The sequence below is a fragment of the Myotis myotis genome, unplaced genomic scaffold, assembly GCF_014108235.1.
Source record: "Myotis myotis isolate mMyoMyo1 unplaced genomic scaffold, mMyoMyo1.p scaffold_m19_p_6, whole genome shotgun sequence".
NCBI classification, from domain to species: Eukaryota; Metazoa; Chordata; class Mammalia; order Chiroptera; family Vespertilionidae; genus Myotis; species Myotis myotis.
Genome location: NW_023416368.1, coordinates 89,332,034 through 89,472,606, shown reverse-complemented (window position 1 = coordinate 89,472,606; position 140,573 = coordinate 89,332,034). Strand labels below are relative to the sequence as shown.

At 54.6% G+C, this 140,573-nt stretch overlaps 1 protein-coding gene across 4 annotated transcripts; it reads left to right on the top strand.

Annotated features, from left to right (window-relative positions):
• The first annotated feature begins 25,582 nt into the window (after positions 1 to 25,582).
• Positions 25,583 to 114,656, top strand: GFRA2 (GDNF family receptor alpha 2). 4 transcript variants are annotated; one of them, XM_036314828.1, is made up of 10 exons: positions 25,583 to 25,638; positions 26,551 to 26,630; positions 31,954 to 32,268; positions 38,023 to 38,106; positions 58,611 to 58,965; positions 98,499 to 98,608; positions 99,291 to 99,431; positions 101,311 to 101,483; positions 111,114 to 111,167; positions 112,028 to 114,656. In XM_036314828.1, the coding sequence occupies exons 2-10, from the start codon at positions 26,591 to 26,593 to the stop codon at positions 112,148 to 112,150; spliced, it is 1,395 nt and encodes a 464-aa protein (XP_036170721.1). In that variant the 5' UTR covers positions 25,583 to 25,638; positions 26,551 to 26,590; the 3' UTR covers positions 112,151 to 114,656. The 4 variants fall into 4 exon arrangements, with proteins under 4 accessions (XP_036170721.1, XP_036170720.1, XP_036170724.1 ...); XM_036314829.1 differs by lacking the exon at positions 25,583 to 25,638 and adding an exon at positions 25,952 to 26,016; XM_036314827.1 differs by lacking the exon at positions 25,583 to 25,638 and having other exon boundaries at positions 25,924 to 26,630.
• Positions 114,657 to 140,573: the final 25,917 nt, after the last annotated feature.

The window sequence follows — 140,573 nt, the reverse complement described above, 5'->3', positions numbered from 1 at the left end:
TCTTCCCCTTAGGGTCTCTGGTCACAGGACCGGGGGTACCTTTTCTCTGCCTGTCTGGAAATTAGGCTTCTCAAAGTCTCCACACACCCCTCTCACCACTGTTCTCCTTCTGGGCTGCTCTGAGCCCTGGGATGACACGGTCACTTTCTTCAGAGCTCCTGTCCCTTCTGTGCCTGGTTTCTGTCATTTCCAGGGCTCAGTAATTTCCTCCTCGTGGATCAGAATTAAGCTGCTGCCTTTGTCACCTTCGAAAGCTCCAGGGCTGACACTGAACAAGGTGGTTCCAGAGGCTATGCAATGCTCTGTTTTGAGCAGGGGGAGATTATGTGTGTTTGTGTCATTGCTAATGTGTCTGGATCCTGTGCTGGGCCTGTGATCTGTGTTTGGGAAGCATCCTTTGTCCCGATATCTCAAAACTATAGAGGGAGAGAGCAAGATCCAGGGCCCAGGGACGCTCCCTGTACCCAAACCTGGCTGGTGGTACCATTGGGTGTTGATCTGGTTCTGAAAGACAGGCTGGCGGAAGCAGGCATGTGGAGACCCTCCGTACATCACAGAGGGAAGAAAATCTGGCTCAGAGAGGAGGCAGCTGCCCAAGGCTGCGCAGCTAGTCCTGGCAAAGGCAGAAAGCGACAGCATCTGAGTCTGCGGCGATCCACACTCGCCAGCCCCTCGCGCCCCTGCAGCGTCTGCAGGATTCTAGATTCTGAGGAAGTCCAGCTCCAGTCGTATTAATAGGCATCGCCAACCCAGCTCCCTACCCCATGTCCTGACCCTCCTCTCTGGGCAGAAAGGTGTGCTCACCGTGTGTTTTCCTCCTGTGTCTGGACCTGTGCATATGGTTGCAATCATTTCCTTTTCCTCCAGCTGATTAGGTCATGTCAGCATGTGAGGCCCAGCCCAGCCCGGTCCTCCATGGAGCTCTCCCTGTCCACCTGTCTCCCTCCCTCCAAGGCGGCTTTTGTCTGCAGCCCTTGTTGGTGCGAATTTCACGTCATCTCCTTATGTCTAGATACTCAGGATTTCATAGTTCCCTTGTTTCCACCCAAAGATCAAGGGCAGGGGTTGAGTCTTACAGGTCTTTGCATCCCCGTCACATTCAGAGCAGCCTGGAACGTGGAGGCTGCTCAGTGCGTTCTGGGGGCAGCCAGGGAAGAAGGAAGGAGGGAGGGAGGGATGGAGGGAGAGAGGGAAGGAGGGAGAAAGAGAAGGAAAGAGGGGGAGAAGGGAGAATGCTCAGGGCTAAAAACCCTCATGTCTCTGGGCAGGCCAAAGTGCTGTCCTTAGGAAAGGGAATGAGTGGGGAATTGGGGGTGGGGGTGGGGGCTGGGTGGCAGCCAGGAGGGACGTTGGCTCTAGATGGCACGGGACCAGGAAAGACCAGCTCCATGTGGCAGTGTGTGGGGTGAGGGGAGGGCAGGAGAGGAGGCCCTTTCCTCCAATCACTGCCTCTATGGTATTTCTCCGGGTGGTGGTGGAGCTGGGCTGGGGTGCAGGGGGTGGTGGAGGGGTGGGTGTTGATGCCTTTGGTGACAGGAGATAAATGAATCCACCCTAAAGGACGTCTCCTTTTCTAGAAATGTAGCAGCTCAGCTCTTGACTCCACTGCCTTGGGGTTTTAATTAAATGTCAAATATAATTTAGGACCGGAGTGCTGATGGGTGTATGAACATGAGGTCCAAAGCCTCATCTTTATGGGTCTCCTTGGTATACACCTAATTTGGGGGTTAATTGATCACTCTTTATTTGAATGCCACAGGAGAAACCATCTGATTTCCCTTCTCCCCTTGTTCTTGAAATAATAGTTGGAAGAGTAAAACAAAACAAAAAACCCCTTGCGTCCATGTTACACAGAGAGAAAGAACCAGATTGGACCTGGGTAATTTGAGACCTACAGATCAGCATTTTCTTTCCCAAACTAGGCTTGGGGCGAGCACTTCCCTGCTCAGTGCTTGGTGCCCCGGGGCCTTGTGAAGCTGGCCCCCCAACTTCCCTGCCCGTTTCTTGGGAGGAAAGAGGAAGAAGCCCAACACCTGTCCTGGTCGCTCCCTGTGGTGAGTCAGTTCCCAGAATGAGTGCAGGAAGTGACACTGACGTATACACTGTCCTGTGCAGATGAGGATGCTGAGGCCCACAGAGGGAAGAGACACGGCCACAAACACACCCAGACCTTTCCAAATCGCTTCAGCCATTGATCAAAGCTGTGTGTGTGTGTGTGTGTGTGTGTGTGTGTGTGTGTGTGTGTGACCTGAAAATACTTGGGGTAACTCCATTTCAATTCGACAAGTGTTAAATGGCAACTGTACTAGAGGCTACAGGTTATACAAAATCGTACTGGACACAACTTACAGATCATCTATGTGATAGGACTTTCTTTATATGATCCAGGCAATTATTTCCTAAAACAGGAATACGATCATCTCCCTCCCTCATTTGAGTTCTGTTAGCTCTCTTTTGACCTCCTCTGCTTGGCAAAGAGGGCCTTTTAAAATCTGTTCCTACCTCCCCTGGCAGCCTCTTCACCCCAGTCTCTAGTGCGCACTCCATCCTGCAGACGCTGAGCCTCTCACAGCTCCAGCATGACTCACTGCACAAGGGTGCCTCGGCCCGAAATCGCCCACTTGGCTGCTTGCGAGGGTGTTGGGCTGCAAGCAGCGGATATTGGAGTAAATGGGGCTAACGTCTGTGGACCTTCTATTTCTCATATGACAAGAAGACAAACAGTTTCCAGACACTCTGCCATCTTTAGCTCGTTGGCCTTTGTCGTCCTGCTCACACTGATGGTCGAAGGAAGGCCATAGTGGCTTCAGGCATCACGGTTGCAAGAGGAAAGGGAGGGACAGCAACACACCCATCTGTTCTCTTGCTCAGGACAGTAAATGCTGCTCCAGAGCCCTCCCTAAGCAGAACTCCCTTCCCTCTCACTGGCCAGAGCCAAGCCACGTGACCACTGCTCCCCGCGAGAGAGGCTGGAGACCAAGCATCTGGCCAGGGGGTGGCAATTCATGACTGGCTTGTGGAATGGGTTGATAACTCCCTCGGTTCCTCAGGGTCTGCTCCCAGGGTGAGCCGCTGTCTTAGTCTTCTCTGCATTTCCAGAGATCTGCAGGGACTTACTTTAGAGCAGACCCCAGAGCTGTGTGGAATGAATGACCGGGCAGCCGGGGAGGAGAGGTTTACACCCAGAGTCAAGACAGTTAAGGAAAGAGGCACAGTGGCTCCTGCCTGTGGTGGTAGGGACAGTCACTGCTCCCCAGTTTTGTGTGCTTCTCTGTATCTCCCATCCCCTTGGCAGTCAGGTGGGGACCATGTGACAAGGCGTGGCCGATGGCTGGGAGGGAAGAGACACGTCACATGGGCAGGCCTCTGACGCTCTTTCCTGCCATGATTACCTGGAATCCTGTGTTGCTACAAGTAGGCAGAGTGACACGGCCCAGGTTTCTGAGCTCCTGTATGGAGCTGACCCAGAGGGGGCCTCACATGAGTGGGAAAGAAGCCGCGTTGGGCCATGAAGATGCCCTTTTTTGTTGTCCCAGAGTAATCTAACCTACCCTGTGCATCCACTCACCAGCACTTTTGAACGCCTGTGATCTGACTCTACATGCTGGGGAGGAGGTAAGTGAAGAGCCAGGTTCCTGCTCGAGAGCTTCCATCTCCTCACTCACCAGGTGTGACTGTGTTTGCCAGGTCATGCTTCCCGTTTCAGGCAGGAGTGGCTCCATCCTGGCCCCCCACCCTTTCTCCACGACCTCACTCCTGGCGGAGTCTTCTCTTGGAGAAGTTGGGTAGATTGTACATTCGTGGTCCTATTGAGGGTGGAAGGCACTGATATCCAATATTTAAAATTAGTTTGGACTGAAACTCACAGTGAGAAATGTATTTTACATGCATCAGTATGCAGTACACATATATGTGCATGCGCAGGGTACGCCAGGATCCACATTGTCCACACTGGCAATGCATTCTGATACTGGTAGTCCATTCAGTCTTGTTAAAGACTACTCATTGTGACCCACCGAATCGGTTTCCATGACCTTCTAATGATACACAACCTGCAGTTTGAAAAAAATCAGTCTACACAATAGAGACTTTGGGGAGCTAGGAAATGGTGGTAAACACGGTGGCTGCAGATGGTCCCGGAGGGCTTCCTGTAAGAAGGGGCCCTTGACCAGGGTCCTGGAGGATCAGGAGGGAAAGTCATTCTGGGAGACAAGACTGAGCAAGGCCTTGGAGGGTAAGCCTAGATGTTTGGGGAATGGTGGCACCTACCTGAACGGGAGTAGGCACAGGTGATGGGGATTGTGGGTAGGGATGATATTCAAAATAGCTAATATGTGGAACAGCTCTAACATCTGGAAGAACTTGGGTGTGACCAACCAGAACAGGCATGAGCTATGACAACCCCCCTCACCCCACCACAGACCACTTGTACCAGTGTAAGCCTGAGTGTCTTTCTGGGAGCAGGACAGGCAAGGAAAGGGGTTAGCTTGGAATAGGGGTGCAGTGTGGGTGAAGCTGGGAAAGGGAGAGTTGGATCCCAGAAACCCTGGCAGGTTGGAAAAACATGTCTGCATTGTGCTCCTTTTAGCAGAGCAGGCTTATCATCTTGGCACTAGAGGCCCGGTGCACAAAAATTTGTGCATTCGGGGGGGGGGGGCCCTCAGCCTGGCCTGTGCCCTCTCGCAGTCTGGGACCCCTCGGGGGATGACCACCTGCTGGCTTAGGCCCGCTCCCTGGGGGATTGGGCCTAAGCTGGCAGTCAGACATCCCTCTGGCAGCCTGGCAGCTCTCGGGGGATGTCCACTTGCCAGTGGGGAGCAGACCTAAGCTGCAGTCGGACATCCTTAGTGCTGCTGAGGAGGCGGGAGAGGCTCCCACCACCACCGCTGTACTGGCAGCCATCAGCCTGGCTTGTGGCTGAGCAGACTCCCCCTGTGGGAGCGCATTGACCACCAGAGGGCATCTCCTGCATTGAGCGTCTGCCCCCTGGTGGTCAGTGTGTGTCATAGTGACCAGTCATTCCCAGTACTTCTGCTGTTAGGGTCAATTTGCATATTACCCTTTTATTATATAGGATGAGCTTCCAAACTTCTCAAAATTCTGAACATCTTGTTTCCAGGTGATGATCCTATTGGCTGAAGCCTGGGAGAGATGCAGGACTCAGGGCAGGTCACAAGTGGGGACCCCGTGTGTACTGGGCAGACAGGCAGGCAGCCTGCACAGCTGCCCGGGCTCAGTGCTGCTGGGCTGAGGGCTGAGAGAGGCATTGGGAACCTGGCCGTAGATCCAGCCAACACACAGCCTTTACCTCGAGTTTCAGGACCTAATAAAAAGTATAACAACGTGTGCTGCGCTGACCTCGGAATTATTCTGTGCGCTTATGACGAGGAGCAGCTAGAAATCACCTTGAAATGAAAAAGTGTTTTATGAGCTCAAGCACCACTTTGGGGTGGAAGAGAAAGCACTTTCCTCCCAACTTGCCCGAGAAGGAAAATTTTTTGTTTAAATAACACAAATGTAATAGAACTGTCCAAAGTACATGATTTCGGCAATGAAATTTGTGGGACCCAACTCGTGGTTCTCACGGTTTTATAACACTGTAAAAATAATGCATTTTTCATCAAGATAGAAATAAAAACAATAATAAAAACCTAACAGTTATTGTGTGCTGATGATGTGCCAGCAGGTACTTTGCATCTCATTTAATTCTCACAACCAACTCATGTGGCACATACTCTCATCCTCCCCATTTTGCAAGGAAAAACGATGAGAAGGTTGGTATAACTCAACTGAGGGTGACGTGGCGATTGTTCTACCTCAGGGAGAGACTAAGAGAGCAGCATACGGCCTCCGCGAACATTTCAGCCGTGCTGCGTCCACGTCCACCAAGGCCTAGGCCAGTGGAACAAACCAGGAGCCAGGAGAGCCGAGTCATTGTCTGTGTTCTTGCGACTGATGAGCTTGAACAAGTGACTTCTTTCTTCAGAGCCTCGGTTCCCTCGTCTGTGGAGTTAGCAGGCCCGGGTAGCACTTGAGGTCTCTCCCAGTTCCGAGAGTGCCTCTGGCCGGGTCCCCAGACCCTCCAAGGCCTGGACAAAGCAGCCCAGTGGGACTCAGCTGGCTCCCAAGAGCTGCCTTTTGAAGGGGACCTGCTCAACCTCTCATTTGCGATGGAGGAAAGTTGGGCCTTGGCTGTCTGTGGCCTGGCTTGGAGAGGACAGAGGGGCAGGAAGGAAAGAAAGAGGGCACGTGGGAGGGGGACAGAGTGAACTTGGAGCTGGAGCCCTGTTGTCAGCCCAGGTTAAGGGGGGCGAGGGGGGAGGGCTTTCTGGCATGCTACTCTTCTAGACTTTAATTGCTATAATTCTGAGAAGACTCCAGTCTAAGCCTTAGAATTTCTCCATGGAAAACTGTCTTTGCAGCATCCGCGGACAAGGACATTAGCGAACTGGCAGTCAACGCAGGAGGGCCACGCTGACAGATGGAGGTGTGTTTGCGGCAGGGGTCACAGCCTGCGGGGCACCTTCCCGCGCCTGTCTCCCCTTTCCCTGGGACCACATGGTGACTCAGCCACAGTCACAAGTACAGAGCTAGGAAGACGGCTGCTGCCTCCGGTGCAGGGGCGGGTGGTGGAGAAAAAGGATAGAGCGATTCTGAAGGAGGCAAAAGGAAGAAAAATGGGGAAGAAGCAGAGATGTTGGCTTTGGGTGTTTTGTGCTGGATGGTATGTCCATGTTGGAGGGGCTGCAGGGTCTCTGAGTATAGTCTGGGGGTGCGCTCTGTGTATGTGCATGTATGCATGTGTGTGTGTGTGTACATGTGTGCATGTGTGTGTGCATACATGCGATCATGATGGTGAGCGAGAGGGGCGGGAACAGCTGGCCGGGCTTGGAGAAGTCTGGCTTCCACTTAAGGGTCCTACTCATTCCTCGGCCCCAGGTAACCTAGCACCTCTCCTGGTTCTGGAAATGATGATCCAGTCATTTCAGGGTTGACTCTTGGCAAAGTTCCAGAACAGATGACTGAAACGGATGATTTGTGAGTTCTTAGAAAAGAAGGTGATTGCCAGGAGCCAGCATGAGTTTGCTTTGAACAGAGCTGATCAGCCGCCTTCCGTCCCCTTTGTGACAGCTGGGAGACTGACACCCAGTGCGGCCTGGGGCTTCTGCTCCTCAGGGAGGTGGGGCGGGTGGGCGAGGAGTTGCCCTCCTCCCGGTATTGGGATTTGGGAGTTGTGGGGTGGCCTTGTGGCCCATCCTGGTCTGTACACAGGAACAGAAGGACCCCCACAGATGCTGGGAATGGACCCCCATGCCCACACTGATGCATCGGTGGCTGTAGCCAAGGCGCGCAGCAGGAGAACAGCATGGCTCCACAGACGGAAACCAGTAGAGAAGGGGTGTCAGGCCTCCGGGACCCTCAGTGACAGCTCTCAAGTGGCCCCGGGATGAATGAGGACCCTGGTGGGCCTGGGGAGAAGCTGCATACGTCCCATTACAGGTGTACCACGTGGGTCCTGGGCAGGTGTCGTGTGCTTCCTCCCACCTCGGAGGGCCATGATGGCCCTGCAGATCAGGCCGAGGTGTCTGGCCAGGTCAGTGAGCAGAGCTGGCCTCTGAGTCCCACTTTCTTTGCAGGTCACAGCCAGGCAGCCTGGGGGAGGGCTGACTTTCAGAGAAGTGTATACAACCTGGGAATATGTAGTTGGGAATCGGACCCTTGGTTAAGTGGCTGGGATTCAAAGCCATTTGAATGTGGGTATGAAAGGAAATACCTTTTTATACGTAGAGGCTGGTGAGACCCAGCTACCTGGCTTGGTCAGTTCTTGAGCCGGCAGTGCAACCCCTCACAGCGGCCTTTGAATAAATGAAAAACAAACAAACAAAACTGAAGTCCAGTGAGAGTGCACTTGGGTGGGCGCACAGCTGCTGAACAATTGTCCCAAAGAGGATTGTTGCTCAAACCTCAACTCTCAATTTAGAAGGGGGGGTATCCTCGTATTATGCCATAGGATTTGGTACTAAATCATATTCTCAACAATTTCATCTATGACGTGGATGAGGACACAGAGACCAAGATTATTAAATTTTTGGATGACAGTTAGGAGGGATAATTGCGGTCCGGAGAGATAGCTGAGGGTTTGAAAACATCCTGATAAGCTGAAATGATGCCTGAAACAAACCAGATGAAATTTAACAGGGGCAAATAGTGAGCTCTATATTTAGGTAATAAAAATGAATTATGTAGGTACAGTACAGGAAGCATGACTTGGGAGAATTTCAAATCAAAATTCTGTGGCCCCGGGGGAACTTTGAGCAGCAGACTGCCTGATGGGGGCAGCAGAGAGCAGCTGCTTCGCGGAGCTCGCCAGGGGCGTGAAGCACTCAGGCGAGGGACCCTGCCCAGGGCTGCTAGAGGCGTGGAGGCAGCATGGGGCAGGAGTGATCAGGCAGGCCCAACACGGGCAGGTGGAGACTGGTTTGTGGCACACAGGCTCAAGGTATGTGGGTTGTCTGAATCCAAGGGAGGCTGGGCTTTTTATGCCTTGGGCCACCTCTGTCCCAGGCCTGCCTGCTCTTCTCAGCCGGGGTCCGCCCAGTCTCTGGGGTGATTTTGAATGACCACCAGCTCAGTGCAGGAGAGACTGGAAACGACACACTTATAGAGATGGAAACAGAGTAATGATCGGCTGGGGGTGGGGAGGGACGGGAGGGGAGAGGTTTGAGGCGGAGGAGTAGGACGAGGGAGGTGGGTGGCAAAGGAGAGGGTCTGTATTTTGATTGCGGAGGCAGTTACACCTGTGAGAAAATGGCACGGAACTGCATATGCACATTGTGCTTTGTCAGTTTCCTGGCTTTGCTGTTGTAGTATAGTTATGTAAATTGTGGCTGTGAGAAAATGGCCCAGAACTATAGACGTGCTCTTGTGCCTTGTCAGTTGCCTGGGTTTGGACCTTGTAGTACAGTTATGCCAATTGTAACCATTTGGGGAAACCGCATGAAGGGTCTATGAGACCAATCCAGATTATTTTTTACAACTTCCTGTGAATCTGTAATTTTTTTTAAGTTTAAGAAAACCAAACCAAACCAAACCAAACAAAGCTAGAGTTTGCGATGCGTGCCCTCGGAGTGGGTGGGGCCTTCCATTCATTTCTGGAGGACACTACTGTTAGGACAGTGGGTGGGGCCTGCTCTGCTCCTGCTCCCCTGGGGCCCCTCCCTTTCATGCCCTCCGCGTGCCAAGGCGCTGGCACCACGTGGCCGTAGATTTTGATCAATGTCTTTAGCAAACGCCCAGGAAGGAATCATCTGGGGAGTGGAAGGACTTGAGAAGAGTGGAAACATCAGTATGGGACAGAAAAGCAACTATAAGGCTCCAGACCAATTAGGGGAGGGGAGACAGAGGGAGGCTGACCACACCCCAGCTGGAGACAGACAAACCCGGGAAGGAGGGTGGAGAAAGACTGTCTGTCTTGGGCTATTTCCACTCCCAGAGTTCAGGGTTATGGACAACAGCAGGGGCCTGTTTGGGTATTCATCAGAGAAGAAAGCCTGCAGGGCAGCGGCAATGGTGCTGGTTGGAGGGGTTATGTCAGCTGCCATTTGGCCTTTATGGAACCTGTGGGGCTCACAAGCTCTCCTGGTTGAGCTGAGCTCAGGAGAGACCACAGCTTTTAATTCTGTGCCTGTTTCACAGCAGGTGATGGAGGGAGGATAAACATGTGGTCCACTTGCGCCCGGGACTGTCGGAGAAGCAGCATCTCGGGTTCAAGGCACCAGGTCCCTACATCCACTGCAGGGTCTGTCTGACCTTGGCAGGGTCACGTTGCTGGGTGAGGGGGGTGAGCAGTTTGATTTGATGTCCCCCCGCCCACTCTCCTTCCTGAGCCCCGTCTCCTACCTAAAGATCTCGCCCTGTGGGCTGCTGTTCACAGACCAAATGGCGTTGCAAGCTCAAAAGTTTCTAGCATCCATATGGCAACATAAACACCGCGGGGTGATCGGTGACGGCTGGATGGACAACTGAGGCAGGAGGGTGTGGCAGGGCCTGTGGAGAACTCTGTGCCCAACTGAAATCATTCAGATACAAATTGTTCAGAAAGTGTGTGTTTGCCAGAGAAGGAAAATCTGCAGATAGAACCCGGCAACTGCTGATGCAGACCGAGTTCTTTCCCTCCTGCCCGCCAAAGGGACCTTCCCTGGGGCAGTGGCCTCAGGTTCCTCCCATGCCAACCAGTGACTCGCGGGAAGGGCGTGGGTGTGAGTCAAGGCCGGGTCATCAACCTGCTTCTTGTATGACTTAGGGCAAATACTTGACCTCTCGCTGCCTTGCTTTACTCATCTGCCAAATGGGTGTAATATCCTTATCCACCTTATCCTTGTTCTGAGGGTGAAATTTTAAAAATCCCCACCCTGCTCCAATCCACAGTGGATCTGAGGCAGCTTCTAAAGATACCTGCAGTATAAAGGGGTAAAGATAAACAGTATGTGAAATCATCTTGCACTTGTGCTGTAAACACATTTTTCTTGTCGTCACGAGGAGTAGTGAGAAAGTGATAATAAATGTATTATTTCCCAGACTCATTTTCTTTTTTTAAAAAAATATATTTTACTGATTTTTTACAGAGAGGAGGGAGAGGGATAGAGTTAGGAACATTGATGAGAGAGAAACATCGATCAGCTGCCTCCCACACACTCCCCACCAGGGATGTGCCCACAACCAAGGCACATGCCCTTGACCAGAATCGAACCCGGGACCCTTGAGTCCGCAGGCCGATGCTCTATCCACTGAGCCAAACCGGCCAGGGCCAGACGCATTTTCAACGTAACCTTGGCCTTCAGGGCTCTGACTGAAAAGCAGGCGGGCAGGAGAACCTCAGACACTGACGCTGGCCAGCCGGGCCGTCTACTTGACTCTTGGACTGGTTTTGCCTCAGGACACTTGGGCTTGGGGGCTGGGAGTCATCAGTTCTGAGTCTCCAACCTCCTGCTGCTCTGGTCAAGGCTCTATGGACAGCTCTCTCACCGTTAACGCCGAATCTCCCTGAGCATCCCTTCCACGCCTGGCCTGGGGCTGGGTGCTCAGACACAGAGAAGAAAATGGCCGAACTCTGTCCTACGGGGGCGCGCCAGGAAGGGACCTGGGCATCAAAGCCACCCACTCGGCGCAGCTTGATGCGGGAAAGTTGGTTCATTCCTTCTTTCGATTCTTCCTCCATGAGATGGACATGGAGATCCTCCTCTTCCTCCCTCTCAGCAGTGCTGGAAGTTTAGGCCGAGAATGTGCTCTGATAAGGAAAATTGCTATGCAAATGCAAAAGTCATCATCTCTATTCAGGGCTGCTCTACAGCGATTTCAAAAACAGCAGAGCTATTAGGATTTAGGAGCCGACATGACCGAGAAGGTTTGCCTTAAACTCTCTCCCTGGAAAGTTCCAGGGATCAGTGCAGGACTGAGCCTAACCCAAACCCTAACCCATGCCACACAGATGAGCCCTTCCGCGGGAGCAAACGGACACCTGCCAACGCTGGAGCACGCACTGAATATGTAATAGGTGCCCAGCACTGAGGTGGGCATGGTGCGGTGAGAGGTGGTCATGGGCTAAATGGTGTCCTCCTGCCCCAATTCTTATGTTGAAGCCCTAACCCCAGCCCCTCAAAACGTGACTGCATTTGGAGACAAGGTCTTTAACGGGGTGGTCCAGATCCAGTCTTGCTGGATGTCTTTATAAGAAAAGGCATTTGGACACACAGAGAGACACCAGACATGCACACACGGAGGGAAACCTATGCAAGGACACAGAGAGGACACTGCCATCTGCCAGCCAGGGAGAGAGGCCTCAGGAGAAACCAACCTTGCCGGCACCTTGACCTTGAACCTCCAACCTCTAGAACCGTGAGGAAGTAAGCTTCTGTTGTGGAAGTCCCCCGATCTGTGGTCTTCTGTGCTGGCAGCCAAGCGGACACATGCAGATCTACACAGAAAGTGTAAATCTTTAATACCCACTTCTTGAGCTGGGCACTCTGTGGTGTGGCGATACAAGGATGAGTAAGGAAGATGTGGCTTCTGGGCTCAGGAAGCTCACAGTCCAGCTGGGAGGCTGACGTTCCCTTCAAGAAGGGGAGAGGAGACCGGCACGCGGAGTAAAGACGGCAGCATACATTTATCTGTGTATACGTGCAGTTGAAAGTGAGTCGTGTTGACCGAGTGGTGGACGCTCAGTGAAAATAAAAGGAAAGTGGATGGGAAGATTTTGTGGGGAGGAGGTTTGAAGGACTGGGTGGTGACAAGCCGGCTGCCATGGGCATCTGTGCAGAACTTATAGGTCCAGCACCAGGTGGTCCCTCAGTGCTGTCGTACCTGGGAGGTGTCCCTCCCTGGGGACTCCTCAGGGACTGGCCGAGACAGGCTTCTCCCCGGGGAGCCATGCCGCCTCCCTCTCAGCTGAAGGCACCTGCTCTCCAGCAGCTGGGCCTCGGCTGGCCCTTCTGCAGTTATTGCTGCCATTCCTCCAGGCAGATGGGGACTGCTGGCTGTTCATCAAGTTAGCAATTAACACGTAATTCATTAGACGCCTAATGAACACGTTATTAACCTGGCCAGCCATGTCCAGCCTCTGACTGAAGGGAGAAATGGCTATTAATAAGGGCTTAGGGTGGCCGCTGCGGGTTAGTGGCGGAGGCGTGGCTGGGGGACAGAAGACGGGTTCTGGACACTTAAGCCAAATCGCTTTACTTCTCTAGGGCTTGGTTTGGCTGCTTAGGGGGTGGGAGTGATAAAACCTTATTAGTGGGCAAATTAAATGTCAGAGACAGTGTGTGTAAATGCAAAGCATTGGGTTATATAAACTTCAAGGCCCCTTCCTTCCAACTTCCTATGATTTCACCTCCCCAGGCCCATGTAGGGGACACCAGGCCTGTCTCTGGAACCCTGTAATCGGTCAGCTTGCTGACAACTTAGTCTGTGCGCGGAGCCCTAATATCACAGAGGACGAAGCATGGCAGGGAGGTCGTGTGTGTATCTGCTCTCATGGTGCGTGCAGCATGGTTGTGGATATCAGATGTTCACACACAGCAGACTCACTGTAGAGAACAAAGCAGCCTGCGATAGATAGGCCATGAGCTATAGTATTTCAGGGAAGAAAGACAGCTATAAGCTGGGGTGTGGGGCCTTGCCAGAGGGCAGGGACTTAAAGCATGACTTCATTGTGTTTTTCTGATTATAAAAATAACGTGTGCTTATCCCCCCAAATCTCCAAATAGAGGAAATTGGAAAGAAGGAGAGAATCTGTAATCTCATGGCCAGCGGTAACTGCTGTTGACATTTTTGTGTGTATCTGGGAGGATTTTGACAGGCAGAGGTAGGTGGTGGGAGGATATTCTAGGTGGAAGACATGTGAGTGAAAGCTCTGGGTTGGGGAAAGGTAGGACCCGTGGTGGGTTCCATGGGGTTGGACCGGGTCCTGGGTCCTGGAGCAGAATGGAATTGGAGGCTGGAGGACAGGAAAATGGCTGGAGAGGGCAGAGAGGGTGTGTGTGTGTGAGAGAGAGAGAGAGAGCGAGCGAGAGAGAGAGAGAGAGAGAGAGAGAGAGAGAGAGAGCCTTGTGCATCCGACCAGAAGCCCCAGCCAACAAACCCTGCTCTTCAATCACACGAGTGACGCAATGGAACTTATTGATATAGCTGTCCCACTTAGAAGAAATACTGCACAAACCGCTGCAGGAGAAATAAATGAATATAAAGCTATGGCACAGGTGCCAAAGGGAGTGTGGGGCCAGAGGAAGAGGCCGGGAAGGCTCCATCTAGTCGTAGCTGGCGGGCCTTTTCCCGTGTGTCACCTGGACTCCTTGGGGGATAAGGGACCTGTCCCACTCTGCCCGCCAGCCAGTGGGTCCTCATTTCAGGCCCATGCCTCGTCCCTGGGGGACGTCCAATCCATTTTTTTTTTGTCATGAAACAGCAGAAAGGTTTGTAGGTGACGAAACTCTTTTCTATAAGATAATAATGAGATAATGGTTTGATGCTTTCAGCCATCCCGTGGGATAGGTATTTCTGTTCCGTAGTGTGAGGAAGTGCAGGTTCAGAGAGGTGAAGTGACTTAGCCAAGGCCATATAGCCGATGACAGAATCAGGCTGAGAATTGAGATCTTGGGACTGCAGATGCGTGTGTGTGTGTGTGTGTGTGTGTGTGTGTGTGTGTAATTAGTTCTAGTTTGGGAGATAGTATAGCTTGATGGTAAAGTGAATGGTTTTTGGAGACACGATAGTTCTGCGTTCAATTTTCTGCTCTGTAATTTTTCTCACTGAAGAGTATGAAGAACTTTGGACTTTTTATCTTCATAGATCAACTGGGGCTAACAAAACGATTTATCTCCCTGGGTCATTGCAAGGCTTAAATGCAGCAATACAGGCAATATAGACTTAGCATATAGCAAGTGCTCAATACATGTTAACTATAATTATTATGGTTTTAACTCTGAGTTCATCTGAGTCACAGAAATAAGCTGAATCTTGTGGTTGTTCCTCAGTTCTCGCCACGAACAGTCACTTTGGAGTCAGGAAGGATGCGAGTTCAGTCCCGTGCCTCACAGATTGCCAGGGCCTGAGGGGCCAGACACAGAGTTCGCTCAAGAGCTCTCTGATTGGCCAAACACCAGGTTTTGCAGGATGTAGGATTTTTCTCTGGTCTCTGTGATAAAGACATTGATGCCCACCAGGCAACCCATCTCTTTCCCCACATCTACCAGCCCTAGTGCCCTTAGAAGACCATCTAATTGGTTCAGGCCAATGGGTGAAAGTGACATGTCTCCCACTGGCCAGCCCCCTGTCCTCCTGCCTCAGAGACAGAGGAGGCTTTGTGATGGAAGGTAATAGTGCACCAGTCAGCCTGGATCCTGAGTGACTGTGTGGAGCAGAGCCCCCTGCGAGCCTACATGGAGCTTATTGCATGACGAAGAAATGAACCTCTGCGGTGTAACCTGGCAGACTCTGCAGCTATGTTTTACGGTAGCTGAGCCTAGCTAACTAAGAGGACACATTTTGGTTGACTGCGAGCTGACATGTTACATTAATAGTAAAACTCATACCTTGCACTGTATAGCTTTCCACAGTTTATTATAGAGCAGGTTCATACCTATCATCTTTTTTTGATCCTCAGAACAATTACCTTTATGGGAATTCCTGCTGCTAAGAGCTCAATGTTATTTCTTTATGTAATGACTTCTCTAAAATCCCCATTTGTACACATACCTGTTTTTCAATCAATCGCCCCCTCCCAAACCCACAATGCCCTGAGTCTTCCACTGTAGCTTCCACACTTTGTTGCACTCATTTGTTCACGCATCTGTCTCCCACACCAGGCTGGGACCCTATCTTATGCAAGACAGAGGCTGTATCTGTTGATTTTGTGTGTTTATGTCTATTGCAGCAGGTGCTTTAATGATGGCTGAACAAAACACCAATTGTGTGAGGTGGGCAGGGCAGGCCTACTGTCCCCATTTTGAGGCATATCACGAGGTTAGGACCAGCCCAAGGTTGCACAGCTCGTAAGTGGCAGGGCCAGGAAGGAGCCTCGTCTTTCATAGCCAACAATTACGGCCTGTTGCTGCACAGGCAGGTTGGAGGATCAAATGAGATTGTGTGGCCAGGGCACTGCGGAGGTCTTCCTGCTACATCTGCACCTCCTACTTCCAAAGTGAGCAGCTCCTGGGGAAGGGAAGCTCCTTCTGAGGGCTGGCCCTTTCTGTAGCAGAGATTTGTTCTCATTGGCCAGCAGGTTCCAACAGGGGCTGTTCCTCTTCCTTGGCACAGCAGGTCTCCTAAATAGGCCTCTTTTGTTGTTGCTGTTAATCCTCACCCAAGGATATTTTCCCATTGATTTTTAGAGAGAGTGAAAGGGAGGGAGAGAGGACAGAGAGACATGGATATGAGAGAGACACATCGATTGGTTGCCTCCTGCATGCACCCTGACCAGGGCCAGGGATGAAACCTGCGACCAAGGTACATGCCCTTGACTGGAATTGAACCCAGGACCCTGCAGTCCGCAGGCCGATGTTCTATCCACTGAGCCAAACCGGCTAGGGCTGAGAGACCTCTTTCTGTCCTCCTCCAGGGAGTGGGAAGATCTGTCTCTTTGGTAAAGCTTTTGGGCGCTCACACTGGACACTCCTAGCCTGGCTGGGTAGCTCGAGGTCAGCACATAGTGCTATGTGAAGGGTGGAGGGAGCAGCCTCCCTCTCACCTCCCAGAACCCGAGACCTTAGAACTGGAGGGCACTCAGAATTCCTCTAGCCCGCACCTGCAAATGGGCTAGATGGACCTGTGTGCCCACCACAAGTGACTGGTGGTGGCTGCCATCAGTTAACAGTACCTGCCAGGGGTGGGAGAGGGGAGCGGAGCATGAATGCTGCGGGTTCGCCATCTGGGATCTCATCAGAATCCCTTTCTCCTGGTGCCCGATTTCCACTATTAGAGAGCCATTACCTCGCATTAAGACCTAGCTTCTCTGTTCATATCTCTTTAAAATGCATGTGTGTCAGAGAGGAGTACCAAGAAGATATCGAAGAATTCAATAATTGATTGCTTGGGATTGGTTGCAAACAAAAAGACCATGATCAATATCGCTAGTTCTGGAAATTGCAACACCTAGGCAATTCTTAAAAACCTTAGATTATCACTCGGCCTAGGACCGGTTTATCAGCCCGCCTTCCCAAGTGGTGGTGACTGAGAGGAAATGGAGAGCAGACCAATTTGGTGGAAGGCAGGTTCAGAAACTAGAGGTCGCCCGTGAGGGCGCACCCTGCAGTGGGGACACAGGAGGCCAGAGTCAGGAGGTGCTGAGCACCTGCAGGAGGCCTGAGACCAGCTCTGCCCCTTCCTCTGTTCAGAAACGCTCTCTTGTGGAGCCTGTGTCCCTGGCATTGACACCCATTCTCTGAGGGCTGTGGCTCTGTCACCCACTTCAGGGGGGTCAGTCTCAGGGAGAACCGAGGTTGCAGCTGCTACGTTTCTTCAGACCAAAAACTGATTGGGGGTCACTGGGCTGGAGTTCTGAGTGTGGGGGCTTATACACTAACAAGTAGGACTGAAATAGTTCATAGTGTTGATCAAGAATTCTAATGAGTCCAACTGCTGTCAGTGTACTAAGTCTTTACAGAACTAGACTGTAAAGTGAAGAGCAGAAGCCAATCTCGTTTGAATTAAAATAACTTAAATGGCAAAAATAAAAAAAACCCTGGTCAGATTTATTAATTTTTCTTAAGGAGAACAGAATGGTGGGAAAGAGAAGCATTAGTAGCATGGGTAGCTGCTTTGAACCGGGTCAGCGATCATAGCCAGATTCCCTGTGTTAACGTTAACATTATGTCAGGTAAGAGGCACCATTCATTCATTCATTCATTCATTCATTCATTCATTCATTCATTCAACAAGCACTTATTGAGGTTTTATGATGTGCCAGCCTCTAACGATATAGGAATGAAGATTACATGGGCTCTGTCCCCATAGAACTTTGAGTTGAGTGAGCTGTACAGACCAGAAAACGAGCATTTTCAGCAGAGCTTGATGCATGCTGGGCTCTGGAGGCCTTGATTCTCCCATCTGTGGAAAGGGAACATCCCTCATTACCATGGAGCTCCAGTCACTGGAGCAGCAATAGCTATCCCAAGCCATGCACTGGGTGGGCGCTGTGCGATCCTGAAGCAGAATCACCATGGGGCGTGGGCTGGATAGCTATTGCTATCCCTCCCTCCCTCCCTCCCTTCCTCCCTCCCTCTCTCCCTCCCTCCCTCCTTCCCTCCCTCTCTCCCTCCCTCCCTCCCTCCCTTCCTTCCTTCCTCCCTCCCTCCCTTCCTTCCTTCCTCCTCCCTCCCTCCCTCCCTCCCTCTCTCCCTTCCTCCCTTCCTCCCTTTCTTCCTCCCTTCCTTCCTCCCTCCCTCCCTCCTTTCCTCCCTCCCTCCCTCCCTCCCTCCTCCCTCCTTCCCTCCCTTCCTTCCTCCCTCCCTCCCTCCCTCCCTCCCTCCCTCCCTCCCTCCTCCCTTCCTTCCTCCCTCCCTCCCTCCTTTCCTCCCTCCCTTCCTTCCTTCCTCCCTCCCTCCCTCCCTCCTTTCCTCCCTCCCTTCCTTCCTTCCTCCCTCCCTCCCTCCCTCCCTCCCTCCCTTCCTTCCTTCCTTCCTTCCTTCCTTCCTTCCTTCCTTCCTTCTTTCCTTCCTTCCTCCTTTTGCTCTTCCTTTCAAGGAGGGAATGCTATGTGCACTGTGTTACCCAAGCAGTACTGACCTCTTCTCTGACCTGCCAGCAAGCCCAGGTCAAAGCCAGAACTTGAACCCTATCCGGGCCTCTTTCTACAATGCCACACTTGCAGTTGGGGTGTTGCCTGAGAGCCAGGTGGCATTTAATGGGGAGATGGGCTGGGAAGATTGCAGAATCCTGAGGCTCCCATTGCTATCCACAGTGTAGACCCCCCAGCGTGGTCAGCCCCTCCCCTCCAGGGGGCAGACTTACCCATTTTGGACTCAGGAGACAGCAGGTGCCTGGACCTCTGAGAATGGCCCCTCCTGGAGTCTGCTTTGCAGATGTGATGGTGTCTTCCTTGTGGTGACTTGGGCTGGGGAGTAGGAGGTAGGCATGTGCCTGATGGCTTTGATGGGAGCAGTTCTGTCTGCACTGCTAAAAGCAAACAGCATCCAGAGCAGGCCTTTGGCCAGGGAGGTTGGTGGCAGCTGGCTGTCCATGGGTGTGCAGTCTGAGGGACTCCTGGAGGGCTCCCCGCCCTTCCCATCCTGTGGACGGGGGAGTCACAGGGAGGCGAATTCCATCGTGGCACAAGGAAGGACTCAATTATCCCACCCGTCTGGACCATGGAATGGGGGCCCATGGGAGAAGCAGGCACCCTGTCGTGAGTAGTGTTTCTCTGAAATTGTCTTCATTTTTACTGTTTACAGCTAAAAAGTAATTATTTTATTTTATTTTTCTGAAGTGTTTAAGCAAAGGCCACCTCACAAATAGGGATTTGAATCAGGACACCTGGGCTCAAGTCCTAAGTCAGCAGCTCACTGACCATGTGATCATGGACAAGTCACTCGATGCCTTGACTTTAAAGTTTTCTCATCTAAAATACGTCCACCTCAGAGGCGGTGTGGAAGGCCTAGGGAGACAGATTTATAGAAAAAGGCTTTGTAAGCTGTTGAGTGCTGTGTTCTCGTTGGCTGTTTATTATCCTTGTCCTGGAGGTTTTCTTCCAACCCCAGGAGCCTGAGGGCCCATGATGATTGAAATTCTACTATTAACAATTCATTCCTTTGGGCTAAACATTGCCCCTCCCACTGGGAGCAGCTTGGTTTCCTACTCTGGTAAAAAAAAAAGAGATAGGATAGCTGGAAAGCACCAGTGCACAGGGACTGTGGGGGTAAGGACGTTGTGGGTGATGGGAAAAGAAGTTCCCAGGCTTTGAAGTCAGGGTGAGGGAGGTGGACATGCAGGTAAATGTGCTCATTTGGCCAAACATTGCTTGGGCTCTGGGAAGGCAAGTCTGCTCTGAGAGGGACACTCTGGTCCCGATTTTTTGTCCAGAGCCCCTTGTGAGCTGCCTTCTAGCCTCTGAAGACCACCAAGGAGACTGAGTTGGGCCCTTCAAGTGATGGTCCATCTCAGACAAATCTCCACCCACTATGCTGGGCTGAGCTTCTGGGGCTGAGGGCTCTCCGGGGACTCCAGGCAGCGGGAGCTGGCTCCCCACCATTTGGCAGGAGCGATCAGGGCCCCTCTCCCTGGATTCTGCCTCTGACCTTCAGTAACCTGGCAGATGGCCCATGCCTGGGAGCTGGGGTAGATGTGGGTGCTCAGGAGAGAAGCTGTGGGTTGTTCTAGGCAGCTGGGTCTGCCAAGCACCATGCTGGCAACAGGACAACGCTGGGGCGTGGCTGGGAGGGTGCCAACACAGGAGGAGCAGTGTAGTCAGGGCCAGTAGGGAGGAGGCTGACAGTAAGCTGGGATTTCAGCCTGACAGTAGCTCCCCTAAGGGATGCTTTCCTTCTGCCCTGGGAGTTGTGAAGGGGCCAGGGGGACGGTGGGGCTCCACAGTTTTCTTAGGGCATCTGTGACTTTAGGACAAGAGGGGTTTAGAGAAACAGCCCTTCCTAGGCCCCTACAGGATGAAACAAAGACAGTGCCCCTGAGTGTTGGGTGTGGTCTCTTTTCCTCCATGAGCTCCTGGGAGGGAGAAAGCAGTGGTGACAGATGGATGCTGGGTTTCGGGTAGAGAGGAAAGGTCGCTAGACCAAGGTGTGGGAGGACCTGCTCTGCCACTTGCTGGCTGTGTTGTGACTTTGATGGGTCTTCAAGCCTGAGTTTGTTCACTTGGAAAGGAAGGTAATTGTGCCCCGCCTTCCTCCCAGGTTTCTTGTGAGGACTCCAGACCTTGAGGAGGAGGTTGTGAAACTGTGAGGTGCATAGCAGCTTCCATTTGCATTCCTGCCTCCTCCCCCTCTAATGGGCTACCTGGGGCTGGGGGCTGGCTCCCTGGCATGGGTGGGGCTGCAGAGAGGTCTCTGAGGCCCCTGGGGAGAGGCTAAGTAAAGCCAGATTCCCACCTCCTGTGGTGCCTACCTCTACAGAGAATGACAAAGCAGAGAACATTGACTGAAATCAATTAGAGGAATCAATGCCCTGAGTGCATTGCTCTGCAGGCATTTCTTCCCTCCTCGCCAGTCCCACCCACCTTGCCCACAGCTCTGCTCACTCTTTGGGAATCAGATGGTTTAGTTAAATCCCTGCTGGTGTCCACTCCAGTCAGGCTGACCCTGGGGCATCTGGAGTGGCCATGGGGAGAGGGAATCAGCCTGCTATTGGGAGGGAGACAGGGGCTGGCCCGGGGCTGGGAAACACCGTGGTGAGCTGGGCACCGTGGAGCTGCGCCATGCCAGACAGGATCCTTTCGGGGCTCCAGACTTGAACTCCAAGGATTAGGCCCAACAAGGCCCACAGGACAGATGAAAAGGAATTTCAATGCTCTTGACTTCTTTACACTGCTGCTTTTCAGGGGAGGGAGAGAGTAGTTAAGGTGTTCCGAGTTGGGACATGAAAATTTATAGACCAGAGAGCCTTCACTTTGCTTATTTATTCAGCCCAGGTGGGACCCTAGATCCCAACTGCCAGAGTTCGAATTCTGATTCAGCCACTTAAAACATGACCCCAGGCAACCTAAATCACTTTTCTTGCTTCAGTTTTCTCATTTGTAAGTAGGGCTATTAATAGTGCCGACCCCATGGAGTTATTGTAAGAATTAAAGGAACATCAACATTTATCTTGCCATAAAGTTGGCCACTTTATTCTTTCCCATGACGAAGCCTGAGCGGTCTGGGCTGGTTGCTTTACCCTTGCAATCACCCTCCTCCCTGTCCTCTGCGTGGCATCTGTCGCCAGCATCTTGCTGATCCGTCTTTACAGTGCCCCTGACAACCACCTCTTTTGTCCATGCCCAGCACCTCCTGTTTGGGGCCCTCATTGCCCTCGGCGAGACTGTTACAATCGCCTCCTAACTGGTCCCTTGTCTCCATCCTTCACAGAGTTGTCAGATCGATCTTCGTGGAACACCGTTCTTGTCATGTCACTGGTCTGCTCAAAAACCTTCAGTGGCTCCTAGGGGAGCAAGCTCGAAGCCTTCAATGTTTGTCCTCCACTGTACATCCCAATTGGACCTTCCAGACCAGGGGTGGGCAAACGTTTTGACTCGAGGGCCACAATGGGTTCTTAAACTGGACCGGAGGGCCGGAACAAAAGCATGGATGGAGCGTTTGTGTGAACTAATATAAATTCAAAGTAAACATCATTACATAAAAGGGTACGGTCTTTTTTTTTTTTTTTTTTTTTTTTTTTTTAGTTTTATTCATTTCAAACGGCCGTAGTTTGCCCACGGCTGTTCCAGACTCTCTCACTCCAAGCCCCTCCCACCTGTGTGCTTGGCTCCTCCCAACTCAAACCCTTCTTACCCCTGTGCACTTGCTTATGCCGCCTTCTTCCCAGACTGCCCTCCTCTGTGCTCAGCCACGCTCGCTCGACCATCCTTCCTGGTCCAGCTTAGATCCTGCCTCCCCTGCAAGTCCTCCCGAAACCCGGTGGCACTAACTCTACCGTTCACTCAGCCCCAGTGTGCCCTGCGGTTGCTCACTCTTTTCATGGGGACCTGACCCAATTCTATCGGTTCATGCTGCCATGGCAGGGCAGGAGGGTGGATTCCCCACAGCCCTGGCACGGTGCTGGGGGCAGAGAAGGGGTCGATAAGTTTGTGTTGGTTAATTGACTGGGGGAGGGCCTGGGTCAGCTGCTGTCCCTTGGCATCTCTGCTTGCCAGGTCCATGGTCCCTGACACATCTTAGTTGGCACTTCTTCTTTTTACTCCTGGCTGTTGCTGTTTTATTTTAGTCTCTGGAGCAAGGGAACCCGCAGCCTCCCTCCCTCCACCAAAGAAAGGGAAGGGATGAGATTTGCCGGGAGCAGCGCAAGTCTGGTCAGTGAGCTCTGCAGCTAATGCATGCGTGTGTGTGTGTGTGTGTGTGTGTGTGTGTGTGTGTAAACTGGGGCGAGGCTCAACCCTCTCTCCTTCGGCTAGTCCTTCTGCCCTCTGTCTGCTTCTCTAATGCTCTTGCCCTCCAGAGACCCCACCCCACAAGATGAGTAGGCCCGCCTAGGGAGAGGAGGGAGAGGAAGGAACTAAAGGCCCACCTGTCCTTCCTGCTCCTGCTCCTGCCAACTCCTGGAGCTGCGAAGGGGAAGGGCTGTCTTGGGTGGACATGAGGCTCCCCTGCTGGTGAGCTCAGGAACAGCTGGGATGGGCCCTGGCCGGTGGTTTGAAGGATGCAGTCCCCGAGGGCCTGGAAAGTGTGTCCGAAGCTTAGCGCTTTTGTTCACACCTGCTGACCCTCCTTTCTCCCGGGACTCCCTGTTGCAAGGTATCATAGGCTTGATCCTCTACCAAGAAGTCTCTGTTTCCCTTGAACTCCCATAGCTTTTCCCTCTCTGCTTGTTGGTTGTCACTTAGGTTTTATGGCTTATCATGGATTCCCAAGTCTTCAGGATTCAGGGGAAAGAGGTGACATTTCATGAGCAGCTACCTATGAACATCTAGGTGTTTGACTAGATGCTGTGTACCGTATCTCATCTAAGCTCTACAAGGTTGGGTGTTTCTAAAATCCCCATTTTATAGACTAGACAACTGTGCCAGCGAGATTAAGTTCACTGTGACTAGTAGGTGTTCATCTGTGTTTCTTCTGCAGATCCTGGCCGGGCGGGGCAGGGGCACTTACAGGTACCAGATGCTGCTCAGAAAATATCTATGTGACACTTGGAATTTGCCACATCTAAGGGCAGCTCAGGTTGAGGGTTGGGGTTGGTAGAAGAAGGTAAAGTGGGAGAGGCTTGGATAGACAGGAGGAAAGACAGGGCCCAAGGTCAGAGTGCCCCAGAGCCACCATAAGATGAATGTTGGTCTGGCCGGTGTTGCCCACTGTCCTTGTGATGGCTGGGTGACACCGAGTCCCGGAAGTGCCTCAGCCAGTCACTTCCTGCTACCAGCTCCTCCCCCTCCTCCCCGCACCAGGAGGAATTAGTGGGAACCACCCCTGGGAGTCCCCTGCTGCTTTCTCAGCCCCTTCACCAGAAAGGGGTGGGAACAGGGCAGAGCTCCCAGATGTTTCAGAGGGTTTTCCTCCTGATGCCCAGCCAGGGTGAAGAGTCATTAAAAAGGATTTTTGGAGGAGGGAGAGGGATGTGCTGAGCAGTACCTTGGGACTTTGGAGGCGGGCCCTTAGAAGAGGGAAGAGCTGCCTGGGTTACAAAATGTGGGGGTGGAGGATATCTGGGCCACCGGAGGGTCCCAGAAGTAGGGGAGGGGAGGGAGAAAGTGCATATAGGACAGGCTCCCAGCCTCTGTGATTCCTGTTGGGTTCCAGTCCTTTAGCCTACACTCTCCTGGATTTTCTGAAGCCGGTTCCTTAAGACGCCTAACGTTTGGGAAGAAGCCAGGAGACCCTGTCAGATGTAAACTCATTTCCTTGAACCTGAGAGGAATGACAGGAGGGCAGCCAAACAGGGCTCCCCCCAGCTCCACACCCCAAACCCTCTTGGCAGGTCCAACACTAACAGGCGGGGCCCACGCCTTCAGGACACCTGTCAATGGCCCGGGGCCCAGGAGAGCGAGGGCCGACGCCCCAGGATTCGCCAGGTGAGAAGAGGCGTTCGGAGGAGCCCTGCGGACCGAGCTTCCCAGGCTGGGGAAGCCGCGCGCCCGCCAATCCGCAAGATGGAAGTTGCTCCCTCTAGCTTTCCCACCGGCGAAGGCTGCTGGTGTTGTGAGCGACCCCTCCCTTCACGCCCAGATCGGTTTCTAGCCCTCGCTCTTCGCTAGAGTCTTGTTCATTTAAAAACGCATCTTAAAAGGCGCCGCCAACGGCACCTGGGATCGAGCTCAGATCCGAGGTTGGGTAGGGCGGAAAGTTTACGAGGCGAGGCGCGTACCCCACCACCGCACACGGGGTGCGCGCGGAGCTGCGTGAAGGAATGTGTGCGCCGAGCCGAGGGATGCAGGCAGCGCTCACCTAGCTAAGGAGGTGTCCGGAGGGAGCGTGAAATGGGGTGCCCGGCGTGCGTGGGTGTGTGCCTCCGCCGCCTCCGCCGCCTCCCCCGTCTTGCCGGAACGTGTCTGCAACCTCACATCTCCTTCAGCCCTTTCCCAGCCTGACGCTTCCTTTTTGGTGTTTCTGCGCGTTTATTGTAAATTCCGTGCCTAAAACACGCCAGTAAGCCCGGCCCATCGACAGATGGATCAATCGCCCCCTTCCCGGCTGGGGGAAGGGGACCCCACTCGGAAGCGGGGAGCTGCCGGCTGCCTCGGGAGAGCTACCTACAACCCAGCCAGCCGCCACGCGCGGGCAGCGAGCCTGGCGCCGAGTCCTGGCCGGGGCGGTCTTGGGGCGCTCCCGCCGGGGTGGGGTACCGGTCCTCGCCGGATCTCTTCGGCGCGGTTCGGGCAGGATCGCCGGCCTCGGAGGCCGTAGCGAGGGCGTCTGGGCGCAGCATTTTTCTGCCCGCGCCGGGGCGGGGAGACATTGGGGAAGGGTCTCAAAGGGCTGCGACGATGGGTGTGCGAGGGGCCAGCGCGCTGCGGCCCTGCGGGGAAAGTTCTCGCGCTCCGCGTGGAGATCACACGTGTGTGCGTGCGAGGGGCTAGACCCGGCCGGCTGGCCTCGCGGGGACGCCGGCGGCTGGCGCTCTAGGGGGTCCTCCTTTTCCACGGCGCCTTCGGGGAGACGCTTGGTTTCGGTTCCCTGGCCAAGGACGCATCCGCCCGCCGAGGGTGCAGCCTCTTCCCCAGACCCAGGCCACCAAGATGGGCTTTTTCTAGCGCCCCTCCCCCAGCCCCTGGGAGGCTCGGGTGCTCTGCACTCCGCGCCCTCCAGCCTCCACTCTGCCTCCCCGCGCGTCCGGGACCCGGTGGCCGAGTGGGCGGGGCAGGAGCCCTAGGGGTTGGAGGGCGAAGCCTGCCCAGAGGGGTGGGGCGCGCGGCGGGGGGAGAAGGCGGGCGAGGAGGCTCGGGGGGGTTTGCGCCGCAGCCCGGAGTCGGTCAGTTTTCGGCCGGGGCGGCAGGTCAGTCCCGGGAAGGGCGGGGGGCCGAGCTCTCCTCTCGGCCTGCGTTCCCGGCGCCACCGCCGCGCCGCCGCCGCCGCCGCAGAGTGTGGTTGCTCCGCCGCGCGCCCGCGCCCCGCGCCGCCGGCCGCCTGGGAGCCCGAGCGCCGAGCCCGGGGCGGAGGAGAGGGGCGCGGGCGCGAGAGCCGCGGCGAGGGAGCCGCGAAGGGGGAAGGGGGCGGGCGGAGGGAGGAGCGGGAGAGAGGGGGAGGGAGGGAGAGGCGAGCGAGGGAGAGCTGGGCAGAGCGAGCCAGAGCTAGAGCCCGAGAGGAGCGGGAGGGAGAGGGAGGAAGACGGACGCACGCCGAGGCTCGGGCGCCGGAATTCCATTAGAAAAAAGTGAGCCGGCCGAGGGGTAGCGGGAGAAGGTTTTTTGAAAATTTCCTTCGTCTGGAGCGAAAGAAGCGACTCGGGTCTCGCGCCCGCCAAGCTCTCGCTGGATTGCTCCCTGGCGCTTGCCCACGTCGGTGGATTGCTCTCCTCTTTGCGTTTTATTCTGACCCCCACCCTCGCCGCTGCCTTCCAACCCCCCGCTCTCCCGGCGCCTCTCGCCCACCTCCCCAGGCCCCTCCAGAGGCGCACGGGGGATCGGATCGCGGGGACCCGCGCTCCCGGGCCGGCGGAGGGACAGCAGAGCGCAGGACCGCTGTCGGCGGGGAGCAGCACCCACAGACACACCTGTGCGTTTCATTCCAGTGGGCGAGGGGCGTCGAGCGGGCCCGCCGCCTTCTTCCCCACCCCCTCCGGCCAGGGGCGAGAATCGCAGCACTCAGGATCTCCATCGGGCGGACTCGCTGGGATCTCCGCATTGGATTTGGGGCTGATTTTCACTGCTTGGCTATATTATTGTCATTTTTTTTTTTTTAACCCAAGGGAGAAAGACAAAAACACAAAACTGTGGGATTTATTTAACATGATCTTGGCAAACGCCTTCTGCCTCTTCTTCTTTCTAGGTGAGTACCTGCGAGCGGCGGGGGCAGCGGGTCCGCGGGAACCAGGGGGCCTCGCAGGCGGCGCGGTCGGGCGCCTGCGAGCAGTCGGGGACGCGGGGGACGAGCGGGGCGCCGGGAGACTGGCGGGGCGACCGGCGGGAGAGCGCGCCGCGGAGCGAGCTAGCCAGGCGCTGCCCGCCCAGCCGGGGCCGGGCGCGAGCCGTGGCTGTCTGGTTAAGAGCGGGGATTAAGAAGGAGACTTAGAACACCCAAGCCATCCCCGCACGTTCGTCTCTCTCTCTCTCTCTCTCTCTCTCTCTCTCTCTCTCTCTCTCTCTCTCCTCACTTACACAATGATGTTCTCATTTCCCTCAAAATAATGGGTTCAAATTGCGGCAACTTAAGAAAAACACACACATAACCGCCCCCCACCCCCAACTCTTGGTCTGGAAGAGAGGAGGGAGGAGAAAGGCTCAGCATGGGGAGAAAAATCCAGGGTCCCCCCTTTCCAGGCCCCCAGAATGGATTGTGGGGGAGCCCATGGGTTTCTCCAGGAGATCTTTGCTGGACTTTTTTGGGTGGGGGGCGCTGGCAGCCATCCCCCACCTGCCAGTGAACCTCTGGACGATGCACCCCGTTTCCAACACCCTGAACCCCTTCCCACAGATCTCTCCCTGGAAGACTTTTCAAGTTTCTCCCCACCCTTTGCCCTCCCTGCTGCCCAGGCCCAGCCAGATGGGGAGGCAGGAGTAGCCGGCTGGGAGCCCTATCATTGCTTTGCCTTCCTCACCCTGGGGGCCAGGGACCCTATAGCTAGCTGGTGGGAAGAAAGGGAAGGAGGCCAAAGTTTGCTTCCTTGGATGATGGAGGAGAGAGCCGTGATGAAAAAACGAGATCTGAACAAAGACCACTACTCATCCTGTAAGCCCCTTCCCCCAAGGGCAGGCAGGAGGGGCTGTCTGGTAACCCCGACCCTAGGCAGCCTCATTCCCACCCAGAATTCCCAGCCCTCACCTCCTTTTATGCTATGTGGCATCTCAGCTGCCTGGGAAGTGGGTGTAGAGAGAGCATTCTGGGAGTGGAGGTGAGGAAAAGAGAGTGTTTGCAAGTGCTGACTGGGAGTCCCAGGCAAGGCTGCTGTCCAGAGCAGGTGCTCCAGGAGGGAGCTGGTGACGTGTGTGTGTGTGTGTGTGTGTGTGTGTGTGTGTGTGTGTGTGTGTGTGTGTGTGAGAGAGAGAGAGAGAGAGAGAGAGAGAGAGACACACACACACATTTGCTTCAGTGTGGGTGCTATTCCTGCCACCCTGGCCAGCTGTGTGATGAGCCAGGCTGGGTCATGAGTGCACCTCCTGAAGGAGGGGAGGGGGGAGGCCTGGCAGGTAGGTGCTGGTCTCAGAAAGATGTGGGTGGTGTAAGTGCCTCCTGACCAGGACAGGGGATTTCAGTGAAGATTGGCCCTGGGCCTTTTGTCCACCTGTCTTCTCCCCCTCCCCCAGCATGAGTTTCCCAGGGGGCTTGGCCCTGCTCTAGGGTGTGGCCCTCACCTTCCTGCTGCCCAAACCAGAGACTGCTTCTCTGCAGGTAGGAGGGGCTGAGGCCGGAAGCTGGGTCGGTGCTCCGGGTTCACTGAGTGCCTGCATCCAGTCCCGGCAACCCTCTGCCAGTGGACTCTGTTTCTGAAGGGGCCATTCTAAGACCTGACCTTTCTCCACACTGGTTTGAAAAGCCAGCTTTCTGGGCCAAGAAGAAAAGAAAACTGTGTTTTGTGGAAAAGCCATTAGGTTGCTCACTGCTGCTGCACCCACTCCAGGCCCGCAGGACTCCCAGGCGTAGGCACTCTAAGGTCCGGAGTGGAGGAGGGCATAAGGGACCCTCAGGCATCTCCAGGCCCAGACCCCCATGCTGCAGGCAGGCCTTTCCCAGCTGGGAGGGCTGCGGAGGTGACAGTGTTCTCATGGTGCAGGTGTGGGTGTGTGGGTATGAGGGTGTGCTGGTCAGAGATGCCCACCCTGGTGCCTGCGACCTGGGGGCTGAGTGGTGAGAGGAGGGTGAGAGGAGGGTGAGAGGAGGGTGAGAGCCGTGAGAGCGGTGGGGCCAGCAGCCCCTTTGGTCAGAGCCAAAGTTCCTTTCCCCTGAGAAGCCCCTTTCCAATGCTGGGCAAGGGGTTAACTGAGTGACCACAGAACATTGCAGAGGTCTGGGTGAGGCCAGTCAAGAAGGAAGGGATAGGTTGGTGCTAAGGAAACTTCAGCCCTAGGGCTTCTTTCTTGGAAAGGAGTTGGTTGGAAATTCCACTTGGGGGAGAGGTTTCCCTGGAGCTTTGGTTGGGAGCATGGTGAAGCATGTTTCCAGGAGTGGGGCCTTCCGTGTGCCCCTCCCAAGGTTCTGAGTGAGGTCTGCAGGGGGGAGGCCTGGGGGCCCAGCCATCCTGCCACCCAGTGCTGGCATTCCCAGGGAGATGAGTGATGGGAAAAGCCACTTGGGGGCGGGGTCTGGTCAGAGGGCCAACTTTACATTGACAACTCCTGTCTGGCAGGTACTCAATGCAGCAGAGTGCTATAGCTCTGTGTAGCCGCGTAGTACGCCCCCCCCCCCCCCCCGCCTCTAGAACAGCGGTTCTCAACCTGTGGGTCGCGACCCCTTTGGGGGTTGAACGACCCTTTCACAGGGGTCGCCAAAACCATCGGAAAACACATATATAATTACATAATGTTTTTGTGATTAATCACTATGTTTTAATTATGTTCAATTTGTAACAATGAAAATACATCCTGCATATCAGATATTTACATGACGATTCATCACAGTAGCAAAATTACAGTTAAGAAGTAGCAACAAAAATGATTTTATGGTCGGGGGGTCACCACAACATGAGGAACTGTATTAAAGGGTTGCGGCATTAGGAAGGTTGAGAACCACTGCTCTAGAAGCTCTCCCACACCTCTTTTCTGGACGGATCCAAGTTTCCTCTTGATCTAGAACTTGGGCAGGCCACCAGGATACCTTCTGACCTTTATTTTCCTGGAATTCTTGGCCCTGAGTTGCCATGATTTCCTTCCCTGGCTGGGATTCATTGCTTCAGGGGGTCATGCCGTCAACTAGAGGAGTCAGGGACAGGTGGCAGTCGGGTAGTTTGGCGAAAGGACGCACCTGGCCTCTGCTGAGCATCTCCCACCTGGTCCCACGTGCTCGCTGGCAGGATGGGGAAGCCCTTGCTTGGACACAGAGCCAGGATTCTGTAAGGATCTAGACCCCACTCACAGGGCAGGCAGGGTAAGTGTCCTTATTGCCCCAATCCCCTGGGCCTGTGTCCTGATCAGCAAGCCTGTGAAGGTGCCCCTTTCTCAGTCCACTTCAGATACAGTCAAGGTGGGAGGGGAGGAACCTGCTGGGATGCAGGGTTGACGATCAAAGTCAGTGGAAGGCCAAGGGCTGGGTTGGTCTTAAGGCTCCAGCTGGCTGGCTGGCTGGCTAGGTGGGGCAGCAGGTGCAAGTGAGGCTGGGTCAGCTCAGCTGCTCCTGGGTGGCCCAGATGCACCGAGTCCTGCTCAGGGATCTAGGAATTTGCTGAAGCCGGGAAATAAAGCAGATGCCCCACTATCCAGCCAACACTCCATGCTGGTTTCTTCTCTGGTCTGTCTCAGCCTGGCCACAGCCTTCAGCTCTCCCTGTCCTGAGGCAGAAGTGTGGTCCGCGGGCAGAGGAAATGTCTGTCACTCTTGCCCTCGAGGCCTTCTCCACTGCAGGCCCACCCTCTGCTCCTCTTCGGTGGCTGGTGGGTAGGCCTGGTCTCTCTAGGAGTGGGTTCCTCTCCCTTCTGGCTCTGTCGGGAGGAACCGGCTCTCAGTGCAGCGCTCTGCCTCTAGGTGTCGCTGTCTCCCTGCGGTAGCTGCCCCCTGAGCAGGGCTTCTCGGGGAAGGAGTGAGACCTGGCAGTAGAGATGGGGGATTCTTCGGATATTGAGGAGGGGACTTCTGGCCTAGGATCATTTTATGTCTCATGGCCGGATGGAGTGGAGGAAGACTCCCAGATCACGACTTGGATCTTGGAAAAGGCAGTCTTGGCTCTGGGCCACGTTACGGGCTTTTTCTGGGGCAGGATCTGGAGTGAGGGGCTTGGAGAGGACAGGGAGACCAGCAGGATGTCTGTGATAGATGCAACCATGTTAGGAGCTTGGTTTTGAAGGTCCCTGCCCTTCACCTCTGAATCTTCTTAACTGACGCCCCCTCTCCCAAGGGCTGTGGGTGTGGACCCTCTGGGCTGTGGACAGAAGCGGGGCCTCAGCTTCCTGCCTGTTCACTTTTGGAGAAGCCGGGCTCCATGTGTGAGACGAGGGCCGAGGAGGGACACACTTCCCCTTTTGCAATTGGCTGATCATTTGGGTTTTGGAAAGAAAGGAAAGACGGGGGGAGAGGGTTTCAGAGGAGGGTGGGAGGAGAGAAAAAGAAATAGGAGAGAGAGTGAGAGAGGAAATGATTTGCGTGGAGCATTTTTTGGGAGGGGCTGGGGTGTAGATTGTCCTGAGGAGGCACCATTTCGGGTCTTGGCAGCTGTGAAGTGGCCTGGGCGAGTGGAGGCTGGGCCGGGAAGGGGTAGCTCTTTCCTCGGATGTACCTCAGAGCACAGGATCAGGACTGTCTCCCATTCTCTTTCTCTCTTTCTTTCTAAAATGCTTTTTTTTTTTTTTTTTTTTAAATTTTCAATTACAGAACTCAGAATGAATAGGCTAGGGGTCCAAGAAGCCTTTTCAGCCTGTGTGTGACCTTCAGTTGTCATCGCCCTTCTCTGGGCCTCAGTTTCCCCAGGGTAAAATCTGGGGGCTGCACTCTGTGGTGTCAGAGGTCCTAACAGGCTATGAAAGTTAAATTGCTTTCTGCTGCTTACACGGCATAATCAGTGCTGTGGTGGGCCTCTGACTGGAACTGAAGCTGACAGGAGGCTTGAGGGTTATGAATGTGATCCCCTCTGCTCACCCCAGCCGGCCCTGCAGCCCCAGCTCTCTGCTGAGGCTCTTACATTGGCCTTCTGGCATGGGCCTTGCTCGAGGGCCTTCTGGCGGGCCCAGTGCTGAGGGTGACAGGGTGGAGGCAGCTGAGGATCTGATAGAGCCAGGGCAGAGGGCAGCTGCTTTCTCCGTGGGGTTTGAGGAGGAAGGTTGGTGTCTTAGGACCAGCAGCCCCTCCTCTGACCTGCTCTGTTGGGAGGTGGCACTGAGTCGGCCTTGATGTGCTCCGGAGGAAATGGGTGTGATTTCCAGAGGGTCCTGACCGACCCTCAGCCCTGCATCTTGTGTGGGAGACTGTGGTGGCCTCACTCATGCTTGTCTTCCCTCCCCACCACCCAGACGAGACCCTCCGCTCTTTGGCCAGCCCTTCCTCCCTGCAGGGCCCCGAGCTGCACGGCTGGCGCCCCCCAGTGGACTGTGTCCGGGCCAATGAGCTGTGTGCCGCTGAATCCAACTGCAGCTCCCGCTACCGCACGCTTCGGCAGTGCCTGGCCGGCAGGGACCGCAACACCATGCTGGCCAACAAGGAGTGCCAGGCGGCCCTGGAGGTCCTGCAGGAGAGCCCGCTGTATGACTGCCGCTGCAAGCGGGGCATGAAGAAGGAGCTGCAGTGCCTGCAGATCTACTGGAGCATCCACCTGGGGCTGACCGAGGGTAAGCCGGGGGGTGGCGGTGGTGGTGCGGGGTGTGGGGGCCCAGGTTCAGGGGCAGGACGGGGTAGTGGAGTGAACTGGCCAGCTCCTTAGCCCTCCTCGCTGGGGGAAACAAGAACCCAGAAGTAGCCTCCTGACCTGGGAGGCAGCTGAGGAGGAGAGAAGGCAGGGTGGTGGGAGGAGAACAAGGCTGGAGCAGGGGTGAAGGGGCAGGAAACACACCAGGGACAGAAGGACCTATGACCGTGTGAAGGGGTCACAAGAAAAGGTGAGGTAAGAGTCCCAGGCGATGGAGAAGTGAGAACAGGATAGAGAGACGGACCGGGACCGGCCCTGTGCCTGCAGAGCTGAGCTGCCAGCACACCAGCTCCTGCCACTCCCGCTGCCTGGGCACCCAGTGCGGGCTGCCCCTTCCCGCTCTTCCTGCTCCAGGAGACCCATCTTCAGTGGCTCCTGACCCCGTGGCTGGCCTAGGCACCTTCTGCAGGGCTTGGAGCAGTGTGAGGGCAGCAGGTCCATATTCCTCAGTAGGCCTGCCCCCAAGTCCCCAGGTAGAACTGTAAACTCCCCCCCTTCCCCATCCCGCCAAAGACTACCTCCCCCATGTCCTCCGCCTGCAGAGTGAAGTAAGGCGGATTTGCATACATTGTAGGAGGGTGGCCACCTGGGTCAGACGTTCATTTATTAATTCAACAACTGTTTATTGAGAGTTTACCACCTGGTACGTGTTGTGGAAAGAGTAAGGAACAAGCTGGGGCAGCCTCTGCCTTCGTGGAGCTCATAGTCGGGGGGTGCAGACAAGAGAGGGCTTTCTGTCATTTGGGGGTGTGAGTGCTGTGGGAAGCACTGGGCGCTGTGGGAGCACTGAGGAGGGGCAGCTAACCCCTTGTCACAAAATCTTGAGAGCCTTCCTGGAGGAGGCAGCCTCGCAGCTGAGACTAAAGAGTGAGCTGCAGTTACAGAATGAAGAGCTGTGGGGAGAGCGTGGGAGGTGCAGGGAGGGCTGGGCAAAGGCGGCGTGGGAGGGAGCGGAACCGCTTATGGACCCACAGGTGACAGTGTGCAGAGGGGCCGCGGGAAGTGGGTGGGGTGAGGAGAGGTGGAGGGTAGCGTTCTGCTGGGCGGCAGGGCGCCTGGGCAGTGTTGGTGAGACGATCCTTGCGCTCCGCTTCAGGGACGCTCATGTGTTTTCATGAATAGCGCAGACTGAGGGACTGGAAGGCGCCGTGTGACACAGGCCCGGGATCATGGTGTCCGAACGAGGACAGGGCAGGAAAGGAGGAGCTAAGAGCTGTTCAGGAGGTAGAACCCACAGGGGTTGGTGAAGGGAGCGAAGAGTCAAGGAGGCCGCCCAGTTTCTGTCTTGGGAGACTGGTGGGTGGGGGGTCCGGTGGCAAGAAGCAGCAAAGGTGTTGAGTGGGGGGAGGGCAGGGAGATGATGAGTATTTGGGGGCAGGTGCCTCTCCTTGGCCATGCCCTTCGGACAGCTGGGTGTGCAGGGCCGGAGCTCAGGTGGCAGGGATTTTGGAATCGCCATCAGCCTGTAAGTAGGAACCGGGCAAGGGAGTGGGTGCCATCTCCATGGGAGGACCAGCAGCATGTAAAGATGTGCAGGGAGGGAGGGGGCCGGCGATGGTGACGGAGGAGGAGGCTGGGGGAGAGCGAGGGGCAGCGGAAGACCAGGGAGAGCTTAGGAGTGCGCCAGTCTCCAGCCCTTTAGGTCCAGCAGAAGAGGGTGGGACAGGGTCCTGGGGCCCTGGGGTAAGCTTCTTAGGTGGCTGCTGGGAGCAGAAGCCTGGTTAGGGGGTGAGTGGGAGCTGGGGGGTTACAGATGATGTATGTGGACAGCAGCTCCTAGAATCTTGGTGTGAAGAGGAGAGAAGAACAAAGGATGACATATTTTTTAAGAAGCAAGAAGGTTGGGCAGTTTAAATTCTAAGGCAGGACAGTGTGATGGAGATGCTGAGGTGAAGGGGAGAGGGGTGCTCTGTGGAAAGTGCCTGGGAGAGGGGAGGGGCGGGTCCAGGGCCCGGGAGGGGTTAGGTTAGCCTTAGGTCAGAGGAGCAATCCTACCTCCAGGTGCTGGAGGGAAGGAGGAAACAGATCAGGTGTGGAGGCCAGATAGCGAGGGGTTCCTGACCAGTGGCCAAGATAGTTCAACTCTGCCCCGAATATAGCAGTAAGCTGTGCATATAATTATCAATAGCACCTCCATTAATAACAGAGTGATTCCTCGTGAATCAGGTGGCCATTCCTCCCATTTCTAGCAGCCTCGAGTTCTAGAACTAGAAGTGGGGCCCATGCACTGAGACCGGAGCTGCCTGTGCCCCAGGCTGACTCTAGCGCACAGAAGACGAAGGTCCCTGATTCAGTGAGCTGGGTCCTTTAGTTTCCTGTTTTATTTCCAGCAGCCTTCCATTTCAACCCCAGGCAGACTGGCAGCAGGTCGGGTGGGGGCTGCAGAATGCACGGGGGAGGGGACAGAATTGCCAGCAGAAGAGCCAGGTGGGCTGCCTGAGACCTTCCCAGTGAGGGGCTCCCTTTGGGGACTTCTGATTGGAGCTGGGCCCTGAGGTGTCTGGAGGTAACAATAAGCATTCCGTATGTTTATGCTGCGGACTGCCCTGTGGTCTGCCAGGTCCTTTTGACCCGGAAATGTCTGGCTGGAGACAGCTTGCTTCCAAATCTTGAGCTGCTGTTGGTTTATTTACTCAACGAATATCTGTTAAGCCCCTACTGTGTGCTTCAGAGGGTGATAGGAGCCACAATCAGTCCCTATGCCTGGTCCCTATACCAGCCAGCCAGCGTAAGGGCTGGGAGACCCTTCCCCTGGGCCCCATGCTTATCTTATTCCACAGAACCCAGCCCCCTCCAGCACTCCCCTCCCCCAGGATTCTACAATCTCCTACCCCCGGGTCTTGGGGCTCAGAGGTAGTTTCTGCTAAGAGCTGAGCATGGGAAGCCTGGAGGCCTTTTAAGGGCAGGTACAGTTCCTGTGAGTTAGAGGATCTATGTGACAGTTTATTATTCATGGTGTGGGGGAAGTGGTCCCCTGAGCACCTCCTCCCTGTTCCTAATAACATTGAGTAACCTGGCCTGGTCCCTGGGGTGGGTGGGCGGATGGGGAGAGGAGAGGCCTGTGCAGGTCTGGACTTTGGTTCTTGTCTTCTCTTTGGCCCCAGCTGGGGGTGAGAGTTCCCTGGGGGTCCCTCCTACTCCCTCTGCCTGAGGCTCAGGTCCTCAGCCAGCGGTGGTGGCAGGAATGTGGCCTCTACTAAGCTCCTAGAGCGGGGGTGGGGAACCTTTTTCCTGCCAAGGGCCATTTGGGTATTTATAACATCATTCGCAGGCCATGCAAAATTATCAGCTTACAAATTAGCCTGCTATATTTGGTCGAATATTTAATCAACTCATCCCTAATGCCTTGTGAGTTGGTTGAATGTTTAAAACCAGGGCCAGACCAAATGGTTTCTTGGGTCTTATACGGCCCCTGTGCCAGACGTTCCCCACCCCTGTCTAGAGAGTTCCAACTGCAAGGGATATTCAGCCCCACAACCATTTTGGTGGGGAAGCTGATGTGCAGGGAGGAGAAGTGGTACCCAGGGCACACAGCAAGCTAGAGGAGGGGCAGGCCTGACTCCTTATCCAGCCGCTTTCCAGTGCCCTGGGGAGGTCCTGTGGCCTGGGCCCGTCCTCCCTTTCATCACCACCGCCACCACCACTGCCACCACCGCTGGTGTTTACAGGGCGGAACTGTTGCTGTTGGACATCTTGCCCTTTTCAAAGGTGACAGTGAAGTTCAGGGCTACCCTGGTCCTTCAGACGCGAGCAGGAGAGACCTCTCCCAGGTCCTCCCAGGTCGTGCACACAGAGGCGCAACCAGCCCCCTTTTCTGGAGTCTGCAGCATAGCAGACCGAATGTCCTGATTTGGCTTCGGTCTGGCTGACAGGGATGCTCAAGTAGCCAGGCCTTGGGTTTCCACCGGTGAATTCTGTTGCCCTGAGAAGAATGGACTCCTCCCAGCCAGTCCTGGGAATAGGCCATTCCCTCCCCCTCGCCCCCCCTCCTCACACCCTCCCAGCCAGTCATCTGGCTGAGCTGTGCCCAGGTGTGGCGCTGCACCCCATGCAGCAGTGAAGGACAGGCCCTGCTCTGGGGGAGCAGGCCAGCTGGCGGGAGACGGATCCTGTTTAAGAAGAGCTTGGTTTCAATAACACTTTATTTTTGGGGACAGCATTCATAATGATTAAATACTTGGACCCCGTCACCAACTGCTTGGGTTTGAAGTTTGACTCTGTCACTTACCAGCTGTGTGGCCTTGGGCAAGTTACTTAACAGCTCTGTGCCCTTATCAATAAAATAGGGAGACGGATGGTGCCTACCCCATAGATAAATTTAAGAGGACTAAATGAGTTAGTACATCCACTTCCAGTAGGATTGGCACGTGGGAAGCACAGGATAACATTAACGTCATTTTTATTACCAAATACTTCCTAAGCTCTTACGTTATTTGGCCTCAACAACTAGCACTGGCTGGCAACCCTCCCCCAGGGAGTTTCTCCAGGGCTGGTGGGTAGAGTGGAGGCCCCAGGGGGAAGGTGGGGCTGGAGGCAGGCCTGAAGGGACAAGTAACGTTTGGGTGTTGCAGGGCCTGAGGGGTGCTCCCATGAGGTAAAGTGAAGGGTGGGGCCATTTCTCTAGGGGGAATGCACTTCCCGTGTTGTCTGTCGTGGGTCCCCTTTTCTGGAGTCTGCAGTACAGCAGACAGGAGGCTTTGTTCCACGTACCAGCAGGGGCTGGTTACGCCTCTAGGGTGACCTCATGGGCTGGCTGACCAAGCCCCTCACCGAGGATTCCCCGTCTGGATGGCAGGCACCTTCCTGCAGGAGGCCCCCATGGATGCCGCCCACATGGGGTCCCCTTAGGAAGGAGGAGCCTGTCCATAGCCCAGGGCCCTGGGTGGGTGGGAGCTCACAGTGTGAGGCTGTGGGTCATCACTATCTCCCTGGCCCTCCACTCACATGAACAGCCCGAGTGATTATTCATTGATTTCTTCTCACGGTAACATCTCAAGAGGATATTTCCTTCCCGTCAAGGCGGTGGCAGAGGGGGCAGGAGTCTGATGACGTGGTAGGGGGTCTCTAGGGCAGCCCTGTGCCACTGATCTCCTGTCACTCCCTTGCCTTGCCTTTCGCTGAGCTTCTAACGCACCCGAAGGTCTGAGAAGCCAGCAGGTGGTGGGCAGATATGTAGGGAGTCGAGGAGGGGGTCAGGCCAAGAGGAGCTGGGGTCAGGCCTCCATTCAGCAGACCTTGGGCCCTCCAGCCAGATTCTCCCGGCGTCATGGTGGGAAGCAGAGGTGCGATGGGAGAGGACGCTGGTGGGAGGGCTGGGAGATGGCAGGCCAGCTGCTGCCCCGAGGAGCTGTGTGATCACAGGCAGGTTGCTTCACCTCTCTGGGCCACCTCCACGCCCTGCCTTGTGAAATGAGGGCGTCGTACTGAACAGTGGGACCTGGCCTTCCCCAGGCTGTCATGGTTCCATCTCCCCAGGCCTTCTTTCCAGAGCATTCAGCAGTCCTTAAGGCAGGCCATGTCGGGGCACGAGGGAGAGTTAGGCAGCCTGACCTGCTCTGGGGGACGTCCACTCCAGCTGGAGGAGATAACCGGTCCCTGTGACACTCCAACTCTTCACTCATGACCTCCCCTTCGCTTTCAAAGGGGCCCCTGGGCCTGACGATGTTCTCTTTTCCAGGGGAGGAGTTTTACGAGGCCTCACCCTACGAGCAAGTGACCTCCCGCCTCTCCGACATCTTCAGGCTCGCGTCCATCTTCTCAGGTAAGTGGGCTGGTGCTGGGGCCTCCCGGTTCTCGTCTGGTCCCGGTGCAGCAGGTGGCGTCCTGGGCTGGCTCAGGGTCCTGGCCTGTAGCGCCAGCAAACCCCTGACCGGCTCTGAGCGTCAGATAGATCCTCATCTGTAAAAGGAGGCAGCATGCCCGCCCCAGGCTCTGCATGGAGCAAAGGGGTTATGGGAACTGCCTTGCTCGAGCCGGCCAGGCAGCAGGCCTCTGACATGAAACCTGCTGTCACTCTCCTCTTCGTCACCTGTCTTGCCCGATGGGTCCCTCTTGCAGTTCCCCTGCTCTTCTGTTCTAGTTGTTCAAGCTCTTTGTGCCTCAGTCTCCTCAGCTGTGCAATGGGGAGCATACCTTGGAGATGGCTGCGAGGTCTGAAGGAGCCAGTGGTTGTTAAGGGCTCAGCGTGCTGCTGGGTGAGCCTTCAGGAAGTGTGGGCTGTGGTTGTTGGTGTTCATGTCACTGCTGTCCATTCTGCTGTGGGTTCCCTACCCCCCCAGGGCTCCGCTCCTTGCACCCCACTGAGGGGCCTCTGAGGAAGGGCTCTGAGCCCCAGGGCAGGAGAAGGACCAGGTTAAACTCCAGCTTTGGTCCTTTCTTCCTGACCTTGTTGTTCCTTCTGCCATTTGGGGGCCCAGTGGGCCCAGGGCAGTCTGCCCCTGCTTGGGCACTGGGGGGTGGCTTCCGGTCTTGGAACTGCTCTGTGGGGCTGGGGTGAGCTCTCCTGGAGTCACCTGGTGCTAGAAGGTGGCAGGGTGGGCTTGTTCCCTGGGATCCTGTGCCCGGGCCCCTGTTTTCCAGCTGGTTTCGAGGCAGGATTTGAAGCCTTCTGGGGTGTCCTTGCTCTAAGCCAGGGTTCCTCACCAGCACCACTGCTGGTACGTGGGCCTGGGTAGATCTTGTGGGAGGAACCCACCCTGTGCATTTAGGATGTGGAGCAGCATCCCTGGCCTCTGCCAAGGGATGCCAGTAGCACCCCCTCCCCAAGCGTGACAACCCCAAATATCTCCAGACATGGCCTGGGACACATTTGCTGCCAGTTGAGAAGCAGTGCTCTAAACTGTGACACAAAAGACCTGTGAGCCCCCAAGCCCTTCCGAATGGAGAATTCTCTAGGACAGTGCTGCTCAAACATTTTCTCATTATTACCTCCTAAGGAGAAAAATTAATCCTCTCTAACTGGGGAAATAGTCTGCTTGGGCTGCCATAACAGAATAGCATAGACTGAGCTATTCATTCATTCATATTAAACAATATGAATGTATTATCTTACAGCGCTGGAGGCTGGAAGGTCAAGATCAAGGTTGGGCAGGGCTTGGTTTCTGGTGAGAGCTCTCTCTCTGACTTGCGATGGCCACCTTGTCACTGTGTCCTCACAGGGTGGGGTGGGACAGGAGAGTAGTTGGGGGTGAGTGGGAGAGAGAGAGAGAGAGAGAGAGAGAGAGAGAGAGAGAGAGATCTCTTGTTATAAGGCCACAGTCCTCTCAGATTAAAACTCCACCCTTATAACCTCACTCAACCTTAACTACCTCCTAAAAGCCTTCTCTCCAAGCACAGTCACATTGGGGGTTACTGCTCTTTGAGGGGCACAGTTTAGTCCATAGCAAGTGCCAAGAAATAAAGTGTTGTCAGACAGGGTTGAGTTCTGGAGGGCCACAAACCACTGTAATGTTTATTTTGTTTTTGCCAAACCAAGAACCAATTTTTGTTTCCTTGAGGGTGACACCACCCTCTCCTGTTGAGAATGCATGCTTCAGGGATTGAGACGGGACATTATGCATGTGCCTGGTGAGAGAAACCCTGGACACCCCTGAGAAGGGAGACACTGGCTAAAGGGTGACCATTTGGACATGCCCCAGGGCCTGGTGGTGGCGAAGGGCACGGAGGCTGCAAAGATGGTCTGTGCGTTGAGCTCCCTGGCTGGGCTGTCACCATCAAAGCCCCCAGGGGGGTAAGAACAGAGGTGTGGGGCTCGGCAGCTTGTCGTCTGGCTTGCCTGTGGGCACTGTGGTCAGGCTATAGGCCTTGCCCGTCCGACAGGCTGCCCTGGGTGAGGGGTTGACTGAGGTCTCTCCCAGCACACATTCTGCTTCTTACATTTTCTGGTTCGTGCTGGGTAGAAATCCACCCTGGACCACTCCTCTGAGACAGTGCTCGGGGGCACAGATGCAGGTGGAAGGTGTCGTTGGCATGTGGATGCTCTGGTGGGGATGCCCTGGCGGCTCTGGCATACCCCTTCCCCACCCTACAGTAGCTCAGGTACCAGCTGAGTTCTGCACGTGGGTGGGAGCCATTGGGTCTAACTTCAGTAAAGAAGCAGCTTTGGCTTAGTCCCTGAGGGTTGAAGGTCAGACGTCCTCATTTCAGTCCGGCCCCTGCTGCTCCCTGGGCTCACATTAAGTATCTTCTTAGCAGAAAATCTTTACGTAATGGACTTGACACTCTGTGGGACAAGGATGTTGACAAGATAAATGAGGAAATGACTAGGTCTGCAGCTCAATGAATCAGCTGCCTTCACCCGCTGCCCTGGATGCCTGGGCCCTGGGGACCGCTCCCTGCAGTGAGGGAAGGCTTCAGGGTCTGAAACAGCTCCCTCCTCATCACCCCCGTGGACTCTGCTCCACCCATTGCAGCTCCAGAGCTGGTGCACGGGTGGCTCTGTGTGGGGCGACTTGGGTGCATCTCTGGGTGAGGAGGCCCTGGCCTGGCCAGCCCAAAACCAAGTGGGCCATGGTGGGCTCAGCAGAGAGAAGGCTGGGTGGGGAGCAGGGAGGCCCAGGGTCCAGGGCATTCCCTGCCACAAGTCAGCGGAAGGGCTTGGGCAGGTCACTTCTGCTCCAGACCTTGCATTTTCTTTCTGAAGAAAGGAGGTGTGAACTTGAAGTAGTGCTCCCCAATCTTTCCCCATCGGGGTGCTCAGACCATGGCAGTATTGTTGGCACACTTGGATGATCAGAGCAGCTTGGAGCTCAGCGATTGCAAGCCCTTGCCAGGCTTCCCTGCCAGCAGAGGGGTCTGTATCTGGGCACACAGGTCACCTGCCTGTAGCTCGCTGGTGGGGAGGCCTGGCCTGGTGATCCAAGATGTTGCACGGATGCTTTGGGACAATAAGGCTGCTGCGTTAGGGCTGTGTGGAGCCCCTCCCACTTCCACACATGCTGTATGCTGCCCCTTGTCTTGGTGGCTCTCCTCCAGGACCTGCTGCCCCCCGCTGGGGCCTCAGGGGCTGTAAGAAGGATGCTGCTGTATCCTCTTCATTGTCTGAGAATTCAGGGCCCTGGTGCAGGGCATCCTTGGATGTGTGTTCTCCTTCTCTCTCGCCTTCTCTCTCTAATGGGGTTCTTGGAAAGTCCTACTGGGATTCTGTTGGCAAAGAAAGCTGCCAGGATTACCCAACCCTCTCTGATGCCAGAGGCCCTGGGGGCAGGGCTAGCCCTCTCCTCCTCCCTGCCCAGGGCAGACACAGGCCTTGGGCTCAGTGGCTGGATCAGGGATTCCTGGTGTCCAGTGAGTCCCAAGTCCAAGGCCAGGGGAAGAGCAGTCTGGATCCACGCTGAACCAGGTGACAGTGATGTTGGGGGCATCCAGTGTCCTGCCCCAGCCTTGTAGATGGGCAAGGAGATTCCATGGAGGAAGAGTGAGGTCTGTCCTCTTTCTAGCAATTCAAACTGCCCTTGGAAACATAAGCTGGAGTGTTTAGTGCACCTGGTGCGTGGGAGGAGTGTGTGGGCCTTGAGCCACACAGTGCTGGGTCTGAATCCCACCTGCTCTGCTTAGGGCTGTGTGACCGTGGCCTCGCTGTGGCCGTTCAGAGCTGTATGGCCTCTGTTTGTCCAGTGGGAGTGTGGCACCTGCTCACAGGGTAGATAAGGAGGATTCTATGAGAATGGATGCAGGGAGAGGGACGGCGAGTCATCCTCTCTCTGGCGAGGATGTTCAAGGCTGAAGTTGGGAGTCCCTCTGTCCCCGAGCTTCTGTGACCTTGGGGATACTGGATCCCAGCTGGTTTCACCTGGGAGGCAGGAGAGGCTGGAATAAGGTGGAGAGGAGAGAAAGGCTTCTTCGGGCAAGAAGAGGTTGTCCAGGCAAAGAGAAGTCACGGAGGGGCCATGTGGAGAGGGAGGGGAGCAGAGATGCCCTGTCCACCTGGAGGAAGGCCTTCCAGGTGAGGACGAAGGGCCCGGGCAGGCCAGGCAGTGGTTTTCCTCCCAGCCACGGCCATGCCTAAGGGACAGGAGAAGTGACAGGCAGTGGCTGGCTGGGCGGTCAGCAGGCGCTGCCTCCACATCCTTGGTGAGGGGCGGGGCCTCCAGCGTGGCACGCGAGCATTTCTGGATGCTTGGGCACGGAGCATGTTTATGCAAACATGTCCTCCCCTTTCTGTAGCTAGGAGGGAGCTCAGAGATCACCTAGGCCTGTGGTCGGCAAACTGCGGCTCGCGAGCCACATGCGGCTCTTTGGCCCCTTGAATGTGGCTCTTCCACAACATATCGGCTCTTCCACAAAATACCGACTTCTGTGCATGGGCCACAAAGTTTCAATCGCTCTGTATGTACACGCCCGCACGTGGTATTTTGTGGAAGAGCCACACTCAAGGGGCCAAAGAGCTGCATGTGGCTCGCGAGCCGCGGTTTGCCGACCACTGACAGGCTGACCCCTGCCCCTGACAGAAAAGGAAACTGAGGCCCCGAGAGAAGGTACAGACAGAGATGGAGGTTCAAATCCTGGCTCTGCCCTGCCCGGCATGTACCTGCACAGGTGTCTCACCTGGAAGCCCCGTGTCCTCTTGCAGGACGTGGGCAGGTAGAACAGCCTGCCCTCCAGGGTTTTGTGAGGCTGAGGGAGTACTCAGGGGGATGCTGGCCGGTGCCTGGCACACTGCACTGAACTGCCCCTGTGAAGGCCCCCTGCTGAGGGATCTCCCAGGCAGAAGGCAGGCAGGGCAGGGCCTGCCTGGAACGCAGCATTTGGGGAACAAATGCTTGGTGATGTGCGGCTGCCTCCCACCTGTGAGAGCGCCGGATGGGGCTGCAGTGGGAGGCCCTTGGGTGATTTTCGGGAGACAGTGGGACCCCAGGGCTCCCGCTGAGCTGCTGTGGCCTCTGTTGGCCCACTGTGACTGGGTGGGGACACATGAGGCTGGCGAGAGGCTGGGCTCAGGCCCTCTTCTGGGCTGGAGGAGGAAGAGATGAGTGGTGTCTGCCTCAGTTGGCCTGCGAGCCTCCAGAGCAGTCCAGCTTGCTTGGGTGGAGCCAGGAGGGGCCCAGAGATGTTCTTGTTGGAGGCTCTGGCGGCTCCCTTTTCTGGGCTCAGGACAGGAGGGAGCCCTACCCTGTCATGAAGCCCCGCAGACGGCCCCTGAGAGGCGAGCACCACCTGCCCATGGTGCCTCAGCGCCTTCCCCTGCATCACGGTGCTCGCTCTCGCTGTGGGGACATGTGGGACTGCCGTGTCGGTCTCTGTGTCAGTGCTGTGCCCGATGGCAGCTCCCTGGGGCATCCTGGAATAGTGGTGGGCATGGACCCTGAGGCCCGCTGTCCTAGCTGTGAATCCTGGCCTGGCCCTCCCAGCTGGGTGACGCCAGGGTGGGTCACGACCCCTCTGCATTTCACTTGCTCACCTGTAAAATGGAGCAGTTCGGCCTGCCCTGCAAGGCGTGCCCAGCTCCTCACAGGGCGCTGGGGCACAGGGCCATGGAGACGGCAGCCATGGTGGCTTAGAGGACTGCTGGGGGCCAGTGGTTTAGTGTGAGGGGTAACAGCTGCACAGGGAGGTGACGAGGAGGCCCAGGCAAGTCTGAGGTGTCCTGTGAGTACTCATCATAGGAGCAGCTGAGCTTTAGAGGGGGGTCCCTGGCCAGGTGCTCCCCCGGGAGAGGCGTGGCCGGGCCATGTCTGGAGGTCCGAGTTTGTGCAGTTAATGGTGAGTACTCAGGGAGGTCCACATAGGACACAGCTTTAAAATGAGCCAGGCCCTGTCCTCACTGTCCAACAGGGCTGGCAAGCACCCACTTAGACACCCACTAGGTGGTTTATTGTTGGTGGTGGCGTAGACAAAAGGCTGCCCCAGGAGTCCAGGGGGCGCTGCAATGGGCGGTGGCCAGGAAAGTCGGGAAAATCCTGGGAGAAGAAGAGTGGGATCTGGGCATGACGTCCCTGCGGAACCATGGCTGGGAGGCCTGGGCAAGCTGGGTGTGGAAGGAACCACATGTCTGAACTTCGTGGGCTCAGGACACGGAAGAGAGACCCTGGTGGCTCTCTGGGGCTCCTGCCCAGGACTTACCCAGAGGACAGAGCTCGGCGACTGCTTGACTAGAGCTGCCCTGGGTGGGCGAGGGCGTCAGTACCCATTAAAGTCCCCTCAGTGGCCCTCGCAGGGGCGGGTGGGGAAGGACTGGGTCCAGCTCAGCTCTGCGGGATGCCTAGGTGCCCTCCCTTCCCTGGCTCCCCGAGGGGTGTCTGGGCCTCTGAGCGGATCGTGAGTGAAGGCTCCCTGGGAGACCCTGCTGAGGCAGCCCCTGAGGAGGTGGGGGCTGGGGATGGAGGGCAGGGAGGAAGTGAAGGAATGGCAGCCTCCTCCTGCCCCTGGCACCACGGCTCCGAGATAAACTGCTTATCCGCAGGTTGTCTCCCTGAGCCGAATGCAGAAGCGTGTTATTTAAATTTCAAAATCACATTGTTCTCCTTACAGCTGTCAGAGGCTCTGAGCATCACCGAAAATTGGGCTTTAGCCGCAGCTCCGTCACTTCTTACACCTCCCCTTCCAGGGAAGTCGTCTGATGGCCAAGGGGAGCGTGGGGTGGGGACGGGACTCTGGGGACAAGGGGAAGTGAGGTGTCCGGTGGATGGGCCAGGGGACTGGGACTCTCGCCCTGCTGGTCAGCAGTCAGGAAGGAGTGGGAGGAGGCCAGATTCCCCATCATGGGGTGCCAAGGCGCCTGGGAGCTGGGGAAGTCTGCAGTCCCCCCCCTTCATGCCCTGCTCCCCCCTCCCATCAATGGCGGGACCTCGGCTCCTGTCAGTGCCCAGAGGAATTTGCTCCCACTGAGGTGTGGGCAGGTGTTGGTGAGTCCATGTCTGGTTGCCTTTGTGTATAAGGAAGAAATTGCTATGAAAAAAAAGGGAGAGAACAAAGTTTAACCCCAAACACGGCTTTTTAACGGTAGAACCTCAGGTGTCATCGTTGGCATGAGGTTTTAGGGGGAGGTATTTTTCGGTACCTTCATACAGCATCTTCCAGGACACCTGCTTGCTGGCTCCTCTGCGGGATACAGGACAGGCTGTGCCGCGGGTGTGGGTGCTCGGAGCTGGGCCTTCCTGCTCCGAGGAGCTCCTGGCGTGGCTCTGCAGGTCCTTCCCCCGAGTGTTCCCCTGGCTTAGCCTCGAGCTGCATTCACCTTGTTTTGTCCGATAGGAGCAGGGCTTATTTCAGAGCCCTGGGAACGCCCCTCCCTGCCACAACCCCAGGGGTGGGCGGCACGGACTGTGTCTGAGAGAGTCAGTGTGTGTATGTGTGTGTAGTATGTAGGTGGGGAGTATAGTGTGTTTTGGTACATGCTTTGGTCGTGTGTGTGGTAGTGTGGTGTGGGGTGGGGTGTGTGTGTGTGTGTGTGTGTATTTGTGGTTTTGTATGTGTCTATGGCAGCGGTTCTCAACCTGTGGGTCGCGACCCCTTTGGGGGTCGAATGACCCTTTCACAGGGGTTGCCTAAGACCATCGGAAAACACACATATAATTACGTATTGTTTTTGTGATTAATCACTATGCTTTAATTATGTTCAATTTGTAATAATGAAATTGGGGGTCACCACAACATGAGGAGCTGTATTAAAGGGTCACGGCATTAGGAAGGTTGAATACCACTGGTCTATGGGATGGTGTGTGTATGTGGCATATGGGGGGTGGGGTGTGTTTGTGGTTTTGTGTGTGTGTGTGTGTGTGTGTGTGTTTTGGGGTGCTGATGTGTATGTGTATTGGGTGTGTGTGTGTGTGTGAGAGAGAGAGAGAGACTATGTCCCCAGGTTTTCACTCAGTGTCCCTTGAGTGCCACGTGCTGACCTAGGTGCTGAGGATACGTCCTTGAACAAGACAGAGGAGTCTTGCTCTCATGGAGTTTAGGCTTGATTCGCCTGAGTCAGAGAAAAGCAGAAAACAACACACATGTACATAGTGATGAAAGCTAAACAGAGAAATAACATCAGGTGATGAGACAGGTGGTGGGTATTCCTGATTGGGAATGTCAAAATAGGCCTCCCAGCCATGGGGAGGGCCGGGGACTGCAGAGGGAACAGCCTGGGGTGGAGGGTGGGACTTCAGGCAGACGGCGTGGCTGGGCCCAGGGAATGAGAGGGAGGCCATGGTTTGGGAGGTGGGCACGGAGGCGGGCAGGGGCCGGACCATGGATCCTGGGCCAGATGCTGCAGGCGAGTGGCGGAGTTTGGATTTCACTCTAAGAGTGATGAGAGCCCCTGGGAAGGTGTAGACACTCGAGTAGCACAGTGTGATTTACGAATTTGAAAAGATTACACTGGCCCCATGGAGAGTGGATCGTGGGGCCGAGGGGCATGGCAAGATGGGAAGTGGGAGAGCAGTTAGAGGCCGTCGCAGGGGCATGTCCCAGGACAGCAGCAGGGATGGAGATGGACAGCGGCGTGTTCTGAAATGGGCTGTGAAGGTGGCTGTGGCTGCTTTGGGAATGACCCCTGGAGCGGGAGAAGCTGAAGGGCAGGGAGAAAAGGGGTAATTTCAGGAGTGATGTCCTAGAGAAGGCGGAGAGATGGGACCCAGAGCATGTGGGACAGGGGCCCTCCTGCCTGGAAACCGAGGGGACAGAACAGAGGACTGGGAGCCACTGGGAAGGGGAGGGAAGGGGACCACAGCCGGGTGTGAGGCCATTCCCAGGGCAGGCAGGGCGATGGTGAGGTCGGCAGTGACAGTCCCAAGGAGGAGTTAGGTGGTGAACTAGTGGCAGGAACCCCACAGAGGAAAAATGGCACAGAGATGGTGGGGAGAAAGCCTGTCATGAGGTGCCCAGTGGCCACTGCTTTTAAACTCAGTTTGCTAAATGACCGGCCACCAAGTTTATTGATTTACCAAAATTGGTTATTTTAAAAGCTTTTAGAAATTTACATTGAATGGTTTTCATGGCTTCTGAAGATTTTTGCAAGTGGTTTTCATTGCTGTATTTTAAGGTATAATTGAGGTTTTGGGGTCATAATTGATATAGATGTCTAATGGCAAGAAAAATATATTCATTATCAGTAAACAAAATTACTTTATGATTTGGTGCCTCCAGTGCTATGTGCATTCACACCAATAAAAATGGTGGATGAGCCCTAGCCGGTTGGGCCCATGGACTGAAGTGTCCTGGGTTCGATTCTTGGTTGCAGGCTTGATCCCCGGCCCTGGTCGGGGTGCCTGAGGAGACAACCAATCGATGTGTCTCTCTCTCTGTCTCTCCCTCTCCCTTCCACTCTCTAGAAGTCAATGGAAAAATATCCCTGGGTGAGGATTAACAGCAACAAAAAAATGTGGATGAAGGAGTTAGTATCACATCAATATGAAATGCCTCAATTTTGGTTTTGAATACAAAATTAAAGCTGATATACCATTGTGGGGATTGGTGTGAAAATGCTTAAAATCCTAAATATAAAAAACTAACCACCCAAACTGTATTTAAAAGGTCGTAGAGTCCTCTAAAGTGGGTGAAGAAGTCCCTTCAAATGTGAAAAAATGAAATTTTAATCGGTAAAAACACAAAATAAGATGAATATGCTTTTTGAAGAATTAGTGAAAGAATTCTGACAAGTGGTTAAAATGTGACAAAATGTAAAATGATATTAAAAGGTAATTGATTTTTTTCCGAATTGATTTTCAATGAATTTGCCATTCATCAGATTGACCTTTGGTGGGTTGGCCTGCTTCCAAAATGCCCTGGAGGGTGGGGGGTGGCTCGGGCTGTGTGGGGCTGGAGGGGAGGGGAACGTTTGAGGGGAAATCCAGGGTATAAGGAAGCCTGGACTACACCCTGGTTGAGCAGGGATCCCTGTGCCTGGAGTGAGGACAGAGGCCTGGCAGGCCAGGCGTGCTGGGCTGGCTGGTTGCCTCCTGGGGAAGCTGCCGCTCTGCTTTCTGCCCCGGCTCCTGGTGAGAAAGGCCCCCTCCCACTCTCTTAGGCTTCCTGGATGAGCAGAGGGAGCTCGGGAGGCTGCCTCTTGTTCTCCTGTGGGGGGACTGGGACTTTTATCTTTTGGGGTGTGGTATGGGAGGCTGGAGCAACAGGCACATGGGGCCGGCCTCTGCTGGCAGGGCCATGAGGAACCAAGAGATGGAGGGGAGGGTCTTCCGGCCACGACTCTCACTCTTAAACAGCATTTGTGGCGCACGTGCTATGGGCTGGAAACCACGTGAGCATTTTTAAAAAATATATTTTTTATTGATTTCAGAGAGGAAGGGAGAGAGAGAGAGAGAGAGAAACATCAGTGATGAGAACTCATTGATTGGTTGCCTCCTGCACGCCCCCTACTGGGGATCAAGCCCACAACCCAGGCATGTGCCCTTGACTGGAATCGAACCTGGGACCCTTCAGTCCGCAGGCCGACACTCTATCCACTGAGCCAAACCAGCTAGGGCCATGTGAGCATTTTTGCCTACACTTTCCAGAGTAGTCTTTAGCGTGGTCCTGAGGGTAGTCCGGGCAGGTGTTGTATCCCCATTTTGCAGATGAGAAAAACAGGCTCAGAGGTTGCATACCTGTTCATGCTCGCTTGGCCTGTGGTGGTCCGCCTCCCAGGCCACTGCTGGGCCAGAGTCCCTGCTCCTAATCACAAGCCTAGCCGGAGCAGGCAGAGGGATGCCTGTGAGGCAGGGAGGGAGCCTCAGGCCAGGGGAGTGTGTCCAGTGTCACTTGATTATACTGTCACCTGCGCTAGAATGGAAGCGTAGGCAGTTCTCTTCGTTTCTCCAGTGGGCTTCACGCATAGTGGGTGCTGAGGAAGTAAACGAATCCTGAGGGAGGGCTGGGCATGGATGCCTCCTGAGGGCAGGAGGTGGGCAGGCAGGCCCTCGCTCTTCCTCCCGCCTCCTGCCTTCCCTCCAGCCCTATTAGCATCTGCTCACTCTGCACCTCATTGTTGAATGCTCACCCTTATGACCCCCATTATCTGGACTCAGTTGACTGCCCTCCTTTTTGAAGCTCTTGCCTTGGCTTTCATGACATTGGGGTCTCTCGATTTCCACCAACTCATGCTCCACGCCTTCCCGTTCCCACCAAGTGGTGTCCCCTGGAGCTCTGTCGTGCCTCCCCGCCCCCCCCCCCCATTTAGTTCTGTAGTTTTAAATAGCTTCTAGTCAGTGAGGCTCTGCCGATGTCTGTAGCTCAGACGCCTCCCTGAATGCCAGAGTCTGTCCTTCTGCCTTTTCAACATCTTCACTGGGACAGCAAACGGGTGTCTCAAACTTCAGTCAACACAGAAATATCCATTTAGTCTTCCCTCCTTCCTCCCAAATCTTCCTGTTTCACAAAACAATTCCATCATCCTGGTGCCCAGACCAAAACCTTGAGTTCTCTCTCTCTTCTCATTCAGCAGCTAACCTACCCGTTTGGCTTTATCTCTAAATACAGTGCTGGGCAAAAGTAGGTTTGAAGCTGTTTGTATGGAAAATAACACAATAATCCTATATAATAAAAGGTTAATATGCAAATAGACCGAATGGAGGAATGACTGGTTGCTATGATGTGCACTGACCACCAGGGGGAAGATGCTCGATGCAGGATCTGCCCCCTGGTGGTCAGTGCACTCCCACAGGGGGAGTGTTGCTCAGCCAGAAGCCCTGAGCCAGGCTCACAGCTGGCGAGTGCAGTGGTGGTGGTGGGAGCCTCTCCCGCCTCCACAGCAGCGCTAGGGATGCCCGACTGCTGGCTTAGGCCCGCTCCCCGGGGACCAGGCCTAAGCTGTCAGTCGGACATCCCTCTGAAGACTCCCAGACTGGACTGTGAGAAGGCGCAGGCCAGGCTGAGGGATACCCGGCCTGCCTGAATTTCATGCACCAGGCCTCTAGCTAATAAATAATGACAAGACAAGAATTAACTCTGTGTCTTGAATACTCACAACTGTCAATGTACTTTTGCCCCACCCTGTGCATACAGAATGGGCTCATTTTTGCCCTCTCTGCAGCCACCACATCTCTAAGCTACCACCATCTTCCACCTGCTACTGCAGCAGTCCTTAGCTGGCTTCCTCTTCAGGCCGGACCCCTCATGTGTCCTCAGTCTTCCATGTGTCCACAAGCAGATGCCCCTCCTTAAAACCCTCCAGGAACTTTGCATCTTAGAGTAACATCTGAAGTTCTTACCCCACCCTGCAGTTCCCACGTGATCTCCCCTGACTGTCCCTTCTCTTCTCTGCTTCATTCGGGAAGCTCCAGCCGCCTTACCCTTCCTTCTGCCTGTGAACACGCCAAGCTCCTGGCTGTCTCAGGACCTTTGACGGGCTCTTCCTGTTACTTGGGATTTTCCTACCTTGGATGCTTTGCACGTTTCACCCCTGTCCATCATTCTGTCTCAACTTGGATGTCACCTCCGAGGATAGGCCCTCCCTCACCCTGCCAGTCAGTTTTCTGAATTCCCTTATTGTATTTTCTTCATCGCACTTATCACACTGTAGATCGCCTTGTTAATTTGTTATGTGTTCGCTACCAGTTTCTTCTCACGGGAATGAAAGTTCCTGGAGAGCGGGGCTGTCACTGTAGCTCACAGCTGGATTTCTAGGGCACGTAGTTAGTAGATGAAAGTATTTGCTGACTGACAGCTGTTTGTTTGGCTGGCTGCTAATCGACAGGGATTTGGGTGCTGTGTCTGGAGGCGGGTGTGGTGTGAGCTCTGCCTGTATGTGTGTGCTGCTGTGTGCATATGGGCTGTTTTGCACAGGGCCAGGCTGGACCTTCTTTCAGCCTGCTCTTAGGAAAAGGGGTGGGACAAGGCGCTTTCTCCCTGCAGCTGGCAGAGTCTTGCGTGTGTGTGTGTGTGTGTGTGTGTGTGTGTGTGTGTGTAGGGGAAGGTGGGTGGGCAGGGGAGTCACAAAATGTAGGAGACCATGTAGTTTGAGGTGAGGACATGAGGCCCAGAGGGGGTCAGGCCTGTCAGGGTTTCACAAGCTGGGCCCAGGTCTCTGACTGCCACTTTTGTGTAAGAGCTGCTGAGCATGGCTCAGGAGCCCAGGGTGGGCCTGGGCCTGGGCATTGCAGCTGGGCACGGGATTAGGGGTGAGGGACCAGGCTGGCAGGTGGCTGGAAGGCCGGAAGGGGAGTTGACACACCCGGCTCCACTGGCTTGGAGGTGTCTCCGATACCGTTCCTGCTCCTATTGTGGTTGGAAAGTCTACCTTGATCACCCCCTAGTTCACCCCCAGGGGCAGGCTCTGCCACACAGGCCACAAACCGCCTTCTTCAGAGGGTGACTTGGTAAATTGTGTGCTGGGCGGGGTGTGCATGTTTGGGGAGCAGGCCATGGGCAGCTCGGCCTCTCCTCTAAGTTACCAGTTCTCCAGTTTTGAAGGGTGAGCTCAGAACTGGGGGGAGCTTGGGAAATCCAGGGTCCTGGGCTCCAGCCATGGAGCTCCCAACACAGTGAGCCGGGTGGGGGGCAGGGGGGGGGGCGTGCATCCGTGTGTAAGAGGCAGGTCACAATGCACCAAAGTTTAAGAGCCTGAACTGTAGGTAGTCAGTTCCCTTCGAGTGCACGTGCACCGATGCCGGGATGGGCTATGAGCGTGAGAGTCCATATATGTGTTTGAATAGCAATGCATCGGAACACATATTAGACAAATTCAGAACTAATGTAGATCTTATCATTTAGGACAAATCCAGGTAGGTATTGAAACATTTAAAAGGTGAGTCAGTTGAAGAAATTTAAACATTTCACTTAACTTAAGGAGTAAGGGATTTAAAGGAGTACGTGGCCAAAATGAATAGGCGATACCTGGGGGACCAGGGCTCGCTATGTAGCCAAGGAAAATGTCGGATATTCAGTTTAAAGTTCTAGGGACAGATGGTCATTGGCTCAGGGCAGCACCTGGGAGGGAAGCAGGGAGGTGGGCGAGGCTTGTGTGTGGGGGGGCAGCCCCTCTGTTGGTGGTTGTCTGCCCCCACCCCCCATGCCCTCACCTAGGGAGGGGAATGGAGGGGATGAAGAAGCTAGAATGAGTCCCCAGGGGCTGGAGCTGGTAGGTTTTGGAAAGTGCCAGGTGTGGTTCAGTCCTGCCTCACTCTCCTGGGGCAGCTGTCAGTCACCATTTACTCCTTGGCTGAGTCTGCCCATCTGGCTGCTGTCAACGGGCCTGGGACACCCATGTGGGGAGGAGTGGGAAGGAGCCTGGAGGATGGGTCTGCCCAGGCCTGGGAAGAGTTAGTAGCTCCAAGTCCTGCAACTTCCTGTGTGGTCTCACCTCTCTGTGTAGGGACAGGGTGGGGTATGGGTGTGTGTGTGTGTGGGTGGTGGTGGGGCGGCTGCTAGCAGGGCCTCCATCCTGCTTTTTGGACATTCCAGTTTAGGGGCTGGGCCCACGCTGGGAATCCAGCCCCTTCTCCTTGCTCCCCCGTGGGGCCTCTCAAAGAGGAGAACAAGCCTTCTGGACCCGAGGGGCGCCTCAGCGTGGGTGGAGGCAGTGATGGGTGGGAGGGCTGCCGGTCAGACTGCCCGCCCCACACGTGCCTCCTCACAAGGACAGCGGACCCAAGGCCAGCTCCCGGCCTCTTCCCACGTGAGTGGGGGCCCCGTCCTCGGGCCCACTACCCCCTGGACCCACTCCGGGAGGATCAGAAGGGACATCTTCCTGGTAACTAGGCAATTACGGTTACTATTGCCCCCTTTTTTTGTTTCTTGTATTTTTTTTTTCTAGGAAATTTACCAAGTTTTGGCCCAGGGGTTTACATCTGCCAGCCCGTAGCAAAAGCTGACACTATTCAAGCTCCAAATGGAAGCCATGAGGCTATAATTACACCGGCATTAGCTCAGCAACACGCTGAGAGGAGCGGAACGGAGCACCTGGGGGACCTGGGAGTGGCAGAGGCCCTAAATTAGCTGCTGTTCCGTTTGTGGTTGTCGCCCTGCCCCTCTCTGGGGTCTCCTTCTGTCCTCGCTCTCCTCCACCTCGGCCCAGGCAGCTTCGCTCTTCCCTTCTGCCGGCGTCTGAACGGGAAAGAACCCCCTGGTGGGTCAGGGGGACCCTCCCTGAGAGGCCAGGCCTCCAGAGTGGCCTTTGTGTAGACAGGCACCCTTGGTCTTTGCCTGGTGGGGGCAGAATGGTTTGGCAGCAGCTCAGGGAACTGCTAGGGGGGCCCCATACCCCACTGTGACTGGAAAGTCATTGCTCAGCTTCCAGAGTCCTCTCTGCTGGTCCCTCCTTCAGTCTCCACCTCCAGGCGCTGAGTGCTGTCAGCTCCCTCTGTCTGGGTCCCCCTTCCTCTCTCTCTTCTCGCTCTGACTCATCCCGCAGGTTTCAGCAGGGATGCCGCTGCTCCTCTGACCCTGGTCTGGACAGGACGCTTTTCTCTCTGACTGCCTCCGTGCACAGCCTGTTCCTCTGTCTCTATCTGTGTCTCTGGGGGAAATGCCAGCACACAGTAGGCCCTCAATAAGGATTTGTTAATCGAATGAGTGGGAAAACAAACCTTGATTCCCTTCCTGCCTTAATTCTCCTTTTGTTTTGACAAGAAGAGAGGGAGTTTGCTGTCTGCCTTTGCAGGGCTGCTGGCGGTGAGGCAGAGTGTGGGGGTGATGGCTCGTCTTCACCGACTGACCCTGACTTTCTCTTCTGAGCCCTCTGGGCTGGGCTCCACATTGGTACTTGACCACACGTGGTCATGTATGGACGTCTGTCAGCTGGGCCCTCTGTCAGCTGGGCTTCCTTCGTAACGTTAACCAACACTCTTTGAACACTTACTGTGAACTAGATACTGTTCTAAGTACATTTAGTTTTTCACTCATCAAATGCTTATTCAGCACCCACCATGCCTCATGTGCTGGGAAATATGGATACGGTACAGTGAGCACAACGGACAAAGCCGCTGCCTTCATGGAACTTATATTTGATACAAACAAATGAGGAAGTCAGTCCACACTGAGGCAGGTGGTGATGAGTGCTGTGGGAAAACAGATCAGAGTCGGTAAAGGGAGTGACTGGTATTATGTATCAGGAACGACCCACAGATAAAGTAACATCTGAGCAGAGGCCTTAAAGAAGTGAGGAATGGTCATGGGGGTGGGGGAGACCTTTCCAGACAGAGGAAGCAGCGAGTGCAAAGGCCCTGAGGTCAGGGAAGTTCCGGGAAAACCAAGGAGACCAGTGGGCTGGTACGGATGGAGTAAGTGAGCAGGGGAAGGAGTAGGAGATATGGTCATAGAGCACCGCTGGCTACTAGAAATACAGGGTGGGGCCAAAGTAGGTTTATAGTTGTGAGTACACAAAGCACAGAGCTTATTCTTATATTCTTATTTATTAACTAGGGGCCCAGGGCATGAATTTGTGCACCTTGAAAGGAACTGTGGGCCAAGAGGCTGTGGTGGGCACAGGGGCAGGTCTTGGCCCATCCTCCATGCGCCCCCCTTCCCTGTCTGCCAGCAGGCCGCTGCTCCTGCACTGATGGCACCAGCCCCACTCTCACCGGCTGACGGTACTGAGCAATTGAGGCCTGCCCCGTCAGTGGGTGCAATCGCCCCTCAGGAGCAGGGGGAAGTGGAGAAACCTTTAGGGGCGATCAGGGCCAGCAGCCACCGCTCACACCTGCTGATGGTGCCAATTGATCAGGGCGGGCGCCGGCAGCAGATGCAAGCACCGGGTGGGACCACGGTGTGCGGGAGCAAAGAATTTTCAGTAACCACCAGAGGCTCACCCCAGTGACAGTGACCGGTGCCCCTCCTTGGTCTGGTGCTCCCGCTCACCTGCTCCACCATCCTGCCGCGCCCGATGCCCGCCATGTTCCATGCTCTGCCGCCTGCTGCCCATGTTCTGGCGCCCCCATCATAGCGACTGGTTGTTTGGCTGTTTGGTTGTTCCGCCGTTCGATCTATTTCCATGTTAGCCTTTTATTATATAGGATTATTGTGTTATTTTCTGTTGAACAACTGTAAACCTACTTTTGCCTCACCCTGTATAATATGTCACATATGTAATTCTAAATTTTTTAGTATCACATTAAAAAGTAAAAAGAAACAGGTGAAGTTAAGTTATTTAATTTTTAAATTATTTTAAAAAAGATCTGTGTTGCCGAAACCGGTTTGGCTCAGTGGATAGAGCGTCGGTTTGTGGACTGAAGGGTCCCAGGTTTGATTCCGGTCAAGGGCATGTACCTGGGTTGTGGGCATATCTCCAGTGGGAGATGTGCAGGAGGCAGCTGATTGATGTTTCTCTCTCATCGATGTTTCTAACTCTCTAGCTCTCTCTCCCTTCCTCTCTGTAAAAAATCAATAAAAAATATATTAAAAAAAAAAGATCTGTGTTTATTGATTTCAGAGAGAGAAAGGGAGAAGGTGAGATAGAAACATCAATGAGACAGAATCATTGATTGGCTGCCTCCTGCACACCCCCCACTGGGGACCAAGCCTGAAACTTGGCAGGTGCCCTGACTGGGAATCGAACTGTGACCTCCTGGTTCACAGGTTGATGCCCAACCACTGAGCCACACCGGCTGAGCCAAGTGAAATTAATAATACATCTGTTTAACACAGTATCTCCAGACTATTATCACTTCAACATGTGATCAAAGTAAAATATTGTTAGTGAAATGCTTTACACTTTTTTTGTGTAAAGTACTCAAAATCTGGTGTGGACACCTCATTGTAAACGAGCCACATTTCAAGCTCAGTGGCCACATGTGGCTCGTGCTGGACAGCACAGGCCATGCCAAGGCCTCTGAATGAGATGGGAAGTCACTGGGGGCTTCGGGGCCCAGGATCTTTTCTCTGCCTCAGGTTCTAGAACGTGATGAGAGGATGGTTTTGAGGGGAGGGGAGCTGGGCAGGAGGCCTTCTCAGCCCACAGCGGCCAGTGGTGGCTGGGGCCAAGGTGGCAGCCGTGGTGGGGAGAGGTGGATGGATTCCGGATGTATTCTGGAGGTAGAACTGCCAGGTTTTTCTGACGTGGTGTGTGACTGAGAGAGGAGTCCAGGAAGCACCGAGATTTTCGGCCTGAGCCCTGGAAGGGTGCGGCTGTTTTCAGAGGGACGAAGGAGACCGGGGGGCACAGCCTGGGGGGGACAATATGAGGTTTGGTTTGGGGGCATGTGAAGTTTGGGATGCGGTGCCAGCCTTTCAGGTGGAACTAGCAAGCAGGCAGGTGAACATGATTCTGGGGTTCAGTGGGGAGGTCTGATTGGGAATTATTGATGACAGTTAAGGCTGTGAGGTGATATGAGGGCCCGGGGGAGTGGATGCAGGGAGAGCGGGGCTGAGCCTGGTGGAGAAGACAGGACCAGCAGAGCAGGTGGGGGAGCACGGGGAGGCAGCAGGAGGATCGGCAGCCACGAGGAGAAGGTGGAGGGAGCGACCGGCTGTGTCCAGCGGGCCGAGGGGTCCCTGACCACGGACACAGGTGCGAGTGAGGCAAACACCAGCCTGCAGTGGGTTCAGGACAGAATGGGAAGGGAGAAGGAGACTCTGGTATAGATGACTGGTTTGAGGGTTTGCTTTAAAGGGGAGCAGAAAAATAGGGTGGTAGCTTAGCCATGTTTCCTTAAAGATGGACGATGCCGTAGCCAAAGGGGATGTTCTAGAAGACTGGGCAAAATTATCATGCGGGAGAGAGACAACAACGAGAGACCTCATTCGTGCCTGTAGAACGCTCTGAGGCAGGTACTGTTTAGTAGACAGGGAAACTGAGGAAAGGGGGGTACAGCCCTTGCCCAAGGCCACAGCTGATGAGCAGCAGGGCCAGGAGCGACAGAGAGGCTCAGTCTGACTCCTAGGCCTGCGCCTGCCTCTTGGTTTCCTGGCTGGACTGATGAGCTCTCGAGAATGGGAGCCCCTCTTACACTTCTGATCCAACACGGCACCTGGCAGGGGCGGGCCGTGCACAGGTGGGACGTGCTCTCTAATGACCCAGGGACCGGAACCTCGGACTGGCAGTGCTCAGGCTCCTGGGGGGAGGGGGGTGGGGCCATGGGAGGGGAGGTGCGGTGTCAGGTGCCTCACTCACGTCCTTCCCACCTCCTTGCAGGGCCTAGAACGGGGGTGGTGCTCAGTAAGGATGAGAAAGCATTTGTTGGGTGAAGAATGAATGAAAAGATATGGCCCATCCTAAAACCCAAGCCGCTGGTTCTCTGCATTCCGTGGTGGGATCTGGGCGCCTCTGGTTTGCTGCTGGCATGCGGGGTGACCGTGGCCAGCCCTCTGTCCACTCAGGGCCCCAGTGTCCCCACCTGTGAAGTGAAGAAGCAGGGTTAGGTGGTCGCCCATCCGCTCTCAGCAGAGCACCTGAGGGGCAGGTGCGGATCCCTGCCTCCCGCACCGGCTGTCATCAGGACGGACAGGCGCTCTGCAGGTGGGAGCAGCTGGCGGTGGAGGCCGCCTGGCCCCTGTGCTGTGCTTCCTGTGGAACAACTGAGACTTGTGGGGTGGGACCTGGCGATTCCTGGGATCCTGCTTTGTGCCCACGGGCAGCGGCACGAAGCTCAAATCCATGACACTGACTCCGGAGCCCAGCAGCCAGCACGTCTGCCCTGTGGCTGCTCGTGTGCTCAGCCCCTCAGAGTCGGGGACGTGCCTTCAGCCTGCACCTCGCACCACCAGGCTCCCCTCAGAGCTTTCTTGTTAGTGGGTCTGGGCACTAACCAGCTACTAACCAGCTACGGTGGCACCCGTCCCGCCCCGCCCTGCCCCACCCCGCCCCACCCCACTGTGGGGCATTGGAACTGTGTGAGGCAGGCCAGCTCCAGTGGCCATGGTGGTGGGGAGAAGGGTGGCAGGGGTGCTGTTTGTGCCTTGGCTGCTGAAGCTCCCGTGTGAGAATGTGCCCCCCTAAATGCCAGCGGTGTCCCTGCCGGAAGCCTGCTCTCGCCCACTGCTGTGGTGCTCAGGGCCGGCCCGTCTGGGCTTAGCTGCCGCCCAGCCGTGTGATCCTGAGCCAGTCACTGCCCCATTTCCCACATGTGTGAACAGAGCTGTGCATGAACACCAAGTGCTCGCCTTCTCTGCTGTGATGAGTCTTAAATATGACTCTGGAGTAACAACCCTCCTCCTAGGACGTGTGTACTCACCACACGTGTGTACCCTGTGCTAGGCGCTGCCTGAGCACGGCATGGACCTGTCCATCCTTGTTTAACCCTCACCATGCCTGAGGGGAGGCCCTGGTAGGTGGCCCCATTTCACAGACGAGGAAGCTGAGGCAGAGCGTAGGGAAGGCTGAGAGGTGTCCCCAGAGAGCAGGCACTGTGCGGGGAGGGGGGAGTGTCCCAGGCCTGCGCAGCCCTCTGACCTCTCTCCTCTCCCATCCAGGGACCGGGGCGGACCCGGCGGTCAGTGCCAAGAGCAACCACTGCCTGGACGCGGCCAAGGCCTGCAACCTGAACGAGAACTGCAAGAAGCTGCGCTCCTCCTACATCTCCATCTGCAACCGCGAGATCTCGCCCACCGAGCGCTGCAACCGCCGCAAGTGCCACAAGGCCCTGCGCCAGTTCTTCGACCGGGTGCCCAGCGAGTATACCTACCGCATGCTCTTCTGCTCCTGCCAGGACCAGGCGTGTGCCGAGCGCCGCCGGCAGACCATCCTGCCCAGCTGCTCCTACGAGGACAAGGAGAAGCCCAACTGCCTGGACCTGCGCAGCGTGTGCCGGACCGACCACCTGTGCCGGTAAGAATGACCACCCTGCGGGGTGTCACAGGCGGGAGCCCTCCCTTCCCGCATCCCCTGGGTCTGCTGGGTTATGATCCTGGGCCCAGCAAAGACTTGGGCATGTGCAGAATAAACTGTCATCCACATCCCTCCCTCCTCCCCTCCCTCCCTCCCTCCCTCCCTCCCTCCCTCCCTCCCTCCCTTCCTCCCTCCCTCCCTCCCTCCCTCCTTCAGCACAGGCCTGTTGTTGCCTTCTCTGTGCCCAGCCTCATGCTAAGCATCCTGGGGAAACCCAGGTGAGAACCCGAGGAGCTGGTAATTTAAATCACAGGCCCTGAGAGCCAGGAAGAGGAAGGCTCTTCAGGAACCCAGTCCCGCCTCTATCGGAAATCCCCCGGTATCCCCATGAGGTCATGTGGCCGTCAGGGAGGGGCTCCTGGGGGCACGTAGGCAGGTTCTTCCCCATCAAGAGCCGAGCCCATCTGGGGTCTGAGAGTTCTGGGTTTGAATCCAGGCTTTTTGACTTCCTGTCTGTCGCTGGAGCAAGATTTTTAAATGTCCCCCTTCTCCATCCCTTTACCCGTAAAACAGGAATAAAAGTACCCGTGTCCCAGGGTTACTGTGACTACATGATGTGTGTCCAAAGCTTAGCACAGAGCCTGGCCACTAGCATATGTTTAAAAAGTGCAGCCTAATTATTAGGAGGGTTTTGCTGCTGTTACGGTGAGTTGAAATTTGCCTCTTTATGATTCTCTTGCTTTTCTTGTTTGTTGCTAAGCATTTATCGGGCCCTCTCGCATGCAGTGCAGGTTCTAAGGCCTGGGCGTGCAGAGTGAGCACGATGCTCTCTTATCACCTAAGGAGCATCCAGTCCAGAAAGGAAGCCAGACAGGAGAGCAGTGGTCCCAGGGCAGTGGGACAAGGGCCGAGGGCGCCCCAGGAGGGAGCACAGGGGAGGGAGGGGCATCCCCCTTACCCTGGGGGTCCAGAGAAGCGGGGATCTTGAGCTGAACCTTGGAAAGTGGGAGGGAGAAAGCCAGGGAGTAAGTCAGCTGGCAAAGCACATACAAAGGCTGGAGGGCAGGAGGGCACTGGCAGGTGGTGGGCACGTACGGAGTGTGGGCCACGCGGTGGGGAGGCGAGCGAGGCTGCTGGAGAAACAGGGCTCACATTGTGCAGAAAGCGAGTGCCTACCATCTACCAGGCACCGTCCATCCTGTGGTTCATCTCTCTTAATCCTCGCAGCAGGGCTGCACCGAGGTAGGCACTGCTACCATCTCTGTTGCCAAATGCAGAGCCAGGAATAGAAGTGACCCGCCTGAGGTCACCCAGCACATGCATGTCAGGCTGGGATCCGGTCGAGCTGCCTTCGTCCCCGTGTAGCACACGGGCCTGGGCTACGATAGTGGCTGTGGCGATGGAGGGGGGTGTGTCGTTTCAGAGCTGATGGGTAAGTAGACTTGACAGGACTGGGTGACTGGTCGAAGTTCCCTGGAGGCAAAGCCGTTTCTGTTTTGTTAGCCCTCACCCCATCCTGCATGTGGAGCCTGGCGTGTGGTGAGCATGGCACAGACATCACTCGAATGGATACATGGCTGGTGACCGCAGTGTTTCCTGGGTGAATGACTACAGGGCGATGGGGCCATTCAGCATGTGTGGGGTGTTGGGCGTGCAGTGTTGGAGGTGCCTGGATGCGTGGGCTTGGCGCTCAGTGCAGGGGCCAGAGCAGAGAGGTGGGTTGGGACTTGCTGGGAGCCTCGCTGGTGATTAAAGCCACGGCAGTGAATGAGATGTGGGGGGGGGGGGGGGAGGCTGGTAGAGCCCATGAGGGAGGCTAGGCAGGAGATGCCTGCCGATCTAGGCATCCCTCAGTGCTGAGGTGGTAAGAGAAGCACCAAGTCTTAACGGAGGGACACAGGAAGAGGAGCCTGCGACAGGGAGGCTTGGGGGGCTCAGGACAGCCAGGGACAGTGGGCCAGAACCCAGAAGAGGAGGGGTTCCTGAGGGAGGGAGGGAGGGAGTGGCATGGTGCCTCACAGAGTGTGTGTGCGAGTGAGAGGGCATGAGAGCATATATGTGTGTGAGTGTGTAGGTATGTGTGAGTGTGAGAGTATGTGAGGGTGTGCATGTATGAAAGTTTGCAGGTGTGTGAGTGTATATGTGTGAGTGAGAGGGTGTGAGAGTCTGTATTTTTGTGAGCGTGTGAGTATGTGTGTATGTGTGTGTATGTGAGTGTGTGTGGAGGGTGGAAGCCCATTACAGTGGGAGGCTTGGCAGGGAGGCAGAAGTTGAGGCAGTGGGTGCAGACCGCCTTGTGAGAAGGGCCAGGCAGGCAGGGGGTGGGACGGGGGGCTGCAGAGGAAGGGGAGGCCTTCTTTGTCCCAGGGGAGCGCTGGGCTGTGTGCACACGGAAGGGATGGGCTCCCTGGTTTGGAACAGGTGCTGCTGGAGTTGAGTGGAGAGCTGCTCCCCATTGCTGGCTGCAGGTCTTGGGAAAGCCCTGCTTTTTAAAACATATGCACCTTGTCACCAAAAAAATACGCACAACGAATTGAGGCGATTTAAAATCAAACTATGCGTAAACGGTAGGGCGGTTAGAAGCCCGGAAAGGCCGGGAGCAGTGCCGGGGGAGCGCTGGGCTTCCTGGTGGCCGGGAAAGACCAGAGAATCACGGGCAGCTCGACCCCCACACTTGGTGGAAGGGGCACGTAATTCCTGCAGGAAGACGCGTTCCCTCCTCGTTCAGATGCTGCCGCGATGCTGTCAGGCCTCCTCACACACAGCACAGCGAATGACAGGATGGACGGGGAACTGGGCCTCGAAGGAGGGCCGGCCTGGGGCCCAGCCCAGTGACACCGGTGGTGCCTCTCGACCCAGGGACCCTCTGGGCCACGTGCTCCCGAGGTCCAGCGGGCTGCAGCCAGGCCCACCCGGATGTTACCGCGGAGTCCCGGGCAGAGGGACAACATGAACACCAGCACCCTCTTTATTGCCGGTGCTTCAAGGAGGGACAGTATGTGCGTCTTCTGAGGTGTCTGTGGCCGGATCGGGCGGGCGAGCTGGGCGCAGGCCGGTTTTGGAGGCCTGTAGAACATCTGCGCCTGTTGGAAGAGCCAGAGACGTCCTTTGTTTGTTATTCTGGAGGTGGGGGAGCCAGGAACGGGAGAAGTGGGGGTACATTTCACATGTAGAAGGAAAAAGGTGTTACGATGGGACTCAGTGCTGGGCGGGGTGGTGTGGGAGGTGGGTTTGAAGGAGAAGAGCTGGCCTCTTTCCACGCGCTTGCGGGCCGGACTTACTGACCCGTGGACCCTGGGGATCCATGGAGGAGTCGGGGGCGATGGGTGGCTGGAGAGGGGCACCTGGAGAAATGCCCGGGAAGGAGGGCACTCCCTTCCCTTCTGGCCTGTCTTCCACCCGGTGTCCCCCCCCAGGGCGGGCACCACAGGGAAGGGAACTAGGGACCCCCAAGCCTTCCTTTCCTGGATACTTTAAGGACACAGCTGGCCTGTCGGGGTGGCAGGAGAGCCTTTCCTGGCTGACTCTGGGAATGAGGCCTCGTCCTCGGGCGTCTCCTGGAATGTACCCCGTGCTCCAGGGCTGCAGCGCCCAGTCCTGCTTGGCCCCCTCACCCCTCTGCTCGGGGAGTTGGCCCAGCTTCTTTCTGAGGGAATCTCGGGCCAGGATTCCTAGGATCGGTCGGCCGGAGCCCACCGCAGCTGCACTATATGAGACCAAGTGTGTGACGTCAGTGGTATACGTCACAGACGCCCTGGCTGACTTAGGAGGTGTCCCTCACCACGGGGCGTTCGGGTTGGACGAGGTCTTTGGTTGCACAAGGATGTGTCCTTGCTCGGACCCCGTGGTTATTAGAAGCACCTCCAAGTCCCCCCTTTGGACCAGCATCAGTTTGGGGTGAGCGTGGAAGCTTCCTGCTCTAGCCAGGGTCCCGGCTGGTCCTGGAGGTGCAGCCTGGGCCTCTCACCCTTGTCTGGTTCCCACGCACGAGCCTTCGGGTCTGTGGGCTTAAGTCCAACAGAGGCTTGTCCTTTAAAAAGTCCTGACATGGAGTCTGGAAAGCCCAAGGGTCTCTTGGAATGAATCCATGGGATTTGGCTGAATTCTCTCGCCCAGCCCCCCAGTGGGCTATGGCCTCTTTTTTTGTTTTGTTTCTACTTTCAGCTGACACACTCATCACAAGGATGGGTGTAGAGGTCTAGATCATGTGTGTGAGCGTGTATGTATGTGTGTGAGCGCATGTGCATGTGTGTATGTATGTATATATGTGTATGTGTGTATGTGTGTGTATATATGTGTGTGTGGTATATATGCATGTGTGAGTGCATGTGCGTGTGTGTATGTATGCATGTTAGTGTGTATGTGTGTGTATATGTGTGTGTGAGTATGCATGCGTGTGTAGTATATATTCATGTGTGAGTGTGCGTGTTTGTGTGTGTGTGTGTCTTTGGTGTGTGTGTGCGGATGGGGGCTGTGGGAAAGAGGGTTCTGTGTCCTGTGAGCTGTGTTCCTTCTAGGCCTGTGTGGAAGAGGCCGCTGAAATGCCCTGCTCCTCTGGGTCTGTTGAGAGGCTATAAATAGCAGGGCTCTGGCCCCACGCCATATCCTGGCTGCAGTTTAACCTCTGGGTGCTGGGGATGTGTATAAATAGACCCAGCCTGGGGCTGCCCTGCTGCCCGCACCCCTTTGTGCAGCAGACACTGTCCTCGTCTGAGAGGAGTGCTGAGAAGGCAGAGGGCTTGGGGTCCCCTCCCTCAAGGCGATCTGCAGGGAGTAGGGGAGAAGCCCTTCAGCAAGCCCCCTCTTGCGGAGCTGGGGGCGCGCCTGGTGCCTGTAGGCAGTGTGGATGGACAGGTCTGGGTGTGATTCCTGGCTCCTGGGGGCTGTCCCTCAGCTGCTTTGGACTCTGTAGAACCCGTAGGCTGATGTGTTTAGCAGGCTCTCTCTAAAGAGCAGCAAACGGTTATTTACATAGTGGCAGGTGGGCTGTGGGGGTCCCAGGCAGCCCTTTTTTGAAAAGAGAGGGTCTTGGCTGCTGGGATCCAGCCAGTCTTTCCTGGGCCAGTGGGTCACCTGTTGCAGGAGGGATGAAGGTCTTGGGGCCATTTGTTTCTTCATTTGTCGACCGTTTATTCATCATCACTCTGGGCCATGCCTTCTGTTGGGATTGGAGAGTGAATGAAGCAGGGAGGGTTCCTGGCCCCCGGGGCACGCACGGTCTGGCGCTGGGACACTGTGGTGATTGCCTCTGCAGCGGGAACAGAGCCACACAGTAACCTGGATGGTAGTGTTTCCACGCAGGTTCTCTTGAAATCCCGGTTCTACTCTGCTACCTGCCAGGTCTTCCCTGGGTCACTCTGGTGGCACAGGAGAGCGGCCCCTTCTTCGGAGCCACAGGCAGGTGGACCTCGCCCAAGGTCCTGCCTGGCCTTGAGCAGTGCTCTGAGCCCACATCCTCATGCGCCCTCAGACAAAGCTGTGTCCAGGAGGGCCGCAGGGTGAGGAAGCCACCGGTTCCGCAGGAAATCCCAGCCAGCGAGGCTGCGGTGGAGGATGCTCTGCATGCGGGAGGGGCCGTGGCTCCTCAGCCCTCTGCCAGGCGGTCCCCGAGACCGCCTTCCACTCGGGGATCCCGGGCTGCCCCTGCTGCTGCCTCCCTCACTAGGGGTCCTGCTCACCCTTGAACTCTGGGCCAAGGGTACTCAAGGACTCCTCTTAGAACTTCCTGTGGCAAGTTGAGATAAGGCTGGGATGTTGAATATCTCTTTACTGAAGGCCCTGGGAAAATAAACACAGAGAAGCTGCCACCTAGATACTTAGTTTACCAGCTCTGGCTTCGGTGTCTTCCTGCTGTGGCCACCTCAGGAATGCCAGCATGGCTGGGCAGAGAGCCCTTAACCTGGGCCATCAGGCTGCTCCCTGGGCACCTGGGCTCCACAGGGCTCCACCCCACAGAGACGAGGCGCACCTCCTTGTGGAGCTCTGCGCGAGAACCCACTCCAAGGGGTGAGTGGCAGGAGGACTGGCCTATTTGGAGAGATGCCACTTATGCAGAGATCACCAGCATACATGCCAGTGAGGTTTGCTCAGGCCTGAGGCCGACTGCGCACCCGTGAGGTTGTCCTGGGCGGTGTTCGCTTGCACAGGGGCAGGCACGCGTGCAGCTTCCCTGGTCTGGCTCTGCTCACCGGCTCTTTGATTATTTCTGCTTCCACTCATGGCCACGGGCTCTCTGCTTGCTGGTGTCTCAGTCTGCTCGGCTGCGATAACAAAACACCATAGACCGGGGGTCTGCAACCACAAACATTTCCTTCTCACAGCCCTGGAGGCTGGAAGCCCAGGTTGGGGTGCCGGCACGGTGGGGCCTTGGTGCCCCGTCACCCAGCCTTTCCTGGTGGGTGCGGGCAGGGAGAGAGGTCTGGCGTCTCTTCCTCTGTTTATATGGCCACCAGTTCCATCACGGGGGCAACACTCACCCGTCAGAGGCTCCACCTCCTAATACCATCACATTGAGGATTAGGGTCTCGATGTGTCAAAATGGGGGGACACAACCATTTTCTCTATAGAACCTAGACTTACGCTTCATTCAAAGCCTGTTTTGTCCTGAGCCCTCTCTTAGCCGCACCTTCCACTAACGTGTCCTCGAATTTGTCTGTGTCCTTCATGTGGCACCAATCATGTATATGGCTTTCCTTTAATACTTTATCCTCCCAATTAGGTCTCTGATTTTTAATAGTCTTATATGATATTACTACCATGTCAATTGGTTTAACAAATATTTATTGTGTGTCAGGCACTGTGCTAGACACTAGCTATTTCCTGGAGAACACGGTAGAGACCCCCTTGGAGCTGCTAGTCTTAGGAAGGAGATGAACAACGATCAATGAAGAGACAAGTAAATCATGGACATTTTCAAAATGTAGAAATAGAGGGAAGGAGGGGAGGCCTACTTAGAAAAGGGGGATCAGAGAAATTTTATCTGAGGGGATGACATTTCAACTGAGACCTGAAGGATGAGGAGCCAGAAATAAGAGAGATGGGAAGAAAGATCATGTCCCGTGGGGGAAGAGCATGTGCAGACGTTTGCAGGAGGGAAGGTACTGGCTTTGCTGGGAAATGACAGGAGGCCATTGCGACTAGAGCAGAGGGGACATGGGAGAGGGGTGCAGAAGGTCGGGGCCAGGCAGGGCCGGGCCACACGGGGCCTTACAGGCCACAGCAAAGAGTTTGGATTTATTCTAAGTATAGTTAGAAGGAAGCTTCTAAAACCAACGAGTGACATTAATAAAACTGTGGTATAAAAAAGATGACTCTGGCTACAGTGTGGAGAATTAAGGGAGGAGGCAAGAATGACCTCAAAGAGATGGGGAGGAGGTTATTTTTGTATCACTAGATCAGAGATGATGGCGGCTCAGGCCGGGGGGTAGCCATGTGCAGAGAGATAAGTGGGCAAATTTGAGATACTTTGGAGATGGAAATGATATAGCCTGATGCAGGAACGAGGGAGGTGGAGGAACTCAAGGATAACTCACAGCTTCTGGCTTGAGCAACCCAGTGGTGATGCTGCCATTTGCTGAGATGGCGAGGGCTTGGTGGGGAAGGTGAATTCGGAATCCACTTTAGGCTGTTCATTTTGAGACCTTCCTATCTGGAGCTGGATTGGAGTTATGCATTCTGGGGGCCATTGGCATGTTCATGGTGTTTAAGGCTTGGGGAATGGTAGGGTCTCCCAGGGAGAGGCTGGCATGAGAGGATGCACTGAGAATGTGCTGGCCCACCCATCCCCCCACCGAGTGCCTTTTAAGTGTTTGGTGATGTCATTACGGCGCCTTGGGAGTCAAAAGAGACTTTTGAAAAAGAGGGAATGGAAGCTATGGTGCTGCTGAGAGATCCAGAAGGAGGAGGGTAACCACTGGATCCGGGAGAGGGGTGAGCCTTGGTGGCCTCCTCCACAGCAGTCTCGAAGTCATGATTACAGAGACCTGCTCAGACCTGCTCAGCAATGTTTGTTAGTTGGTCAGAGCTTTCTAGAAAGGTCCTCTTGGGAAGGGGTTTTCCAGTGTGAAGTTGCTCACCTGTCCCTTCAGTGGGAATAAGGCTTGGTTCTGGGAAGAGTGGGATGGGGGTGAGTGTGGGGGCCACTGTGGCCACTCCCAGGTGCTCCCTCTGCAGGTCCTCGGGCCACACCCTTGGCCCGGGTCAGTCTATGATCCTGAGGCCCCAGCCCTGGGGGCAGTCCATGGTGTGGGCCAGCTGTGCTGATGGTCTTCGATGCCGACCCTACACGGCAATGTGCTTAGGACCCCAAACATCCCTACCTTCTTGTCCCTGGGCTCCCAGAAGCCATCATATAGTTGCCACTGACTCAGCTACTCCAGCCACAGCCAGAGGAGCCCCTGAACTGTGGGAAGAGACCTTCCTCTAATCCCCATGCTCTTCTGAGCAACCTAGATGCCTGGCCTCCCAGTGAGGCCTTGTGGGTCCTGCCTTCTCCGTCCCTGAGGCACTCAGAATGGTGCTGAGGAGGCTGGAGGGGTGCCCCGGCGGCCTGCCCTGAGCTCCTCTCCGGGTGTTTCGGGGGTGGGGTGTGGCTTTTCTGGAGGCCACCTAGGATGTGTTCTTTGTCTTCCTGGGGCCATATCCACAGAGGTGAGGCAGCCCCACTCCCTGCCCTCTTCTTATGTACATTAGCCTGGTGTCCTAGGGCCAGCTGCCCGCCTTGGGGCCCTTTCGAGGGCCTCCGTGGATGGCTAGGAGACCTGCAGGCAGCTCCATCATGCCAGGGCTCTGAGGTGGGCAAGCATATCAGACGCCCATTGGTGCCCCCACCAGGAGTTGACAGGATGTTGAGTTACACAGAGAGGCACAGTGAGATGTGGGCTCCTGGTGTATAGTTGGTGGGAGATTTTGGAAGAGCTGCCACGCCCTGCCTGGCCTGAGATCATTGCTTTAGTCCCTCAGGTGTTCTTTGAGTGTGATTCTCCCTCCCTGTGCCCACTGGGGGTGCACTCATCCCCGTGATGTGCCCAAGGGAAGACCCCCTTCCCCAGGTGTGTTCTTTAGGGGGTGGTAAAGAGGCTGGAGTCACAGTCCTGGTGTCAGATCCCTCCACAGTCCCAGCTCCAGATCCCCCTCCACAGTCCGAGCTCCAGATCCCCCTCCACAGTCCCAGCTCCAATTCTCCCTCCACAGTCTCTGCTCCAGATCCCCCTCCACAGTCCCTGCTCCAGATCCCCCTCCACAGCCCCTGCTCCAGATCCCCCTCCACAGTCCCTGCTCCAGATCCCCCTCCACAGTCCCTGCTCCAGAGCCCCCTCCACAGTCCCTGCTCCAGATCCCCCTCCACAGTCCCTGCTCCAGACCCCCCTCCACAGCCCCTGCTCCAGATCCCCCTCCACAGCCCCTGCTCCAGATCCCCCTCCGCAGTCCCTGCTCCAGATCCCCCTCCACAGTCTCAGCTCCAGACCCCCCTCCACAGTCCCTGCTCCAGATCCCCCTCCACAGTCCCTGTTCCAGATCCCTTCCACAGTCCCTGCTCCAGACCCCCCTCCACAGTCTCAGCTCCAGACCCCCCTCCACAGTCCCTGCTCCAGATCCCCCTCCACAGCCCCTGCTCCAGATCCCCCTCCACAGTCCCTGCTCCAGACCCCCCTCCACAGTCTCAGCTCCAGACCCCCCTCCACAGTCCCTGCTCCAGATCCCCCTCCACAGTCCCTGTTCCAGACCCCCCTCCACAGTCCCTGCTCCAGATCCCCCTCCATAGTCCCTGCTCCAGATCCCCCTCCACAGCCCCAGCTCCAGATCCCCCTCCACAGTCCCAGCTCCAGATCCCCCTCCACAGCCCCAGCTCCAGATCCCCATCCACAGCCCCTACTCCAGATCCCCCTCCACAGTCCCTGCTCCAGATCCCCCTCCGCAGTCCCTGCTCCAGATCCCTCTCCGCAGTCCCTGCTCCAGATCCCTCTCCGCAGTCCCTGCTCCAGATCCCCCTCCACAGTCCCAGCTCCAGACCCCCCTCCACAGCCCCAGCTCCAGATCCCCCTCCACAGCCCCTGTTCCAGACCCCCCTCCACAGTCCCTGCTCTAGATCCCCCTCCATAGTCCCTGCTCCAGATCCCCCTCCACAGTCCCAGCTCCAGATCCTCTTCCACAGTCCCAGCTCCAGATCCTCCTCCACAGTCCCAGCTCCAGATCCCCCTCCACAGTCCCAGCTCCAGATCCTCCTCCACAGTCCCTGCTCTAGATCCCCCTCCATAGTCCCTGCTCCAGATCCCCCTCCACAGTCCCAGCTCCAGATCCCACTCCACAGTCCCTGCTCCAGATCCCCCTCCACAGTCCCAGCTCCAGATCCTCCTCCATAGCCCCAGCTCCAGATCCCCCTCCACAGTCCCTGCTCCAGATCCCCCTCCACAGTCCTGGGGTCTTCCTGAGAAAACCAAACCTCTCGTCAAACTGTACAAGGGTTCCCCTACCTTCCATGGGCCCCTCTTCTGACACACACGTTCCCTCTGTGAGGACCAAAAGGGCCATCTCCTAGTTTCGGCCCACTCCTCCCCCAAACTGAGCCCAGGCATCCCCTAAGGCCACCTGCCTCTGGCCCCGCCTCCACCTCCTGGCCTCCTCCTCCTGGCCAATATGAGCCTGTGGGCTGCCCAGAGCAGGCCTGTGGTTCACCTCAGCATCCTGGGTGCTGAGCACCTGGAAATAGAGCTCCATGACGGTCTGCAGAATGGGGTGCCAGGCTCCTGGCTGGGACTGTGGAGGGGGATCTGGAGCTGGGGCTGTGGAGGAGGATCTGGAGCTGGGGCTGTGGAGGAGGATCTGGAGCTGGGACTGTGGAGGGGGATCTGGAACAGGGACTGTGGAGGGGGGTCTGGAACAGGAACTGTGGAGGGGGGTCTGGAACAGGGACTGTGGAGGGGGATCTGGAGCTGGGACTGTGGAGGGGGATCTGGAGCAGGGACTGTGGAGGGGGATCTGGAGCTGGGACTGTGGAGGGGGATCTGGAGCTGGGACTGTGGAGGGGGATCTGGAGCTGGGGCTGTGGAGGGGGATCTGGAGCAGGGACTATGGAGGGGGATCTAGAGCAGGGACTGTGGAGGTGGGTCTGGAACAGGGACTGTGGAGGGGGATCTGGAGCAGGGACTGTGGAGGGGGGTCTGGAGCAGGGGCTGTGGAGGGGGATCTGGAGCAGGGACTGTGGAGGGGGGTCTGGAGCTGAGACTGTGGAGGGGGGTCTGGAGCAGGGACTGTGGAAGGGATCTGGAACAGGGACTGTGGAGGGGGATCTGGAGCAGGGACAGTGGAGGGGGATCTGGAGCCATGGCATATTTTAAGGGAGAATATGACTCGATCCAGTGGGTGTTTTAGAAAGACCCCTTTGGCTGCTGTGTGCACTGTGGTCAGAGGAGAGTAAGGGTGGAGTTGGGGAGTCCTGCTGGGGACCCACTGTGATTGGGCCGAGGCAGGGGTGAGTGGGGAGGGCCCTGATCCCTGGCACCTTGCAGAGGTCTGTTCCTGGGACTTACTGGTGCATTTATGAGGGAGGGGATGAGTCCAGGTGATGCCAAGGTCTCTGGCCTGGCAGCCGTGGGCTGGTGAAGTCATTATGTGAGAGAAGGGAGCAGAAGGAGGAGGTCTGACATAGAGGGAAGAAGCTGGGGCTTTGAACCTGTTGTTTGAACAGCTTTGGGACGTGTAAGCGGAAATGCCAGCGAAGTATTTGTATATGCGGGATTTCAGGGGAGAGGCCGGGGCTTGAGATGGAGATTATAGGATTAGGTGAAATAATGCAGGAAAAGCAGCGAGCATCGGGCCTGGCACACAGCGCATGGTAAACATTGCTTCCTTCAAAGCGCTTATAAGCTCATTTGGGGAGACAAGGCCTCACCCATGTGGAAACATTATGTACGAAGAGGAGGTGCTCTATAATGGAGTGTAAGGATTAAACCACTTGCTGTGGGCATTCAGGGAAGGGAGTAAAGGCTGGGGCAGAGCCTTCCAGGAGAGGGTGAGGGAGAGGCGGGGGTGGGGGTGGTGGTGGTGATGAGAGAGCAGGACTGGGCATGGCTTGTCCCAGGCAGGGAGGGATGTCCTGCTTAGAGCAGAAGGTATCAGGGAGAGAGAGGGAGGGAGGGACTGGAGTTCTGAGATGTCCTGGGGAGACACTGAGCATGGGATAAAACTCCCTGCTCCAGGCCTCCCACCGGTTGGTCAGTCCCAACCCCAGCAGGCTCAGGGTTTCCCCGACTTGTTGCTTAATAAGGGGGAGAAGTAGAGTCAGGTGGGAAGGAATTATGCTAAATCCTAACACTGCTGCAGCCCTAGTGCTGCCTCTGCCTGTCACTGACTCTGATCTTGCCGGAGACTGGAATGAGCTGCCTGGTTGGGAGTGAGTGCCCGTCCTCAGAACTGAGCAGAGGCTGGAGTCCCTTGCCAGGCCGCATGAGTGCCAGGTTAGTGACCTTCTCAGGCCCTTTGAGCAGGTGTTTTGCGGGTCTCCTCTCTCAGGGGGTCGTGAAGGGGATGGATTCATGATGTAGGAGGCGTCCTCCCTCCCCCTCCTTTCCCTCCTCTCCCTCCTCTCCCCTCCCTGACACCCCCTCTCCAATGCCTTCTTCTTTTTCTCTTTTCCCTCTTTCCCTAGTTGTCAAAATGCAATTCATGTTATTGATCATAAAAACTGTATGTACTCACTTTAAACATAACTAACTCAGGCAAGGCCGGACGGTGTACTCGAGAACATAGAAATCACCCGCAGTCCTAACCCCTGAAAAAGCCAGGGTTCACGTTTTGGAGAATGCATGCACGCTTCCAGACTTTTTAAATACGTATGCACAGATTTTAACATGCTGTGTTGTAAGTGATTGTTTCCTCTAAATAGATTTTTAACATTTTAGTCTTTGTTAACATCTCCATACATACAGTTTTATTGTGTGTGTTTTTTATCCTCATCTGAGGATATGTGTTTTTTTAAAAAATTGGTTTTGAGAGAGAGAGAGAGAGAGAGAGAGAGAGAGAGAGAGAGGTGAGAGAGAAACATTGATCAGATGCCTCCAGTACTCACCTTGACCAGGGATCAAATATGCAACCTTTTGGTGTAGGGACGATGCTCCAACCAACTGAGCAACCTGGCCGGGACCAGGTTTACTGTTTGTTTATTTAAAAAATACGTTTTTATTTATTTATTTTATTATTATTATTATTATTATTATTATTATTATTTTTAGAGAGAGAGGAAGGGAGAAGAAGAGAGAGAGAGGGAAACATTGATGTGGGAGAGAAACATTGATCAGTTGCCTCCAGTGCACGCCCTGACGAGGGATCGAGCCTGCAACCCATGCATGTCCCCTGACTGGGAATCAGACTGGGACCTTTTGGTGTATGGGATGAAGCTCAACCAACTGAGCCACACGGACCAGGGCAAGTTTACTGGTTTTTAATGGCGTCCCTGTAGGTAACATGCACAGCTTGTCTTCATACATGCTCATTCACTCTTATCATGTGAGAAACTTGTGTCTGGACTGGAGCCTGGCCAGTGGTGGGGACAGCACCTTCTAGGCCCTCGAGGGAAGGGGACACTCAGGCAACAAGACCTCAGAGAGCTTTGGGCTCCTGCCTCTGGGCTTCCTCGAGGTGAAGAAGGGGCTGGGCCGGAGTGGGTGGGAGTGTTTCTGGGTAGTTTCCGCTTACGGGTTTGGGCTGCTCTTTGCTGGTCATTAGAGGTTGTGGTCTGTTTCCTCTGATGGCTTATAGCACAGGGGGAGGGCTGCAGTGGGGCCGGTGAATTTTAGAATGGAATATAGGAGGTCTCCTTAGCAGCCATCCAAAGACAAGGAAGATGATGCCCAACGTGGAAGATGTCAGGAACCGGGATGTTTTGTTGGCATCATTAAAATCTAAGCTGGCCGATGACACCGAGAGTGGGGCCCACGGGCACATTGGAGAGTGTTGGGAGTGGCACATTCTCTCTGTGTGGTTTTCCTTAGTGTTTTGTTTCTCTGGGGGAGTCTTAAGTAAGTCAAGCAAGGATCATTGCCTGCTGCTTGCTGATCCTCCTCTAGTTCCAGCAGGGACCAGGAGAAATCCCTACAAAATCAACTAGTACCTACCAAGTGGTAACCAGTGAGCTCAGAAAGCTTGGGGGCTGTGGCTCAGGGTTAATTAGCTGCTCGCTGATGGGGTTAGAGCTGTGCTTGGAGGACGCGTGGGCTCTCATTGCTGAAGGTAGGTCGGGCAGGAGAAAGCTGGATAGGTCCAGGTGTATGGGATGAAGCTCAACCAACTGAGCCACACGGACCAGGACAAGTTTACCAGGACTCAGAGAATCGAGCAGAGCGCCGCGTGAGGCCTGAAGGTGGGGAAGGGACAGCCTTTGTGGTCCTTGTGCCTTTGCCTGAACACCCCACCTTCCCTGCACTGCCTGAAGGGGAGCCCCAGGTGTGACAGGGCCTTGGATTCTGTGTCTTTGGTGGCTCAGCCTTAGGATGGGAGAGAGATGTGCTGTCTAGGGTGGTGGCTGTGGGAGGAGAAAGACATCCTTGTGCCTTAAATATGTGTCTGGGGGAGCCCCAAGGATTTCACTTTGAAGTGGGGCTGGAGGAGATCTCAAAGCTCATCCCAACGGCATCTTATTTTATAGATGAAGAAGCTGAGGCCAGGGACCTGACGCTATCTGCCCAGAGTCACACAGCTGGAGAGTGGCAGGCCCTAGGCTAAAGGCCATGCCTTGACCCCCTGGGCCGTGTCCTGTTCGGAGAGGCAGCCTGGCATGGCGGAGGTCGAACTGGACAGGGAGTTGAAACTGGGGTCCCAGCCCTGGCCAGTGTGGCTCAGTTGGTTGGGCATCATCCCATGCACCAAGTGGTTGCCAGTTCGATTCCCAGTCAAGGGCACATGCCCTGGTTGCAGGCTCAATCCCTGTAAGGGGTGTGCAGGAGGCAGCATATCGATATGCTGTTTCTCTCTCCTTCTCTCTCTCTCTCAAAAAAAAAAAAAAATCAATAAACTATTAAAAAACCCCAAAAAACTGGGATCCCAGACTTGGGACATGGAACATCTCTGAGCCTTAGCTTTTTTTTTTATTTTTTTTTATTTTTTTTTTTTTTTACAGAGAGGAAGGCTGAGGGATAGAGAGTTAGAAACATCGATGAGAGAGAAACACCGATCAGTTGCCTCCTGCACACCCCCCACTGGGGACGTGCCTGCAACCAAGGTACATGCCCTTGACTAGAATCGAACCTGGGATCCTTGAGTCAGAAGGCCGATGCTCTATCCACTGAGCCAAAACAGTTAGGGAAGCTTTTTTAAATTAAAAAAAAATGGCAGAATCAGATCTGCCCGGTCTGTGTCACTGGGCTGTTGTAGCAAATGAGAGATCTGCGAATGCTGCAGAGACTTGGTGGCCCTGCACCCCTCCTTCCTGTGTTAAAAGTGGGATGTCCCCAGCAGAGCGCTGGCCTGTGGACCTGGGGAGAAGGGTGGGGCAGTGGTGGGTAGAGCCCTGGTGGGGACAGGCAGAAGGTCAGGGAGGGCCTGGTACTTGAGTAGATGCAGAGCCTGGGAGGTGGCTTTTGGCTTCTGGACAGAAGGTCTAAGCCCAGTTGGATCACAGGCTAGATAGACCAGACCTCTGCTTCCTTCTCGTTCCTTCCAGCTCTTTCCCTGGAACCTGCCAGATAGTCCCAAGCCCCCACAGTCCTGCCGGGAGCCAGCGGGTCCACGGGCAGGGAGGAGTGGGGGATAGGGGGTGTTCACGGGGACCGCAGTCCAGAGCCCCCTCTCTCACCCCCTTTCTCCAGAAGGGCTCACACCTGCATTGCGGTGGTCCCCTCTCCCTCCCCTCCCTCCCCTTTGGATCTACCTCCCGAAGGTCAGTGGCAGAAAGGAGGGGGGAGAAACAGAAATGATGATGACTTTGATTTTTCCTTCTGCCGGAGCCTGGGGAGGGTGGTTGTTTTGCTTCCTGGACCTCAGCGGAGAATTCTCTGCCAGACAATCATCTCGGCACTTTCACTGCTTTCTGATGCTCTGCTAACTGCACAGGGTCGGCTATTAAATGGTCATCAAACCTCAGCCTCTATCCCATCAATAGTCATAAAGTTGGGGAGATAAAAGCCATCAGTTTTCCATTATAGCTGAAAGCAATACTGTAGATAGCTATTTTCTGAATGCTGCAGATAGATGTATTTTAACTAGATCAGGGCTTCCAGTGGCCCCGGCTCGGCCGCGGGCCCTGCTGGGCCTGGCCACACCTGCCAGGTGGCTAACATGGGGGAGGGCCAGGCTTTCTCTTCCTGTGCCTCCTGCCTCCGCAGAGCATTGAAGGGGCACACTCTCAAGAAGGGGTGCTGGGTGGAGGCTGGTAGGGGACTGGGGGCTTTGACCCTTTACTCTAACCAGATGCTGCGGATAAATACCAGGGTTGTAATCTGCTCATTCTAATAAGAAATGACTCCCCTCTCTGATCTGGGGCTGCGGGCAGACCAGGGGGCCCGGGGTAGGCGCCTGGTGATTCGAGGGGCGTCAGGGCCTGCTGGCTGCATCCTGAGAAATCTGGGAGATGGATGTGGAACATCAGGGGGTGGCCGCTCCCGTATATAGTCCCTGTGGTTTCTCCCAGATGAGCGGGCCATTTGGAAATGGATTTTGCAATCAAACAGCTGGCAGCGAGCAGCCATCAGATAAGTCCTCTGAATGAACTTTCCGAAGCGCTCAGACCCAGGACCTCCTGCACTGGTTGCAGAAGAACCCGGGGTCTGAGGCCCGGCCCTGGCACTCCTTCTGGTGCCTGAGCTCCAGCCTCCTGGGTGTGTCACCCGCCTCTGCTTTTGCTGCTCAGGGCTATCCTTAGGGTGACTGCACTCAGGGTCAGATCACATTTCCTGTTTTTTTTTTTTTTTTTTTTAACCAGTTAGGGATTGCTCTTCCTCCCTGGCCAGTGGGAGCTGCGACCCCAGGGGATTGAGCTTCCCCATTATGGGGCCTGCAGGGGTGGGGGGGACCTGCTGGGGTGGGCAGGGCGGCTGACCAGGCCTTCAGCATCTTCCCAGCCCTCCTGTGCCCCCACAGGTGTAAATCCACTGACCCAGACTTGCCCAGAGAGACCCTCAGGCCGTGGCGTTCCCTGTTCGGCAGCTCCCAGGGGCCCAGGTTTCCTCTGGCCTCGGGAGGTGGCCTTCTCTCTGCCCGGAGGCCTTCTCGGCCCTCTCCTCCTCCAGGCCCTGGGCATCTCCAGCTCCTGGCCGACCTTCATGAAGCTCTGAAAACACGGCCTCTTCTTGGCGGCAGGGACACTGAGGCGCCTGGCCTCAGAATCCTGCTAGCCTTCTAGAAAGAACACGGGTGGGAGGGGAGAGGAGGGAAAAAAACCTCTCACCATTTCAGCCCTTCCTCATTCAGGGCTTCGGGGAAGGCGAGGCACAGCTGCCTTCTCCACCAGGTTACCGAGGACACAGCACTCCCCGTGCATTCTGTCGGCCACGGCCACTCTGTGCTCATCATTCACCCTCCTCGAGCCCAGCCCTGCGCAGTGCTACGTGTAAGAAATACGCGTGCAGTTCTTGAGTGCTCTCTGTCTCCCTAAATGGAGGTTGTAGGTCACCAAACCTCTCCTCATAGCAGTGCCACCCTCAACTGCCGGTTCGGTTGCACAGATGGCGTTGGCGATGCCTTCCAGTGTTACCGACTCAGAGAACGGTTTGCCCCAAACTTATTAGCCCCCGAGACTGTGGGTTTGGAGTCAATGTGTTTTGCTCTTTTGGTATTTCTGGCTCCTTTACTGTGTTTGCTGCAACTTAGTTTTTAAAAAAATGTTTTTATTTAAAAAAAATTTTTTTTTTTAGAGAGAGAGAGAAACATCGATGTGAGGGAGAAACATTAATCTGTTGACTCCTGCACGTGCCCCACAAGCTGCGTACGTGCTCTGACCAGGAATTGAACCGGTGCATAGGGTGATGCTCACCCAGTGAGCCACCCCAGCCAGGGCTGCTGTCACTTCTTGCGGAAGATCCTGTCTCCCCGGGAGTATCCTTGTCTCCCTTTCTCTTTTGCTGGTTTTCCGTGGAAGGGAGACGGCACCTGTGTGAGAACTAGGCCTGCTCTCGGAGCCACCAGACTCAGGTGAGGGGAGGCAGGACTCTCTCAGGAGTAGACCGTGTTGTAGTGTGCCCCTTTGCGCTCTGTGAGCCGCTGCCTCACGTGGCAGCGCTGTTCTGCCGGAGCCCTTTAGATTACAGATCTGTGTTCTAAAGTGACGCTGGGAAAGGGAGAGAGAGCACATGAAGGCCTTTTGAGTAGTGCTGGCTGTTGAGATGGGTAAGGATAGGTGAACTTTGTTTTCTCTGCAACAAATATGACCTCATGGTCCTGTTTCCCTCTGCCTTCGGGTCACAACACGATTTTACCCTGTTTTTTATTTTTTTTTGTCACCAGGGATTCAGATGAGGGTGGTTGTGGTCTCAGGGTGGGTGGCCTCATCCTGGAGCTGTCACTTCATCACCGTGGGACCCTGAACACTGGGTGGGTGATGGGGACAGTGATGCCAGTGCTTGGCAGGGGTGCCCATGAGGACCAGGTAGATGTAACGCATAGCGAGGGTTCCTCTTCAAATACAGCAAGCGCGAGCTGGGACAGCGTCAGCAGCTCTGAGGAAGCGTGGAGCCCTGGGCCAGAATTCTTGGATCCTCCCCCCAAATCGGTCCTCGCTCTTTGGGAAACCGCAGGAGGACTCTGGGCTTTGCCCTTTATCTGAAAACAAAGGGGCCGACTGAAGTGATACTTATCACAACTTCTGTGTTCCATGAACGGTGAACCGTGACTTGCCTTATTTCTGGAATTTGGGGCAGGGGAGCAGGGAGGATATGGTCGAGAAGAACGTGGGCTCAGGGCAGTAATGAAGCTCCTGCCACCCAGCCAGGTCGAAGAGCGGAGGCCTCTGCGCTTTGTCTTATGATTCAGTAAGTTTGCCGAGAAGATGCAGGTGTGTGTGTTTGTGGTGCTGCAGGCATGGGTGCAGCTGAGTGAGGTGTGGGGGGCAGAGAGAGACCAAGGAGCCCCGGCATTCGGACGGTGCTGAGTGGCTGAGCGGTTAGCAGGGGCTTGCACGTGGCGTGGATGTGCCAGTCTCCCCCGCCCTCCCCACTTGGGCATGCTGACAGGAGCTGGGCCGGCTGTGGGTGACCCACTCTGGGCAGTAGCTTGGCCACAACATTGAGAACTCATTCTTCTTCTTCTTCTTCTTCTTCTTCTTCTTCTTCTTCTTATTATTATTATTATTATTATTATTTTAAATCTTATATTGTTGAGATTATTACAAATGCCCCTCTTTTTTCCCCCATAACTCCCCTCCACCTGGTTCCCACCCCACCCCAGGCCCTCTCCACCCTTTTGTCTGTGTCCATAGGTAATGCATACATGCATATAAGATCTTTGTCTAATCTCTTCCCACACACCCACCCTCTTCTCTCTGAGAATCATCAGTCTGTTCCATTTCCATGCCCCTGATTCTATTCCATTCACCAGTTTATTCTCTTTATCAGATTTTTTACTCATTTGATTTTTAGATTCACTTGATAGATATGTATTTGTTGTCACTTTGTTGTTCATAATTTTTTATCTTTACCTTTTTCTTCTTCTTCCTCTTCTTAAAGAATACCCTTCAGCATTTCATATAATACTGGTTTGGTGATGATGAATTCCTTTAGCTTTTTTTGTGTCTGTGAAGCTCTTTATCTTACCTTCAATTCTAAATGAGAGCTTTGCTGGGTAAAGTAATCTTGGTTGTAGGTTCTTGCTATTCATCACTTTGAATATTTCTTGCTGCTCCCTTCTGGCCTGCATAGTTTCTGTTGAGAAATCAACTAATAGTCATATGGGCATTCCCTTGTAGGTAACTAACTGTTTTTCTCTTGCTGCTTTTAAGATTCTCTTTGTCTTTTGCCCTTGGCATTTTAATTATGATGTGTTTTGATGTGGTCCTCTTTGGATTCCTCTTATTTGGGGTTCTTTGTGCTTCCTGGACTTGTAAGTCTATTTCTTTCACCAGATAGAAGTTTTCTTTCATTATTTCTTCAAATAGGTTTTCAATATCTTGCTCTCTCTCTTCTTCTGGCACCCCCATAATTCAGATGTTGGTATGCTTGAAGTTGTCCCAGAGAATCCTTACACTATCTTCATATTTTTGGATTCTTTTTTCTTTTTGCTCTTCTGGTTGGGTGTTTTTTTGCTTCCTCATATTCCAAATCATTGACTTGATTCTCGGGATCCTCTAATCTACTGTTGAATCCCTGTAGATTATTCTTTATTTCAGTCAGTGTATACTTAATTTCTGACTGGTCCTTTTCCGTTTTTTTTTCTGGCATTCTCACCAAGATCCTTGAAGGTCTCATTAAGCTCCTCGGAGGTTTCTAGAAGATTCTTGAGTAACCTTATAACTGTGGTTTTGAACTCTATACTCAGTAGTTTGCCATTTCTTTCATTTTGGCATGTTTCTTTGTCTCTGCATTTTGGCTGCTTCCCTGTGTTTGTTTCTATGTATTGGGTAGCTGCTAAGTCTCCTTGACTTGATAGAGTGGTCTTGTGTAGTAGGTGTCCTATAGGGCCCAGTGACTCAGCCTCCCCAATCACTTGAGGTGGACACTCTTGGTGTACCCCTTTGTGGGCTGTGTGCACAATCTTGTTGTAGTTGAGCCTTGATTGCTGTTGGTGTCACTGGGAGGAATTGACTTCCAGGCCAATTGGCTGTGGGGACCAGCTGCGATTACAGAGGGAGAGCTGCTGTGCAGGAGACACCCTTATGGAGCAGGACTTGCTTCAGTGGGGCTTTGGTGCTCACTGAATCTGCCCCTTGAGTGTGTCACTTATGGATGTGTAGAGTTGTAATCTGGTATGGTCTCACACTGACCACTGGGTACACTGCCTCTTGGGTCTCCAGGGAGGTGCAAAGTCAGCCACAGCCTGGGGCCACCCAGCAGGAGCTACAGAGAGATCTTCAGATTCCTCTTCTTTGTATCGGGTTTGGAAGTGTCCATGAAAGGCCCAGCTGTGAAGCACTGCATGCTGGTGCTGGTCTTGGGCCTTTTATTGATAGCTTTGGGGCTCCCTGACCCAGCTGCAGCTTGTTTGACAGGTTTTAGGCGAGACAGGATAGGCCATTCATATGTAAAAGCCGCTGCCCACAGTTTGAGCAGGCTTGTGAATTGGGTGGGGTAGGGTCTCAGGGAATCTCCAGGGTGGAGCAAACAGCAATGGCTGCCAGTCAGCCCTGCACCGGGGAGGTCCCAGCACAGGAACAATGACCACTGCGAGCACCTCGTCTGGAAGAAAGCCGCCCCCGAGTTCCTGCCCCAATGCCAAACAGTCCAGTTTCTCCTGGTATGTGTCTGGGTCCCCCAGAGCCTCTCCGGGCACTGGAACTCAGAGGAAGTGGCAGCTTGTAAATTCAGTTCACAGTGCCGGCCTTTTAAGATCTCTAGCAGCCTTTGTGTCACTCAGCCCCAATCCAAACTGGTTTTTACAGTCCATAGTTCTTACAGCCCGTATGGACGTCTTTCCCCAGCTCTGGAACCCTGGGCTGGGGGTCTGGTGTGGGGCTGGGACCCCTCGCTCCTCCGGGCAGCCTCCGCAGAGGCGATCTCCCTCCCGATTAAAAAAGCGGCACACCCGGGTGCCAGCCCAGCCCATTCCGCACCTCCTGCCAGTCTCAGTGTGCTTTCTTCTTTACCTCTCTAGTTGTAGTGCTTCCACTCAGCCAGCTTTCCTGCGGTTCTGGATGATGGTTGTTCTGTATTTTAGTTGTAATTTTTATGTGATTGTGGGAGGCAGCAAGTATAGGCATTAACCTATGCCACCATCTTGGTTCCTTCCTAGTATTATTCTCTCTCTCTTTCTTTTTTTTTTTTTTTTGTTAATCCTCACCTGAGGTTTTTTTCCCATTGATTTTTTAGAGAGAGTGGAGGAGGGGGGAGGGAAGAGAGAGAGAGAGAGAGAGAGAGAGAGGAAGAGAGAGAAATATCCATGTGAGAGAGACACATCGATTGGTTGCCTCCCGCATGCATTCCCACTGGGATTGGGGATTGAACCTGTAACTCAGGCATATGCCCTTAACTGGAAATTGAACCCATGACCCTTTGGTGCTTGGGCCAATGCTCTAACCACTGAGCATGCCAGCCAGGGCATCACTGAGAACTCTTGAGGCGCTTTTACAATTCCCCTGTTAGCAATTTTCATGTCTGACCTCACATGCTCTTTACAGCCCTGTACGGCAGGCACTGCTATCATTTCTCTATGTTCAGATCAGAGGTGGTAAGTGACTTGCCCAAGACCACACGGCGTTTAAGGTGGAGCAGAAGCCTGAGCAGGGCTGGCTCCACAGGCTGCGTTCTTACTGTTCATTTGCGTTCTCTCTCCCCGTGTGGCTCCATCGGCTGCAGGGCTTATTAAACTCTGATCCGGGTCCTTCCTAAAACCGATCGAAACAGAGCCCCTGGGTTTGGGGCTCAGGAATCTAGTTTTTCCCGGTTCCAGTGAGTGATCACAGTGAGGGCTGAAAACTGAGGTGTGCAGCACACCCTGCCTGGGGCCCGTGCCTGGGGCCCGTGCGTTGAATCAGCGTGGAACAGGACCCATGGAGAAGGCCCTGGAACGTGCAGCCGACACTAGTCTGCTTCCTAGATCCACCTGCGAGGGGCCTGCGTCCCCTTCTCGGCGTTCTCTCGAATCTTTCCAGTGGAGACGGAGTGTGCCAGGGCTGGAGCGTGGCCCAGATTTATCTGCCGGTTACTTGTGTGGAACATCCAAACACTTTTGTTTTAATATCCAGCTGGCATTGGTACTATTAAAATGACCCCTGCTTGTTTATCCTCTGGAAACAATCATCGTGTTTGCTGTGAGTGCAGACAGCCGTTGGAAATGGGACGTCTGCGCGGAGAGACCACTGTGGCGTGTACGGAGCAGACAGATGGACCTGACCCCCAAAGATGAGTGAAAGCCAGCTGTGGTCAGGCAGGGAGTGGCCGCGCTCCTGTGTAGGTCTGGCTCCTGCGAGACCTCTGACCCCTGCTGGGGCACCTGGCCCTGGGGGACCTAGGAGTGGTCCGGCACTCTGAGGAAGTTGAGGCAAAGGCCCTCAGCTGTCCTGGCCTGACCAGTCACAGGGACGGGGAGAACACGGTAGGAATTGTCCCCCTAGTGCTGTCACTGTGGGGTGTGGAAAGGGTCCTAATCCTCTCCCCCAGGGCAGCCCAGAGGACTTGCCCAGAGGAGGCCCTGCCTGTCTCCCTGGGGAGCGAGGCCCAGTCCTGGGTGGGCAGCAGAGACGGAGACCCTGGAGACTGAAGGCCTGTCTTTGGCAGAGTGGCCACCCCCGCTGGACACACACAGGGTCTCAGCCTGCATCTGAACCCCGCTGGGCTGGGGGTGGGGTGAGGTCAAGGGCCTGTTGCAGGGGGGAGGCTATGGATGAGTGCGAGTGGGGCTGAACAGTGTTCCTCCAAAAGTTCATGTCCACCTGGAACCTCAGAATGTGGCCTTGTTTGAACAGGGTCTTTGCAGATATAATTCGTTGAGACGGGGTCATACTGCAGCAGGAGGGGTCCTGAGTCCAGTGACCAGTGTCCTTATAACAAGAGGAGAGCAAACACAGAGACACCGGGAAGAGGCTGTGTGAAGACAGAGGCAGGGACTGGAGTGATGTAGCTGCAAGCCCAGGAATGCCGAAGACGGCTGGGGCCCCGCCGCAGGGAGAGCATGGCCCAGCTGACACCTGCATCCAGACTTCTAGCCTTCAGGATGTGAGAGAATTGATTTCTGTTTTTTTTTCGTTGCGGCAGCCCTAGGACACTAACACTGAGGAGGGTCCCCACACTTCCCAGGGGGCTCACTGGCTGGAGAAGGGTGGTCTTGCTGCTGTCACTGTTGTCCCCAGGCTGGTGGGCTCTCCAAAGTTCGTGACAGGTAATAACCTGTGAGAGGTGGTTGGAGGGGGCTCAAGTAAGCAGGTACTGCCCAGGAAAGGCTGGAAGATGTGGGAGAGGGGGCAGGGAAGGTGGGTGGCAGGCTCTTGGCTGGGAAAGGATGGGCTGGGCTCTGTTCTGGGTGAAGGCATCCTGTGGTTTCCTAGGCTGAGAGAAGAGCTGCAGAAAGAACACAATTTTGAGGGCAGAGATGAAGCTGGACAGTAGACTTGAGAGGGGCCAGCCTTCCTCATGGAATGGTGGAGCCTGGGTGTCCCTCTCAAGGGCAAAGGCGCAGGTAGCATGGCTCTGCCTTCGTGGCCGTCACTCACCTTGAGGCCTCTCTTGGATTCTGCTGCCACCATGAACCCCAGAAGGCGATGTCCACCTCAATGGGAACAGTGGCCCAAATCCGTCCACACTTCTGAGAGGGCTGGTGGCCTTGGACCTGCACCACAGACAGGCCTGGCTCAAGTCCCAGCCCTAGTGTGTCCCAGCCAGGCTACCGTCACATCTTCTCTCCAAGCCTCCATTTCCTTCTCTACAGAGCGGGGGGCTTTGTGGTACCGTCTCGGGGTGTTTGTGAAGATTAAATGTGTTCATGCTTTTAGAGGTGCTTGGCGGACACATGGTAAACACTCCACATCGTTAGCTCTTATTATTTAGTATCAGCTTGGCAGGTCTCAGTAAGTGCAAAGGCAGGGCTGAAAGGCAATAATTATAGAAGCACAAACAGCATACAGTACAGGTTTCCATGGTCCCGAATGTCTGGGCTGACTCAGCACCCAGCAGAGCTCCTGCCCTGGCCTGCGCCCTGGGCATCTGTGAAGGGCCTCCTCCCGGCCCCTGCCCTGGAGTCTCGGCTTTTCCAGTCCCCCGTGCTGGCAGCAGGGGCACTTTTCCTTGTAACGGAAGCATGACTGTGGCGCTGGATTGGAACGGCCCAGCTCTGAGGTTTCAGTGTGGGGAGAAGCTCAGAAGTCTCCTGACTTCTCAACCTCTCCAAGCTGGCGGCTCTGCTATGAAGATGGAGGCTTGGGTGGCATTCTGTTCTCTCTTGTGCCTGTGGCTGTCCCCTCTGCTCCCTTTCAGAGCAGGAGGGGTCAAAAGGGAGGGGTTTAGGGAAGGTCTACTGTATGAGGGTGAGTGGGGAGTCCTGGCCTGGAAGGTGTTCAGAGTGTGTGCTCGGGCCATGGCTGTGGCTGTCGCAGCCCGGTGCAGACGTTGCCCATGCCTCACCCCATGTGGTGCCATTACATGTGCTACCTGTGTTTGAGCCAAGGGTGGGCCAGGGGCCAAGGAGACTACTGCATCTTATGCCAACTGCTGAGTGCTCCCTGGGATATAATTATTTTTTATTTCGTTGATGTTCAGTTCTGGGCACACAGACTTCCATTGTCTTGGGGTCCTGGACACCTTCATTACAATGTCAGCCTTCACCCCTTGCAGACCCTTTGCCCACAGGTCAGCAGCCGCCAGCTCCCATCTTGCCATCCCGTTTGCGTCCTGGTTTGGGAGGGCTCTGTTCTAAGGCCTTCCAACAGCACGCTGACAACTCCACGATTGCAGACCTACAGCTCAGAGGAGTGCCTCAGCTGGGCATTCAAAGGCTGGCCCTCCCAGCAGCTGCACAACTGGTCTACCTTCCTCATTGCCACAGGTTCACACACCTCAAAACACAGTCAGTGTACCCCCATTCCAGTGCAACAGTAGCATCTACTCTCTTTCCTTTGAACACCAACATCACCACCAGCAAAATCCAGATGAAATTCAGGATGCCAGTAAGAACACGCAGTGCACTCCAGTAGGCCAAGGGCAGCAAGGAGGAAACCATGAAACCCTAGCCCCCATGGAAGACCATCACTGGGTTACCTTCCTGTGCAGGTAGGGCTGCTCTGTGGGCTCTGGGGTCAGCTGGCATCAGCCCGATTGGCTTTTCTTCCCCCGGGCTCTGTGCCTCGTGGGTTATAGTCCTCCTGTGGTTCTTTTCAAGTGACCTTGGCTGCCCATGGCCCCTCTTGTTTCCTGGTGGGTCTGGGCCATGGTTGGCGGCTTTCCACCACTGTGCCTCGCCGGCCTTCATTTCTCCTGCCCCGTGTAACTCCCTGCACTGGGGCCTTGCCTGTTGAGCCAGCTCTGCCCTCTGCCAGCTGCTGTGGTCCACCTTAGCTGACACACTGAGATGCTGCCTCCTACCTTGTACCCCTGAGGTACCACAGGAGTGGGATTAGGGAACTAGAGTTTGTTTTACGGGATGCACTGGGCATTCATTGGTGTATGGCCAATTCAGAGGGCTGCTGTGTGAGCAGTCTTAGGCACCTACCTTCCCCCTCACACTTCCTTAGGGAGCTTTAAGCTTTCCTGGGGACCTGGGGCTCCTTACACCCAGGAGAGAATAGAGTTGGTGGTGGATGGTGTCTTAGCCCATCCAGGCTGCCATAGCAGAAACACCACAGACTGGGTGGCTTATAAACAACTGGTATTCATTTCTTACGGTTTGGAGCCTGGGAAGTCCAAGATGAAGGCGCAGGCACACTGAGTGTCTGGTGGGAGCCTGCTTCCTGGCTCATCGACACCGTCTTCCCTCTGTGTCCTCACAAGGAAGGAAGGGGAAGGGAGCTCTGTGGGGCCTCTTTTATCAGGGCCCTAATCCCATCATGTGAACGCCACCCTCATAACCTAATCACCCCTGAAGGCCCCACTTCCTAACACCCGCACATTGGGGATCAAGTTTGAACATACGAATTTTGGGGGGACACAAACGTCCAGTCTACAGTAGACCCCTTGGGGGCCTCCTTTTGCTCAAGCTGGAGCACAGGTGCTCTGGAAAGTCATCCAGACTCTGGGCATCACCCTGGATTCTGCCTCAAGAACCCACTCATCATGCTTTCCCGTGGCTGATCCCCTTCCTGCTCTCCCTCACCCATTGGCCACGATGGCCGTCCCTCTCTCCCTGGGTCAGCCCCTACTGTGTCTCCATCTCCACTCAGGCTGCCCTTTTCTCTGCGCCCTGTACTGCTTGGCAGAGCCCTGAGGGGGATGTGTGAGAAATTCAGTAGAAACAGCGAGGAACTTTATGGGCCCCGAATCTGCTTGTTCTAAGGTAAATGCATTCAAAGGCTTGAAGAGCTAAGAATCTTCTCCCTCCGTGCCTGGCCGTATGTCAGATGGGAGTCACCATCTTTATCCTGCCCTATGGGAACGACCTATCTGCATACTTTATCTTCTCCTTAGTTGAAGCCGGAGGCTCCAGTTGAGATTCTCAGAAGCTCCAGGTCGATGTGTCATTGATTTATAGCAGAGGCTTTAGAGGGCTACTGACTGCTCTCCCTGAGTGGCGTGTGTGCATCCCCTCTGACTTCCAACCAGTCCACTCCCCATGGAAGGCACTGGTAGAAGCTGACCCTTTCCAGGATTGTAGCTTCATGTACTCCATGCTAGCACAGCACCAGGCATGGCTCCCGGCCCTCTGATTTTGAAGGGTAACTTGGAGTTGTTGCTTGCTTTGGAGTTGGAGAGTAGGAACAGGGAGAACCCGCACAAGGGTTAGGTAGGACCTAGGGCAGTGATGGCGAACCTTTTGAGCTCAGCGTGTCAGCATTTTGAAAAATCCTAACTCTGGTGCCATATAGAAATTTTTGGATACTTGCAACCATAGTAAAACAAAGATTTATATTTTTTGATATTTATTTTATATACTTAAATGCCATGTAACAAAGAAAAATCAACCAATGAGTTTGCATGTCACCTCTGACATGCGTGTCATAGGTTCGCCATCACTGACCTAGGGGAAGGGCCTGTGACTGGGGGAAGTGAGGACTTTTTACCCGAGGGGCCGTGAGGCCTTGCCTCTGTCAGGCGCAGGGCCCTCACACCGGCTTGTGAGTGGGAACGTGCGTGAGCGAGCATCCTGCCTGCAGGTGAGACAAACAGCCCATCTTCTCTCCTCCCGGGATGCCGCTCTGTGTGCTTGACCTTAGCTGACAGATTGGAACCCCCCAGTTTATAGATTTCACTTTTTTAAAGCCCTTTTTGTGAAACACTAACCTCAGCGAAGGAGAAAGAAGGGAGAAAAAAACAAAAGAGCTGAGTTCAGCAGCTGCAGTTTGCTATATTTTTCATCTTGCCTCAGCAAGTTGGGGCCACAAATAATCTGGTCTTATATGCTTCAGCAATGCTGCTGTGGACGACTTCCCTCTCCTCCTAGGGCAGCACCCCCCTGGGAGCCAGCCCCGCCCCCTTCCCCAACCTGCCACTCAGGTGGCCCTGTGACCAGGGCACGGGGTCCAAGTGGGAGGCCGAAGCTCAGAGCGAGCATTGGCCAGCCAGGGGGCGGGTCATTAATTTTGGAATGGTTTCTGGAATCAGCTAAATATTTCCCTTTAACCAGTTTCCCCAGCCTCACATCCTTTGTTAGTTCAGGAAAAATGTCATTTATAATGGATGTTGCCTTGATGAATTGTTCAGAGAAGCACAGTGTTCTCATTAGTCTATATAATGAGAAAGACTCCTATGGTGGCATAGCTGCCTGGATGTGGAGACTGTATTTGATGGGAGGAATATTCATCCGTGTGGTCTGTCCCTTCTAGAAGGCCTGGAATAGAGGCCGAGGGGCCTGAGCGGTGTTTGCCCAGTGCTCTCTGAGAGCAGGTCCCCACCACACGTGTCCTCCCTGCTTCCCAGTGGGTCTGGGTTGTGGTGTGAAGGCCCCTCACCTGCTCTGCCACCCCCACCCTCTGCCCCTGCTCTGGCCCCCTGCACTAGAAGCTGGTCTGGCTACTCAGCTGAGGAACATAATTTGGGTGTAATAGTCCTGCTCATCCTCTCTCTCTCTCTCTCTCTCTCTCTCTCTCTCTCTCTCTCTCTCTCTCTTCCTAAGGAGAAAAAGAATAAACAGGTAGACAGTGCATTCTATTTTCCAAAAGCACTTCTGCATATGTGAGTCATTCCAGACTCTCTTCCATGGGGGTATCAGACAGGTACTGAGCGGTGCAGTGACATTTCCAGGGTTCACAGCTTGCGAGCAGCGGGCATCTGACCCAGATGCCCTGGCTTGTCACTGGTCCCTCACTCTCTGCCTGTCTAAGAATGGACAGTTTACCCAGCCTTTCTCCACAGAGGCCCATTGGATTTCCTCTGTGAGCCCTCAAGGCACTTCTTTGTCTTAAGAGTGGTGCTTAAGGATGTGTGTTAATTTTTGCAGGTCCCTGGGGCCTCCTTTAGTGAATGGCTATTACCATACAAAGATACTTTCCCAAGTTCCCCACAGTCACCAGGCAGGATGTGAGGAGGGGAGGAAGGCAGTCCCAGTGGGGGCTGAGCTATCTTGGTGGCCAGGGTAATGCAAGGTTGATGCATTTGGCTGTGCTGCCAGCTGGAAATCTGCTTGTAATTTTATTTTTCAGGGGAAGGTGTTAGGCTAGTTCTTGACTCTCTTCCTGCTTAGAGTAAAGTCTTCTGTACCTTCAGATGTAGTCCCCAACCATCCGTCCATCCATCCATCCATCCATCCATCCATCCATCCATCCATCCAGTCACCCACCCATCCATCCACCCAGCCATTCTTTCTTCCATCTCTCCCTTTCTCCTTCCATCCAACAGATACCGAGTTCCAGTTTGGTGTTAATCACTACTATGGGCCCTGAAGACTCAAATGATAATTAAATGATTTCTGTTCTGAACCTGGTTTTCTCAGTTGGGAGAAACAGATATGAACAATATAACTTACGATTTAGTTGGTGGTGCAAGTACAGTAACTGGAATTTGTGAAACATGTTCAGAGTTGGGGCAAGGCATTCAGAGAAGGTTTTCTGGATGAGTTGGCCCTGGAAGTGGCTTGAAAGGGTGACTTGGAAGGGGTTTTAAAGATGACATGGTTGGGAGCAGGCATTCCTGGCAGCGGTGGCACCAAGGGACAAGGATCTGTGAAACATCACAGTTGGGAACGTGTGTGTCTTGATATTGCTACAGGGTTTGGGGTGGGAGAGAGGAGGACGAGTGTGAGGACAGATGATATGATATAGATCAGCAGGGGGCCAATGATAGGTGGGGATCAGGGTGTCAAGTGATGGGCTGTCAGAGGCCAGGGAGTCCTCCTTTGTGGGTGTTAGCGGGGCTGTAGTCACCATTATAGCTCGTGGGCATGGTCCTGGGTGCTGTCCAAGAATCTCGGGTCCTCTTGCCAGAGATGACTAGACCATTGCTGTGGATGAGGACACAACCAGAGGGTAAATAACTGGCCCAGGGTTGTAGCCCTGCGATCACAGAGCTGGGCTTTGAATGAGGTGGTTCGGCGGCTGGGGTTTTGTCCATAATCGCTCCGCCTCTCTTGTTGGTCTGCAGTTTCGGCTAATCATGTACCTCTGGGGCTCTTTCCCCCGAATGTTATGTCAGGAAAATGTGATTTGATGTAAGAACCTATCTGAATTTCTGCAAGAATATGCCATGGAATAATAGGGTTGGGATGGATTGTGAAGGCTGACACACGCATTCCCTGGAGGCTGAAGGGAGGGGAAGTGCTGGGACTCACAAAGGTGGGAGGGAACTGGGTTCTTGAGTAGGAGGTCCTACTGGGCATCTGGAACAGGAACGAGGAGGTCAGAACAGCTTGACCTGAGAGCAGAGACACTAAGCTAATGAGAGCCCAGGGGTCAGAGTTTTGGGACTAATTACTAGGGTTAGGAAGACCATGTGAGGAGTGGACCACTGGCAACTGGGACCTTGCCTGCTCCTTGGCCACCACAGGGTGACCTGCTATCCCTGACTTGAGGACGGTGGACCTGGAGGTTTTTGTCTGCAGCAGGAGGGGGCGGGCATGGGGAGGGAGAGAGGGAAGAAACCTAACCTCATACAATGAGCAGGAGCCATATCAGCATTCAGAGAAAGTTGAAAGAAATCTTTCAGCTGGCTGGCTACCTAGCTCAAGGCTAACCACACTCTTAACACAATAATAAGTCAATCCTTACTGAATAATTAAATAGAGAGCCTTCATAAGTATTGACTTAATGTGACAGCAAGTCTATAGTGACTTGGGGTTTGCTTATGTAAACACAATCTCTTGTTCAGCTTACTTAGCAGTTCAATGAAATAGAACAGTCCTTCAATTAAAATCAAATGCTGAATACATTTAATTCTTTTCTCTTTTTACGGGGTAATAATAGGTTTGGAACATAGGTGAAGGGATGTGGGGTGGGGCGGGGAGGAGAGAAGGGTAGCTGCGCCCACATGCCTGTATTGTTAGAGGACTCAGAGGAGTGTATCCACTGGTGGTGTCCAGAAGAAGGAAGTGGTCTGGGCTCCCATCTTGGGTCCCAGGTGGGAGATCCATGTGGGCGTGGGTTGACTTCTGTCCCATCAGACCCTCCCGATCCTCTCTCAGAGCAGGTGTGGGTTGGCCACTGTGGTTGGTGTGTCAGACTGTGGATGGTGGCCTGGGTCTAACTGATTGCTTCTGGTCAGCTGGGGTCCAGTGGCTCAAACCACAGCCTCTTCAGGTCATTTTCTGTGGACGGTTTCATGGCTCATCTGGAGGAGAGAGGGGATGCTGGGTGAGCTCCAGGCTGCATGGCAAAGAGGGACAAGGGGGGAAGGTGGCATCCCACTGACTCCCTTGGTGATGCCGGAAGAGAAATAAACCTCCCTGGTTCTGTGGCTGCAGTGCCAGGACCGGGGGAGAGTAGTGGGTTGGGAGAGAGATGGCTTGGTAGGGGCAGGGGCAGCACGGTAGCAGCGAAAGCCCACGGGCTCATGAGTAAGATCTGGAGCTGAGCCTCTGGCCCCGTTGCTGGGATGTGAGTTAATTAATTAACCTCCCCAGGCTTCTGTTTCCTTATCTGTAAAACAGGGCAGTCCTGCCAACCTCAGAGACTCATTGTCAGAATAAAATGTGGTGATGTCAGTGGAAGGACTTTGCGTGATGCCGTATAAATGCAGGAGGTGCTTGTCAATAGGTCAGAGATATGACGTCCCTTTGTTCTGAAGAGAAAGTGCTTATGTGTCTCCACAGTGTTCGTGCTCAGGAGTGGTCAGCAGTGCCCTCCAACCGCAGTAACAGAGGCAGCAGGCATTGATGGGCATTGCCGGGCACCCACTGCACACCAGGCATTGTCCAGGCACTTCCGTATATTTGCTCATTGGACATCTCATTCATCCTCACCACAGCCTTGTGAGGGAAGAACTGTTATTCCCTCCATTTTACAGAGGCCTGGAGAGGTTTAATGACTCAAGGCCACACAGCTAGTGAGTAGCTGGGCCAAGGTTCAAACCCCGTCAGCATGACGTGATGTCAGAAGCTGGACTTAACGACTAGGGAGTGCTTCTATGGAGGGGCTGGAGTCGGGGTGGGGAGGTGGGGAAGGATGCTTGAAGAATCCAGGGTCTCCAGTGAGTGGAGATCAAACCTTTCTACATGCAACAGCTTGCCCCGAGGTCTTGGTCATGTCCAAATGGGTTCCATCTGCATTTCCCAGCGTGGCATCAGGCTCTGTCTCGAGCCTGCCAGCTCCCAGGAGTGGGAATCAGAGCTGCCCCAGGGTGAGGAGCCCATCCCCTGAGCTGGTAGCTTTTCTCTCAGCCTTGTTGTCTTGGACAGAGAGTCCACCGAATTTGTTGATGCTTCTGGAACCAATAACATTTTGTCTAACTGAAGGCGAGAAACATCATTGTTTATAATAGGCCCCGTACAATTAAGCGTAAAGAAATAATTACAGTCTTAAAATGACTTTATTAAAAGAGAACATAATGAACAGCAGGTTGTATTAGCATCTTCTGAAATCTACTTCTGGATCTTGCCGGTTCCTAAGCTCACTAATTCCCCTGATTGTGACCAGGGTGCATAAACTGTCTTGTCTCCTGCTTTTTATCGCTTCACATGATTTCGTGTTTGAATTTTCATATATTGGTACAATCCTCATCCTTGTCATCTCTAATAGTGATGTGGCTTTCTGCGGCTTATCTGTCTGAGCCATTCCTCTCTCACTGGCGGGGAAAGGACGCCAGGCCCGGGGCGTCTTCCTCCCTGAATTTTACCGTCGTCCATTTTCCGAGTTGCTCTCGCTGAAGTGCTCCTGCCCCTTTGGCTCTTTTGTGTGGGTTAGTCATACCCTTTGTGGGTGTGGGTTTTGGTCTGTGTCCTTCCTAGTGTGTGCTTTCTGGTTGCTTTGAACTTGACAGAGAACATCACATCAAATCAGAGAGCGAAGCTAAATAGTAGTAATGTTTTCTGTTATAAGTGACAGAGACCCAACTAGCTTAAGAAACCTTAAAAAGGAATTTGTTCCCAATAAAATAGAGAAAGGGGCAGAAGAGTATTCCAGGACTCTAATACAAATCTCTCTCTCTCTCTCTCTCTCTCTCTCTGCTTCTGCTTCTCTCTTCAGTGTAGCTACTTATTTGTATTGTGCCATGAGGCTGGAACTTGGTTCCCATTTCTCTGGGCTCACACCTATGCAGTCTCATAGCCAGAAGGAAGGATGCTGTCCCATGCCTGCTCCACCAGCAAGACTTCAGGGAAGGGCCCTGTCTGGCCCAGCCTGTCTCATCCTTCTCCCTGGACCAGTCAGTGTGGCTGGGAAAAGAATGGTGTGGTTTGTGCTGCCTGGGTCATGTGCCCACCTGCAGCCCAGGAGGGGGGTGGTGCTATGGTTGACAGCCTGGCTGGAGGAGAAAGTCCCCAGCCCGCCCCGAGGGGAGCAGCTCTTCTGGGCAGAAAGAGTAAGTTCCCGGTGTGCGCTTTCAGGATGCACAGGAGGGAAGGAAGCCGGTTGGTACTTCAGGCCATGAAGTGAGTGGTGGCAGTGTCTAGAGGAGGCAGGCAGGGATGGAGGGCCAGGCTGTCCACTGTGAGCCCCGGAGGTGTCAGAAAACAGCCGTGTGGGTGAAATCCACCTTCCCCTTTCTCAGTGTCATGTACACTGAACCCACTTAACGAGGCCCTGCACTGCTGGAGGGGCCCTGAGGCAGCCGTTCCAGAGGCACATGGGCCTAGTAAAGCCGTTTGCTCTGCGTTCCCATAAATTGCCTGGGAAGCCGTTATGAGTGATTTGCTCTTCTTGGGAGCCCTTTCTTGCCTCCACAAAATATTCAAGTGCCCTGTTGGTTTGCGTGAGGCAGTGCTGGTGGCTACCCTGGAAGCATTGTTAGCAGTGGGGGCTCCTGGCAGCAGAGCCGGAGAGAGGACCCTGTCCTCACGGGACGGTGCCTGGCCCCGGTTTGCTGGCTGCAGGATACGCATGTGTGTCCTGCCGCTCGGCGACCCTGTCTTCACAGTGAAATCACCACCTCTGTCTACTTTATGGGGTTGCTCAAAATTAAATGAGAGAGCAGTGTCCGGCACACAGTCGGCTCTCAGTAAACATTAGCTCCCTTTCCTGTTTCTCCACTTCTCCAACCAGCAGAACATTGGTTTCCTAAGAAGATGGAACTTTGGGAAATCGACAATAACTTCAGACCAAGCAGCTGTGTGTTGGCCAGCATTGGAATGTTTGGGGGTTCTGTGGGAGCAATTCACCCCAATTTTATATGAGGCCAGACAGATTTGAGAAAGTGTGTGTGTTTGGGTGCAATCTGGATTAAGGGGATGTCTCATTGATAACTGGCACCTGTACTTTCTCTTGACTAAGACCAAAGCACGGAACTGAGAGGCGTGTCCAAGTGTAGCTGTGTCTGTGTGGGGACAGGGGTGTGTGTGTGTAGGTGTGTGTGTGCAGGTGTGTGTGTGCGTATAAGCATGCAAACTCTTTGCCATGTAACCAGGAGCTATGGCCTGAAGCATCACTTTCTTCATTGGCTGGGCCTGGAGCAGGGCAGGGAAAGCTGAGACCAGCTCTGCAGCCTGTGCAGCTGCCATGTCCCCGGCAGCACTTGCCTCCAGGTCACCTGGAGGGCTGGGCAAAGAACAGGTGGCTGGGCCCTGCTCTGGATGTCAGATCTGCTAGGTCTGGGGCGGGGCCCGGGAATGTGCATTCCTACCAAATTCCCAGCTGACGCCTTGGTCTTCGGACCCCACTTTGAGAATCGCTGACCTGTAGGAAGTCCGTGCACCCCTGCAGCCCCTCGGCATGATTTCTGCTGTGAGGGTCGGTCTTCTCTCATCTTGACTTTGCAGGAGCAAATCTGCCCAGCAAACAGGATTGCAGGGTCTAACAAATCAGATACAGGGTGCCTCGCTACATTTGAATTCCAGATAGACAATGGAATACTGGTTAATGTAAGGATGCTCCAAATATGGCATGGACATGCTCACACTGAAAAGGTGTATTGTTGCTTATCTGAAATTCAAATCAGATGGGTGTCCTGCATTTAATCTGGCAATTGTTTAATCAAATTGGGGGTCAAGTGTCCCTCTCCGTCTCTCCGCTGATTTCCTGTGATTGAATGGGCTACAGCTGCACATGAAACAAGCCCGCAGAGGGTTTGTGATTTGGACAGACCCACCTGCTGCCGCGCTCACTTGGCAGTCTTCACTTGATCTCGGCGAGATGGACTTGGCTTCTGTTCATATTGGTCCTCTTGCTGGCTCTCTGCTTTTCTCGCTTCGTGGTCTGCTTGCCTTTCTCTCTCTCCTGCTTTCTTTGATGCCATCTCCCTTATGGGGGCTGCGAAAGGAAGACATCTGAGAAGCGATGGGGCTGATCCAGGGAGGCCTGTCTTGGCAGGGAGAGCAGAGTCCACCAGACAGGTGACCGAGGGCGCCTGCAGGGGGAGTAGCACCTGGCCCGGCAATGGTGCAGCGATCCCAGCTGGCTCTCTGTGCATGTGCAAGGACACCATCGCCTTGGGGACTGCACCTACCAGAGCTGGTGTGTGTCGTGGTTGGAGTCGAGTGTGTCGTGGCTTGAAGGAAATTGACACCACGTGCTCTCGTGTTGACAGAGTGCTCCGGCTGCCGTGGACGTCAGTGTGTCTTGCGGGGAGGAGGGGACCTGAGCAATCAAAGGCGTCCTGGAGTCTTCGACGGGACAGGCTCCTAAATGGCCCCATTTGCCACTCTCGCCTGCCAAGGCTGCTTGCTCCCCCCCCCCCCGCCCCTTTCTCTCACAGTCTGCTGGTCTTGGGCCTGCTCCCCCTCCCTGTGCTCTGGATAGAGCTGTGGCCTGCCGTGAAGGAAGTAGGCCATGGCCTCAGGGGAGCAAGGCAGCCCTTCGTATTGGTTACCCTGGGGCCCAGTGCGTGGTGCCTGGCTTCGGGGGCCTGCCTCCTCCTCCTGTGTCCTCAGTGTGGCAGGGCAAGTGATGTGGGGGCAGGAGGACATCGCTCACCTGTTGTCCAGCGGGGCGCCTGGCGCCTGGAGGCGAGGGAGGGGTGAGGGAACTGTCTCCCTGTCACACTGCCTTGCATGGGACCCACATCCACCTGGGCAGGTAACAGGTGTCTTTTTCTTTTATCAGACGCAGGGAAAGCTGCTCCCGGTGTGTACTTGCCGGTGGCAGGCACAGTGCTGGGATGAGGCGCCCGGGTGGAGGGGAGATAAGGGTGATTGATGCCTCTCCTCTGTGCCCACGTCTCTCAGGCCCCTGTGAGGGAGGGAGGCCGGCATGGCTCACCCATTGGGTAACTGGGGACACTGAGCACAGGCCGCATCACGGGCAAGGGATGGGCAGAGCGTGGCCTGGTAATCCTCTGCGGCAGTGTGATTGCCCGCCCGTCCTCACGGGGAGGCTGTGTGGGCGGCTCCTCACCTGCAGGGGGGCCCTCGGGTCTGCTCAGTGGGCAGTTGCTCCCATGGGACCTGGCCTGGTGGGCACTCTGCTCAGTCCCCACTCCCTTGGAATTCCTCTCTGACATTGCAGGGACATGCGTGCCCTCCCCACCCTCAGTCTTTCAGTCATGTGGCAGGGGCTCAGCACGTGTTCGGAGAAAGGATGGGTAGATATCTACCACCGCATCCAGACCCAAGGTGTTTGGATGAAGAAATCAGTAGGGCCTGCCCCTTGGGAACGTGGGTTCCAGTTGGAGAGACCAACAGGGCAACAGCAGTAAATGTCTATGCCATTAAGTATTTGCTTGCCTGGTTCAGATGTTGTCTGCAGCTGGAATACAGAGGTGGAGGCGGTCAGAAAGGACTTCACGGGGCAGGACGGCAGGGGGGCACTGGGGAAGCAGCAGGAGGGAGCCGGGCCCTACCTGTGATCAAATGGCATTGGACAGGCTCCTGTGTTTTGGCTAAGAGATGGCATTTGGGTGCCTCCTTGGCGGGAAGGAGATGGGAGCCTCCGGCTCTGCTTGTGATCCCTGCAGAGCTGGGTTCTGCCCGATGCTGCTCACCTGTGGTCCTCCTCAGTGCTGAGGCCTCTGGAGGAGACATTTGGCCAAAGCTAACCTCTCTCACCCCCTCATAGCTCCCGCCTCATTTGCTGGGTTGTGGGGTGGACAGCTGCTGGTCTTCCATGTGATGTGAAGTCCTGTCCTGTGGGGGCTGAGGCTGGGTTGGAAAAGCTGCTTTTCCTTGCTTGGGGGCCGGGTGGGGAGGAGCTAGAGGGCGTATTTATGGGCAGGAGGGAGGTGGAGAGAACCTCGGGTCCCATTCTTTTCCTGCGAAAGATAGGATATGTTTCCAGCGCTGCAGGATGCTGGGTCTGGAAGGACGTTGAAGGCTTCTGCACAGGAGCAGGGGACTGCCAGCTGGGCACCCACCCCGTTGAACTCTGGGATGCAGGCCCGGCTCACTGAGCAACTTGGGACCTTGGGCTTCAGCTTCCTCCTCTGTAAACTGGAACCATCATACACCTGCTTGCCAGATCTCAGATTCTTTGGGAAGGTTCAGTGATAAAGGGTGGCTGTGAACACCTTTTTTTTAAATTGTGGTAAATTCTACATAACATAGAAGTTACCATTGTATCCATTTCTCAGTGTCCAGCATGTGGCACGAAGTGCGTTCGCATGGTTGTGCAACCATCACCGCCATTCATTTCCAGAGCGTTTTCATTTTCTCAAACTCTAGAAATAGCTTTTAAACCAGGAACTAAGAGCATGTTTTATTCATTTGATAAACAAGGAAACTCAGTCCCCAAGGAGCAAGGACTCACCTGAAGTCCTTGTGATCAAGGGGCACAGCGGACGTGGGAACCCCGGGCCCCACCCCCCTCACTCGCTGCCTCTGCAGAGCTTCCTTCTCCCAGCCCGCACCCCCCGGAACCTGGGGCCCCAGGCAAACCTGAATTTGTCCTGTGGTGGGACCCACAAGCCGCCTCTGTGAGGGTGGTGCTCTCAGGCTCTCCTGGTCTGTCGGTCTATTTCTCTCCTCCGTCCTCAAATGGGACAGAGTCTGGTGGAAAGCATGGGGGGCTGAATTTAGGGTGAGCTTCGGGATGATTGTATGAGCAACCTCACCATGTGGAAAGAGCTGGGATAGGGAATCAAGGTCTGGCTTCTGGTCCTTCTGTGGTGTTCCCACTGAGCACGTATCTGTTGAGGTCCTACTGTGTGCCGTCATTGGGAACATAGCAGTGAACAAGACCTATTACTCTGGCTTGCTGTTGCTGTGAGACAAATGATACTCGGGGACCCCAGGGCAAAGGGCACTGGCCTCTAGGAGGCAGTGATGGGGAGGGGTGGGGAGACGGGCCCAGCCAGGCTGATGTGACGGCTTGTGTCAGGGCGCTGGGCTAGAAGGAAGAAGGAGTGGGAATCGCTGTGGTGCCCTGGGCTCCATGGGACCCTCCACACTGGGGGACAGGCCCGGTCAGGCACCTGCCTCCAGGAGGCTCAGGGCCGAGGGGAGCACAGGGCCGTGTGCACAGTTCAGAAGTGGTGTCACTGGTGCTGACAGAGAGGACTGGGCGATGCAGGAGAAGAGGCCGATTCTACTGGGTGGGACCTGGAAGCTGGTGGCTTGAGGCCAGGAGGCTGTGCTCTGGTTTGGTGAAGAAGAGATGGGTGAGGACGCCCTCTGGGTATCTCACCCCAGGGGACTCTTGTTCCTGCCTGGGGCCACTCCTGGGACCTCGCCACCACCTGTGAGGCCACTAGGGCAGGGTTCACATACCCGTTCTGCAGGTGGAAGAGGGACGTGTGGAGGGACCTGGCAGGTCACTGGGAGTGCGGCCAAGCAGGAGGTGGCACCAGCTTTCCTGCCTTGGTCCCGGGCATGTTTGGTGCACTCCTTGCGGGTTCCCTGTTGCTCTGACTGAACCATCCATCTGGAGTGGATGTGCCCCAACTGTGTGGCCTCCAGGAGCCCCTCTAGGACGGCAGTTCTCAACCTGTGGGTCGTGACCCCTTTGGAGATCGAACAACCCTTTCACAGGGGTCGCCTAAGACCATCGGAAAACACATATATAATTACATATTGTTTTTGTGATTAATCGCTATGCTTTAATTATGTTCAATTTGTAACAATGAAATTGGGGGTCACCACACCATGAGGAACTGTATGAAAGGGTCGCGGCAATAGGAAGGTTGAGAACACTGCTCTAGGAGCTCTCAGCCTCGGGCCCCAGGCTCGGTGGCCCTGTGTTCCTCTGCTCCCTCTCCCTGGCTCCCTCCAGCCCAGAAAGCGGGGAGGAAGCCCTGTGCTGCAGAGGAGCCGGGAGGGAAGGCAGCCACGCTAATTCTTTCACTCTATGCGTCTTCTCCCAACACCAGGTCCCGGCTGGCGGACTTCCACGCCAATTGTCACGCCTCCTACCAGACGCTCACCAGCTGTCCAGCCGACAATTATCAGGCGTGTCTGGGCTCCTACGCGGGCATGATTGGTAAGCCACCCCCTCCCGCCCGGGCTCACAGTGACTCCGAGCTGCCCAGCGGGCAGGGGCCGAGGCCCAGCTCCAGCCAGTGGGGGGACACCTGACTCGCCTTTCCTGGTGGCGGTTTCAGCTGGATCTGGAAACCAGAGGCCAGGTTGGCTGTTTCATGGGGGAGGAGGGCCCGAGGAACTTATAAGGATTTCGAAATCAGAAGAAGTAACATTGGTTGCAGGGTCTGACATTGCAGGTGCTGTGCTAAGCAGTTTACATGACGAATTCTCCTAACAGCACTTTCTAGGGAGGTGCTGGGATCTCCGTGCTGCAGATGGGGAAACCGAGGCTTAGGGAAGTGGAGTAACGTGCACAGGTTCACCTGTTGGCACTGGGACCCAAGCCCAGTCGCATGAACTCCAGAACACACTCTGCTTGGGGGCCAGGAGAAAGCACGGGCCATGCTCGGGGGTGGGGGGGTGGGGGGGCATCCCCACGCCCTCTGCCCCCTGCTGACCCCATGGTTCCCTGGAATAGTAACACTCAGAGTTTGGACTATGAGTTGGGATGTATGTGTGTTTGGGGGCAGGTGGGAAGGAGGAAGGCTTCTAAGCCTCTTATCTTGGTGTCTGGGGTCTGGGGGCCCAGAGAGGAGGTCTCACTGCTCCCCTCCCCTTTGCCTCCCTTTCTCCCTGTCCAGGGTTTGACATGACGCCCAACTATGTGGACTCCAGCCCCACTGGCATCGTGGTGTCCCCCTGGTGCAGCTGTCGGGGGAGTGGGAACATGGAGGAGGAGTGTGAGAAGTTCCTCAGGGACTTCACCGAGAACCCCTGCCTTCGTAAGTCCTGCAGCCCCCCCTCACCCCCCCAGTAGCCCCTCCCACCCTCATCCCAAAGGGGCCCTGAGGCTGCCTGAGCCATGGCCTTCCTCCTCCATCGGGACAGCCAGTGACCTGTGGGGCTGCTCCAGCAGGGTGTCACCTGCGGAGACGGTGGCTGGGCTCTCCGAGTCACACCGAGCTGTTTACCACTGAGGCCATGAGTCTGTGTCAAGTCAGGCTGAAGGGTTCTGGTCTGCTATGCTGACAGCTTCAGACAGGTCCTCTGGGACAGCCCCATGGTGAGGCCCTCGGCTGTCTGTCGCTTCTCCCTTTGGGATCGATTTTTAAGGATCCATTGGAATCAGTGACTTTTTTTTTCCAAGTTATCAAACTCCTAATCCAAAGGCTGGAGAACAAGGTGAGCCACAAGCTCTGCCTGCCTCCATCTCTTCAGACTGACACCTCTGCTACCCACACCCACCTGAAGGTCCCTCCCCCTCCCTCCCCTCATTCTTCCTTCTGTCCATCTGTCCATGCTGCCTTTCTGTATGGCCCTGGGAACTCAGAGAAACAAGTCATAGTGCCCGTCATGGGCAGCTTGCAGCCTGACTGAGGTCTGTGTGGTCACAGTCCGGGGGGAACGTGTTGGGGACAGGTCTGCACAGGGCTCACCCGGACCCCAGGGTGGGATGCCCGGCTCAGCCTGCAGTAGGGGGCCCCTGGAGGCTCCTCAAAGGTGAACACCTGAGGGACAGGGCCATTGGTCAGCTGGAGCTGCAGGGAGGGCATGCCTGTCCACCTGGGCAGAGAGAGTTGTGAGAACCACAGACCACGGAGCCTTGGTACAGAGCATGGGGTCGCCTGGAGTTGTCTGGGCAGGAGGGGAGTCCCTCTCCCAAAGGGGATCCTGTGGTCCCCATTGGTGTTGGGGTGGTGGTGTGGGCCACTGGTTCCGGGTCAGATCTGCATTTCAGAGGTTCACCCTCTGGTCTAGTGTGGAGGGGTGAGGTAGGGATGTGGTTTTGACTAGTGACCCACAGAGGGTCCACTCAGAGGAAGGGACAGTGATGGCTGAGGACCCGAGCAGGGTCGGCGAGGGTGGAGGGGAAAGGGCTTTAGGAGGCGGGCTCAAATGGCGGCAAGTGGGTGGTTAGGGAGGTGAACTGGGGGGTTTGGATAGGGAGAGATGAAGCCTTCCAGATTGGAAACACGGGAAAACAGTGTGGACGCGGAAGGGAGTGGTGCCTGGTTCAGGTGTAGACATGATGAGCTTGAGGACATGGAGGTGGGCATTTCTTTAGGCATTTGGTTAGAGAGTTAAGTCTTGGGGACAGTTTTGTCCAAGAGGTTCCATTAACTTAGTCCTCAGTGAGTTAGTGCTAACTAATGGTGTGGGAGCCGGTAAGGCCACTCAGGGATGAAGGTGAGTCTGGGGCCCTTGGAATGCCAGTGGTGGGGACCTAGAAACACTGAAGTGGCAAAGGAGCCTGGGGAACCAGTACCTGGGGGGCTGGGGTGGCGGAGCTCTGAAGTGGGCGTGTCTGCAGCACCGAATGCCACTGGGAATAGGGCGCTGGCTGCCCTGGGCGTGGCCTGCTCCTCCCTTCAGGCTTCCAGGCTTGCTCCCAGCACCCTCCTCCCCTCCTCTGCACTCCTCATCACCTATGTTTCTTTCTATTCCGGTCTCTTGTCTTTCTAATCTCCCACTTGCTCTTTTCTTCTCCACATGGGAGACCTCGTATCTGAAGGGGAGCTTCAGCGCAGTTGAGTCTGGACCAGCTGCACCGTGCCCTCAGCTCTGGGCTGTGACAGGGAACATAGTGGCAGAGATGGCGAGGGGCAAAGTGACGGAGGTGCCCTTGATTTCTCTGCCTCTACCTGCTCTCTCCCTCCACAGGGAATGCCATCCAGGCCTTTGGCAACGGCACAGATGTGAACCTGTCCCCCAAAAATCCCTCATTCCCAGCCACCCAGGCTCCTCGGGTGGAGAAAACACCTTCTTTGCCAGATGATCTCAGTGACAGCACCAACCTGGGGACCAGCGTCATCACCACCTGCACATCTGTCGAGGTGAGGAGCGTGGGGAATGGAGCCAGGGCGGCTGAGGGCCTGGAGAAGCACCCTGCTGTCAGAGGCGGGTGTGGGAAGTTAGCCAACTGGGATGCACAGGTTCCTCCCCAAAGATCAGGGACCCAGGGCAGGGAGGAATTGGTGGGGCTAGTTGCCCATGTATTCATTCATGAGACATTCACCTTGCAAGTAGCCAGCTCCTGCTCAACCACAGGATTGTACCAGGTCGCAGGGGTTGCAGGGGAAATGGGGTGGTTACTGTGTATCAGCCTTCTGCTCCTTCCCAAGCGTGTGCCAGCAGCTCTCCCGACTTCACTGAATTTCCACACACAGAGGAGGTTCTTATTTTACAGGACCTGACCCAGAAGGCTCAGGCAACCTGCCCCAGCTCTCACAGCTAGTTACAGGTGGCATTAGATTTCACCTACGTCTGAGTCCAAGACCCATGATGATCATTTCTTTGTCTCTCTGTCATCTGTTCATCCATCCAACATGGGTTATGCACTCAGAGTGTGTCCTTATGTGAGATGCTAGGGAGATGCTGGTGAATGAGTTTGACACGAGCCTGATTTGTGGTCCTTATTGTGTTGTCCAATGTCAAACAGTCTAACAACCATTAGATAGGGACTGCGGTCAGGGTCATGACAGGACACAGGTGGCACTGTGGAGGTCCTTATAGAGCGCCCTGCTTAACTTCTCTTTCTCTGCTGACCTACCATCATGTCACACTTGTGCTACAGTAGATTCTTTGCATATTAGGTTGGTTCTACTCAAAACACACACACACAAAACCACACACACTCAATGACATGCACTCACATACATTCATGCCTTCTCTCTCTCTCTCTCTCTCTCTCTCTCTCTCTCTCACACACACACACACACACACGCACACAAACACACACACACACACACACAAAACCATGTACACTCACTGACACACACTCCCATACACTCATGCCTTCTCTCTCTCTCTCTCTCTCTCTCTCACACACACACACACACACACACACACACACAAAACCATGTACACTCACTGACACACACTCCCATACACTCATGCCTTCTCTCTCTCTCTCTCTCTCTCTCTCTCTCACACACACACACACACACACACACACACACAAAACCATGTACGTTCACTGACACACTCGCCCATACACTCATGCCTACTCACACACATACTCTCACTCTCTCTCTTGCTTTCTCTCACACTCACACACAGACACACATACCTGGAACAAAGAGTCCAAAGTAGGACCGAATGCAGAATTCCAGGGGAGCAGAGGACGGAGGGAGCAGTGAGGTGGTGGGTGGGTGTCATAGGGAATGTTTCAGGCAGGGGTTGGGATTGGAATGTCCAAGGTGGGCGGGGTGTGAAGTGTAGCCATGGTGGGGGGCGTTGGGAGCACAGCCTGAGCACAGGTGTGGGAGGCAAGGGGAACAGACATGGCTGTGTGCAGGGGAGACACCAGTCTGAATGGGCTGGGCTGGTGGGACGAGCAGTGGGTGGGCATTCACTACAGAGTTTCATTCATGAAGATGGGTGAGTTCTGGAGAGCTGGTGCACAGCAGTGGGACTGTCGCTAACGGCATTAGATAGTGCACTTGAAATTTGCTAAGAGAATAGACCTTAGACCTTAATTGTTCTCACACAAGAAAAACCAGGAAAATGGTAAAAGTGTGAAGTGATGGACATGTTGACTGGCTTGTGGTGAATATTTCACAGCCTGTATCATGTCATCAGGTGCACAACTTAAATTTACAGGGTGGGGCAAAAGTAGGTTTACAGTTCTGAGTACATAAAACAGTTTACTTTTGTGTTCTCTATTAATTATTGTATTATTTTCCATACAAACAACTGTAAACCTACTTTTGTCCCACCCTGTATGCAATTTTTGGTGGTCATTTATAATCTCAGTCAAGCTGGGGACAAAAAATGGTTCCAGGAGAAGGCTGTGAGCAGGGACTGGGCCTAGTGGAGCATTAAGTTCCCCGGTTCCCACTGCACCCCAGGGGCCGGGGCTGGGGCCATCCTAGATGGGAAGCCCACACCCTTCCCTGTCCAGTGGGCTGCCCTGTGTGTGACAGCTGACCTCCACGTGCCTTCATGCCAGGCTCAGCGTGGGCCTGCTCCCCTCCATTAGGCCCCGCTCCTGATTTGGGCCGATCTGCCGTGCCACCCTTGGACGCTTCCTAATTACTCTGAGCGGACTTGAGCGGTGGCCGGCGGGGGCTCTGGGCCTGCTGCACAGGCAGTCGCCAGCTCAATTTCATGCTACAGTGGCGGGCAGCTCAGCATCAAGGCTGTGCCACCTGTCAGGCGGCCATGCTCGGAGGTGGCCCACATGTCCCTCCAGGCACCATCCGCCTCCATGTGCCACGCTTCCACCCCTAGCCCATTGGGCAGGCTCGCCCACGGAGATGCTGTCTCAGCAAGCAGCTCTTACTGTGGTTGACCATGGGTGTGGGAAGTTCAAAGCCGTGACGCCTGCCCCACTACAACCTTTTCCCCATTTCACCGTAGAGCAGTGGTTCGTAACCTTCTGGCCCTTTAAATACAGTTCCTCATGTTGTGACCCAACCATAACATTATTTTCGTTGCTACTTCATAATTGTAATGTTGCTACTGTTATGAATCGTAATGTAAATATCTGATATGCAGGATGGTCTTAGGCGACCCCTGTGAAAGGGTCGTTCGACCGCCAAAGAGGTCGCGACCCACAGGTTGAGAACCGCTGCTGTAGGGTTTGCTGAATCGTGGCCTGGTTTCTTCTCACCCGAGCCGATTTTCTGCAGCCTCCCCATCTGGGGGCTTGTCTTACCCTTGATTTGACCCAGATAAGAGGTGATATATGTGACGGGGCCTGTAAACTGAGGAACACTATAGTGGGTGTGATGAGTCCTGGACCCTGGGCTCCAGAGGCTGCCTGGCAGGGGCCCCAAGGCCTGGCCCCGTGACCCTGCACTCCGGGGGTCTGCTGATTCTGGCCCTCTGGGCAGGACCGTTGAGGACAGCACCTGGGAGGAAAGGGAGAGAAGCAGGGCCTCAGAGGCTGCCCACCCACCGTCACCCTGGTTTCTTCTCACTGACGCTGAGGGGAGAAGCTCCTGGTTCTATTTTAATACAATCCTTTAAATGAGCACCTACTGGGTGGGAGTGCAGGTGAATACATGCCCGCACCTCGCGGAGGCTGTGGGTGCTTTGTCCCTTCCCTAGCTCGTACCCCCTCCCTCAGCTCCTGGCTTGGAAGGGCTCCATGGTGGTCAATGTGGGGTCCTTGGGAAAGACAACCACCCATGGCTACAGAAGGGAGTCCCTGGGTGAGAACAGAGACAGGAAGCTGTGGTTGGGGTGAGAGGGAGGGGGGAGGCTCTGCACCCCAGATGCCCCCATCCTCCTCCCCATCCACAGACCTGGGCCCCGGGAGAAGCCTTAGGGACCCTTCATTGACCAGACATGGCAGCCAGTCGGGGACCCCATTTGAATGAGTGGATGCTAGGTCCAGATGGCACTCTGAGATCTCCTTCTTACGGGCGGAAGCCCAGTGAGGACAGTAACTTGTCCCCAGCCCCGCTTCCCAGTCTCCGGGGCGGTTTCCTTCTGGCTGTGCTGTGCTGCCTGCTCCCCCATAGCTGCCTTCCCGGGACTCTCCCACAGTGGGGGTTTGCTGTGGGACTAGGGGAACTCAGGTCCTCATGATGGGCCTGCTGAGCAGATGTGAATGTCCAGAGCGGAGCCCAGAGGCCCTGAGATGGTCTGTGTCTGGGCATCCTGGCTCCGTCTCCAGTCCCGGCCTCCTCATTTCTGCTCCTGGCTATACCCTTACCAGTGGCCCTGCCCAAACAGGAACTTGGCGAAAGCATGGTGGAATTTAATCAGCAGAATGGCCTCTCCCCTCTCCCTTCTGGTCCTGCCACACACACACACACACACACACACGCACGCGTGAATGTCCCCTAGAGCAGGGAACCTGTAGGAGATAGCCCATCTTGTACCCTCATCCAAGGCCTTGTTTCTGAAGCCCAGGGAGGTTGTCCCACGGGTTAGGCTAAAGGCCGGGCAAGCAAGGTGCTGGCTGTGCCTCGCCAGTCCCTCTGAGCAAAGTGCTTCTCCTTCCCTCTCCCCCACCCTCTCTGCCTGGATGTCGCCTCTGGTCCCCTGATGCCGCTCAGGCAGAGCTGCCTTCCACTTACGTAGGGCTCCTGCTTTGCCTCATATTGGCCCCTTCGCCATGCCTCTGCTCGCTGCTCCCAGGCCAGCATCCCTGGGAGACTGGCCACATCTTGCCCTCAGTGCAGCCTGGTTAACTGCTTGGCACGGGCTAGCGCCATGTAGAGGGAGGGAGAGAACCCGAGTCCCCAATTCATTGCTCTATTGGAACTGCCTGCTTTCCGGTGTAGGAAACAGTCTGTTTGACTGGTCGCAGGCAGCTGTTTATTGTTTCCCGCTCTCACTGAAGCCCTCTGTGTGTCGGGAATGTGCGAGGTGACATCTTTCTGTTGAGCATGCAGGAAGGCGGTTAGAAGGCCCCCTGGACCAGGGCGCTTCGGTGTGGATGGGGAAGGCTGGCAGTGGGTTGGCACCTCCCCTGGCCCTGGTTTCTTCCCAGGGTCCTGGGCACTCCCGGTTGCTCTGGGCCAGTTTGCAGAGACCATCAGATCAACTGGTGAGCCCATCAGCTCACCCTTCCTTGTGCTAAGGGGCCCCAGCAACACAGTCCCCTTTGCTTTTGTGTCTCCACTGGCCAGTTTCTGCTCTTACCCTTGATACAGCCGTCACATCTGGGGGAATTAGAAATGAGTTTGGAGGGGTTGCCACACCCCCCTCACCACTCAGTTGGGCTCAGCAGCCAGCAGCCACCTGCCTCGGGCCCCTCCTCCTCCTGCCTGTTCCCTGGTGGGTCTCTCACTTTGTGCACATGCCCTCGGCTGTCAGAGTGGGGCCGAGAGGTCTGTCATGTGTCGGTATGTCTATCAGGCACAATTCCTGATTTATAAATACGGCTTGTTTCAAAGCTTTGGGAAACTTGCATGCATTCCTTTTTTCCTTCCCTCCCCCAACTCTCCCTCACAGCCATTCATTTATTCATCCACCTCTGCATTCATGCATTTATTCAACACAAATCCTTCTGCATGTCACTATATCCCAGGCACCGAGGCTGACAAGCTTACTGGGCCAGTACCTAGGTCCCCATAGGGGTGGGATGGACATGCTCAGAAGATCGGGGGAGGAAGTGACTGGTGCACCAAGAGGACTGATGCCGTGTGGTGGGATCCAGCCTAGTAGCACCTCGTGGTCAAAGCACCACTAGGCCCGGAAGAGAGGGAGATTGACCACGTGGAGACGCGGGAGTGGACCGGAGTAGGTGAGGCGCCCAGCAGAGCGGCCAGCGGAGCAAGTCAGGGAGGCAGGACAGCACGGAGAGGTTGAGTAGGGGGTGCTGCCTTCGTGGATAAAATGTTTTATTGGATCAACACCGCACCTTGTTTACACATCGCCCTTGTGCACAGGCAGAGCAGAGTGGAGTGCGTGGCCGGCAGAGCCTGAAATCGCTGCTGTCTGGCCTTCTGCAGAGAAGCGTTTGCCTGCTCTGGAAAGGGAGGGACAGCAGGCGGTGGGCGTGGGCGAGAACGCGGAGTGGGGGTGGGCGGGGATGAAGACCAATGAGCAGGTTGAATGGTGAGTGTGGAGAGGCCCTGAAGGCTTTTGAACGGGGGGTATCGTGATGAGAAGATGAGAACTGTGATTTGGGAGGATAGTTGACAGCTGGGGAGATTGGTTGGCAAGGGTGAGTGAGGGACCTGCTGGAGATCTTGGCGATAGTCAGGTAAGAGGGGAGGGGTTGAGCTGTGGGGAGGAGCTGTGAGTTATTGGGGTTGGGTATGCAGCAGGGAAGTGACCAAGGGCACTGAGATTTGGGCGTGGTGCCAGAAATAGAAGCAGAGACACAGGAGAGAGCTAGCTGACTCCATAGATAGACCAACCGACGCTGGACTTGGTCCTGGCGCCTGGGCCAGACCAGCAAGGCTCTGATGGGACTGCCGGACCCAGCTTGGGAGTGCAGACAGAGGTGGGCAAGGAAGAGGAGGAAGATGATAATTTCCTTCCAACTTTCTCTGGGAGAATTTTCTAGAATGCAACCTTGCCTTTCTGCCATCCTCTTTCCGTGTCTGCATCCCTTCCCCAGCTCAGGTCCCCCAGTGCCACCCACACAGTCAGCGTTCATGCTTCTGGTGGCACCCACAGTGTGGAAAGTTCTTCCCAGTCACTGTGCCCCCCTCCATGTTGGAGCCCTGCCTCCCCCTGTCCCAGCAGCCACCTGTGCCCTTTGGGTGCTGCAGTCATAGACCCTGAGCTGGCCTCCAAGCGATGAGAGGCTCAGAGTAGGCTGGGGCAGGGGCTGGAACAGCCCACCTGTTGCCTAGACTCTTCCACTGGAGTCTAAGCAGCAAGATGGGCGTCCAGGGCAGCCTGGGGTGTGTGGCCGCCGAGGACAGTGTAGCCCGGGGGTCAGGGGACAAGGCAGCCTCCTTCCCCTCCTACTTATTGAGCTGGTGTGGAGGTGGCTGCATGGATGCTTATTTCTCTCACTGGGGTGTGAGTAGGGCTGCGACATTTGTCTTTGGTGCCCACGTGGGAGGGAGCACCAGGAAGGGTTAATGGTCAGGAGGGTGGCCAGGAATTTGTCCCCTGGTGGTTTTCAGATGAGTTGATGGAACTGCTTTCTCTCTGCTTCTCCCACGTGCATCTGCAGAGAAGGCCCACGATGGGCTGCTCTGGGTGCTGCTTTGGGTGCTGGGCTGGGTGAGGGGCCTTGGGTTTGCTTTAGGAGAGGTTACCGCAGCCGTCACCGTCTGCTCTGTGTTCTGGAAGTCACATGCGTCAGTGAGGCACGTCTGCCTCTATTTTATAGATGAGGACCATGAGGCTCCAATAGATGAAGGGACTTGTCTCCGGTCATTGGCTGAAGTAGACTGGAGCCTAGGGCTCTGGCCTCTCAGGCCCTTCCTTCCCTCCTTGGGTCAGGGTCGATCCTGTGGCCGGGGGGGGCCCAAGGGTTAGGACCCTTCAGTCCAAACGAACAGGACAAGCATCCATGCACTAGCTCATGGCACCTGAGGGGAGAGCTTTGGGACAGCCAGGGGGCCTGTCACCTGCACTCAGCTCGCCATGGCCTCTGCCTGGGTCTGCAGCACTGCGCATCCTGTGCAGGAGGACTTCCCGTGAATGCTGGGAAAGGCGCATTCAGGTGGGGCTCTAAAGGGGCACGAGACTGTCCTGTCCCCGCTCTTCCTGGAGGTCAGCCCTTTCCTCCCCACGTCCCTGTGGCCCTGCCAGAGGCCACAGCTGCACTGTATCCCCTGGGGCTGGCCTGGCGGTGTCTGTGCTTCCTCATGGTAACGGGAGTCAGAGGAGAGGGTGAAGGGGTCCCTCTCTGCTGCTTCTCCTCCTGTGTTCCCCCCTCCTCCTCTGTGACCCTCCCCTTCCTGCTGTTTCCTGCCGCTTCCCTCTCCTTCCCCTCCATGCCCTCCTCTGCCTCTTCCTTTGTCCCCTCCCCCTTCTTCTCCTCCCCCTGCTCCTTCTCTCCCCCTCTTCTCTGCCCTCTGGGTGCTGCTTTCCCCTGTTCTCTCTGCTTCTCCCTTTCTCTGATTTGCCCTCTTCTATCTCTCCCTCCTTCTCCCTCCCTCATAGTTGACAACATGCCTGCCCTCCCCTCTTAAGAGGACCTGTCAAGCCCTTCTCACTGGAAACTGAGGAGTCCAGGCACAGGCCAGGCTGCTGCAGTACCCACGCCAGGTGGTTACATGGTGCCTACCCTGGGTGACTCCATGGTGCCCACACCAGGCTTTGTCTCCTCAGTCTCTGTCTCCTGGGAACTTCTCTGGGGCTCGCTGGGGTGCAGCCTTTAGGGCCAGCAGTGTCAAGGACCCTGAGCTCCCTGAGAGCAGGCATCTCATCAGATAAAGTTATATGGCCAGGCTAGAGGTCATTGAATTGAGTTATTGTCTCAGGCCTTACTTATTTTTAAGCAGTTGACTATTTTAAAAACAACTTTGTGCACAATTCCAGTATATCAAACAGAACTGAGCTGTGGGTTGAGCTGGGGGTGAGGACCTGACCTGGCCATTTGACCACACAGGCTCTGTATGCAGTGAGCCCTGTGGTGAGGGCCCACGGAGGAAGCAGACCTGCCACACCTGGACAGTGAGGGCAGGAAAGGATGCAGGAGGCACAGTGCTGGGCCGGGTGGCACAGAGCCCAGCAGGCCCCAGGATGTCACGGGGGCAACTAGCAGGGGCTTGGAGTTGCTCAGGGAAGCAGCCAAGTGAAGGTGAAGGTTGAACAGTCGGACAGGAGGCAGTGGTGGCAGTGGTCTCTGAGGTGGGGCATGCGGGCCACCCTGGCAGTGGCCTCCCACAGCCCTGGCCGGAGCTGCACTGGGTCCAGGCAGTAGAATCCAGTCCTTGGGGCAGAAGGGCCCCAGAGCACTCGCCCTTTCCCAGGGATGCAGGTTGGTGGCTTGGCTGGGCTGGATCTGGGCTCCTGGGTCATGGTGCTGTGGTCCTGAGCAGGATCCTCCTGGGTCTGGTTTCCCGCCCACTGCACGCATCGTCACCCTGGTCACATCTCCACCATTGGCAGTGACTGCTCCTGGCCGGACCTCTGTGTGGTAGCTGGGCTTTGTTTAGCTGACCAGATGCCCTGGGTGGTAGATTGCCTGTGATGTCCAAGGGATTTTGATACTTGTGGCCAAGAGCAGTGATTTAGGCATAATTTCTTGGGCTTCCCAGTTGCTTCTCGTGGCCAGAGAGTCCCCACAGGTGCCTAGAGAACCAAGCCATTTGAAGTCAGGATGGAAACACCATATCCGCCACCTGGTTCCCGGGGTCACTGTTATGATGATGATAACAGAGGACTGTTCGTCGGCACACCCTCTGGTCCTGCATCCAGGCGGTTATCCGGGGGCATAGAACCCGGAACCATCACCAAGCCAGCTTTCTTTCCATTCCTTACCTTGACCACAGAGCTCCCAGGGGCTATACATGGTTTAGGTGGAAAGGCTAACCCTTGGCACTGTTGCCAGTTGTCCTCCTAACATGCACCAGGGCAGACATAACTAATCAATCAGTCTCTCTCTTCCCCTTGAACCCAAATGAGGACTCATGGTCTTCAATGAGCTGACTCTCAGATGCCGATTCTGCTCAGTGGCATGCGTGTGTTCACTCATCTGTCCATTCGTGCACCTGGTGAGATGTTTACTGAGCTGCTGTCATAGGCCAGACACTGTGCAATGTGAGGGGAGGAGGGCGTGGTCCCTGCCTGGCGTGAAGAGCTGAGTGTGGTGGAGAGACCTGTGAGTGGCTTCTGACTCTGTTATGCTGGACATTGGAGAGCGGAGTTAGAACTCTCTCTTCAGGAGCCGACAGGAGCCGGGACCTAGTCGCTGAGATGTCGGAAAGGGGCAGGGTCTTGTGCTGCGTGGGATGGAGCCAGAGCTTTCCCCTGTGCCCTGTGCTTCCTGACGCTCACAGCAGATGGCAGGGCCCAGAAGGTGGGCCTCATCCGAGTAACAGGACAAGCTCAGCTGTGGTGAGCCGTCCTCACTGGTGCCTTCTCTCCCACAGGAGCAGGGGCTGAAGGCCAATAGCTCCAAAGAGCTGAGCATGTGCTTCACAGAGGTGAGTGGGGCAGAGTGCGGTGGTGCAGGGGCCTGGTCACGGGAGGCTGTTTCCAGGTGAGCCTCAGACTCAGGGACCTCAGATCCTGTTGTGGGCAGGGCCAGCTGAGCTCCTGGCCCGCCTGGGCCTGATGGGCACACAGACTGGGGGGGTTGGGGGCTGGGGGCGGGTGCAGAGGCTGCAGCCAGAGCCTTGGCTGTCTTGGGAGAGACACTGCCTGCTCTGAGCAGGGCCCTGCCAAGCCTTCCTGACTCGTTAAGGCAGGTGTGCAGAGCACATGCGCGTGCTGGTTCTGTGAACTTGAGGAGACAGAGAGGACACAGCCCCTTCCTCACAGGAGCCCCGGTGCATGGTGGTATCTGACTGTATGATAGTCTGTCTATAACTTACCCGAGAAGAGGCCACATAAGCTTCCACAGCAGGAGGAGAGCGCAGTCAGAGATATGCAGGGGGTGCTCTATGGAGGGGAGGGATTCGGCCACATTTAGGAATAGGAAGAACAGAGCAGCTCTCTCCTCTCCTCAAGAAGGTCCTGGGACCCGGGAGCCTCTTCCCCTTGAGATCGTTATCTGGCCCCTTCTCCCTGGCCTGCGTCAGGCCTTCTTCCCCCCCGGGCAGTGTCAGCCAGGCTGTCCTGGGCACCATGGCACTGCCTTCCCTAGGTCGGGGCTCAGCCCAGCTCCCCGGAAGCCTGGCTCTGCCTCCAAGAGGGTGGGCAAAGGGGAGCCCCCTGGATGGGTGGGAAGGCAGCGGCATGGGGAGTCAGTCCTTTTCTTTGCCTGCTCCCAGCCCTGCTGACTCCTTTGTTTGTTTGTCTTTCCTGTTCTCTTTGCTTCTGTCCCCTTCTGCCGTGGCCTCAGCTCACCACCAACATCATCCCAGGGAGTAACAAGGTGATCAGACCCAACTCAGGCCCCTGCCGAGCCAGCCCGTCGGCCGCCTTGACCACTGTCTCCTTCCTGATGTTGAAGCTGGCCTTGTAGGCTCTGGGCACGGCGCCTGGAGGTTTCCGAAAGCTACGTGGACGAGAGCACCCGCCTGCTGAATGGACACACACACACACACACACACACACACACACACCTTGCAAAAAATTTCCCTCACCTTGTCTCTGAACCTGTCTGTTCCCAGGTTTCTTCTCTGGAGTTTTTCTAAGCCAAACAGACAGTAGGCGGGTAGCCTGAGAGCCTCCTGGGGGGGCCCCTGGCAAGGGCACCCCAGTGCTGAGGAGGGCGCAAGGGTCTAGACATGCCCCACACCTTCTCCTGGTGTTTTCCTCTCTGGACCCTGACGAGACCCCTGCGGCTACGGGACAGTGGCCATGCCTGGTGTGGTCTGAGGCAGGACAGTGGCCGCTGCTCTTCTCAAGTTGCCCACTCTGGGGACTTGCTGGGGCTGGCAAGGGGCGTCAGGTGGCAGAGCAGTTGGGGCTGGCCCCTGGGTCCAACTAGGCACCAGTCGCACCTCCACGTGCTTTGAGAGTGGAGTTTATTTTGCCCTCCCTCTGGGCTGGGCAGGTCTGCTTCTGGCCTGTGGAGGGGTGTGCACGGAGGCCCCCCACTGTGGCACAGGTTGGGCAGCTCCAGGGCCTTGGGGGCTCAGCCCACCTGGGACACCCCCTCAGGAGGAGGGAGCAACACTTGGCCGCAGCTCGGGGCTGCTGCTTCCTCTTGGTGGCAGGAATTTTGAAATAAAAAAGAAATGATTCTTCGGTGGCTCTCTTTGGAGAGGGGGCTGCTGAGAGGGGCAGCGAAGACCACAGTGGACGTCCACCGCCCCACGCTCTGGTCTCCGCAGCTCTCTCCCCACTTCCACCTTATCTTTCCTCATTTCTGAGACATACGCCAACTGTATGTACACAACATGTTGCCCTTCTCAACATATATGTATATACACATCCATATACATATATTGTGTGGTCTCCCCTTTCTTTCCGTTTTTTTAAGAAACAAAACTATTGAAATAATACCCCAACAGATGAGCAAAATGTATTATTGTAAAGTTTATTTTTTTTATAACATTGTCTATGAAGGAATCGGAGGAGATGGCCTCCCCGTGTCCCGGCCCGTTGGGCCGCTGGGCTGTGGGAGGGGCTCCTGATCGCATTCACGCTGGCCAGGCTCCAATAAATGTCCTCACTCCCGTGTGCCTTCTCCCTGCTTGGTTCCTGGCCCAGCCGCACCTTGGCTGCTTACCTGGGGCTCCTGGGTGGGGCCATCTGTCACGTGTGCTCGGTGTGGGTGATGAAGCTCCGTTAGGAGATGCTTGTATACTTGGTGGGTCTGGGGTCCCACTGTGCTGAGTCTGTCTGGCCACTCACCTGTCTGTCTCACCTCCCCTTCCCAATGAATGCCAGTGCCCTTTGGCAGTCGGTCCCAACCTGGAAGGGAAGGAGTGGCCGTGAGGATGGAGGTGAGGGGACAACTTGTCACACTTAGGGTATGTTTTTGTTTGAAGGCTGCCTGGGCGACCCTGTAGTTGGCCCTGCTTGTCCGCCCGCTGGGACTCCTGGTTTACTTAAGGGTGTGTGATTGTGAGGCAGGGACCTGGCTTCTTGGGTCCCACCAGGGAAGGAAGACGCTGTGGCTCAGCCCTGCTCCTTGTTTTCTCTACTTACCACCCAGCCTCTACCAGACATGGGCCTGCCATGCTCCCGGAGAGACCAGAAGGATGCCTGCTAGCTGACTGTGTACACGCGTGTGTGGGCTTGCAGGTGCTCACGTGTGTGCCAGTGCACATGGCAGGAGAGAGGAGGCACGGTTGCCAGTGAGGGATGTTCCCGCTGTCAGCATGGCCTTCAGGGATGCACACGATCCCATCCTGTCACCTTTGGGAGATGGGTTGCTGTTTTCCATTCTCCCAATCCGGGGCCCTGCAAGTGGCTCTTGTTTCTGGCCACTCATGCTCCACGTCCACGGTCGTGGTCACTGTGATGTACAGCATCCCAGCCCCTGCATGGAGGGGCGCTGAGGAGCCCTCTTCCCCATCACCACTGGCCTGACTCTGTGGGGCCACTTGGGATCCATGTGTTTGCAAACAGCAAAGTCTGGTTGACTTCAAGGCTTGGTGGGGGGAATGGCTCACAGCATCAGTGTTCCTAGGACAGTCGCCAAAGAACATCTGCAGGGCTGGACGGCAAGATCATAGGGTCAGCACGCTGCCTCCTCCGTGATGAAGGAGCACCAACCGCCATCCAGCTGTGTGCACTGGGACCATGTACCTACGTCCCGCCATTCTTGGGTGCAAGGATACGTCACATCTGGCATCCCTCATGGGAAATAAGCCCTTGGATTGCATGATGGGGGAGAGGAAGTTTCCCAAGAAGAAGTGGAGGTGCCATGATGAAGGGAGGAGTGGATTCTGGGCAGCTTTCCTCTGCCTTAAAACATCTCCCAGGCACCGCGTAGCTAAACTTTTACCATTAAATATTCATTCCTTTGGTTGAGATGACTTCTGTTCTCTGTGATCCTCTCAAAATGTGTTAATAAAACTGGGAAGAATAAAATGTTACTATTTAATGTTAATTAGCTTACTAGTGAGCCCAGACATCGAGCTTGGGCTTGGGGGAGATAAGGGGAGAGGAACAGGAAAGAAATCAGGAGATTGGTCGGGGCTACAGAGATAGATCTGAGACTGTTTTAGAGTTCTTCTGGGAGAGTCACCACATGCAGTGTAGACCAGCCGAGACTTTACCCCAGAGTCAGCAAAGTCTATGAAATGAACTTGCTTTGTCGCCAGCCCCCTGGGGACTCCTGATCTGGGGCACACATTCTCTGCAAGGCTGTGCGATCTTCCCTACGTTTTCCAGGCTCTAGTACCTTGGCAGGTTGGGACCACATAGGGATGTTTCTCCCCTCGCTGGGAAGGCTTCCAGCCTGGGATGATTTTGCTCAACCAAAACATCAGCTTCCCACCTGGCCCCTGCCCCTGCTGCCCTCCTTTCAATGCAGCTAGGCCCCACTTGGACCTGTCTGAGCACCCAGCTGAGTCCCCACCCATACCCGCCAGCCGTGGCTGGGGAGCCAATGAGGCAGATCAGGAGCTCAGGGGACTCGGCATCAAGCCAGCCATGCCCGGGTCCTGTGCTGCCCTGGGGTGGGCTGCACAGCTGGCCTCATTCCAAATTTTCTCGGTTTCTTGTACTCCCACCCTTGCCTTTGTAACCTTGGCAACATGGGTTTCCCAAGACAGCCCAACCCTGCTCTTCGGAGTCCTTCCAAAACATAAGCCCTGACTTGATCCTCAGGCCCTATAGCTGGACCCTGCTGTCTCCTCCAGGCTGTGGTGATATCAGGGAACTACAGGCCTGCCAGGGCGACTGCCTCTGGCCTGCTACCTGGCTCCTGCTCAGGGCTCACCTGCTCACTGAGATGCCCACCCCGGAGACCAGTGTGGTTAACTCCCAGGGTCTGCTGGTCAACCTGCAATGGCTTCACTTCATGCTAACGGGCCGTGTGTATGTGCGCATGTGTGCGTGTGTGCACGTGCGCCTGCCTGTCCCTAATTCCCAGACCTGTCCCACTGACCATCAGGTGCCTGCATAAGACTGACTTTCCTTTACTCACATAAGGGCAAAGCACGCTAGAGAAATTCTTTGCCAGCCTCTCCTAATCTCTGATGTGAATTTGAACTCGGTCTTACCTCCAAGTGAGACAGGATGCCAAGGAGATGAACTGGTCTGACTCTGTGACAGTCCAAGTAAATGTGTTCATAGCCTGTTGCCCATTCTTCAGTCTCGGTGCGGGTAGATATTTGTCTTTAACAGACTAAATTTTTCTTAGGGTAAACCAGTCATTTGGAGCCAAAATGGTAAATAAGTTTGGTAGCATTCTTACTGGTTGGTTTAAGTGGTGGAGAGACTGGTTTTTAGTCACCTGTTCAACCTTGGTTAGCTCACCTACGAAGTTCTTTTTTTTCTAATCCTCACCTGAGGATATTTTCCCATCAATTTTAGAGAGAGTGGAAGAGAGAAGGAAAGACAGAGAGAAACATTGATGTGAGAGAAACACATTGATTGGTTGCCTCCTGCACAAGCCCTGACCAGGACCTGGGTGGGGAGCAGGGAGGAGCCTGCAATCAAGGTACATGCCTTTGACCGGAATTGAACCTGGGACCCTTCAGTCCAAAGGTTGATGCTCTATCCACTGAGCCAAACTGGCTAGGGCTACAAAGTTTTATTAGATGATAATTAAGATCCTTCTAAGCTCCAAACAAGCTTCAGAGGGGAGAGAAGAGAGACAGATGGACAGACAATGCTGAGATGGTTTCCTGCCCAGCGCCCTCTGTCTGAGTAATGGGACCCCAGACCACCCAAGTGGCTACTTGGAATTTCTAGGTTCTGATGTGTTTCCTAAAATCCCAACCACATCACTCCATTGTACACCCCCTACCTTAAAACGGGGGCATTGGAATTGTCACAAAGATGCTCTTTACAAAATCAGGGCTGTGCCGACTGTCAATTAACCAGAACATTACTTGCCACATTTGCTTTCAGAGTGAGTTATTTCTATATTTTTTGTGCTGTACTTTTCAGAGCAGAATAAGGGAGCAAACATTTTATAAGGGTTTCCATAGCATTACTGAAAACCCAAACCGAATGTAGCTGTTTTAAACTATGTGTATTTAAGACTTAACTAATGCCTCCATAGCCCGCACCCTGTATCAGGCACTGTTCGGAGTTGCATGAATATTAAATCCTTTCCCCCCACTTGGGTGCAGCCAGTTCTGCCATTCTACAGAAGAGCAGACTGAGGCCCAGAGAAGTTACCATCTTGCCCAAGATGGTACAGAGGGGAGGATGCAGCACTCAGACGCAAATCCAGGCAGGCTGGCTTGCAGGTCTGTGCTTTACTCGCCGTGCCAGGCTGCCAGCCCTCACTAAGCTGCCGCGATGTGCCCTGCCTCGCGCTAGCCGGTGGCTGCCACCTGGGGGATTCCAGTGCTTCGCTTGCCTCTCCCTCCGCGGCCTACAGGGCAAACGTGAGGGCGTTCTGTAAACTAGTTCATTGAATCAGGTGTGGTGAGGACTCAGAAGGGAGAGAAGGTGAAGAAGATGCTGCCCCAGACCGGGCCCTGCCCCAGGCCTTTCTGGTGGGGCAGTAGGGGCTGGGGATGAGCATCCCACCTTGGTGTTTGCCATCCTGATTTTCCTGGGAAAGGTCATTCCCATGTTAGGAAACAGCTTTAACTGGCAGGCGGCCTCTCTGGGAGGAGGCTGGCTGGCCAAGAACCTGTGCATGGGACTGGATTGCTCTTGCCTTGGGGGCACTGTGGCGATGAGGAAAGACGATGCATTTGGGGGTGAGGCAGACCTGGGTTTGAATCCCAAATCTTTCATTGACCAACTGGGTGACCACATCCAATCTGGGCTTTTGTTTTCTCATCTGTAAATGAGGATGGCAGTCCCTGCCTCATACAAGCACTGCTGAAGTTAAACGGGTACCCCACGTATCCAGTATGCCATGCTCTTCCCTTCACCCCAGGGGATGCTGGCCCAGGCCTCCATGGGTTCTCAGCACCTGCCTGGCAGGGCAGCGTCTCTACTCTTGGCAGTGGGAGGAGCTGTGCTGGGTTCCGACCTCAGAGCCTCTCCCTTCCTCCTCCTGTGCCCTGAGCCGCTTTCCACGAATGACCCGTGGCAGACAAAGAACAGCACCACTCCCAGGACCCAGCCTGTGCTCTTGGAAGTTTTGCCGAGAGGAGTTGAAAAGACAGGAGGGGTGAAGAGGAAGAAAAAGGGGACCTTCTGGTATTTATAAGTCACTGCTGATTTGATCGGCCAGTCGCTGGGGACAATGGCTACGGAACATCCAGATGTCATGTTCTCTGGAGTCCCCTGGATTGGCCACCTTCTCTCCACTCATGAAAACAGAGGTTATGACATGGCAGTGAGTGCACCAGCTCAGAACCCGGGATGGGAAGCATCGATTGGCCCCGGGAGCTGGGGCAATGATAGCACCTTCAGGAGGTTAGCAGGCAGGCTGATGCGGGTCCCTGTGAGGCCAAGGCAAGAGCAAGAGGCTTAGCTACCACAGGTTCTCAGGAACTTCCTCCAGGGAGGGAACCTCAGGCCCCCTAAATCAGCTTTTGGGAATGAGTAGAGTCACCTCGATGCTTTCTGAGCAGACCTATCTTTCCCTTGGAATTTTTCTACAGAAAAAGGCTGGCAATAGGCTGCACATCTGATGACATGTCCAAGTCCATTTTCTTTCTGCAGAGAGTCAGGGTCTACTGGAAAGAACGTCAGGACCCCAGGTTCAAACTCTGGCTTGGCCATCCATCAGCTTGTGAGATTAAGTCACCGAACTTCTCTGAGCCCCAGGAAGGGTGCTTTGGATTAGGCACTGGCAAGCCTTCTGTGAAGGGCCAGCTGATAAACATTACAGACTTTGTGGACCATGCCATTTTGATGGCTGCTATCCACTGGACTATTGTAGCTGGAAAGCAGTCGTGGACAGTATGTCAATGATGGAGACTGACTGTGTTCTGATAACACCGTGTTTACAAAAATAGGCCTAGGGTGGATTTGGCCCCTGGGCTACGGTTTGCCATCTGTTCCCTGATGGTCTCTGAGATCCAGCTCTCACTCCCAGGCAGTCTGACCACAGGGCTTTGGTGGTGCCGAGGGATAACGGGGCTGACACTATCCTTAGGTTGGAGGAAGAGAGAGGGCAGGTTGCCACTCTGATGAGTGAGTTGGACTTGCAGATAAGCTGGTGGGAGAGAAAGCTGGGAGGAAAGGCCCTGCTTGGGAGAGAAACCAGGCAGCCCGTGGGCCACACACACTTAAGCATGGTCAGAGCATGGGAGCCGCGGTAGGTTGTGAAGTTGTGCTTTACACAGCGGCTTCAGGCTAGGAGGGCAAATGGGGCTAAAATTATCCTGCACCCACCCAGGGCCTCCTCTGAGGAGGGGGCATTGTTCCCTGATCTGCACGACGGTGTCGGCATGCATTGGAGCAGGCCCTGTGGCTGAGAGCAAGGGGTGGGAGGGGAGAAGGGCCACTGAGGTATGGCAGCAGAGCCCCCAAAAGCCCCTGTGTGGCTGTCGGCAAGTCACTTAACCTGGCTGGCCGCACTCTCCTCATCTACCAAGGGAAGGGTCAGGGGGTTGCTCTCCAAGGCGCCTTCCCACAATGGAATTCTGTGATGCGATGACTGCCAACTATTTCTGAACTCACCAGCCCGGCACAGAATGACTTGGAAAGAGACAGAATTCATTTCTCTCAATAAACACTGCTATCCCGCTTGGTTGCACCAATTTTTCAGCAAGTGTCTTGTGCGGAGCTGTGGACTGCAGCTGTGGGCTCCTTCTGTGTATGGCTGTGTGTGCCCACGTATGCCCCTCACTCTCTGCCCAGGCCTGCTCCTGGCAAGACAGCACTTCCTGGGAAGCCAGCACCTGCTGGGCCACACGGAACAGGGCCTGTCCCAGTCCTGACCTCCCTCCCTGGGGAGGGCACTCTCCAGTTTCACCTGGTTGCTGCTTATGGTGTCACCTACACTTGGGCACCCAGACCAGAAGTGACTCATTCTCAACTAACTGCAGGAGTTTGCACACCCACCATAGTCATCATGATCCAGGCTTCCAGGAAAACCTCCCTCTTGACTTTTCCTGGGCCTGCTCCTCCCCTCCTCCAGCCACCCACCCACCCACAGGCAGGAGGCTGGCAATTTTAAATAAAGGCCACCGTTCTCACTCTACGCCATTCATTAAAAACCAGCTGGCCAAACAAATCCTTGTGAGATGACACTTCTGGCCCCGGCCATCCTTCACTTTTATCCTCGGTGGAAGATGGAAGGCCTTTCTATTCAGGGGCCCCGGCCACCTGAAATCACTCTTCTGTGTTATAAAGCTGCACGAGTGTGAGGCCACAGCGACCCAAAGGACTCATACTAATATTCCAGGAGGGGTGTTGATAGCATTGATCTTCTGAATGGAGGAGACTTGACTGTATTGTTGATTGGAAATGGCCCAGAGATGCTGTCATTCCGGGTGACAGGGATGGCCCTCTGCCAGACCTGCAAACTCACCCAAACCCATGTGCCTCACTGCCTGGCCCAGGGCAGCCGTGCAGACAGGTCCTGGGCAAACTAAGGAACGTTGGTGTCAGCAGCCATGCTGCCGGTCCTTGTTTGGGAATGGGACTGAGCTGGTGCTGAGGGTCACACTGCCTGACACCTGCCCTCAGTGTGCCCGAGAAAAGGATCCACGTAGAGCAGCCCCAGCAGGGCTGCCTTCCTCGCGCATGGCAGGTAAGCTCAACCTGGGCATCTCCATGTAGACTGGCGAGTCCGCAGCTTCAGCATGAAATGTAACAGTGTCAGGAGAGAGGGAGGACTCTGGGTGCTGCCTCCTGAATTATGTGATTGGTCACATGATTGATTTCCAGTGGAAAATGGGTACTCCCAGGGGGATCCCCCAGGTCCTGTCCTTCCTCTGAAGGAACTCTGATGGCCACCCCAGGGGGTTGCTGCTGTCAACTAATGATAGTTGGCGCCAATTCAAATGCCACCCGGAATCCCCAGTTTGGGGTGCTGTGAAGTAAGACATTGTTTAGTGCTAATAGCGCAATAGTGCTACAGCATGGCCTCTGAACATGGAACAGCTTGATGGTGCTATAGTGCGGCTGTTCTGCATGGCTGTGAAGCTGCCCCCAGGCCTGGCAGCTCTGGGGCCAGGCGCCTCTTCAGCCCTGTAGCTCGGCTCCTCTACCGCCTGCTCCAGTCTGCTCCACCCAGACATTTCCTGTATTCTCCCAAATTCAGTATCTAGTAGAAAAGTCTGCTCCTGGAGCCAGGGCGGAGCTGGCTTATATAGACAGAAGCCTCGGCCCTGGTTCCTGATTGGCCCATCCTCATGCAAATGTACCAATTCCTCATAGTTTGATTGGTCCAAAGTCCTGATTGGTCAAAATAGAGTAGCTCTGGTTGGATGGGGAAAGCCTCAGTCCTATTGGTTGAAATAGGACTCCAGGAGCTCCTTTATAAGGTTTGGCTCAGATGCAGAAACAGTGTAGGTGGGCAGTTTAGCTGCATAGGGGCAGGCAGTCCAGCAGTGCAGTTTGCTGTTTGTGTGAGAAGCCCCTGTGCAGAAATGGCTGCTAGGCTCTGTTTTTTTGTTTTTTTTTAATGGCTATGCTATTGTCCCAGAACCTCATCTTTAAAGATCATCTTTACCACATGGTTTTGAGATGTCGCCTGTCTCATTTACTAATTTCTTACCTATGTTCTGGGCCTATCTTGGGACTGTCCTGTTCCACTGGTTCACTAATGTGTGCCAATGACACACCGTTTTAATTACTGAGGCTGTATACTGTTTTCAAATTGTCTAGTAAGACTAGTCTCCCCTCATGGCTCTTCTCTCTCTATCTATATCTATATCTATATCTATATCTATATCTATATCTATATCTATATCTATATCTATATCTATATCTATATCTATATCTATATCTATATCTATATCTATATCTATATCTATATCTATATCTATATATATCTCTCTCTATATATATATCTTTATTGATTTCAGAGAGTAAGGAAGAGGGAGAGAGAGAGATAGAAACATCAATGATGAGGAGAATCATTGATTGGCTGCCTCCTGCACCCCCTCAACTGGGGATCGAGCCTGCAACCCAGGCATGTGCCCTTGGCTGGAATCGAACCTGGGGCCCTTCAGTCTGCAGGCCGAAGCTCTGTCCACTGAACCAAACTGGCTAGGGCATGGCTCTACTTTTTTAAAATTATTTCTCAGGTTTTATTTGCTTGTTTGTATTTCCATATAAACTTTAAAATACCGGGCCTAGTTCCAGGGGGAAAATAAAACCCATTGGTATATGACTGGGGTTGTATTCAATGTATAAATTAATCTAAAGATTGTTGACCTTTTCATGATATCGAATCTTTCCATCCAAGAACACAGTGGGGCCGGGGGTGGGGAGAGAGAAGGGGCTTCAGCTGCAAGGTCTCCAGGCGGATGCTCAGTGGGGTGATAGCATAGTGAGTCTCAGTATTGCGTCCGAAGTCGCCATTTCCCCCAGCCATTCCCCAACGGTTCCTAGTTCACTCCTATTTAACTTTTCATGAAAGGACACAAGGAGCACTAAGGAAGTTTATTTAGCGAGTGCACTAAACATGTGACCTCCTGAACATCCATTTAGGATTAGGATTGTTCAGTGACACTGTGGGGGGAATCAAAGGAAGACAGGTTACATGTTTAATGGGTGCTTCCTGTGTGCTAAGACTGGGAGCGGCTTTACAAGGAGGTAAACATTTCCAGGCACCCCAGAGCAACTACCTGGCTTCAGCAGCTTGCAGTGCAAAACACAGCGGGTGGGATCCTCTGACGCTGACCCACAGAGCACATGCAAAATGGTCTTTATGTTTCCAACGTTAGAGAGAAAGCCATTGCAGAGAGCAGAGATGGGCCTCGGCAAGGTGTTGAGAGCCAGGAAATGTCCCCTTATCTTTCCATGTAGGCCCCTCCCTCCGTCCAGACCAGACTCCTTTTGTCATTGGGCCCATCCTCGTCCAGCCAGGCCAGCAGAGGTGGCAATGGCTGTTCTCTCTCTGTGCATTGGCATAGGCCGTTCTTTCTGCTGGGATGCCCTTTTCAGAGTTGGCTGCCTGGCATCCCCTACCCATTCTTCTAGACTCAGCTCCACCCACCACCACTGTGAAACACCCTGAAGCTTTCCTGTAGCAGACAGCCACTGATGCCCAGCCACCCTCCTGGCGGCGCTGTGTCCCCTACCTGAGTACTTCCCCAGGCTACGCCCACAGGGCAAGCTTCAAAGAAGGCCTCTCCATTAGACTCTGATCTTCTCCAAGGCAAAACTTCATTTGAAATTCAGGGCTGGATGCCTAGAAAACACCCAATATGTGCCTGTAAAGATGGACAGGCTGACAAAGCAATACGCAGAGGCCCAAGTTCAAATCCCAGCCCTCCATCATCACACCTTACCACAACTAAGCGACCTTGGACAAGGTATTACACCTCGGCTAGCCTCAGTGTCCATCCGTATAAAATGGAGAGGGTAATAGCATTCCTCTCAGGATTGTTAATAGGATTAAATAAGATACCACAGGTAAAATGCCTACAAGGCACTCAATTAATGTTAGTTACTCTCAAGGCCACTAATGAGATTTCAGTTAATGAGGCTTGAAGCTTGAGCTGTACGTTTAACAAGAGGATTGAGGTTTGGGCTGGGGCTCCCGTTTTTTTATAGGAGAGCTATTTCTACCGCACTCTGCCCCTTCTAACAGCCGGCCCTTCGGAGGCTCTGCCATCAGGATTAGCACTCCAGTGGCACCCGGAGCCCAGAGAACTCCTCAGAAATGCTTACGGACCCCAACTTCGCATAAGGTCCCAGGAAAGCGCTGACAAAGGCCTGATTATGTAATCGAGACAGCAAATGATTAGCACAAAATGCCCCCCAACAGCAGCGGGGGAGATACCCTGTAAGGCCCAGGTCACTCCCGCGAGGGAGACCGCAGAGAGAGCTGCTGGCATTAGCCCAAGTGTAGGGAAAGGGTTTTCCTCCCTAGAGCAGACATCATGAAAACCTTCATGCCAGCCTGCTGACCCAAAGGAGCGAGGCCAAGGCCTGGGGATCTTCCCCAGGGGTGGTGGGGTGGGGTGGGGGGCTGCCAAGTCATTCTTCCCCAGGAAGGTGTGGTGAGGGGGTGAGGGGAATAAGAGTTTTTGGGAAAACCCACACTGCCAGCTGGCCCGTTAGGGACCTTTTTGCCTTTTTTTTTTTTTTTTTTTTTTTTTTTTAAGATCTTAAGTATGTTTTTTAAAAAAATATATTTTACTGATTTTTTTACAGAGAGGAAGGGAGAGGGATAGAGAGTCAGAAACATCAATGAGAGAGAAACATCGATCAGCTGCCTCCCGCACACCTCCTATTGGGGATGTGCCCACAACCAAGGTACATGCCCTTGACTGGAATCGAACCCAGGACCCTTCAGTCCGCAGGCCAAGGCTCTATCCACTAAGCCAAACCGGTCAGGGCTTAAATATGTTTTTATTGATTTTAGAGAGAGAGGAAGGGAGAGGGATAGAGAGACAGAAACATTGAAGAGAGAGAAACATAGATCAGCTGCTTCCTGCACGCCCCCTTATTGAGATCGAACCTGTAACCTGAGCATGTGTCCTCACTAGGAATTGAAGCATGACCTCCTGGTTCATAGTCGACCCTCAGCCACTAAGCACACCAGCCAGGCTGGTCAGGGACTTTTTAAAAATATATATATATTATTGATTTTTTACAGAGAGGAAGGGAGAGGGCCAGAGAGCTAGAAACATCAGTGAGAGAGAAACATTGATCAGCTGCCTCCTGCACACCCCCCACTGGGGATGTGCCCGCAACCAAGGTATATGCATGCCCTTGACCAGAATCAAACCCGGGACCCTTCAGTCTGCAGGCTGATGCTCTATCCACTGAGCCAAACCGGTTAGGGCTGGTCAGGGACTTTTTAAGGCAGTTCCTCCGTGGGCTCCCCTCTGGTCAACACATAGCAGGCTCTGGATAAACGGTGTGGAATGAATACATTTGTCCTCATCTCAGGCTCTGAGCTCGCAGGGTTTCCAGAGGAACAGGAGAAGAAGGTCATGGGGTGGGGGAAGGGTGGCAGGCAGATCACGCCCCACCCAGGTGCCCACCTGCCTCCTTGAGTCGGCAGCACGCAGGGCCTCCTTTGTCCACGTGCCCAGGGAGCTGAGCCCAGCGCGGCCTGGGGAGAGATGTGTTTCTTCCAGTCAAGGGTTAACACCAGCTCTCAGCAATGTGGAGCCAGTTACTGCATAGATGATAAATCATAAAGAGCTGCTGAATAAATAGGCTATGCGTTAAAAGCCCTTAAATGTAAAATTAAATTTATATTGCGATTAGCATTTGCGAAGTTGCTGAATGCCAATCATGCGTGTGTCCAGCGGCTGCTCCATTTGGAGGCGTGTGCATGTACGTGATACAGATCCGGAGGCAAAGTCACGCGTGGCCCTTCCCACCCCTACCATGTTAGTAATACTAACATGGCAATGGTGCTGTGGGAGCTTTTAACTTTGAGACCACCCAGGATGCAAGTCAAGGCCTTCAAAGTCAGCCTCCATCTCCCCAGATTCCACCAGTCCATGGAAGCCACGGGCAAAGGCGGCCTCATCAAAAGGCCAGGCCCTCTCAGCTCCCACAGCCTGGACTCAGGGGATTCAGGCTCTGACCTTCTCCAGAGCAAACTTGAAAGATGGTGCCAAGTGCTAGACACAGCCCCTGGGGGCATTCCCACCAGGCCCAGGCAAAGAACACTGTTCCTCTCCCAGCTGGGCTCTCAGTGATGGAGAAAGAGGGGACTGGTCAGGCCAAGGCAGGGGCAAAGGAAAAGTTCCTCCACTTCAGCCAGGGGCCCCAGAGCGGCTAACTTTAAAAGACAAAGAAGAAGGGAGGGACCTGGGACCCCCCATCCCCTAATCTCTGGCTCTCCAGCTTCTCACAGTGTCCGGATGAAAGCACCTGCCCTGCTTCACAGAGGCCCTGTGAGGAAGCAGGAGACCATGGCTGTGAATAGCACTTTGGAACATAACGCTCCCCGCCTGCACCACGGCCAATTACTGCAGCTTCAAGACCACCCGAAGCTCCGTGCTCAGAGGGCTGACATCCCGGGCCAGCTGTGTGTCCCTGTGAGCACCTTCGCCAACAGCCAGGGAGAGCAACATGGTGGGGTGGGGGTGTTTGTGGGGGAAGGTGTGCTTGCCTGATGTCAGGATCCTGGGTCTGGACAGCCTGGTTACCCAGCACCTCCATAGACCCCCAATTTCTCCCACTGTAAAATGGGGCTCAGACTACCTGACCTCAAAGGCCCCTCCCATATCTGTGTGCTGTGAGTTCATAAACCAGACTGACATTTGTCTGACACTCCCTCCACCGATGTTCAGAAGTTTAGTCAGAGACTTCGTGCCCAGCATTGAGCCAGGGGGCCAAGTTCACTCAAGAGAGAGGAGCTTCAGGCCAGGGCCTGACCTCGAGGAGCTCAAAGCCAAGTCAGAACGGCAGGACACGCCTGGCGCATCACTCTGCCGGGCACTGTCTCACGTCATAAACACTGGCTGAGCGCTTACTATGGGCAAAGTGCTCTGTTACTCACTTCACTTACCAGGTCTTGTTTAATCTTCCACTGCCCTACTACTGAGAGTTCAGTCCCTCCGGTTTTATCAGCAAGCAGCCGAAGGTCAGGAGGCAAAGCAACTTGCCCGAGATCACACGGCTGTTACCTGACCAGGAAAACGCGTGTCCTGCTTTATTCCCAAGTCTACGTTCCTGAGCACAAGGTGCTCGCCGGCTGGGGCTGGCAAAGGCTTCGGGGAAGAGGCGTTTATTTATGCTTGTATTTATGCCCCACCCACACAATTTCAAAAAGCCTTAAGGTTGTGTTTATAATAAAAGGTGTGCAATAACTTTAAAAGGTTGTGTTTATAAAGAAGGTGTGCAATAATTGTAAAAGATCAAAATATACAAGATAAAAACCCATAGAATAGAAAGGGAAGATGATTATATCTGACATCGGAACCAAAATGCTTTATTTAACCATTGGTTCATTCATTCATCTCTCCATCCAAGGAACATTTATTATCTCATAAGTTTCAGACACCAGGTATTCAGTGTGAGGTGTGCTGAGCTGATCACACTCCCTCGCCTCAAAGTTGTGTGTGTGTGTGTGTGTGTGTGTGTGTGTGTGTGTTGAGAGAAGGGAATGAGTGTTCTGTTGTAGGAAAGCATGAGCATTGCAGTGGGCCCCTTTCCCAGACTTGGGGAGCCAGAGGTCTCCCTGAAGGATGTGTAGGAGAGGGGGGTAATACCATATTTCAGACATTATAGCTCCTAAGCATCAAATTTAATCATGTTTCTGGCAACCACAGCGAACAGGGAAATATGATGTCTTCCATCGTGGTCTAACAACAAGAAGATCTCATTTTCCTGTACTAAAATCTCAGACATATCTACCCATATTTCAGGGACATTGTCCATAGCGGGCAGTGTCTCCCAGCATCAGTGCGCAGACAGTGCAAACCTTCATCAAGTGTCTGCGGCTCCTGGCAATCCCCCGAAAGAGCGGAGAGAAGCACACACATTTATACAGGGAAGCAAAGTCATGTAGCTGCCTGTGTGGCTTTCCGATTCTTACACTTGTGCAGCCATTGAGCCAGAAGAATGTAGGCGTGGGCAGCGAGGACACAGGACGTGAGCAGGAAACCTGTTGTATTAAGTCCCATTCCCCGCGCTAGGCACGGCACGCACACCAGCTCACTCAGCACTCCCAAGTCTTCCAAGGGTCACTGACCCCCTAACAGGTGGCAAATGGAGACTTACAGAGGCTAAGTGGCTGCCCAGGGTCACAGAGCCGGAGCTTATTGGGAAGGACCTAGAAATGGAGCTGATTCACCCTGAGGCCGCCCCTCTGCTCAACCTGGCCACCCACAGCACTCACCCATTCCACTCATTCTAGATTGCCTGATCGCCTGGTCCCAACCACTCCTCTGATGAAAGAGGAAACTGAGGCAGGCAGGAGGCAAGGGATCACATCCTTGCCTTCCTGACTCCCAGGCAGATAGGTCCCTCCTTCCTCACACCCTTTCCTGGAGAGGCCCGTTCATCTGGTGGAGCAGCAGCTCAGGGCCCCGACACTGACGGTTCTCAGTGCTGAGGAGCCTGTGGGACCCCCTGCCCTTTGCCTGCCTCTGTTTCAAGGACCATGCACTCAGTCCAGCCTGCGACTGGGCACAGAGTCCCCAAAGGGACACATGTGCCGCCCTCATGCACAGGGTGCAGTGCCCACCACCCCATTCGTCTTTCAGCGCGAGGCCATCTCCACGGTGTACAGGGCAGCCGACGGGAGGGGGAGGGGGAGTCCTTCCTGCAGGCTTCTCCATGCACGCTTCTCTCTCTCCGTCCACTCTCTCTGCCTTTGACTCCTCTGAGTTCGTGTGCAAACAGTTAATGACATTTTTAAAAAGCCAAATGAAGGGCTTGGTAAAATTATTCACTAGTTGCAGATGATCGCAGGAAGAATACCATCCTGGGGGCCATTGAGGGAAATGGCCCTGGACTGACAGGCTCGCGATTGGAGTCTGAGACGGGAAGGCAGGCAGACAGGCAGCAACCCCCTGCAAAGTGGGCTTCCCCCAGCCCACTGCCAGGCCCCGTGTGGGCCTGTGGTTGCCCAAGACCACAAGCAGCTGGGTCGATGCAGGGCCCGGCCAAGGAGGCCGTTTCTATGGTCATTTCTCAGTCCACTTCCCTCTGGTTTGTTAGCTGGCTTCCCACACAGGGTCTCAGGGTGTGCTTCCGTGAAAGGGTAGAGAATTCCATCCCCTCTGTGTTCTGTGAACCAGAAACTTCTACGTGTGTGGGTATGTAGGGACCCACCAGTACGCACACGCCGCATCACCCCTCCCTGTGGAGTGGGGGCGCAGGAGGAGCAATGCGTGCGCCCTCAGCCCTGACACAGTCATCTGGTCTGTGGCACCCCAGCAGGCAGCGCCATGTGCGGGCCTCTCAGCCTCGCCCTCCCGGCCAGGAGAGCAGTGTCCTCACATGCTGAGCATTTTTCAAAGTAGAAGATTGTCAGTAAACTTAGGACACTTAAGACGCAGGGTTTGTCGTTCCTGGTCCCTCCCTTCTGCCTTGTCATGAACAGTCAGCAGCTTTGGGACTCTTGTCTAGAGGGGGAGGAGGTTTTGCCCCCCTCCTCCCAGCCCGGGCCCCACCAGTGCCCCTCACTCCATCACTGATGGTGGGGGACAATTCCCATAAGGAGACTGCTCATCCAGCAGACTTTCCATGGAGCCGGGCCTGTGTGCTGGGCACATTGGAATCTTTCCCTTTTATCCTCCTCCTGAGGTTGTATCTATTTCCTCTCCATTTTGAGAGGCAGCTGTTGGTCTTGGTTATAATGGCCTGGTGATTTTCAACAAGCTCCTCGTCCCTTTCTCAATCACATACACATACCTGAACAAGCAAGACTTGAGAGTCCCCTTTTATTTTATTTTTTTAAAAATATGTATTTTATTGATTTTTTACAGAGAGGAAGTGAGAGAGATAGAGAGTTAGAAACATCGATGAGAAAGAAACATCGATCAGCTGCCTCCTGCACACCCCCTACTAGGGATGAGCCCACAACCCAGCTACATGCCCCTGACCGGAATCGAACCCGGGACCCCTCAGTCCACAGGCCGACGCTCTATCCATTGAGCCAAACCGGTTAGGGCAAGGGTCCCCTTTTATTATCAGTGGCCCCACTTAGTAAGTAAGGCCCCCGCCCCCTTTTCTCCCTCTCTGTCTGGGCCCCTCTGGACCCCTTCCAAGCCCAGGCTCTTGCCCTGGGCAGATTTTCCTCCCTAACTTCCTAGTTCATTTACCAGATGTCTGGTGCAGTGCAGAGCGAGGTCTTGGTGCAGATTCAGAAGGAGACTTGTGGATGCCTTGGTTTTACAATGGAACATCATTTTTCTTAATGAGGAAGGTGAGCCTGGGTAAACCAGGACATGCAGTTCTTTGGAGGGACAGGATGGAGAAATCCAGATGACTGCCAGCTTGATTATAAGATAAGCTTCCTGCAGAGGAACTCAGCTGAACTCGCAAGAATAGATGTCCCTGTCTCCATCCGAAACCCAGACGCTCTCCCCTCAGCATTCTCTTCACACCCCTGCATCAAATCTGACCAGGTCTAAACCCGGCGAAAGTTACACTAAATAGTTTCCTTGTTCACTGAACCCCAAATTGGGGTTTCCTGTGGGCCTTTGAAGGGGTGCCAACAGCCAATGGTTGACAATACCAGTATTGGGACACTCTCCAAATGGAGCAAACACTTACATGTTAAACACACACAGAAAAGTGCCATAAGGACGTGGGGGTCTCTTGGATGGGGACGACCTTTCTAATGATAATTCAAAATCTAGAAGCCAAAGCAAAGTCGGAAAAATTTGACTGTAAAATAAAAAAGCTCATGCAGGCCCCAAACATCATAAACAGAAGGCAAATGAAAAACTGGGGAAGAGAGTGCGTACAACGTAGATCACAAAGTGCTGATGCCTCTCATATAAAGAGAATTTGAAATCAAAAAGCTCCATAACCCAGTAGAAACGTGGGCAAGAGACATGAACACCGAGTTCACAAAGAAGAAACGGAAATGGCTCTTTGCCCCTGGATTAGATGCACAACTTGCTCGTAGTGAGAGATGCAAATTACAGCAGCACCGGGAGACAGCAGCTCTCGCCGCTCAGACTTGGCAGAAATCCAAAATCGTGACAGGCCCAGTGTTGGCCAAGTTGTGGGGAGGCACACGGTCTGGGTCTCTGCTGGTGCCGGCGGAGGGTGAGGTGGCATCATTCCGTGGAAGTAACACTGGTGATGTCTGCCAACACAAAAGCGTGTTTACCTGCCACCAGCGAGCCCACTTCTGGAAATCTGTCCTACAGGTACATCAAAGTGTGACTCACACACGCACAGTCCGTCATTACCGCGCTGTTCGCAGTAGCGAAAGACCGGACACGACCCTGCGTCTGGAACAGGGGCTGGATGGATAAATCAGGTACAGGGGCCCGGTGGAAAGAGGAAACCCCGCGTACGAGTGTGTAGAGCTCTACAGGATGTCACTGTTATGTGACTAAGAGACAAAAGTGAGGCACAGAACAAGTAAATGGTATCACACCTTTTGTGAAAGGCTGGGAAGAAACAAGATGTGTATTCCTGTGTGCTTGTATTTACATAAAACATTGGAGAGACAGAGAAGAAATGGATCAAAGCGTTATGGGGGTTCTCAGCGAGGTGTCTCTGGGTGTATCTGTTTATTTGGTTTTGGCTTTTGATGAATGCAGATGTATTCTCTGACTTGTTCTGGAAGTCTGTATGTCCTGATCCAGCCTGATCATGAGAATCACTTGGGATACTTGTTAAAACCGATCCAGATCCCAGGCCCCTGCATGTGCTGGACCCTGGAGTGTGTGGATGAGGCTGAGTCTAGAGGGGGAAGTTTGGGAAAGTGCTGAAGCCCATTCTTGGCCCTAAGGAGCCAGTGAGGGGAGACCATCCCTGTGAAGGCCCTGTTGCAGAGTCACAACCCAGGTTCTGAAACCCAGGCTCAATGATGGGCATGAAGAGCTCACGCCTCCCCCGCTCCAGCTCTGCTCCCCCACCCCCTCCCAGGACCGTCGTCCCATCTTGCCCAGAACCATCACGGGGTTTCCTGCCCGTCTCTAGCCACCAGATGCAGGTGTTTGATTTTATGGTACTTTCCACAATTTGTCTTATGAAAATGACATAAATGTATTTTTTCTTTTTAAGAATAAGATTATGTTATACACCTGAATATATCTTTTCAAAATACCCTCAATCCTGCCCTGTTCCCCAGGAAATTCTGAGAGCTGATGGACATCCCTGTCCACCAACCCAGAGATGCCCCTCCCCACTCCCAACCCTTATTCACAAAGAACAATCATGGGAGATGCTTGAAAGAGATCCCTCTGGTCCCGCCCCCGCACCCCCATTCCCCCCTTCCAGGAAACATTCCCGGGGCTGCTCTACAGGAGATAAGGAAGGAGACCTGACTCCTGAGAGGTGGGCTCGGGTCACCTGGGGGTTTCTTGGCCGCAGCCATCTCCCCTTTCCCTCCGCTCTGTCCTATGGGCCGTGTGTCCCTCAGGCAGGTCACCTCCGCCGCTCCCTTCCTGGAGTTGGGCACATGTTCTGTTTTCTTTTCAAACGTTTACGGTTAATCTTCATGAGGGAGCAGCAGGGAGTAACCCAAATAATGACCGTGCGGGAGGTACAGAGGCTGGGGAAACGGGGCCAAGGTCTCGGTCCTGGGGAGACAGCTTCGAGGCCCTCTGGAGATGCTAGCTGGAATTAGAGGGCCCTGGCTGGGAGGCTCTGCAGCTAGAGCTCCCTGTGGGCCCACAGCCACAGTGACAGACACAGCTGAGCTGTGAGCGCGAGGCCGGCGGCCCACCAGGTCAGCAGCCGTCCTCTGTGCCCCGCCCTCTCCTGGCCCCTCTTTTCCAGCATTTTTTGGCCTTTTCTTTTTCTGGAATCAGGAGGGAAAACTCCATTTCCTTCCTGTTCTCATTGAAGTCCCCAAGGACTGAAGTCTTGGGAAAGCTTCGGGGTTTTCGATTTGCTGCTGACAACCAGGAATTGTGAGCCAGAGATGAGGCCTGCCAACCAAGGCTGTGGTAGGTATAGATCGGTGGGAGGTGTTAGCAGCCTGGCCTGCCTGCCTTCCCAGTAGCCCCACACCCTGCTGGGCCTCCCGGAGGAGCAGGAGCTGAACTGGGGGTTGCCCTGTCTCTCTGCAGCCTCACTTTCCTCCCTAGTGAAATGGGGCTGCTCCAGGCCAACTCCAGAGCCCCTCCTGCTGGAACTGGCATTCCTGCAGGCACCCGCCCTGCCCTGGGGCCTCTCTGCAGAGAACATTTGGGGTGAAGGAAAGCCCCTCCCAGACAGCGTCTCTCGGCCCCTTTGCCCTAAAGGACAGGGCAGCATTGTCAGAGCCAAGAATGGAAGACAGGAGGTGGGAGGAGGAGGCCCCGGAGCCAGGGGCCAGCTGTCCCAGGCGGACAGTGGAATGCCTGTGGGGAGGCCCGCCCCTCTTCGCTCTGTTCTCCATGTGGCTTTGCTCCCTTTGCAGGAGGGAGAATAAACAATGAGTCAAACCTTCAACCCCATCTGGCAGCAGACGCTTGTCTTCTCTCACTATTTTCAAGTTTTACAGGCGTTCAGGCCATTTCCTGCTCCCTCTCTCTCTCCCGGCTGGATAAGGAGCAGCCTGTTCTCCAAAGGCCTGGAGCCAACGCATTGGGGGTGGGGATCCAGGCTGATGAGCCCAGGCCCTCAGTTCTCCAGGGGCCCCGTGGTGAAGGGGCCTGCCATGTCCCCCCTTTCAGCACCGGGAAGGGTGCGGTCAGGGAGGAGAGTCCGAGACCCTCCACAGAGAACCCCCGGAGCTACCAGGAAAGTCCCCACAGGGCTCGGAAGTAAACAGAGGGGCCTGCAGGTGGGAAAGGTGTTTGGAGAACTGCTGCCCACAGGGAGGGTTTCAGGGCAGGCAAGGATGCCTCTGGAACATGCCTTCTTTCTTCTGTGACCCGCTCCCAGCCTCCTAAGATCTCCTCTCTTTTTGACCCCTGGCTTTACCTCTCATACTGGCTGATACAAGCCCGTTTCCAGAGTCCCCACACAGAGCCCTACTCCCAAGTGTCCTGTGCTCATTTATTCTTTCAATGAACTTCGGTGGAGTCCCGGGGCCCTGGGGCCATACAGTGGACGAGCAGCCAGCCCTGCCCTCCAGGAGCCGATGGTGAAGTGGAGGAAACAGTGATTGACAAGGTCATGATGACTGAGTGATGAGCATAGTCCTCGGTGCTCAGCAAAGGCTGCCTGTTCCCTGTCCACCACCTCACCTTCCCACAGCAGCATCATGTCTGCAGGAGGCATTCACACTGAGGTGTGGCGTCCCATTAGTGCTCCCGGATGACTCCCCCCTCACAGGGGAGCTTGTTACCCCAACCCCAGGACTGCACGTCCTGGAGGGAAGGACACAGACAGCTGTGGTGTCTGCCATCTGCCTCTCCGTATCAGCACCTGCACCTCACTTCTGAAAAGGGGCCAAATTCTCACCGAGGTGGGCAACATATGGTGTGTGCACCTGAACACTATTTTTGGAAGGAGGCTGACACTGGAAGTCCAGGAACGTGGATTTAGACGGCTGTTAATTAGCTTTGTGACCTGCGGAGATTCATCCCACCTCTCAGGACCTCACTTTCCTCAGGAAGGAAGGTAATGCTGTCTGGCCCGCCTGCTTCAGGCAAAGCCACTGGGAGAGGATTAGGCAGTGTCTGTGTCGGAGTTCTACCAGTGCCTGACAAAGTCCCCTCTGAATGCGAGGGGTCACTCTGGCCTTGCCTCCATGCTCAGTCACACAGGCCTCCCGCCACTCGGCAAGTTGGAACCAATGAGGAGCTGCGGTTCCCTCGGATCCCCGTTCTGTGAGTGCTTCTGTGAGCCCCTTCCTGGCTCAGGTGTGCTTTTGCTCCCAACACCCGCCCCTGAGGAGGATACCCCTGGGTCTGGGAGCTTCTTCTCAAAGTGCCAGGGTACCAGGGCCCCCCCCACTCCCCACCTTGTCCATGACAGGAATGTAAGGCCCAGCTCCCTGGCCTCACTGTCAGGACATCTCAGATGTGGAACTGACCCTGAGGTCACCTTCCTGGGTCTTGGCCTGAAGCTCTGCTTGGCTCCCTCTTCCTTACATGCTCCTCCTGGGAGCACTTCCTGGGTAATCACTCCCATATGTAGCTTGGCTCAGTATAGCAGGGTCTTTGTCCAGGGAGCTTGGCTTGGGGGAAACCTCATGAGATGATAATGGGCTATCATATTTTAGCAAGGAAGACAGCGTGAAGAGAAAGGAGAAGCTGTTGAGCAATTATTAAGCACCTATAGTATGCCATGCACTATGCTCAATGTCTCATATTTCACCCGATCCTTTAAAACCACCTGTATGCCTGCTATACTTTCCATTTTATAGTTGAGGAACCTGGAGCTCTGAGGGTTTAAGTAACTCACCCGGGTAATGAAGTTAGAGAGTGACATTGGAACTCAGGTCCCCCACACTTTCTGCTTCATTTTGTCCCCTCCTTGATGTGCTGTGGCTTTGGGGCTCCTGGAGCTGGCTTTGTGGGACACCTGTGAGCAAGGCATCTCCTTGGGCCTGAGTGCAGCACCCCATAGGCATATCCCTGAACTTGGGACAACCTTGGGAGCCTTCTGTTTCTCCTCCGGAGAGCAGTGTGGCTATGTATTAGTATTCATGTGTATGTTTGTGATGTGTGTATGTGTGGATGCTGTGTCTCTGTGTGAGTGTGTTGTAGGCATGCGTGATGCATGTATGTATGCACACACGGGCATGTTTGTATATATGTGATATGTATGTGTTTGTATACACACATGTGTATGCACACATATGCACATGTGTGTATGTGTGTATGAGTATGCATGTGTGTGTGATGTGTATATGTGCGTATGTGAATATTGCAGAGGTAGGGGCAGGGCGGAGGGTGTCCTTCTACCCTAGTAATGAGATTTAATGACCAGCTGCCTTCAAGGGCTTTGGAGGCGATGATCTGGGGAGAGAAGCTGGTCTATTAGTGCATCTGCCATGACCCACTCTAACGCCAGTCAGATGCCTTTGTGTCTCCATCTTCACTGTTAATGGTGAGGTCTCACTCTCTCCGGCCACACACACTGCTCATCTCCTGCTGCTGCAGGGAGTGGGAGGGAGAGGCTGTTATCTTCCCTTTCCCCTTCCTGGTCAGAATAAAGCAGATGCGGATGTCCTCCTGGGCCCGGAACAGATGATGAGCAAAAAGCTCTGTGACCTTGAGTCACTCTCTTTCTGCGTCCTGGGCCTGCTTGCCCATCTGTAAAATGGGCGTGATCACACCTGCCTGGCTTTCTTTGTGAAGCTGCAGAGGAAAGAATGAGTGAGCAGGCACAGAGGCATCAGCAGGGAGCTGCCTCCAGGAAGGTCAGGCGCTCCCCTGCACCTCTGTGGGCTTACCCATGGGGCGGGGCTTCGAGTCCGTGCTACAGGGGCGGGTACTCTGAAGTACAGGGTCCTTGCTGCTTGCAGTCCCGCATGCCTGCCCCACACAGCCCTGTAAATTGCCTGGGCTGAATTCTGCACACACCTCGGTGGAAGGGGAGTTATTTGCCAGATATACGGTGTCTGCGAGAAGGGTCTCTTATGAGTCAGTGTTCAAATATGTTACTGGCTCAATAAATAGAGATTTGTTGTAAATTAGGGGAAGGAATTGAGGCGCCTGCAACAACCCTTGTTCATCTATGTTTCCTATTAGCAACACTTTGCCCTAAGTGGTGCATAATTTCTTGGGAGCTGCTGGGCGGCTCGGAGGGGAGGTAATTACACGGCAGTTGTTGGGTAGGTAGAGCTACACGGTAGGTCGGGAGAGGGATGGGGCAGCCCTGGGTGGCTTGGCTGGGCTCCCTGGACAGGGCATGGGTTCCCCAACATCCTTTGGGCAAAGTTGGGGCTGGGTTGATGAGGAGCAATTGGGGTTAGGGAAGGGAGGAGCAGCCAGGGCATGGGAGGGGCATCTGGAAACAAGGCTCAGCACTGGGAGGAGGTGGGGTCACTGGTGGAGCCCTGTGCCCGTGGGTTGGCAGGTGGTTGGCAAGTGTGGCTGTCCCTGGAAGAGACAGCGGTTGTCACTGGGCTGCCAGGACACAGGGTTGAGCCTGGACGAGTGAGGCCTGGAAGGGGGGCTCAAGGTGAGGAATGCTGGGGTTGAGAGGAGCCTGTGCATAGGGTCCAGGCCACAGGCCTGTTAAGCCTCAGAAGGAAAGACCCAGGGAGCTGGTGGCTGGTGAGTCTTACCCGGGAAGGTCTTTTCTGGCAGGTTCCACTCTCTCTCCCCCCCCGCCCCCCCCCCCCCCCCCCCCCCCCCCCGCCCCGCAGCTTTCATCAGGCTGGCCTTATGGGGCCCCACTCCACCTACAGTCACAGATTCAGGAAGGAAGTAGGTGTCAGCCAACCTCTCCCTCCCAGCCCCCTGTCCCATGAGACTTTAGTAGCCCCCATGTTTGGTGTCCCTGGCTCCTGCAATGTTATGTAGAACTGTGGGGTGCAGGGCTGGGGAGGCACAGCCAGGCATGCACTGAGCTGTCACCGTCCCCACTATCCTTAGGCTCCCATCTCTGAGGTTGCTGCCAGGGCAGCCCTGCTCCCTCCATTGGCCCTTTCAGGGGTGTCCCTCTTCTCTCCCCTCTGCTGGGTGGATATTATTTAGAGAGGAGGAGGGTGTCCTAAAGCCCTCAGTCACTAGGCAAGCCCAAGGTCCTCTCAGTGCCTTGAGGATGCAAGCTTTCATCATCCCACAGGCAGGGAGAGGCTCAGGGTGGTTTGGTCAAGGAAAAGTCTAGATGCTTGAATGGGTGGGGAGGGGAGCACAGGGTGGGTGGAAAAGAGTGTTGATAGCCCATACATTTCCCACTGGTGTAAAAAAAGGGGGACTCAACAGGGGCCTTGCCAGCTTCTGTTCAGCCCGCTAGGCTATGGACAGAGACTGGAGGCCCACAGTTAGTCAGCTTCTTGGTGATGGAGGGTGCCCCTCTCCTGGCGGAAGAGTTGGCACCTGATGTACAGGCATGTGCTTGCCATGTGGCTGGTGCTCAATGCAGTTAGGTTGAGTGAATGAATGAATGAATGGAGGGTGGGGCTTCTAGTGGTGAGGATGGGTGATATTTGACTGGAGCTCCAGAGCACCCTACCTTTCTCTTCCTCCCTCCCTCCCTTCCTCTCTCCCTCCCTCCCAGCATCATGGCACACAGACATGGTTAGAGTGGTAGGCACTCTAGAATAATGGACGTGGCTTCTTGCAGCCAGAGGCCAGCCTCTGCCCAGGTGCCACGAGAGCTTCAAGGATCAATGTCTCATATGCCGGTGAGCCACCCTTGCCCCACCATCGTGCTGCCACCCGGGGGCTGGGAGCTCCGGGACTGTGGAGCTGGCTGGAAGCACATGCAGGCCCGGGGTTTGGGGACCTGGCCAGGAGGAGCGGGAAGATAGGCTGGTAGTCTCACTCCAGACTTCAAGCAGAGACGGGCCCGGTTCAGTTAGTCCCACCACCGGCCACGGCCACAGCTCCTCACTGGAGCAGCTTGGCGATTGGATGCTGGCAGGGCACTTACCAGAGCACTGATGCCGCATGCTTGAGGCCCTCATCAGAGTTGTCCTGCCCCCCTCCCCCACCCCCGTCAGTAAAGCGCTCATCTCGTCGTTGGCTGTACAGTTCTTGCTCCACTGCTTTGCACGAAACCTCCTCACTGAGGTGGGCATGAAGGGAGCGCCCACGTGTATGGGACTGCAGAGAACTCACCTTGGTTCGGTTGGGTGGCGGGAGGGCTCTTTGGAGAACTTGTGATTCTAGAGGCCTCTGTCCAATGTCCAGTTTTACCTCCCAGGCTGGATTGCAAGTGTGCGTTCCCTCTGTGTCTCCTTTTGGTTTCACTCTTCTTTAGCTAAGTTTTCTCTGCACCCCTGGAGCCCAAAGATGCACTGTCTTGCTTAGAACCTCCATGTCTCGGGACTCCAGGGAGCATTGTCAGCCTGGCCAGCCTTCCAATCCGAGCTGCCCAGCGTGGGCCTATCCCTAGGGCTGGTCCTCCAGGCCCCATGGTGGCAAGCCTATGCCACCCTCCACTACCTTCTCCAGAAAGCACTCTCCCCCTCCGGCTCTGTGGGCGGCCAGGTGATGTGGTGGGAAAAGCATAGGCCAGGACTCAAGCGTCTCATCTGGAACCCAGGCCTGTGGTGTGCTCTTGGGCAACTCAGTGAACCCCTCTGTGTGGTTTGTGTGCTTGTTTTTACCAAATTTAAAATAGGTGAGATTTACTCCACAGGGTGAGGGTTAGGGTTATAATGCCATCAGTTCGTAAAGGTGCTTTGCAATGCTCTAAACCACCATGTAAGTATTGGTCATGGTTGTTCATGGACCCTGGGGTCTCCCTGCCCCAGTTAGCATCCAGCCACCTGACTTGTCAGAAGAATCAGGATGTGAGAACAGACCTTCACTCTCCCACTACAAACCTCCAACTAAGGGGGTACTGCAGTGGGGTCTCGGGCAGCCTCCAAGATGAACGCCTTGGCTTGCACTTGGCCTTCATTGGACACACACTTCACAGATACTTGCTGAGCACCTCCTGCAAGTATAGGCACTCGGGACACATCAGGAAACAGACACTTAGTCCAGGCCCACCAAGAAGATGCCCCAGTGGTATTAGATTTGCTGGGAAGAAGCAAGGAAGGAGGAGAGAGCCTATGACTGACACCAGCAGAAGAAGAAGGGGAAGAGAGGAGGCTGGAGGTAGAAAGAGCTTTTGACTAGAGGGCAATTGCAGGCATGGTTTGGCCCAGCTAGTGGGGCATCTCTGAACATTGGGCCTGCTGTGCATAGGCACTGCTGGCAGCACCCCTGGGAAGTGCTGCTTCAACATGAGGGTGGAGGTGGATCCCAAAGGCAGAGCTGAGACTGTTGGTCAATTATACCTCTCACAGCAGAGATCTGAACAACACAGTTTTGTGGCCACACTGATGGAAGTTCTGTGTGGATGAGGGAAAGACAGACAATACTCAGTAAACATAATAAACACACAAAAAGAAATACTATAATAGAATTTTGTGAGTACTATGCAGAAAATGGGGTGGCATAAAGGGGATTGGAAGTGCCAGTGTGGGGAGACTTAACAATTTCCATAAGATGGGCAGAGGTGTATTCTGAACAGGATATCCTGATGAACAGGTGACAGAAAGAGAAGACTCAAGGGTGACACCGACATTCTGGCCCAAATAACTAGAGGGTGTTCGTGCCAGACCCATAGAAACAGATGCAGAGTTTTCAGACCAGCAGAGGACAATGCTCTCTCTCCAGTGGGAAGGGAAGAAGGAAGAGAGAGTATGGAAAATGAAAAATGTGAAATAAAACGGCAAACATAATTCTTAATATAATATCAATTACAATAATATAAGTGGATTAAACTCACAATTCAAAATAAAGAGAGTTTTAAATTGAATTAAAAGCACAAGATTCAGGAATACACTTTTTACAAGAGACACAACAAGAGGATGGAAACAAAGGAGAAGAAGAAGATAGAGCAAGAAAATACGGACAAAAGAGAATTGATCAGAAGAAAAGCAACACTCCAGTAAGAGGAATGAGCTCACAAAGCTGTAACAATCATGTAACAATATACTGTAAAATATATGTGTGTACTTATACACAAGCACACATATAAATATAGCTGTAGCTATATAGGGAGAAATAGGTAAATCAACCATTTAAATTGAATATTTTAACATATTTTTCTTTTAAGTTGATAGAGCCAGCAGACAAAATTTAAGTATGTAGACTTGAAAACTTGTTTAATGAGCTTAAATGTGTGTATATAGTTACACATAAATGACTTTATATCTAACAAACAGAAACTATACATTCTTTTGATAATATGTACAACATTCACAGAAATGACGGTAAATCAGGGCATACAGGTGACCTCAGTAAACTCCAAAGGTTTGACATTCTACAGACGTACTCTGGTGAAACTTAAAATCAGTAAAAAACAAAAACAACATACCAAAAACATGCATGTCTAGCAACTAAGAAATGGCACTAATAAAAACATCTTTGGATTAAAGAAGAAATGAAAATGGCAGTTGCAAAATATGTAGCACTGACTGAACAAGCCACATGCAAGCTCTTTGGGATAAAGCAGCACTTTGGAGAACAGTATGGCTTTAAACCCATTTATTAGAAGACAGAAAACAAATGAGCTGAGACTTA

Excerpts from the sequence above, each read along its gene's own strand:
- GFRA2 (XM_036314828.1), top strand. The coding sequence starts at position 26,591 with ATGATCTTGGCAAACGCCTTCTGCCTCTTCTTCTTTCTAG. Across the intron at positions 26,631-31,953 it reads CTGCCTCTTCTTCTTTCTAG|ACGAGACCCTCCGCTCTTTG; the intron begins GTGAGTACCTGC and ends CCCACCACCCAG. Across the intron at positions 99,432-101,310 it reads CACCGAGAACCCCTGCCTTC|GGAATGCCATCCAGGCCTTT; the intron begins GTAAGTCCTGCA and ends CTCCCTCCACAG.